We start from the raw sequence: 121896 nt of genomic DNA, 5'->3' as shown, positions 1-121896 counted from the left end.
TTAATTCAGTGTGAATTCATAGATACAGGAGATATGTGTGCACAATACCTATATCTATATGTATATATATGGAAGGATGGAAAGTAGGAGGAAGAAGGGATGGAAGGAGGGAAGGAATGAAGGGAAAAAAAAGAAAAGGAAGTATCAGTACACTGTTGAAACACCTGCCATGCTCCATTGCTTATCTCATGTGACCTTGGAAACTCCAGGGGGAATTTCAATTCCCACAACATGAATTTCCTGTAGAAAGACTCACTGCTAATCTTGAAGCGCTATACAGTTGAGCCTTAAACAATGGTTTGGGGTTGGGCGGCGGGGGGTTGAGGCACCAGCCTTCCCTGCCACGGAAAATCCATGTATAACCTGCAGTTGACCCTCTGGTACGCTCAGTTCCTCTGTGTTCACCGTTCCGCATCCATGAGTTTTTTTATCTGGCCCTGGATAGTGTAGTATTTACCAGTCATAGAAATCTGTGTGTAAGGGGACCCAAGCAGTTCAAACCCATCAACTGTATAAGAGCTGGATGGTATCGGGAGCGGTTACTCAACCAAAACCAAACGGGTGTTAGTTCTTCTGTGCTGCTGCTTTCCCACCTACCACCCACCTCCATTCCTGCTCCAGGTCGCACACTTGGAGCTTCTTCCCCCCTTGACATTCTCTCAGCTGTGATTCACAGGAAGTAAGCGTCCAGGACAAGGGAGTGAGAGTGGATCTCTGTGTGTTCTTTTCTGAGTCCTATAACCCACACTCCCAAGTTCAGCCCAGAGCACTGAGCTCACCAGGGTCCAGCCCACCTGGACCCACAGAAATGCCGCCAAGGTGACATTACCCCAGGCCATGCCACTGAATAATCAAAGTACATTTATTTTTGAATTACTAGTCAGAATCATGACAGAACTCTTATGTGATAGAAACAGTAGTAAAATACAGTACACAGCAATGTCATTTGAATGATATCAAAGACAAATGGTACACCAGCACATGAAAAATAGTCACTTTAACTACAAAGATGAAGAAATTTAATAGGAAATTTTGTTGCTAAGAAAAATATATGTCCCATATCTTTATTACATACTGTACAAAATAAAATATTGCACCTATAAGTCATATAAAAATATATACAAAGAGTATTGTACAAATGCTCTCTCTTTTAACTCAAAACCTCCAGCAATCAAGTGTGATTGGTGATAAACAACTCAGGGGCTGGCGTGTCCTCGTCACCTCCCTGTACCCACTCCCACTGCCACACCCTCCAGTACAGTAGCGCTCATCCTGGTGTCAGTGAGGCTGCAGTGACAACAAGAGCTGCAGTGCTCAGGATATGGCAGGGACTCAGCACGCTTGTCTAGACACACCCAAAGCCAGAGCCCACTGTTCACTTACGTGTGACCAGGGACTAGGGCCAGCACACCTGCCTCAGCAGACTCTGCTGCCACAGGCTGCAGGCAGCTGTGACCCCAAAGAAAGACGTATGACCACTTATTTGGGGCTGGGTGCCAACTAATGCCGTAACTGGTAAGATGGAAGGAAAGAGCCCCAGCTTTAGAACGTATAACATTCACTCCAAACTTCATCTTCACCCTGACACCATCACTGACCCCAAACCCAAACCCACACCAACTCTGACCTAACCCTAATCCATAAAGTCAACTCCAGCCTCAACCCCAACTTAACTTCCATTCTCAACTAACCCAACCCTGAAACTAAAACCAACCCTAAACTTACTCACCAAACCCCAACTCTAACCCCTCATCCTAACTGTACATTACAGCTCAACCCTAATTCACTTTGGATTCACCGAAAAATCAGTTCAAACTAAAACAGTTATTTACTATAAATGACTCTGGTCAGCTATCATGTTTCGTAGTTACATTACTTTCTTACAGTTTTTCCAAAATAAAAATCCTTAGGAATATTACTTTCTGCATAAATTAGGTCTTATAAGACTTTGATTTTCTGTTTGTGTGCAAGAGAATAGTGCTTAGAAAAGTCTCATTCACAGCTCTTAAAAGGACGCTTTGAATATACTTCAAAATCAGTAGACAAGGTGGACTTTCCCTCTCCTTTGAATTCTAAGATCCCTCATTCGCTCACACATTTCCTTCCACAGTTGTGAAACGGCAGCCACGTTTACTCTGTGTTTCCTTCCACAGGTTCTCTTAAGAGCGAGGACAAGGTGCCATTCCCCCCAGGACCTCTGGGTCAGTCAGGGTTACAAGCCTGTCCAGAGTGACTCTCTCTCACAGATGACACGTTACAATCCATAGAAATGTCATCAGAGCCAACATCTTAACGACTAGTGGCCAGAGCTTCTAAAATGTAGATGCCTTATCAACCTGCTGCAACCCTAGAACTGAGAGAAGCCACCAGCTGCTGTGTTTGCCAAGTCTTCAGGATGTCCCACTCTGTGCTCGTCTACAAACAACAGGAAGAGGCAGCCAGTGACAGTGCACTGGTGACCTTGGGGGTCTCCCGAGGTCCCAAGTGCAAAGGCGTGCCTGCTACTTATGGGATTTTATGTTAGTCCTGGAATATATCACTTAAAAGAGTTGGAATTAAAAACCAGTCATGGGGACATGACAGCATCCAATGTTAACAGTGGTGATTTTGCATCGACTTTGGTTTGATCGTAGAATCGAGAGACTTTTAGAGAAGTATTACACATGTTTTGGATCAAGCTACATGGGGGAAAAACGAGTTTTTACATTTTTGTTTTACCTTCACAGCAGCATAATGACCCCCACAAAGTTTTATCCTTCTTGACACGACTGACAGCACCTTCGTTTGTAGCGGTCTAGCGAACACAAATGAAGATGCTTTACAAACGTACAGTAGTGAGTTGTGTCTGTGCAGTCTCCTGAAAAATATATATATATATACATATCCATTTAACATGGAGCTCATTAGAGACCTAGAGTTTTATGAAAAGTAGAAACCGAGATCAGAGTGAAGCAAAGTAACTAGGCTTGGGTTAGGGTCATTGCTCTGCACTAGAGTCAGAAGTGCCCTGAGGGCTTCCCTGGTGGCTCAGTGGATGAGAATCTGCCTGACAATGCAGGAGATACGGGGTTCAATCCCTGGTCCGGGAAGATCCCACATGCCATGGGGTAACTAAGCCTGTGAACCACATGGGTCTATGCTCTAGTGACTGGGAGCGACAACCACTGAGCCCCCACACCCTAGAGCCCATGCTCCGAAACAAGAGAAGATATTTCAATGAGAAGTCTGTGCACTGCAACTGGAGAGTAGGTCCAACTCATCACAGCTACAGAGAAAAAGCCTGTGCAGCAACGAAGACCCAGTGCAGCCAAAAATAATAGATAAATAACATTTTTTAAAAAAGGGCCCTGGACCCACTTCTTAGCTGGGCCAGGTGGCTTCTTGCTGCCCTGTGGGGACTTCAGATTCCTCAGGCCACCTGCTCCTCTCACTAGCTTTGGGGGCATCATGGACCCTGGGAAAGCTATGGACCTGGTTTCTAGAAAAATACGTACATGATTCCATTTCACATAGAACTTCAGGACACTGGCATGCCTGCCCAACCCCATCCAGGGAAGCCCTGGCAGAGGGGCTGAGTCTCCAGGCAGGAGGGATTCTGTGGAGAGGTGATCGGTGTGGCCATCCTACTCCCTCAACTGGTTTTTCTCTAAAGAACACCGAGCCACACCCACATCAAAGCAGCTACTCCCCCAACATCCCAAGATCCCACACCCGTTCAGAATGGCCCTGTGGACGACACCCTGACAAGCCTGGCTCCCTGAGGTCAGGTTAGGACAAGGTTTGGGGGCAGCTGTGATACCTGTGAGGGGTACGTACTGTCACAGGAAGGCCCCAGGCAGTGCTGCCAGGAAGCGGGTTTCTTCCCGGGTGCACAGCGTGTCTTAGTCACCGGCTTGCAGCTCCCTGGGTGGACACAGTCAACTTTCCGAGACTGGAAGCCTCGGCCACAGGCTGTGGTGCAGGGCTTCCAAGGGCCTGCACGCCAACACGCATCACAAGCTCCCAGCAAGCAGTTCTTCTGAACGATGGGTCTGTGATGAAAACAAACAAACAAACAAAACAATGGAAAATGGGAGAAGCCTGGGATCAACTCTTTCACTGTACCGTCTTTTCAGTGTATGAAAGGTCTGACAGTTAGGACCTTATTCACTGATTGGCACTGTTCCTGGCGGACTAAGCAAAGAGGTGGAGGAATCCGGACCTTAATGAAGGCAATCAAAGCACATGTTTCCGTGAGCCTCCAATACCCACTCAAGGCCTGCGCCCCAAAAGACCACTCTCCAGAGAGAACAAAATGGCAGAGGAATAGGTGGGCATGGAGTACATCTCCATGGATACATCAGGAATACACCTTCAGACACAAAAGTGCCTTCAGAACACCAGCTGAAAGTGGACAGGAGTACCTGACAAGAGGAAAAGAATATATCAGTTGAGTTCAGTTCAGTCGCTCAGGCGTGTCCGACTCTTTGAGACCCCATGAATCGCAGCACGCCAGGCCTCCCTGTCCATCACCAACTCCCAGAGTTCACTTAGACTCACGTCCATCGAGTCAGTGATGCCATCCAGCCATCTCATCCTCTGTCATCCCCTTCTCCTCCTGCCCCCAATCCCTCCCAGCATCAGAGTCTTTTCCAATGAGTCAACTCTTCACATGAGGTGGCCAAAGTACTGGAGTTTCAGCTTTAGCATCATTCCTTCCAAAGAACACCCAGGGCTGATCTCCTTCAGAATGGACTGGTTGGATCTCCTTGCAGTCCAAGGGACTCTCAAGAGTCTTCTCCAACACCACAGTTCAAAAGCATCAATTCTTCGGCACTCAGCCTTCTTCACAGTCCAACTCTCATATCAATACATGACCACTGGAAAAACCATAGCCTTGACTAGACGGACCTTTGTTAGCAAAGTAATGTCTCTGCTTTTCAATATGCTATCTAGGTTGTTCATAACTTTTCTTCTGAGGAGTAAGTGTCTTTTAATTTCATGGCTGCAGTCACCATCTGCAGTGATTTTGGAGCCCAAAAAATAAAGTCTGACACTGTTTCCACTGTTTCCCCATCTATTTCCCATGAACTGATGGGACCAGATGCCATGATCTTTGTTTTCTGAATGTTGAGTTTTAAGCCAATTTTTTCACTCTCCTCTTTCACCTTCATCAAGAGGCTTTTTAGTTCCTCTTCACTTTCTGCCATAAGGGTGGTGTCATCTGCATATCTGAGGTTATTGATATTTCTCCCGGCAATCTTGATTCCAGCTTGTGCTTCTTCCAGCCCAGCATTTCGCATGATAAGTTAAATTCTGCATATAAGTTAAATAAACAGGGTGACAATATACAGCCTTGATGTACTCCTTTTCCTATTTGGAACCAGTCTGTTGTTTCATGTCCAGTTTTAACTGTTGCTTCCTGACCTGCATACAAATTTTAGAACCATGCAAAACTCAGTAAGATGAAGAAACTAGGGGGAAAAAACTGGAGTGTTAGTGAAGGAAAGTTGCATGGCTCAAGGTAGCCTGGAGTTAAAACTCCCCTCCAGGTCCTCCCCACCATTTTAGGCAAAACAAAGAACTCTCTTACCCAAATGAAAAATAGACATTAGGTTGATTACACCCAGCTCCAAGCTGGCCCAGCCTCTGACCGATCTCCAGAACTCCTTGCCCCAGCTGTTTAAGAGATAACTACTCCCAGCAACCTTGGAGAAGAACAGGCCCCCTTAAGACAGTAGCTTTCTACATACATGCCTATATATACTTACTCTTTTCTTAGATAAGTGCATTCATGCATGCTAAGTCGCTTCAGTCGTGTCTGACTCTGTGCGACCCCACAGACGGCAGCCCACCAGGCTCCTCTGTTGCTGGGATTCTCTAGGCAAGAATACTGGAGTGGGTTGCCATCTCCTTCTCCACAAGTTCTATGCTGCTGCTGCTAAGTCGCTTCAGTCGTGTCCGACTCTGTGCGACCCCACAGACGGCCTCCTACCAGGCTCCTCTGTCCCTGGGATTCTCCAGGCAAGAACACTGGAGTGGGTTGCCATTTCCTTCTCCAAGGCATGAAAGTGAAAAGTGAAAGTGAAGTCGCTCAGTCATGTCCGACTCTTAGCGACCTCATGGACTGCAGCCTACCAGGCTCCTCCATCCATGGGATTTTCCAGGCAAGAGTACTGGAGTGGCAGCAGCTTGCTAATCTGACTGCTGCCCCTTCTGGCCTCATTAAAGGTGATCTGTTCCCGTAGAGTGCCAGTCTCGTTCTTTTTCTGAACCTCGCCTACTCTAACTCCGGACCTTACAGTTAGTAAGACTGGACCTACCCTTACCTGCCCTTAGCAGGTGGGGGAAATGAAGCAGGGGGCAGGGGTCCCAGCCCCACATCGGGGCAACTGTTTGAGTCAGAGGAGAAACGTTTAAGGTTGTGAGTGAAACAGCTGATCTGTGGCAGCCTAAATGGAATGAGAATCAGACAGTCCTTGCCACAGCCATACATACCCCAGACAGGGATGCAGGTCCCCTAGAAGACGCAGAGGCTGGAAGCTGGAGTTTAGGGATTGTGAAGCAATCCCAGGGCGAGGGCTGCTGTTGATTGTGGAGACATGGAGTGAGGGGAGGTGAGGGAGGAGATTGTGGTGGGAAATGGCTGTGGAGGAAAGCCAGGCAGCCATGGAAGCAAGGCGATACTGCTGAGTCATGCGCAGAGGATGGAACCATCACCATAGCCTCTCTCTCCCCACACACCAGCATCAGCAGCTGAATAATAGAGAGACTGGCCTGTCAAATGCCTGACACGCTGAACTACAGTGTAGGACCCCAGCCAGGGTGCCCCTTTAAGTGTATGGTGTGCCAATCTACACAGTAGGACCCCAGCTAGGGGGGTTCCTCTATGTGCCTGACCTGTTGAACAACAGAGAAGCACCCCGGGCAAGGGAGCCATCTAAGTGCCTGAACAAGCAGAGCACAGAGAAAGACTGGCCAAAGAGCCCTTCTGATTGCCAGCTACAAGAGGCTTGAAAAAAGATTCTGATAGGGCCATATCTCCTGTGGCAGAGGCAGTCCGTGTCCCTGCACACCTGGCACCACCAGGGTCCCCACAAGCCAAGTTGCTGCACCACCTTCACGCTCAACTCTCACTGGGACAGAGCTGCCACAGGCAGAAAAACTCTTGTGTCTATGCACACAGGATCGCTTCGGTCGTGTCCAACTCTTTGCGAACCTGTGAACTGTGGCCTGCCAGGCTACTCTGTCAGGGAGGCGGGGTTCTCCAGGCAAGAATCTAGAGCGTACTGGCCAATACTGGTTGCAATACCCTTCTAGAGCACTATATTTCCTGCTGCCCTAGCTGCCAACTCCCTTGAGTACCTGGTGCTGTCAGAACCCCTGCAACCCAAGCAGCTGCACCACCTCCACACCTCTGGCCCTCACTGGGGCAGACCCAAGTCCTCCACAGCAGCCTCAGGAGCAAACCCCAGTGGACGACCCACATGCAGAGGTGGCAATAAAACTACCATTGAAACCCAGGGGCAGTGTGGCTAAGGAAGAAGACTCAAAGCCTTCCCACCAGCTGTACAAGTTGCAGATTAAATCCACACAATCAACTAGGCAGATTCTGTGTCTATGGAATATATAAAAGATCACTGAGAGCTCCTACAAAAGAAAACGCACTAGTTTTGACAGCTGTGGACACTGGAGGCAAGAACACATAGGAGAAGGACCAGATTAGAATCTGAGCTGCCCTCACAGCAGGTCCAGAGATCGGCACAATGTTGGAAGGCATCCTAGGGAGGTGAGGCGGACTGTGACTCCCAGTGCGGGAAAGGACTCTGACAGCAGGGACTCAAGAAAAACTCATGTTTTGACTTGTTCTGTCAATTCTTTTGGATTTTTTCTCTTTTCATTCCCCCCCCCTCTGTTGTAGTTGTCGATTTTATTGGCACTATGAAATCTAATTAAGCTTTCGAGGGTTTTTTTTTTTTTTTTTTCCTCAGTCACATATTTTATAGCTGTTATAAACCTCTGCCTCTATGTTGGGCTTTTGCAGTTCTGTGGAGCTTTCCTTTTTTTTTTTTTTTTCTTTATGCTCTTTTCTCTTTTTTAATTTTAATTTTTAAACCTATTATTATTTTTCTACATTTATTCATTTGCTTTTCCTACTGTTCTTTGCCCCTTGCAGTTAATCTTTAATGTATATAAATCTTCTACATCTACCTCTATTTAACTTTGCAAATCTATTCTTTCTTTCTTTTCTTTCTTTCCTTTCCTCTCAACATTTTGTTAGCTTTATTTTCATTGCTTTATTCTCCAATTGGCACCTTGCTTTAGTTTAGTTGTCCAGTTTGTGCTTTAGTTAGTTTTGTTCTTAACTTGTAGATATAAATTTTGGTTTCCTTTGTTTGCCAGATCAATCTATTGTACTTTATTTTTGTTGGACGGTTTTGACTTTGGTCATGGGTGTATATGTATATGTGTATATTCCATTATTTTAATTATTATTTGCCTGATTTTGTAACTGCAGTTTGTCTGGGATACATCTTTGGTTTCTCATTTTTGGATATTTGTTTTAATTTCACTTAATGCCATAACAAACCACTTGTGGAATCTTCATTCCTGACCAGAGATCAAGCCCTGAGCCTTTGGAGTGGGAGCACTAACTCCAAGACTCTAGACTACCAGAGAACTAAACCTAGGGGGTATCAAACGGTGAGAACTCACACAAAGGAAACCATTTGAATACAAGACCTGGCATCACCCAACCACCAGAGGAGGTTGTTCACCTCATCTAAACAACAAACAAAACAAAAATACAAATCCAGTCATCAGCAGACAGGATTACCACCTCACTTGCTTGCCTTGCCCATCAGAGGAAAAACAAACAAATAACTCAGCACAAATCTCACCCTATAGGAAGCTTACACAAACCACTGGACCCACCTTAGGAGGGCAGACACAAAAAGGAAGAAACAATTCAACTTTGAAGCGTGGGAAAAGGAGGCCTCAAACATAATAAGTTAAAAAAATAATGAAAAGGCAGAGAAATACTACATAAATGAAGGAACAAACTAGAAACACAGAAGTCCAAATAAATGAAGATGAAATAGGTAAACTACCTGAAAAATAATTTAAAAATAATGATAGTAAAGATGATCAAAAACCTTGAAAGTAGAATGGAGAAAATGCAAGAATCAATTAACAAAGATCTAGAAGAATTAAAGAATAAACATACAGAGACAAACAACACAATTACTGAAATTAAAAATACTCTAGACGGAATCAATAGATTTCTGAAGCAGAATGAATCAGTGAGCTAGAAGATAAAATGGTGGAAATAACTTCTGAAGAGCAGAATAAAGTAAAAATGAAAAGAACTGAGGATAGTTTCAGAGACCTCTGGGACAATATCAAACACACCATTAGAATTATAGGGGTCCCAGAAGAAGAAGAGAAAAAGAAAGGGTATAAGAAGATTTTTGAAGAGATTATAGTTGAAAACTTCCCCAAAATGGAAAAGGAAATAGTCAATCAAGTCCAAGAGGCACAAAGAGTCCCATACAGGATAAACCCAAGGAGAAACAGGCCTAGACACATACTAATCAAACTAACAAAGACTAAACACAAAGAAAGAATATTAAAAGCAGCAAGGGAGAAGCAACAAGTAACATACAAGGGAAACACCATACACTTAACAGCTGATCTTTCAGCAGAAACTCTGCAGGCCAGAAGGGAATGGCAGGATATATTTAAAGTACTGAACGGAAAAAATCTACAGCCAAGATTACTGTACCTGACAAGGATCTCATTCAAAATTAATGGAGAAATAAAATGCTTTTCAGACAAGCAAAAGTTAAGAGAATTCAGTACCACCAAACCATCTTTACAACAAACGTTAAAGGGGCTTATATAGTCAAGAAATACAAGAGAAGAAAAAAGATCTACAAAATCAACCCCAAACAATTAAGAAAATGGCAATGGGAACATATATATCAATAATTACTTTAAACGTAAACAGATTAAATGCTCCAACCAAAAGACAGACTGGCTGAATGGATACAAAAACAAGACCCATATATATGCTGTCTACAAGAAACTTCAGACCTAAAGACACATATAGACTGAAAGTGAGAGGATGGAAAAATACATTCCATGCAAATGGCAAGCACAAGAAAGCTGGAGTAGCAATCTTCATATTGGACAAAATAGACCTTAAAATAAAGAAGATTACAAGAGATAAGGAAGGACACTACATAATGATCAAGGGATCAATCCAAGAGGAAGATGTAACAATTGTAAATATCTATGCACCCAACATAGGAGCACCTCAGTACATAAGACAAACACTAACGGACACAAAAGAAGAAATTGACAGTAACATAATAATAGTAGGAAACTTTAACACCCCATTCACACCAAAGGATAGATCATCAAAACAGAAAATTAATAAGGAAACACAAGTCTTAAATGATACATTAGATGAGATGGATCTCATTGATATCTTCAGACATTCCATCCAAATGCAGAAGGATACACCTTCCTCTCAAGTGCACATGGAATATTCTCCAGGATAGACACATTTTGGGTCACAAATCAAACCTCAGTAAATTTAAGAAAACTGAAATTGTATCAAGCATCTTCTCCAACCACAATGCTATGAGACTAGATATCAATTACAAGAAAACATTTTGTAAGAAACACAAACACATGGAGATTAAACAACACGTTTCTAAAAACCCAACAGGTTACTGATGAAATCAAAAGGGAAATCAAAAAATTTCTAGAAACAAATGACAATGAAAACATGACAACTCAAAACCTATGGGATATAGCAAAAGTAGTTCTAAGAGGGAAGTTTATACCAATAAAATCCTACCTCAAGAAACAAGAGAAACATCGAATAGACAACCTAAACTTACACCTAAAACAACTGGAAAAAGAAGAACAAAAAACCCCCAAAATTAGTAGAAGGAAAGAAATCATAAAGATCTGAGCAGAAATAAATGAAAAAGAAATAAAAGAAACAATAGTAAAGATTAATAAAACTAAAAGATGGTTCTTTGAGAAGATAAAATTGACAAGCCTTTACCCAGATTCATCAAGAAAAAAGAGAGGAGAATCAAATCAACAAAACTAGAAATGAAAAAGGAGAGGTTACAACAGACAATGCAAAAATACAAAGGATTATAAGAGACTATTATGAACAACTATATGGCAATAAAATAGATAACCTGGAATAAATGGACAGATTCTTAGAAAAGTTCAATCTTCTAAGACTGAACCAGGAAGAAACAAAAATTATGAACAACCCAATTACAAGCACTGAAATTGAAGATATGATCAAAAACCTCCCAAAAAACAAAAGTCCAGGACCAGATAGATTCACAGGAGAATTCTATCAAACATTTATTATTTTTTTTTCCCTTGGAGTTCTTTTATTTTTTTTTTTTTTAAATATAAATTTATTTTAATTGGAGGTTAATTACTTTACAATATTGTATTGGTTTTGCTGTACATCAACATGAATCCGCCACAGGTATACACGCATTCCCCATCCCGAACCCCCCTCCTCCTCCCTCCCCGTACCATCCCTCTGGGTCGTCCCTGTGCACCAGCCCCAAGCAGCCAGTATCATGCATCAAACTTGGGCTGGCGATTTGTTTCATATATGATCTTATACATGTTTCAATGCCATTCTCCCAAACCATCCCACCCCCTCCCTCTCCCACAGAGTCCAAAAGACTGTTCTATACATCTGTGTCTCTTTTGCTGTCTCGTATACAGGGTTATCGTTACCATCTTTCTAAATTCCATATGTATGCATTAGTATACTGTATTGGTGTTTTTCTTTCTGGCTTACTTCAGTCTGTATAATAGGCTCCAGTTTCATCCATCTCATTAGAACTGATTCAAATGTATTCTTTTTAATGGCTGAGTAATACTCCATTGTGTATATGTACCAGTGCTTTCTTATCCATTCATCTGCTGATGGACATCTAGGTTGCTTCCATGTCCTGGCTATTATAAACAGTGCTATAATGAACATTGGGGTACACATGTCTCTTTCAATTCTGGTTTCCTCGGTGTGTATGCCCAGCACTGGGATTGCTGGGTCATATGGCAGTTTTTTAAGGAATCTCCACACTGTTCCCCATAGTGGCTGTACTAGTTTGCATTCCCACCAACAGTGTAAGAGGGTTCCCTTTTCTCTACACCCTCTCCAGCATTTATTGCTTGTAGACTTTTGGATCGCAGCCATTCTGACTAGCGTGAAATGGTACCTCATTGTGGTTTTGATTTGCATTTCTCTGATAATGAGTGATGTTGAGCATCTTTTCATGTGTTTGTTAGCCATCTGTATGTCTTCATTGGAGAATTGTCTATTTAGTTCTTTGGCCCATTTTTTGATTGGGTCATTTATTTTTCTGGAATTGAGCTGCAGGAGTTGCTTGTATATTTTTGAGATTAGTTGTTTGTCAGTTGCTTCATTTGCTATTATTTTCTCCCATTCTGAAGGCTGTCTTTTCACCTTGCTTATAGTTTCCTTTGTTGTGCAGAAGCTTTTAAGTTTAATTAGGTCCTATTTATTTTTGCTTTTATTTCCAATATTCTGGGAGGTGGGTAATAGAGGATCCTGCTGTGATTTATGTCGGAGAGTGTTTTGCCTATGTTCTCCTCTAGGAGTTTTATAGTTTCTGGTCTTACGTTTAGATCTTTAATCCATTTTGAGTTTATTTTTGTGTATGGTGTTAGAAAGTGTTCTAGTTTCATTCTTTTACAAGTGGTTGCCCAGTTTTCCCAGCACCACTTGTTAAAGAGATTGTCTTTTCTCCATTGTATATTCTTGCCTCCTTTGTCAAAGATAAGGTGTCCATAGGTGTGTGGATTTATCTCTGGGCTTTCTATTTTGTTCCATTGATCTATATTTCTGTCTTGTGCTAGTACCATACTGTCTTGATGACTGTGGCTTTGTAGTAGAGCCTGAAGTCAGGCAGGTTGATTCCTCCAGTTCCATTCTTCTTTCTCAAGATTGCTTGGGCTATTTGAGGTTTTTTGCATTTCCATACAAATTGTGAAATTATTTGTTCCAGCTCTGTGAAGAATACCATTGGTAGCTTGATAGGGATTGCATTGAATCTATAGATTGCTTTGGGTAGTATACTCATTTTCACTATATTTATTCTTCTGATTCATGAATACGGTACATTTCTCCATCTATTAGTGTCCTCTCTGATTTCTTTCACCAGAGTTTTATAGTTTTCTGTATATAGGTCTTTAGTTTCTTTAGGTAGATATATTCCTAAGTATTTTGTTATTTTCGTTGCAATGGTGAATGGAATTGTTTCCTTAATTTCTCTTTCTATTTTCTCATTATTAGTGTATAGGAATGCAAGGGATTTCTGTGTGTTGATTTTATGTCCTGCAACTTTACTATATTCCTTGATTAGCTCTAGTAATTTTCTGGTGGAGTCTTTAGGGTTTTCTATGTAGAGGATCATGTCATCTGCAAACAGTGAGAGTTTTACTTCTTCTTTTCCAATTTGAATTCCTTTTATTTCTTTTTCTGCTCTGATTGCTGTGGCCAAAACTTCCAAAATTATGTTGAATAGTAGTGGTGAAACCGGGCATCTTTGTCTTGTTCCTGACTTTAGGGGAAATGCTTTCAATTTTTCACCATTGAGGATAATGTTTGCTGTGGGTTTTCATATATAGCATTTATTATGTTGAGGTATGTTCCTTCTATTCCTGCTTTCCGGAGAGTTTTTATCATAAATGGATGTTGAATTTTGTCAAAGGCTTTCTCTACATCTATTGAGATAATCATATGGCTTTTATTTTTCAATTTGTTAATGTGGTGTATTACATTGATTGATTTGCAGATATTGAAGAATCCTTGCATCCCTGGGATAAAGCCCACTTGGTCATGGTGTATGATCTTTTTAATGTGTTGTTGGATTAGAGAAGAGATAATGCCTAACTGTCTAAAACTCTTTCAAAAAATTGCAGAGGAAGGAACACTTCCAAACTCTTTCTATGAGGCCACCATCACCCTGATACCAAACCCAGACAAAGACAACAGAAAAAAAGAAAACTACAGGCCAATATCACTGATGATCATAGATGCAAAAATCCTCAACAAAATTTTAGCAAACAGAATTCAGCAATACGTCAAAAAGCTCATGCACCATGATCAAGTTAGTTTTATTCCAGTAATGGAAGGATTCTTCAATATAAGCAGATCAATCAATGTGATACACCATATTACAAATTGAAAGATAAAAACCATATCATCTCAATAGATGCAGAAAAAAGCCTTTGACCAAATTCAGCACCAATTTATGACTAAAACTCTTCAAAAAATGGGCATAGAAGGAACTTACCTTAACATAGTAAAGGCCATATATGATAGGCCTACAGCAAACATTATTCTCAATGGTGAAAAACTGAAAGCATTTCCCCTAACATTAGGAGCAAGACAAGGATGTCCACTTTCACTACTATTATTCAACATAGTTCTGGAAGTCCTAGCTACAGAAATCAGAGAAGAAAAAGAAATAAAACGAATCTAGATTAGAAAAGAAGAAGTAAAGCTCTCAATGTTTGCAGGTGACATGACACTGTACATAGAAAACCCTAAAGATAGTATCAGAAAATTATTAGAGCTAATCAGTGAATTTAGCAAAGTTGCAGAATACAAAATCAATACACAGAAATCACTTGCATTTCTATACACTAACAATGAAGAATCAGAAAGAGAAATTAAGGAATCAATCCCATTCACCATTGCAACAAAAACAATAAAATATCTAGGAATAAACTTACCTAAGGAGACAAAAGAACTGTACACAGAAAATTATAAGACACCAATGAAAGAAATAAAAGATGACATAAATAGATGGAGAGATATTCCATGTTCCTGGGTAGTAAGGATCAATATTGTGAAAATGACTATACTACCAAATACAATCTACAGATTCAATGTGATCCCTATCAAATTACCAATGGCAATTTTCACAGAACTAGAACAAAAAATTTCACAGTTCATATGGAAACACAAAGGACCCTAAATAGCCAAAGCAGTCTTGAGAAAGAAGAATTGAGCTGGAGGAATCAACCTTTTTGACTTCAGATTATACTACAAAGCTACAGTCATCAAGACAGTATGGTACTGGCACAAAAACAGAATTATAGACCAATGGAACAAGATAGAAAGCGCAGAAATAAACCCATGCACCTATGGGTACCTTATTTTTGACAAAGGAGGCAAGAATATACAATGGGGCAAAGACAGCCTCTTCAATAAATGATGCTGGGAAAACTGGACAGCTACATGTAAAATAATTAAATTAGAACAATTCTTAACACCATACACAAGATAAACTCCAAATGGATTAAAGACCTAAATATAAGGCCAGAAACTATAAAACGCTTAGAGGGAAACATAGGCAGAACACTCAATGACATAAATCAAAGCAACATCCTCTATGACCCACCTCCTAGAGTAACAAAAATAAAAACAAAAGTAAACAAGTGGAACCTGATTAAACTTAAAAGCTTTTGCATAGCAAAGGAAACTATAAGCAAGGTGAAAAGACATCCCTCAGAATGGGAGAAAATAATAGCAAATGAAACAACTGACAAAGGATTAATTTCCAAAATATACAAGCAGCTCATACACTCAATGCCAGAAAAACAAACAATCCAATCAAAAAGTGGGAAAAAGACCTAAACAAGACATTTCTCCAAAGAAGACATACATATGGCTAACAAACACATGAAAAGATGCTCAACATCACTCATTATTAGAGAAATGCAAAGCAAAGCTACAATGAGACATCACTTCTCATCAGTCAGAATGGCCACTATCAAAAAGTCTGCAAACAATAAATGCTGAAGAGGGTGTGGAGAAAAGGGAACCTTCTTGCACTGTTGGTGGGAATGTAAATTGATACAGCCACTATGGAAGACAGTATGGAGATTCCTTAAAAAACTAGGAATAAAACTACCATATGACCCAGCAATCCCACTTCTTGGCATATACCCTGAGGAAACCAAAATTGAAAAAGACACATGTATCCCATTGTTCATTGCAGCACTATTTACAATAGCTAGAACACGGAAGCAACCTAGATGTCCATCAACAGAAGAATGGAGAAAGAAGTTCTGGTGCATATACACAATGGAATATTACTCAGCCATAAAAAGAATTCATTTGAGTCAGTTCTGATGAGGTGGATGAATCTAGAACCTATAATACAGAGTGAAGTAAGTCAGAAAGAGAAAGGTAAATATCATATTCTAATGCATATATACGGAATCTAGAAAAATGGTACTGAAGAACTTATTTACAGGGCAGCAATGCAGAAACAGACAGAGAACAGACTTATGGACATGGGGAAAGGGAAGGAGAGGGTGAGACGTATGGAGAGAGTAACATGGAAACTTACATTACCATATGTAAAATAGATAGCCAAGAGGAATTTGCCTTATGGCTCAGGAAACTCAAACAGGGGCTCTGTATCAACCTAGAGGGATGAGATAAGGCAGGAGATGGGAGGGAGGTTCAAAAGGGAGGGGATATATGTATACTTATGGCTGATTCATGTTGACGTTTGACAGAAAATAACAAAATTCTGTAAAGCAATTATCCTTCAATAAAAATATAAATAAAAAAAATGACTTTGGGAGGAAAAAACCCCACTCTCTGGAGGAGTTGGAGCAGTCGGTTCAGGTGAGGAAGAGGACAGTGATACATTTGTTAACAAACTAAGTTCTGTCTGTATAAGCACTTGAAATATATTCTGGTATGAGTATGAACCTGTAGGTGAGCCCTCATGCCCATTATGGGAAGTGCCTGCGCTTCCACTGAGGACACACCATCACTCGGACGCTGGACCAGCTCACTTCTTAGCTGGGCCGGTGGCTTCTTGCTGCCCTCGGGGAACGTCACAGTCTGGGAGGCCACCTGCTTCTCTTGTGCTGACAGCAGCGCTCGCTCTGTGGGCACCATGGACCCCAGGGAACACTTACCAAAGCTATGGGTCTGCTCTCGAGAAGAAGACATATATGATTCCACTTTGGTAGTGAGACCTTTTGGGAAGAAGGATCTGCCTTTAGTTGCTTTGCCCTTTAAAGCAGATCAGAAAGTTAATGGACCTCTGCCTTTGTTGTTGTCAGAAAGGGTCCACTGTGTGTGTATATTTATGTGTATAACCATGTGCCAGAGAACTTTCCAAATACTTTCCCACAGACTGACCCATTTATTCTTCACAACTACCCTACATAGTAGGTACTTAATTTTTTTAAATGAAGTATCAGTGATTTGCAATATTATGTCAGTTTCAAATGTACAACAAGGGCTTCCCTGGTGATTCACATAGTAAAGAATCTGCCTGCAAAGCAGGAGACCTGGGTTTGAGCCCTGGGTTGGGAAGATCCCCTGGAGAAGGGAATTTCAACTCACTTCAGTATTCTTGCCTGGAGAATCCCATGGACAGAGGAGTCTGGTGGGCTACAGTCCATAGGGTTGCAGAGTTGGACACAACTGAGTGACTAAGCACAGCACAGCACAGCATATACCCTGTGCTGTATATCACACTCTCATATCTTGTTTATTTTATACCTAGTAGCTGACACCTCTTAAACCTCCTACTCCTATCTTGCCCTTCCTTCACCTCTTTCCCTGTTTGGTAACCACTAGCTTGTTTCTGTGTCTATGAGACTGTTTCTGTTTTAGACATTCATGTGTTTCATTTCTTAGATTCCACATATAAGTGATATCATATGGTATCTCTCTTTCTCTGTCTGACTTGCTTTACTAAGCATACGTACACTCCAGGTCTATCCAAGATGTTGTAAATGACAAAATTTCTTTTTTTATGGTAGAATACCATTTCATTGTATACCATTCATATACACACACAAACACACACCACAACTTCTCTTTATTCATTCATTTGTTGATAGCTACTTAGGTTGTTTCCACATCCTGGCTATTACAAATAATGCTGCTATGAAAATTGGGGTGCATATATTTTTTCTTTAAATTTTGAATTTTTTATTGGAGTATAGTCAATTAACAATGTTGTGATGGTTTCAGGTGAACAGTAAAGGGACTCAGCCATACATACACGTATATCCATTCACCCCAAACTCCTCTCCAATCCAGGCTGCCACATAACACTGAGCAGAGTTCCCTGTGTGATACAGTAGCCATCATCTTTTTTAATTAGTGTTTTCATTTTCTTCAGGTTTATACTCAGCACTGGAATTTCTGGATCATCTGGCAGTTGTTTTTAAGGAATCTCCATATTGTTCTCCATAGTGGCTGTGCTAATTTACAACCCCACTAATAGTGTACAAGGGGTCCTTTTTTTCTCATCCTCACCAACATTTATTATTTGGTGTCTTTTTGACAATAGACCTTCTGACAGGTGTGAGGTGATGTCTCATAGTGGGTTTGATATACATTTCTCTGAGGATTAGTGATGTTCAGCATCTTTTCATGTGCCTGCTGAATGCCCTCTGATTACTGAAAAGATATTTACCCTAGAGAGTGAGCCACCTCAGAGGACCCATTTTGGGATATCTGTTGTTCTCTAGGGCAGAGCTCCTGGAACTAATGTATTTGTATCACATGAGACTATCTCCCCATCCCCAAAGATGACTGGAAGAGGGCCCTAACCTGAGCTAGTTGTCACTGTCTTTCTCCCAGGAATTTGGAAGTTGCTGGAGCAAGACATGTAAACATGAAGGCTGGAGTAGCAGTGGCCGTACTCTGCCATAAGGGCCAGGGAAATAGAAAAAATAACATTCTGCAGAGATGAGAAGAGAAACAACCCTAATGACTATTCATTTCATAGTAATAGTCCCTCCTGAGGTTTCACAGAATCATCCCTTTGGATTGGAATGTTTTTGTGTTCCTATAAAAGCCTGCTTATCCAAGCACATAATCTATAAGGAGTGAGAAACACCACTGGAAATACGATAAGATGGAGAAAATTCTGATAACCTGAACTTCTCAAACAGAGTGTGTGTGCCTGCTAAACTGCAAGAGTATTACACATAGTTGGAAGCAATACTTTGATTAGCAGGTAGGGGGAAGACTCCATCAAAGGGTTTCCTTAAGCAATATTGTCACATCAAACTGATTATAAGATTTATAAGAGGAAGAGGGATAAGGGTTTCCTGTTAACTGGAGGGTTTTTATTTTCCCCAGTGGGGATGAAACTTATGGGGCCAAAAGTTGGGTTCCTTTAGACAACAGGACAGAGATAGACCAAGGTTTCTACTAAAAAGAGTTGAACCAACATTCCAAGAATATTCAGAGAATACATTTTAAAAGATACCAAATTGTTGTATCTAAGAATGGCTGTCCTATCTTAAGAACTCTCCCACTATCTTTGTATAAACCATTCCAAGTTGACTTCTGTTGTTTCCAGCCCACAGGACCTTAATACAGCTAGTTTTTCTGCTTCAATAGAAGATAGGGTCAGTGGGAAGTCAGAAGAAACTATTCAGCTTCCTAAATATACAAGATGATACAGGAACATGGAGCTGGACACCAGTGAAGATGCTGAAACCCAAGAGCCTGGTCACTTGAGAACTCAGTAAAAGAATGCAAGATTGCTCCAATAGAGAGCATCACTTCCTCACGGCCAGGGATGGGACTGCAGATCGTGATGCCCGAGCTGGGGGCTCATAGTCTGTATACCAACAATGAGCACACAAGTGGAGCTCATATGTTTTTCTATGTAAAACATGAAAGTAGAAATGGCAGCAGAAATCACAAAGTAACCCTGTTTCTAGTCTTTCTCAATTTCTCATTCCTCTTCAGTCCAGCTCTGCTCCTGCCTCAAATAACCCCTTTCATCATCAGCCAGATGGAACTTACTGATTCTATAGGGCAACAGATTTCAAATCTGCCTTATTATCAGAAGTATGTGGGCAGCTTAAAAAAGATGTAGATTCAGAAAGAATTAAAAAAAAAAAAAAAGACAAAAGAGATGTAGATTGCCAGCTTCCATTCCCTTCCAAAGATTCTAATTCATTAAGTCCCAATGAGAGCCCAAGAATCTTTATTTTAAAGAAACTTCCCAGGGAATTCTGACTTGTGGCTGAGGTTAGGAATTACTGCTCTGGGGAACAAACTCTCTCAGTCCTCAAGCATTTCCTCAGATCCCCGTGTTGTCTTCCTATATGTGAGCTAGTTCTACCCTGATAATTCTCACTCCCTTTAAAACTTTTTCCACAATGGAAGCCACACCTCCCAAACTCTTCCCAGAGTCAATAAAAGAGGCTAGTAGACACCCCACTCACCACTGATTCTCTACCCATGGCCACAAATAATGTTACTCCCTATTGCTGCTGCTGCTAAGTCACTTCAGTCGTGTCCGACTCTGTGCGACCCCATAGATGGTAGCCCACCAGGCTCCCCCATCCCTGGGATTTTCCAGGCAAGAACACTGGAGTGGGTTGCCATTTCCCTCTCCAATACATGAAAGTGAAAAGTGAAAGTGAAGTCACTCAGTCATGTCTGACTCTTAGGGACCCCATGGACTGCAGTCTACCAGATTAAACACCCTGTAATATCTACTGAGGCCCTACTATGGCAAGTGGGTGTCTCCCGCCTACCCACTGCATTGTAAAGTGAGATTTAATGCCTCACCTACCTTCAGCGAGCCCACCCACTCAGCAGAAGAGGTCTGTGGGGGACAGTGAGGCCAGTAAACTTCAAAAGAAACCCACCCACAGAAGCTCTCTAAACTAACCTAGTCTTGCTTCCATAAACTACCAGATATTTGGGGAAAAGTAACAGCATGAAAGAAAAGCACTAGGATTAAAGCTGAATGGCCAACCTTGGATGAAGCAGAAACAATAGAGAAAATAAAAGGCAATTTGACTCTTTTTTTTTCCTCCTTGGGTCAAGGAATTTTTCTTCTATTATTTCTTTTAAAAATGTCTCCCTTTTAAGTTCTTTTGCATATCTCTTTCTCCAAAACCCTACTTAATCGGATACCCTCTTGGTAGATCTTTCCATGCCTTGTTGTCCTCTCTATTATCATGAATATTTTTTTGCTTCCTGTTTTGGCTGCCAAAAAGTAGTTGGAAAGTGAATGGCATACTCAAGGAACTGAAAGGACAGTGTGACTGGAACACAAAGAGTGAGACAGAGTGAGGTCCCAGATGAGGCTGTGTAGGGAGGTGGGACTTGACTGTGCAATATTTTATAGGCCACATAGTCAATTTTGGTCAACCTTTGTCCTAAGAGCAAGTGAAGCCTCTAAAGTGTTGTTAATCTAGCAGGGAGATGGGTGTGGTGATGGTAGGATCAGATTTGCATTTTGGAATCGATTACTGTGGCTGCAGTATGGAGCCTGGGTTAGAAGGATCATGGGTGGATGGAGGGAGATTAGTAGGATGGCTTGGCCAAACAGATTGGTGGTAAAGAAGGAAAGAAGTGGATCGGTTAGAGAAAAAACACAAAGAGCCAAAAATCATACAAAACAGAAAAGTACAAATTACATTAAGATATAAATTTTCATCCATCAGATTGGCAAAATTTTTAAAACATTGGAAATCTATATAAAGTTGGTAAAAAGGGGGACTCTCATATATTGTTGGTAGAGACAGTTTGATGGTAATTTAGCAGTATCCAGATGAGCATGTCTGTCGATTTAAGTCCATATCTAAAATCTATCCTGTAAGAGTATTACCCTTTATGCATAAAGATATATATTCCAGGATGTTTACTGTAGCATTTGTTTGCAATAGCCAAAAATGGAAACAATTAAATGTCCATCAGCAATGGACAAGAATGAGGTAATAGTAAATACAACAATTCAAAAGAATGAAGTGACCCTTATGTACTCAGATGGGGGAAAAGTCAATAACATATTGATCAGTAGGAAAAAAAACACGTTTCATACAAAATATGTCTTGTTTATTATAAAGAAAGCACAAACCTCGTGTGTTTGTAAAATAAATATATCTTTGAGCATGCATAGTAAAACATCTGGGATGATACATATCAATCAGTGTGTGGGCTCTATCTTCTGAACAAAATTGGAAACTAGGTTTTCTGTTGAGAATCAAGGTGGCTGTTCTGAACATTTTCCATTCGAGGAGAATGGTTCTGGCTGGAATTGTGTTGGGAATAGGAAATGCAGCTGACACTACATTGACAAAACTTAGTGAAGGCTCAAAATGGAAACTGAGCCAATGGTCAGGGTCATCTCATTTTCCCCAGTAACTCACGATATGGAGGAGGAAGGAAGAGCCACAGAGTGGGCATTTGCTATGACTCAGGCTGCTAAGTGCTTCACACTAAACCAGTTAATCAAAACCTCCCAGACACAAGACAATCTACAGAATGGGAGAAAATATTTGCAAACAATGCAACCAGTAAGGGCTTAACTTCCAAGATGTACAAAGAACTCATACAACTCAACAACAACATAAAAAAACCTATCCAAAAATAGGTAGAAGACCTAAATAGACATTTCTCCAAAAAAGAAATACAGATGGCCAATAAACACAGGAAAAGGTACTCAACATCCCTAATTACTAGAGAAATGCAAATCAAAATTACAGTGAGGAACTACCTCACACCAGTCAGAATGAACATCATTAAAGAGTCTTAAAACAAATGCTAGAGAGGGTGTGGGGAAAAGGGAACCCCCTGCCCTGCTAGTGGGAATGTACGTTGGTGCAGCCACTGTGGAAAACAGTATGGAGGTTCCTCAGAAAACTGACAAGAGTTACCATATGATCCAGCAATCCCACTCCGGGGTATATACTGGACAAACTAAAAATAAAAAGGACACAAGCACCCCGATGTTCATAGCATCACTATTCACACAGCCAGACATGGAAACAACCCGTGTCCATCAGCAGAGGAATGGATGAATGTAGTAGACATACATTTGGAATACTACTCGGCCACAAAAAGGATGGAATACATGGATGCAACTAGACATTATCATACTCAGTGAAATCAGAAAAGAAAGACAAATACCATGTGGTATCACTTATGAGTGGGATCTAAGCAATGACACAAATGAACCTACCTATGAAGCAGAAACAGAATCACTGACAGAACAGACTGGCGGTTGCCAAGGGAGGGGGGTTAGGGAGGGACTGAGTGGGAGGCTGATATTAGCAGACGTAAGCTTCTATATATAGGATGGATAAACAAATTCCTAATGTGTAGCACAGAACTACATTCAATATCCTATGATAAACTATAATGGAGAAGAATATTAAAGAAGAAGATGTAAATATGTATAACTAAATCACTTGGCTGTAGAGCAGAAATTAACACACACTTGTGTCAATCAACTACACTTCAATTAAAAAACAACTTCCCAACCATAATTTGACACGGACAGTAATACCCCAATCTGAAGATCAGGAGCTCAGAAAGTTCAAAGTTACACCAAGAGGAGGGTGGCAGAACTCCAGATTCCACTGGCGGCCCTCTCGGCTCTCTCCTCACTTCCTCTGGCTGCAGCACGTTTCTCTAGGGTGGTGGAGCCGCCAGAAGGAAGGCATCTATGTCTCGGAGTGATCTCAGGGAGCAGAGCTCTTCTACCCTCTAAACCATCTACCAGTTCAGACTTTTATACAAGACAGAAGCATTCTTCTTGTGTAAGCCCCTCAACAAGATAAACGTTTACTTTATTCTCTGCCAACCCACTGTCCCAACGTCCTAATCAAACAGTTTCTAAACAGAGGAATAAATTTAGAATAATTGAAAACACTAGGATACAGATTTAATCTGTAAATTAAAGGGAACTGATGAATTTTGAAAACTCAGCGTGGCCATGGGACTGGAAAAGGTCAGTTTTCAACCCAATCCCAAAGAAGGGCAATGCCAAAGAATGTTTAAACTATTGTACAATTGTGTTCATTTCACATGCTAGGAAGGTTATGCTCAAAATCCTTCAAGCTAGTCTTTAGCAGTCTGTGAACTGAGAACTTCCAGATGTACAGGCTGGGTTTCAAAAAGGCAGAGGACCAGAGATCAAATTGCCAACATTTGCTGGAACATACAGAAACCAAGGGAATTCCAGAAAAACTTCTACTTTTGCTTCCCTGATAGCTCAGACAGTAAAGAATCTTCCTGCAATGCAAGAGACATGAGTTCGATCCCTGGGTCAGGAAGATCCTGGAGAAGGGAATGGCAACCCACTCCAGTATTCTTGCCTGGAAAACCCCACAGGCAGAGAAGCCTGGCAAGCTACAGGCCATGGGGGTTGCAAAGAGTCGCACATGACCGAGTGACCTACACTTCTACTTCTTCTTTGCTTTATCAACTATGCTAAAGCCTTTGATTGTGTGGATCACGTGGATCACAAAAACTTGTGGGAAATTCCAAGAAGAGAAGGGAATACCATACCACCTTACCTGTCTCCTGAGAAGCCTGTATGCGAGTCAAGAAGTAACAGAACAGGACATGGAACAACGGACTGGTTCCAAATTGGGAAAGGAGGATGTCAAGGATGTATATGTCACCCTGCTTCTTTAACTTTTACATAGAGTCCATCATCCAAAATGCCGGGCTGGATGAAGTACAAGCGGGAATCAACATTGCTGGGAGACACATCAACAACCTCAGATATGCAGATGATACCACTCCACTCTAATGGCAGAAAGTGAAGAGAGACTGAAAAGCCTCCTGATAAGGATGAGAGAGCAGAGTGAAAAAGCTGGCTTGAAACTCAACATTCAAAAGCCTAATAAGATCATGGCGTCCAGTCTCTTCATGCCAAAAGAAGGGGAAAAAGGGGAAGCAGTGACAGATTTTCTTTTCTCAGGCTTCCAAACCACTGTGGATGATGACTGCAGCCATGAAATTAAAAGATGCTTTCTCCTTTGAAGGAAAGCTATGACAAACCTAGACAGCATATTAAGAAGTGGAAACATCATCTTGCCAACAAAAGTCTGTACAGTCAAAGCTATGTTTTTTCCAGTAGGCATGTACCGATGTGAGAACTGGACCATAAAGCAGGCTGAGCACCGAAGAACTGATGCTTTCTAATTGGGATATATTCAAGAGAAGACTTTTTTGAGTCCCTTGGATAGCAAGGAGATCAAACCAATCAATCCTAAAGGAAATCAAGGTGATGAGATGGTTAGAAAGAATCACCGACTCAATGGACATAAATTTGAGCAAACTTTGGGAGATGCTGAAGGACAGGGTTTCCCTACAGACTGCATGCTGCAGTCCATGGGGTTGCAAAGAGTCAGACACGCCTTAGTGATGGAACAGCAACAGCATAACATACACTACTGAGAATGGCACTGTAAGAAGTTATAATTGAGTATGAACTGTGCATTATGAGAGGTGGTGTATGGGAGGGATGAGCCATTCCCAGACATCATAGTGCTTATCTGAGGTGGGAGAGGTTGTGTGCTGCCCTAGGGTGGGGCCAGTACCTTTTTGTGTCATCACAGCCGGACTCAGAACTGTTGGGGTGCTGACAAATTATGTGATGCTGCTGCATCCTCACAATTCGACCCAGGCAACGTCCAGGACACTGAAACGAAAGCACAGTGCAGTATAAACAACCTTGTGTAAACTTCCCTGTCGGTCTACTGGTTAAGACTCTGTGCTCCCAATGCAGGGGGCACAGGTTCGATCCCTGGGTGGGGAACTAAGATCCCGCATGCAGTGAAGCATGGCAAAAATAAATAAAGACCGATATTAAAAAATTAAAATAAAACAACCTTGTGAGCTCATGCGTGCTATGGCGGCATTGCCAGAGACCAGCTACAGGGGTGAGCTGGCCAAAGGAAAGTTGCTGTTCAGTTGCTCAATTGTTTCCAATTCTTTGTGACCCCATGAACTGCAGCAGGCCAGACTTCCCTGTACTTCACCATCTCCCAGAGTTTGCTCAAACTCTTGTCCATTGAGTTGGTGATACCATCCAATCATCTCATCCTATGTTGCACCGTTCTTCTCCTCCTGCCCTCAGTGTTTTCCAGTATCAGTGTCTTTTCCAATGAATCGGCTCTCTCCATTAGTGGCCAATGTATTGGAGCTTCAGCCTCAGCATCAGTCCTTCCAGCGAATATTTAGAGATGGTAGGGAGGAGGGAAGCCCAGCTGTAAGGATCAGATTGCCCTCCTTCAGAGCCAGACAGCTTCCTAAGTTTCCTTTCATCCTCTTTTCCTCCTCAGAAACTGAGACCACCCCTGGGGAGGAGTGAAAAGCACAGGGCCAACCCCTAATTGAGCAGGTTAAGGTTCAGAAATCACTGTGCATAAAAGCATAAGCTACAGCCAAGTTTGGGTTTTCCTGCTTAGAGCAAAAATGGAGGCTTGTGTGTAGGGGTGAGCTGAATTACAGGAAAAAAATTAACATTCGGCTCTTAAACTTTTCTGTACTAATAACACATATCAATTTTTTCTTGTCATTTGTTTTATGCTTGAAAAGGTCTTTCCCATCCTGGTAGTTCTATTCCAGTTTAATGACTACACTGAGGCACTTTAATCCAGGCAGAATTTATTCTGTTGTATGCGGTGGGTTTGGGCTCTCATTTTATTTATTCCTCTTTAATTAGTTGACCACTTTCTGTCTTATACAATTGTTTTTTATAATTTTCCAACAACATTATTGAGATACAATTCACGTAGCCTAAAAGTCACTGTTCAGTGTATAGTTTGCAGTAAGTCCCTTACATATGAACCTTCAAGTTGAGAACTTTCAAAGATGCGAGTGTGCCCCTGTATGTCAGCTATTGTAACTGTACTACTGCAGTTTTTCAAGGTCCTGTAATGTAAGATGAAGAATGTTTTATTCTGTGTTTGCTTTTTATGCATTATTTGTGTGGAAAGTATCATAAACCTATTACAGTGCAGAACTCTATAGCCAATTGTGTTTGTTGGGTAACTAGGCTAACTTTGTTGGACTTACAAACAGGCCTAGAAACAAGTTCCTTTTCATGTATATGCTTTTAAAATATTTTTTCCCATTCTGTGGGCTGTCCACTTTCTTGGTCACATCCCTTGTAGCAACAAAACTTTAAGTTTTCATGTAGTCCCATTCATCTATTTTTGTTGTTTTTCATGTCATATCTAAGAAACCATCTCCTAATCCAAAGCATGAAGATGTATGGCTACAGAGTTCCTTTCAAAGGCTTTATTGCTCTAGCTCTTAAATTTAGGTCTCTGATGAATTTTGAGTTAATGCTTTGTAATACCACTTCATGGGAAATAGATGGGGAAACAGTGGAAACACTGTCAGACTTTATTTTTCTGGGCTCCAAAATCACTGCAGATGGTGACTGCAGCCATGAAAATAAAAGACGCTTACTCCTTGGAAGGAAAGTTATGACCAACCTAGATAGCATATTGAAAAGCAGAGACATTACTTTGCCAACAAAGGTTCGTCTAGTCAAGGCTATGGTTTTTCCTGTGCTCATGTATGGATGTGAGAGTTGGACTGTGAAGAAGGCTGAGTGCCAAAGAATTGATGCTTTTGAACTGTGGTGTTGGAAAAGACTCTTGAGAGTCCCTTGGACTGCAAGAAGATCCAACCAGTCCATTGTGAAGGAGATCAGCCCTGGGATTTCTTTGGAAGGAATGATGCTAAAGCTGAAACTCCAGTACTTTGGCCACCTCATGTGAAGAGTTGACTCATTGGAAAAGACTCTGATACTGGGAGGGATTGGGGGCAGGAGGAGAAGGGGATGACAGAGGATGAGATGGCTGGATGGCATCACTGACTCGATGGACGTGAGTCTGAGTGAACTCTGGGAGTTGGTGATGGACAGGGAGGCCTGGCATGCTGCAATTCATGGGATCGCAGAGAGTCAGACACGACTGAGCGACTGATCTGATCTGATCTGATCTGAATACCTTATATGCTAAGAGTCCAAGTTCATTCTTTTGCATTTGCATATTCAGTTGTTCTTCGCCAATGAGGAAGCAATTGTTCTTCTCTCATTGAATTGGTATTGTCACTCTTGTAGAAAATCACCTGACATAGATACATGGATTTGTCTCTAGACTTCAAATTCAATTTCATCAATCCATGTGTCTATGCTAGGTTAGCACCATGTTGCTGTTCCGTCAGTAAGTCACATCCGACTCTTTGCAATCCCATGGACAGTGTGGACTGCAGCCTGCCAGATACCTCTGTCTGTGAGATTTCCCAGGCAAGAATACTGGAGTGACTATTTGATGCAGCGATCAAACCTGCGTCTCCTGCATTAGCAGGTGGGTCCTTTAGTGCTGAGCCACCAAGGAAGCCCATGTTAGTACTGCACTGTCTTATTATTGTAGTAAGTTTTGAAATTGACATGTCTGAACCCTCTAACTTTGTTCTTTCTCTAGATTGCTTTGGCTATCTTGGGTCGTTTATATTTCCATATAAATTTTAGGATCAGCTTGCCAATTTCTGCAAAGAAGCTGGGGTTTTGATGGGGATTATGTTGAATCTGTAGATCAATTTACTGTCATGTGTATAATATTATGTTTTTTGATCCATAAATATACAATGCCTTTTCATTTATTTAGGTCTTCTTTAACAGTCCTTAGGCTTCCCTGGTGGCTCAGACGGTAAAGAATCTACCTACAATGCAGAAGACCTGGGTTCGATGCTCAGGTCAGGAAGATTCCCTGGAGAAGAGAATGGCTACCCACTCCAGTATTCATGCCTGGAGGATGCCATGGGTACAGGAGCCTAGAGGGCTACAGTCTATGGGGTCACAAAGTGTTGGACACAATGAAGCAATGAACACATTCTTTAATGTCCTTAAAAAAAGTTACTGTAGTTTTATAGTGTTCATTTTTAAAAACTCTTCTTCCCTCTATGACTAACTGCTTTTGGGTTTAAACTCATTTTGAATGGGTGTGTTTCTGCACTTTTCTTACACTGCACGACTTCAGTGTGTTCTGCACTGATGCTGCACTGTTTTACTTACAGCAGTTTTGCAGGACACTCTGACATCAGGTTAGGAAACTCTTTCTATCCTCCTATCGATTTGTTTTTCTAAAAATCTCTTGTCCTCACACTCTCCCATATGAATGTCAAAATCATATGAGGTCTGAGAAAAGAATTCTACAGTAATTTGAACTGGAAGTATGTGTTGTGATTCATTTAAGGGAATGGGCTCCTTTATAGCACTCAGAGTACCTTTACTTATCCAAATTTTCTGTTATGTGTTTCAACAATATGTTGTATTTTTTCTTTATGGGTCAGGCAAGGATTAATTTTATGTGTCACTTCTCATCCATACCTGACGAAGTGATAGTTTAATGAGGTTTTGAACTTGGAACTGTTGTTTGAATGGTTTAAGAATTCTGAGGATGTTGATGTAAAAGAACCAAATTAGAACATTTCCTAACACTATGTACAAAGATAAACTCAAAATGGATTCAAGACCTAAATGTAAGGTCAGAAACTATAAAACTCTTAGAGGAAAGCATAGGCAGAACACTCAATGACATAAATCAAAGCAACAACCTCTATGACCCACCTCCTAGAGTAATGGAGATTTAAAAAAAAAAATAAACAAGTGGGATCTGATTAAACTTAAAAGGTTTTGCACAGCAAAGGAAACTATAAGCAAGGTGAAAAGACAACCCTCAGAATGGGAGAAAATAATAGCAGATGAAACAGCTGACAGACGATTAATTTCCAAAATATACAAGCAGCTCATACAACTCACTACCAGAAAAACAAACAACCAAATCAAAAAGTGGGGCAAAAGACCTACACAAGACATTTCTCTAAAGAAGACATGCAGATGGCTAACAAACATGTGAAAAGAGGCTCGATATTGATTATTATTAGAGAAATGCAAATCAAAACTGGTGAGACTATCACCTCACACCGGTCAGAATGACCATTATCAAAAAGTATGCAAACAACAAATGCTGAAGAGGGTGTGGAGAAAAGGGAATCCTCTTGCACTGTTGGTGGGAATGTAAATTGATACAGCCACTATGGAAGATGGTATGGAAGTTCCTTACAAACTAGGAATAAAACCACCATATGACCCAGCAATCCCACTTCTAGGCATATACCCTGAGGAAACCAAAACTGAAAAAGACACATGTTCCCCAGTGTTCACTGCAGCGCTATTTACAATAGCTAGAACACTGAAGCAACCTAGATGTCCATCAACAGTAGAATGGCTAAAGAAGTTGTGGTACATATACACAATGGAATATTCAGTTCAGTTTAGTTCAGTTGCTCAGTCATGTCCTACTCTTTGGGACCCCATGAATTGCAGCACGCCAGGCCTCCCTGTCCATCACCAACTCTCAGAGTTCACTCAAACTCATGTCCATTGAGTCGGTGATGCCATCCAGCCATCTCATCCTCTGTTGTCCCCTTCCCCTCCTTCCCCCAATCCTTCCCAGCATCAGAGTCTTTTCCAATGAGTCAATTCTCTGCATGAGGTGGCCAAAGTACTGGAGTTTCAGCTTTAGCATCATTCCTTCCAAAGAACACCCAGGACTGATCTCCTTTAGGATGAACTGGTTGGATCTCCTTGCAGTCCAAGGGACTCTCAAGAGTCTTCTCCAACACCACAGTTCAAAAGCATCAATTCGTCAGCACTCAGCCTTCTTCACAGTCCAACTCTCACATCCATACATGACTATTGGAAAAACAGCTACTCAGCCCTAAAAGGAACACATTTGCATCTGCCCTAATGAGGTGGATAAACCTAGAGCCTATTATACAGAATGAAGTAAGTCAGAAAGAGAAAGATAAATATCATATTCTTAATCATATATACGGAATCTAGGAAAATGGTACTGAAGAATTTATTTGCAGCACAGCAATGGAGAAAAAAACATAGAGAACAGACTTATGGACATGGGGAAAGGGGAGAAGAGGCTGAGATGCATGGAGAGAGTAACATGGAAACTTACATTACCATATATAAAATAGATGGCCAATGGGAATTTAGTGTATGTCTCTGGGAACGCAAACAGGGGCTCTGTATCAACCTAGAGGGGTGGGATGGAGAGGGAGATGGGACAGAGGTTTAAGATGGAGGGGACATATGTATACCTATGGCTGATTCATGCTGAGGTTTGACAGAAAATAACAAAATTCTGAAAGCAATTATCCTTCAATTAAAAAATAAATTAATTTTTTAAAAAGAATTCTGGGGATGTTGAGATGGGGTGAGTGTATTGTGCACATGAGAAGGACCTAAATTTGGGGGAAAATGCAGAATGTTATGGACCAAACTGTATCCCTCAAAATTTATACAGTGAGGTCCTAACCACCAATGTGACCATATTTAGAGATAGGGTCCTAAGGAGGTTAGAGGTTAAATGAGGCCAAAGGGTGGAGCCTTAGTCTGATAGGAAGTGGCCTTGTAAGAAGTAGAAGAGACACTCAGAACTCTCTTTTCCGTGTGTGCTGAGAGAAGAGGTTATGTGAGGACAGAGACAGAGGAGCCTGCCAGGCTACAGTCCTGTCCATGGGGTTGCAAAAGAGTCGGACATGACTTAGCGACACAAGAATAATAGTGTCAGAAGGTGGTTGTCTACAAGCCAGTAACTAAAACCAACCCTAAGAACACCTTGATTTTGAACTTCTAGCCTCCTGCTGCTGCTGCTGCTAAGTCGCTTCAGTGAAGTCCAACTGTGCGACCCCATAGATGGCAACCCACCAGGCTCCTCCATCCCTGGGATTCTCCAGGCAAGAACACTGGAGTAGGTTGCCATTTCCTTCTCCAATGCATGAAAGTGAAGTCGCTCAGTCGTGTCTGACTGTTCGTGACCCCATGGACTGCAGCCTACCAGGCTCCTCTGTCCATGAGATTTTCCAGGCAAGAGTACTGGAGTAGGTTGCCATTGCCTTCACCAATAAAATAAGAACATTAATAGCAAGCATGCTGACCCTCGACCCGACAACCAGAGCTACTTTACCCGTCTTTGGCATCATCCATGGGTCAAGTGGATAAGGAGCCACTCCAGCCACTCTGTGAAGAGGATTCGGAGGTGACAGTGCAGAAGCTTCTGGGCTCCTTAGAAAGCCAGAACTCAGAAAGCCTGAGCTTGAATACACCCAGGGTGGGGCCCCAGTCCATCCTTGTGAAGTCCTCCCTTGCCATGAAGGACTTCACCATCCAAAAACCTCAGCCTCAAAGCCCTCAGATTTCTACCATCCTACCAGCCTGGCTATTCCTGAGGGAGACCATTCGGATACCAGAGACAACCCACGATTCAGATGAGATCACTGACCCTACCACTCCCCCACCTACCCCATCTTCCTGGTGTGACCATGGGGCCACTCCCTTCATTCACGGCACCCCCGACACCCGCCACACCCGCCGCATGCCTGACACCCGGAGCACCAGCGATATCTGCGGCACAGGTGGCACCCAACACACCAGCGGTATTCGAGACATCAGCAGAATCCGAGACACCAGTGATACCCATGACAAGAGCGACACCTGTGACACCAGTGGCAGCCATGACACCCGAGACACCAGCAGCACCCGTGACACCCACGCAAGAGCAGCACCCAAGACATCAGTGGCACCCGAGACACAGCAGCATCCCAGATACCAGTGATACCCGCAACAAGAGCACCACCTGTGACACCAGCAGTACCCGTGACACCTGAGCCACCAGCGGCACCCGAGACACCAGCAGCACTCATGACACCCATGGCAAGAGCAGCACCCACCACAAGAGCGGCACCCGAGACACCAGTGGCACCCATGACATCAGTGGCACCTGTGACACCCGAGACACCAGCGGCACCCAGGACAAGAGCAGCACCCAGACAAGAGCGGCACCCGAGACACCAACAGCACCCAGGACAAGAGTGGCACCTGAGACACTAGCAGCACCCGGGACAAGAGTGGCACCCAGACACCAGCGGCACCCGAGATACCAGTGGCACCCAAGACACTCATGGTACCTGTGACATTAGCAGCAAAGCCCCAGAGGGAACCCACTACCCCTTGAGTGTGGCTAACACCACCGGACGCTCCTACCAAGCTGGGCAGTCCCACTCCCCAGCCACTCCCTCTGGCTTCAGCAAGAAAAAGAGGGGCGTGGCTGGGAGAATATGGAGGTTCATAATATAACATTGCTGTTGTGGACTGCCCAGCAATACCCGCACAAGTAAAGTAGGCCCAGAACAACCCATGGATGACTGACCAAGACAAAAGCAGCCCTGCCGGGCTCCCTGAGATCCAGTCAAATGGACTTTGGGATTCAAATCCAGCACCTCCACAGCCATCAGGAGCCCTGGCCAGCTTAGAGAATGGCCTGGAGCGGCCTGGGGGACCAGAAGAGGCACCACCCTGACCCAGCTGCCCCTCCTCCGCCACTGCGTGAAACTTCACAGACTGGACTGTCCCCCGGGGCATGCCCCCCTCCCCCACACTCCCCCCTTCCATGTTAGTGGTGGAGGGGATAGTTTTTGCCAACTCCTTGGTTCTTCATGGTTTAATTAACTTTATTTCTCCAGAAAGATGTATCTCCCTCTGTTTTGCATCCTCTCCAGTTGGAGAAGTGTGTAGTCATGTAGGACTTGGAGTTAATGACCTAAGAATTAGCACAATGATTCTCAAGAGCAACAACTGCTGCACTGCAGGGCAGAAATGCAGAAAGAGTGTATTATTCTCCCACACTGACAATACTGAACATTTTCTGAAGGGCTGAGGGGAACTTTTGCTCTCTGCAGCCTGTGTTAATATTGACCGGGAGGTCTAGGATAGAATAGAACCAGCTGGTGTGTGGTGTGGTCAGCTCCCTGTGCAGATGAGTTTCCTGAATGTCCTGCAGGAGTCTGCGCTCTCCTCTCCCCTGTGGGGAAGGGCCCTGATGGGTGGGGTTTTGTTACAGTATTGCTTGTTTTATGTTTTGGCCTCATGGCATATGGGATCTTAGTTCCCCGACCAGGGATGGAACCCATATCCCTTGCATTGGAAGGCAAAGTCCTAACACTGGACTGCCAGGGGAAGTCCCTTTTTGGATATGTGGGTTTGACCACAGGGACTGGATGATTTTTAAACACTAGATTTGTCAGCATTACCTGGTTCCCTTGTTCAAAGAGCCCTTGAACACAGGGGTGACTGGAACAGGGTCTTCTCCCCAGAGGCCTGTCTCTGAGGATGCACACTCTCGGTGGCAACGCCTGCACCGTTCCGTTGGCTCTTGTGCGCTTACATGTCACTTGCCGACTGCGGAATCCTTCACCACAAGACACAGAGCACTCTGACCACGCGCCTGTGAGCCACCTAAGAACAAAAACTACAGGAGCTTAGTAGGTCAGACCCTATGGGGACTGTCTTCCAAAGAGAAAGCCCATCCTAGCAGTATGACTGTTTCAAGGCTGACACATATCTCTGGGAGTGGGCAGCAGCACAATAACTCCCAGCTGTACTCTCAGATATCCTTTCACTAAGAAGCAACAGAATCACCATGTAGAGACGATAGCATCGGGGCGGGATAAAATAGTCCTCAGAGATGTAAGAGCCATCAGCTGTGTGGCCTCAGAGAGCAGAGCTAGGGCAAAATTAGTTGGAAATTTTGGAAACGTGATTTTCAACTCATGGAAACCAAAGGGAAGAAAAAAGGAGGTAGCACCTGTTTGGTCACTCAGACTTGTCTGATTCTTGCGACCCCATGGGCTGTAGCACCAGGCTCCTCTGACCATGGGATTTTCCAAGCAAGAATACTGGAGAGGTTGCTATCTCCTCCCCCAGAGGATCTTCCCAACTCAGGGATCAAACCTGTCTCCTGCAGCTCCTGCACTGGCAGGCAGATTCTTTACCACTAGTGCCATCTGGGAAGATGAACTGGGAGACTGGGGTTGACATATATACACTACTCTGTATAATACAGATAACTAATGAAAACCTACTGTATCACACAGGGAACTCTACTTTTCGTTCTGTGTGACCTAAATGGGAAGGAAATCCAAAAAAGAGGGGATGTATGTATACATGTGACTGATTAACTTTGCTGTATGGTAGAAACACATCGTAAAGCAACTATCCTTCAATAAAAAATAAATAAAAGATGTTTCTGCTTATAGAGTGGACAAGGCACTCTAGAGAGGAGACAAAACTCAGGAGGCTCCTGACGTGGCCCTTGTGAGGAATGACAAAGACATTGGGAACAGTAGGAAACTGACAGGAACGGATGGAAGTGAGAGGAAAGGGGGCTGGGTAGCTTTGAATGTGGTCATTGTGATCTGGAACACGAACTAGGGGCAGATCAGATTTGGTGGAGATTATGAGTTTGATTTTGGATATTTTTAAAACTATTGATTTGTGTCATCTATGATATTGAAAGGTTATTAATGGCTTTACCCCTGGGGATGCAGATGATACCACTCTAATGGCAGAAAGTGAAGAGGAACTAAAGAGCCTCTTGATGAGGGTGAAGGAGCAGAGTGAAAGAGCCAGCTTAAGACTACATAGCAAAAAAAAAAAAAAAAAAAAAAAAAACTAAGATCATGGCATCCGGCTGCATTACTGCATGGCAAATAGAAGGGGAAACGGTGGAAGTAGAGACAGATTTCCTCTTCTTGGGCTCCAAAATCACTGTGGATGGTGACTGTAGCCATGAAATCAGAAGACGATTGCTTCTTGCCAGGAAAGCGATGAGAAACCTAGACAGTGTGTTGCAAAGCAGAGACATTATTACTCTGCCAACAAAGGTCCGTATAGTCAAGACTGTGGTCTTCCCAGTGGGCATGTACAGCTGTGAGAGCTGGACCACAAAGAAGGCAGAACACCAAAGAAGTGATGATGCCTTTGAATTGTGGTGCTGGAGAAGACTCCTGAAAGTCCTTTGGACAGCGAGGATATCAAACCAGTCAATCTTAAGGGAGATCAACCTGAATATTCACTGGAAGGACTAATGCTGAAGCTGAAGCTCCAACATTTTGGTCACCTGAAGAGAACAGATGACTCATTGGAAAAGTCCCTGATGCTGGGAAAGATGTAGGGCAGAAGGAGAAGAGGGCATTAGAGGATGAGATGGCTAGACGGCATCACCAATGCAATGATCATGAACTTGGGAAAACTCTGAGAGATGGTGAGGGGCAGGGAGGCCTGCGTGCTGTAGTCTATGGGGTCACAAAGAGTCAGACATGACAGGCAACTGAATAACAACACCACCCGTGGGGGTAGAATCTAAGGAATGGTGCTTTTCACAAGTCTCTCTTGTGATGCTGGTCTACTGACATATCTCTGAGGTGAACCCATGAAGTCAGCTTCCCCGTGCTCATAAGGTACATTGTGAGTGCAGGGAGCAGGTGAGAGTGGCAATTAACTCCAGAAGATCTGAAATCAGACTAACCCGGTTTGAATTCTGGCTCTCATAACTGTGTGGCCTAGGGGAGTTTTTCCAACTATATAATAGAGGATGAACAACACTGGAGACATCCCTGGAGGTCCAGCGGCTAAGACTCCGAGCTTCTGGTGCAGGGGACTCGGGTTCAATCCCTGGTTGGTTATGTGGTGTAGCATAACAAAAAAATAAAATAAATTTTTAAAAAAAGAAAATGAATGATATTGACTTGATAGGTGACTGTGAAGTGATCCACATAAACTACTTAGTTGAGCACCTAGTATAGTCCACATAAAACAAATCTTAGTGGTTGAGTTATTCATTCCACATTACTATGCATTTTCAAACAAGTCAAACACTGGTAGCAAGGAGAGAAGAGTGACTGCACACACCTTGGGGGGCAGTCCTGAATGTTACAGGGCTGGAACGCAGCCTGTGGCTTGCGGAGCTGGTCACAGAAGGCCTCGCTCACTTCCTGCCCGTTGGCCATCAGGCACTGGGGTCTCTGAACTTGGGCTCCCAAGTGGCCGCATGTGGCAGAACAATGAGTCCAGTTGCCAAGCTCCCAGAAAGTCTCTGCAGAAAGAAAAGGAATGTCACAGATGGCCACTGGAGGAGAAGGGATGATGGGCTGGAGACGACCCGGCCAAAGACAACTATGAGCTGCTTTCTGGTTAGCTGCCCGTCGGGCTCTCTGAGCAGCACACAGAGAATCTGCCATCAGGTGGAGTAAAGGGGTCCTTTAAATCTCATTTTCCCTTGCCTAGCTCGTTGTCATAACTGCGGGGGGTTATTCCAGCCAGGATGGAGCCCTTGGTCCTGCAGCTGGACTGGAACCCAGTGCGTCTGATGCCAACTCTAACTCTTTCAAAATACTACCTCACATTTCACAAAGGCCCCTTGACAGTTCAAGCAAGACATACAGCCTGGGAAAGGGGTTGTCTCAGGCCAGCTAGATCTGCCAGAAAAATCCCAGAGAAGGAGGAGAAACTCTGTGCAGTAGGCCGGCTTCTCAAGACTCTCCAAGCAGAGCCAAGAGAGGAGGGTCTCTCCGGGGGATGCCCTAATGGATTCTCTTTCTCAAAAGTGGATCAGACTGAGAGAGATGAAAGATGATTTAGCGGGGAGCAGGGATTAAGCAGACAGGTTCAAGATACATTTCAATTCCATTCTTACTTCTCTACTAATTCTTAATCTAAACTTCAGATGAGACCTGAAGCTGAATAAATAATTAGCCATAGAGCCTTCTGGAAAGATGAAAATGGGAGTTTCCTTTAAAAAAGCTGAAGCTGACCACTTCGAATAATCATGGTTTGTTTTCCTTTTAGTCCTCGTTCCAAGTAGCCTTTCCTTTCCCTTTTGACACTGGATAAAAAGATGAAGTAGGACATGACGATGACAGATTTGTGTATGATCACAGAAAGTACCAGATTTTCTTGAAATAATCACAAGTAAGTAATAGCTACCAGCTGTGTCCACAGGGTGCTCCACTGAGTACACCTATGCCTTTAGCTTAACTGTTTTCCAGTGCTTCCTTCTGATTTTGGAATTTTGTCCTAACTTGCATATCATTTGCAAAGCAGAACAGTACACATTTTTAGGTGCCCTACAGCTTATTTAAAACATTTTTAGAAATAGCTTAGTTTATTGAGAAGTTTCCAGGTAATAGGTACTGAGTTAAACACTTTAACATCAATTTTCCATTGAATTCTCATGGCCATCTTTTGATTTAGATTATTTTTACTTGCAGAGATAGAAATGGAAAGAAGCTATGTGACTTTTCCAAGGTCCTGCAGCTGGACTGGAACCCAGTGTGTCTGATGCCATACCTAACTCTATGTCATATTTCATAAAGGCAAGACAGTTCAAGGCAAGACATACATGCATTTCTTTAAAAAAATACACCTCTTTTTACTGAGGTATAATTCATATAAGAAAAAATGCTTATATGTCAAACATGCAGTTCTATGAGTTTTCACAATTGTATGTACTTAGGTAACCATGATCCAGAGCAAGGTATATACATTCCATCACTCATAAAGCATCCTCTCATCTATGAAGCAGGTTAAAGGCTAACAGAGTTCTGCCAAGAGAACACATTGGTCATAGCAAACACCATCTTCCAACAACACAACCAGATGGTCAATACCGAAATCAGAATGATTACATTCTTTGCAGCCAAAGATGGAGAAGCTCTATACAGTCAGCAAAAACAAGACTGGGAGCTGACTGTGGCTCAGATCTTGAACTCATTATTGACAAATTCAGACTTAAATTGAAGAAGGCAGGGAAAACCACTACTTTCTGAATGGAAGACCATACCTGAATGGAAGACCATTCAGGTACGACCTAAATCAAATCCCTTATGATTATACAGTGGAAATGACAAATAGATTCAAGGGATTAGATTTGATAGACAGAGTGCCTGAAGAACTATGGACTGAGGTCTGTGACATTGTACAAGAGACAGTGAGCAAGACCATCCCCAAGAAAAAGAAATGCAAAAATGCAAAATGGTTGTCTGAGGAGGCCTTACAAATAGCTGAGAAAAGAAGAGAAGCTAAAGACAAAGGAGAAAAGGAAAGATATACCCATCTGAGTGCAGAGTTCCAAAGAATAGCAAGGAGAGAGAAGAAAGCCTTCTTCAGTGACCAATGCAAAGAAATAGAGGAAAATAATAGGGTAGAAAAGACTAGAGATCTCTTCAAGGAAATTTAGAGATACCAAGGGAACATTTCATGCAAAGATGGGCACAATAAAAGACCAAAATGGTATGGACCTAACAGAGGCAGAAGATATCAAGAAGAGGTGGCAAGCATACACAGAAGAACTATACAAAAAAGATCATCATGACCCAGACTACCATAATGATGTGATCACTCACCTAGAGCCAGACATCCTGGAATGTGAAGTCAAGTGGGCCTTAGGAAGCATCACTATGAACAAAGCTAGTGGAGGTGATGGAATTCCAGTGGAGTTATTTCAAATCCTAAAAGATAATGCTGTGAAAGTGCTGCACTCAATATACAAGGAAATTCGGAAAACTCAGCAGTGGCCACAGGACTGGAAAAGGTCAGTTTTCATTCCAATCCCAAAGAAAGGCAATCCCAAAGATTGTTCCAACTACTGCACAATTGTACTCATCTCACTCTCTAGCAAAGTAAGGCTCAAAATTCTCCAAGCCATGCTTCAGCAGTGCATGAACCGTGAACTTCCAGATGTTCAAGCTGGATTTAGAAAAGGCAGAGGAAGCAGAGATCAAATTGCCAACATCCATTGGATCATCAAAAAAGCTACAGTGTTCCAGAAAACCACCTACTTCTGCTTATTGACTACGCCAAAGCCTTTGGCTGTGTGGATCACAATAAACTGTGGGAAATTCTTCAAGACATGGGGGTATACCAGACAACCTTACCTGCCTCCTGAGAAATCTGTATGCAGGTCAAGAAGCAACAATTAGAACTGGACATGGAACAACAGACTGGTTCCAAATCAGGAAAAGAGTACATCAAGGCTGTATAATGTCACCCTGCTTATTTAACTTATATGCAGAGCACATCATGCCAAATGCTGGGCTGGATGAAGCACAAGCTGGAATCAAGATTGTTGGGAGAAATATCAATAACCTCAGATATGCAGATGACACCACCTTTATGGCAGTAAACGAAGAACAACTAAAGAGCCTCTTGATGAAAGTGAAAGAGGAGAGTGAAAAAGGTGGCTTAAAACTCAACATTTAGAAAACTAAGATCATAGCATCCGGTCCCATCACTTCATGGCAAATAGATGGTGAAACAATGGAAACAGTGAGAGACTTTATTTTGGGGGGCTTCAAAATCACTGCAGATGGTGACTATAGCCATGAAATTAAAAGATGCTTGCTCCTTGGAAGAAAAGCTATAACCAACCTAGACAGCATATTAAAAAGGAGAGACATTACTTTGCCAACAAAGGTCCATCTAAGTCAACACTATGGTTTTTCCAGTAGTCATGTACAGATGTGAGAGTTGGACCATAAAGAAAGCTGAGCACCAAAGAATTGATGCTTTTGAACTGTGATGTTGGAGAAGACTCTTGAGAGTCCCTTGGACTTCAAGGAGATCCAACCAGTCCATCCTAAAGGAGATCAGTCCTGGGTGTTCATTGGAAGGACTAGGAGATCAGTCCTGGGTGTTCATTGGAAGGACTGATGTTGAAGCTGAAACTCTAATACTTTGGCCTCCTGATGCGAAGAACTGATTCATTGGAAAAGACCCTGATGCTGTGAATGACTGATGGCAGAAAGAGAAGAGGACAACAGAGGATGAGATGGTTTGATGGCATCACCGACTTGATGGACATGAGTTTGAGTAAACTCTGGGAGTTGGTGATGGACGTTGAAGCCTGGTGTGGTGCGGTCCATGGGGTCACAAAGAGTTGGACGCAACTGAACAACTGAACTGAACTGCACTGCCCCTCCTCCAAGGCAACTACTTCTTTATTTCTGTCAACATACATCAGTAGTATCTGTTCTTGGACTTTATACAATATGTACTCTTTTCTGTCTGGCTTCTTTTGCTTAATATAATGTTTTTGAGATTCACCCATATAGTTGTGTATATCAGTAACTCATTCTTTTTTATTGCTGAATACTACTCCATTGTATGAATATACCATAGTTTATCTATTCTCCTATTAATGGTCATTATGAAGTAAAGACTGAAAAGAACATGCTTGTATTTTTTTGTGTGTGTGAACATGTTTTCATTTTTCTCGGGTAAATACCTGTGAATGGAATTGTTGGGTCAAGGGTAGGTATGTGCTTAAGTTTATTAGAAACTGCCACATAGTTTTCCAATGTGGTTGCCCCATTTTATCCATCTATCTGCAGTGCATTGGGAATTTCTTTTGATGCCAAAAAGTTTCCATCATCAGTTGGTTTTCACTCTTCTGGTAGGTGTGATACTGTATCTCATTGTGCTTTCAATTTTCATTTTCCTGATTCCATCTGTCAGTCTTTTTTGTGAACTTCAAGTCTCTTGCCATTGTCTTTCTCGGGGAGGGGAGAATTCATTGTTAAACTGTAATAGTTCCTCACATATTCTGGACATAAGTTCTTAATCAGACATAGGACTGCCAATCTTTCTCCCAGTCTAAGGCTTGTGTGGTCATATTCTTAATAGTGTCTTTGATTAGCACATTCTTGATGAGGTCCAATTTGATTTTTTTTGTTTTATGATGAATGATTTTTGACACAAATGAATTGAAAAAGTAGATCATTATTTCCTCCCACATAGAACTCCTCAGTGGCTTCTCATATTTTGGGAATAAAACTCCAGTCTTTACCTTGACCTTCAGAGGCTTGAACGATTTGGTCCTCAGAAACTCTCCAGCTTCATCTCACACACCTCTCCTTCTACCCCACTGAACCCTCACCAAACGAATCTTCTTTCTGTTCCTTGACCACGCACAGCCTGTGCTCACTTTAGAGTCCTCGCACTTACTGCTCCCTCTGCCAGAAATGCTCTTTCCTCACCTCTTGGGATGGAAGTCTCCACCCTATCCTTTAGGTCTGGAGTCAAGTATCACCTCCTCAGAGGGCTAAATGATGCACAATCACCATTGGGCTCACCATCCTACTTCCTTTTCTTCATAGCACTTTCCACAGAGAAATATCCTGTACACTTATTTGTTTACTGGTTTATTATCCATCTCTCTGACTGGAATGCCAAATCCTTGAGACTAGACACATTATATACTTAGGTGCTCAGCCAGGATTTGTTAAGGTGACCAATGAATTTCTTTGAAATGCTAGCCACTGAAGGCTTGGCATATTCCACAATGTACACATGTATGTGTGTGTGGTGCATATGTGTGTGTGGTGCATGTGTGTGTGTGCAGGAGGTGGTAGAACAATGTAGGTAGTTTCAATAAATCAAAGTTTTAAATATTCCAAAGATGTCACCTTTACCAGCAATTTCAGCCTCATGAGTATCCAATCTTTTAATTAACTGATTTGAAGGCATTCATTTGATTTCCATGTTCCATTCCACATGGAACTTCTCTCTGCCTTTGCACATCCTGATTTCTCTGCCTGGAACATTCTTCTTCCTCCTCCCAGAGCAACATCCTGACTTATGTGGAAACCTGGTTGGCTTCTCCAGAGAGCATTAGGGACCCCTCCTCAGAGCTACTGTGTCCTTTGGAGCTGACTCACTGAAAAAGAGCCTGATGCTGGGAAAGATTGAAGGCAAAAGGCAAAGGAGGTGGCAGAGGATGAGGGATGAGATGGTTAAATAGCATCACCGACTCAATGGACATGAATTTGAGCAAACTCCAGGAGATAGTGAAGGACAGGGAAGTGTGGCATGCTGCAGTCCACAGGGTCGCAAAGTGTCAGACATGACTTAGCGGCTGAACAACAAACAACCATTACAGCGTTTGTCACTCTGCTTCAAATATCTGTTCACATGAGCATCTCCTTCTCTAGACTATGGGCTTCTCAAGGACTAGGTCATCTACATATTCCCAGCTCTGGCAAAAGCAAGCATGCACTGGGCAAATATTTGCTGAACATGGCTATGTTTGTGTCTGAATGTTTGTGTCTCTCTAAAATTTACGTGTCACATCCTAACATGCAGGAGGTGGGGGCATTGGGAAGTAATTAGGTCACATAGGCGGAGCCCTCATGAGTGAGATTAGTGCCCTAATGAAAGAAGCCCCAGGGAGCCCCTTTATCCCTTTGGCCATAAGAGGACACAGCAAAAAGACTACTGTCTGTGAACCAGGCAGCTGGCCCTCATCAGACATCGGATCTGGCCCTACCTTGATCTTGGATGTCCCTGCCTCCAGAACTGCAAGAAATAAATGTCTGTTGTTTATAAGCCACCCCCTCCATGCTGGTCTGTGCTACGTTGTTATGGTAGTGCAAACAGACTAAGATGAATGTTGAATGAATGGACGAAGGTGCTTGTAAGGATGGTAGCATTGTGTCGAAAAGAAGAGAAAACAGTATCACATAAATACCCCTAGGTAATGATCTCATAAATAACATGAGCTGGCTTGTTGAATGGCAACTCAACATGATTTTCTCCTTCTATGCTCTCCCTGCATCCACATCTCTAGAATCTCTATTTGCAGAGTTACATTCTATATGACATAACCTGAAAATCAAAGACACTAGCTAAAGATTTAAAAGATTGAAATGATGTAGCCTTTACTGTTCCTATAGAGTAGACATAGTTAAACATGAGGTCAGAGAGCAACTTCTGTGTATCCTTCTGCAATTCACTCATTTTCAGCTACAAGGAGCTGAGATCAGCAGTATGGGTTCCCTGTGATTCAGGCATTTCTGATTTTCTTTTTTATCCTAAGTACCAAGGATCTTTATTCTCAATAAAGAATCTGTTCAGTTCCATTCAGTCACTCAGTCGTGTCCGACTCTTTTCGACCCCATGAATCGCAGCACGCCAGACCTCCCTGTCCATCACCAACTCCCGGAGTTCACTCAGACTCACGTCCATCGAGTCAGTGATGCCATCCAGTCATCTCATCCTCTGTCGTCCCCTTCTCCTCCTGCCCCCAATCCCTCCCAGCATCAGACTCTTTTCCAATGAGTCAACTCTTAGCATGAGGTGGCCAAAGTACTGGAGTTTCAGCTTTAGCATCATTCCTTCCAAAGAACACCCAGGACTGATCTCCTTTAGAATGAATCTGTAGCTGTAGATAATATGTCACTATTTTGAGAATAAAGTGTCCCATTATCTTCATGCTTTGCAAATCCTCAGGCACAGAGTTAAACCTCATTCTCATAAATATTTTGATTTTCTTAACTCTGTCCCTATCTCTTGGCTTCTTAAAGAGTTTTGCAAGACATACGTCAATTAGGTTCTTGTGACTAAGCACTGATACATAACAAAGTTAATATGTGTGGGAAAACATACTTGTGAAAGAAGACCAATGAAAGAATTGATTCAATAATCCTTAGCAAATCTTTCCTCTATAAACATTTACCAAGTTAGTGATCATTTTGCAACTCGAAAACCAATACCTGTGTTACCACAAATAATGATGCACATTTGGGATATGAGCTCCCTGGGCTTCCTCAGGAGTGGATTTTTTTTTTTTAAGCTTGCATATGGAAGGACAAGTTTAACAGGTTCTTAGCCACACTAACATATAGCATCTCTACATGTATTCAGGGTTTACAGCCTAACTAACAAGGTAGGAAAAAATATATTCACTGAAATTCCAGAAGGGACTGGAGGAAGCAGCTGGGGCTGACAGGCTCCTCCCCTCCAGACAGCTCTGGGAACAGGGCAAGGGGTGATGCTTTATAGGGAACATCACATGGTGACAGGTGCACACTTTTAGGAAGGTTGTACAGCATTAAGTGTAAGAGCAGACGATGGTGGGGAATGCTGTATACTGTGTGACGTCATTCTTGATTCCTCAGTCACGTGACTAGAGTCAAGAGCTGCCTGACTGCAGAGATGTGTGAAGAGAAGAGATGTGTGGTGCAGAACTGAGACACCATGCAGACCCCTGAGTGGAGGGGGGAAGGAAGGGGTAAGGCCGGAACTGACTTCTCAGGGACCTGAGGGAAGGCACTAGCATTAGACAGGCTAAGCCTACCCTATCTGTTGAAAATCTTCCATATTAAGATCCTAGAGGACCACAGAGGTCTTTGGGCCTGGCATGCTGCAGTCCATGGGGTCACATGAGTCAGACATGACTTAGAGACTGAACAACAGCAACAAGAGGCATACCAGGGTCTTTCTGGCCAGCACTAAGAGTCCAGGAGGGTGATATGAGCAACACTGAAAGAGAAAACTATATATTTGGGCTCTAGCACACACTTTTATGAGTCTCAGGTTTCCTCATTTATACAACTGGATAAAAGATTACTGCCCCCAACACTGTGCTATTGTAAACATCAAAAGAGGTAATGAACATGAAAGTGCTTCACACGTGACTATTCCAACTCCCCATCTATTTGTGTCTCTGTGCCTGCATGTGTGCTCAGCTGTGTCTGACTCTTTGCAACCTTATGGATGGTAGCCGGCCAGACTGCTCTGTCCACAGGATTCCCAGGCGACAACACTGGAGCGGGTTGCCATTTCCTCCTCCAGGGGATCTTTCTGATCCACGGATTGAAACTGGGTCTCCTGAATTGCAGGTGGATTTTTTACTGCTGAACCATCAGGGAAACCCATTTATGTCTCTGGGTTCCTCTAACTGCCAACAAGAAAAGCCATGGAGAAAGCTCCTTCCATCATCCCCTTAGTTCAGCAGTGCGTTCTATAATCTCATACCAGTTCTGCCATTGATCCAATATTATCCATTTATGAGACACATATTTAATACTTACACCTATCTGAGGTGCTGGAGATACAAAGGGGAAGTAATGAATGATAGCTCATGTCGGTCTAGCTGACTTCTGTGATTAACTCTTAATCGCTTCCAAACTCTGGGGGGAAAGAGGAGCATTATTTATTGAGTCTTAAACCATCGCAACTTGAAGCTCATTCTGATGTCAAGAGTTTGCTGAGCTCCAGATATTATCCCTAAAGACAGCAGCAGAAGCATCCAAATGCCATCCTGTGCCAGGGGCTCACTGCAATGACCTTTCCCAAACTATAATACTGACTCCACCGATTAGTAATTATTGAGCACCTGCTGGGTGCCTCATACTATATTATATTCTTAGGGCACAAAAGAAACATTAGACATGGTCTCTAGCATGAAGGGACCCACAATTTAGTGGAGGAAACAACTGGAAGCTAATGTGTGTCAGGATTCAGTCAGGGACTAAGCAGTGAGAAAGGAGAGGTCCAAAACAATCAGAGAAAGATTCACATAGGAGATGAGAATTCAGGTAGCTTAAAGGACGGTGAAAGAGCTAATTCTTAGGTAGATCAATAAGAAGACCAGGACCCTCAAGGAGGAGAAAGGGACAAACTTTTTCTACATTCCTTGTCTTAGTCACTTAAGACATTCTTTCTTAAGCTCTGAGTTGCTACAACAATCTATTTCCCCTAAGACTAACTTTCTTTAAGCCCAGAGCTAACATTACTTTGCCAACAAAGGTCCGTCTAGTCAAGGCTATGGTTTTTCCATGTATGGATGTGAGAGTTGGACTATAAAGAAATCTGAGCACCAAAGAATTGATGCTTTTGAACTGTGGTGTTGGAGAAGACTCTTGAGAGTTCCTTGGACTACAAGGAGATCCAACCAGTCCATCCTAAAGGAGATCAGTCCTGGATGTTCATTGGAAGGACTGATGTTGAAGCTGAAACTCTGGCCACCTGATGTGAAGAGCTGACTCATTGGAAAAGACCCTGATGCTGGGAATGATTGAAGGCAGGAGGAGAAGGAGACGACAGAGGATGAGATGGTTGGATGGCATCATCAACTCGATGGATATGGGTTTGGGTGGACTCCAGGAGTTGGTGATGGACAGGGAGGCCTGGCGTGCTGCAGTTCATGGGGTGGCAAAGAGTCGGAGCGGTGAGTGACTGAACTGAACTAATGATTATATAACAACAATGTATCTTGCTTGAGGACATGTTTCTCCTTCTTAAGAAAAACCTTCTGACTATTCCTGTTATTTTAAGATGTATGTTGTGGGAGTGGGTCTAGAAAGACCTTTAAAACCTTGAGATATTCTTTTAATCTATTGCTAGTAATCAATTGAAAAAGTATATAAAGCTACACCTGAACTGGTGAGTGGGGGCACTCTCCGCCCCCTTCTGATGTCTATGTCAGAAGCTTTCTCTGTCCCTTTTTCACTGTAATAAAACTTTGGCCATATGAAGTTCTGAGTGACTGAAACTGTGTCTTTGGTCCTGAAGCAAAATTCTCTCCTTTGGAGATCATGAATCCAGCACTCTTCACCGTAAGCTAGGCCACTTCTTCCTGGGAGAGCAGTATGAATGGAAGCCAGATTTCCAGAGTAAGCTGCATGGTGTGTGTGTGGTGTTGGATCACAGTGCGGGAAAGTGCATTGCCTAGAACAGAGTTTAGTGCTAGCTTAGAACAGAGGCCAGGGTTATAAATTAAGGACATGTAGAGCCAGAATCAGAGAAGGCAATGGCACCCCACTCCAGTACTTTTGCCTAGAAAATCCCATGGACGGAGGAGCCTGGTAGGCTGCAGTCCATGGGGTTGCTATAGTCGGACACGACTGAGCGACTTCACTTTCACTTTTCACTTTCATGCCTTGGAGAAGGAAATGGCAACCCACTCCAGTGTTCTTGCCTGGAGAATCCCAGGGACAGGAAGCCTGGTGGGCTGCCATCTATGGGGTCGCACAGAGTCGAACACGACTAAAGCAACGCAGCAGAGCCAGAATGGGCTTCCCAGGTGGTGCTAGCGGTAAAGAACCTGCCGGCCAATGCAGGGGATGAACGAGATGTGGGTTTGATCCCTGGGTTGGGAAGATCCCCCTGGAGGAGGACATGACAACATACTTCAGTATGCTTGCCTGGAGAATCCTACAGTCAGAGGAGCCTGGTGGGCTACAGTCCATGGGGTCACAAAGAGTCAGACAGGACTGAAGCAACTTGGCACACAAGCACACACATAGAGGCAGCATATGAAGGATCTTGATTCTGGGCAGAAAGTTTATATCTCATTGTAGGTTCTTAGGCAGAGAAGCAGCAGCAAGGCAGTCACAGCCTTCTGAGAGAAGAACAGGTAAGATAGAGTATTAGATTTAGCGCCTGTTTGTAAGTAGACAGTGACAGCAATAGTTAAAACCATATAACGTCCACTTGTTTACTCCTTGACTTCAGAATCCACAAAACCGGGTCCTACTTCGAACATATTATAGGAAGCACTTGAAAACAAGGAGTTGGTGCTTACCCAGCAAGTGGAGGACAGATGTTGCCATTGCCTTTCCAAGAGCATTGGTGGCTGTGCAGACATAGGTTCCTTCATTTTCAAGGGAAAGGTTCTGCAACAACAGGGATCCATTGAAAAGCAAGGAAATATTGTCACTCAGAGATCCTCCTTTCTTCAACCAAGTTACATTAGGCTGAGGGACACCTTTGGAATAAAAACAGATATGACAAAGGCAAATTCCTTTAGGAACAGAGACACAGAATCACATGACAAATACCATTTAGCATTCTGGCCACAAGCCAGCAAATGGGTTTCATCGCACGTAATAGGAAACACGGCTCTTTCTATTCCTACCCCTCCTCTATGGCAGGCGAGGGATGCTGCTGAAGCAAAGGGCTTGGGTCAGCTGAAGATGGGGGTAGTTTACATCTAGGAGTCAAAGAGCAGGAGCCAAAGAGGGTGGGCTTGCTCTGCACTGGAAAGTGAGAGTAGGCTGAAGTTGAGTAAAGGTAATGCAAGACTGGTTGGAAAAGAGGAGCTGATGAAGCCAGATCAATGTGGAGGCAGAGAAACAGAAATTCCTAGCAGTGGGTTGTCGCAAAGAAGGTTTTCGGAAACAAAAATATCAAATATGGATCATTAAGTGGCCCACTATGCACATGCAATGTGACATTCCTCCTTCAGGAAGAATACAAAATCTTTAGGAAATAGATTTTGCTCATCCCCACTTTTGTGAAAGAGGATAATATCAGGGAACACAAAGAAGGGTTGCGTTTTACATTTGGGTCAGTGTGGGGTGAACAGACTGTACGTGACATCTCGGGACACAGGGAGGAACATGAAGGATTGAAAGAATTTCTTCCCTTACATCTTGAGAAGTCTCGAAGTCTCAGCAGTTTGCTGGGCTTTGGGGTGTGAAGCTCAGAGGAATCGCATTAGGTTCCTTTTTTAAAAAATAAGTCCATTTGCATTTTTCTAAATTGGTGTCTTTTTATTTATTTATTTATTTTTTGGTCGCACTGTGTGGCATGTGGGATCTTAGTTCTCTGACCAGGGATTGAGCCCCGGCCCCCTGCATTGGAAGCACAGAGTCCTAACCACTGGACAACCTTGGAAGTCCCTCATTTGATTCTTAAGAGCTGGGTGACCTTGGATGATGTCTGAGATCCAGCAAGGTTATTGGTTTTGAGGATGTCTCATCTTCCTGCAGTGCTCTGCCTAGAGAGACTGGCAGACACCGCAAGGCTTTCTGACAAAAAAGAGATGTCACTGCTCTAATTATGAAATCTGCTATGCATCTCACAAAAGGCAAAACACATGCTTCATGAACCCTTAGATTCTCACAGTCTTTTTCCAACTCTGGGGAAGCAGCCATTGTTAGCTTTGTCTTACAGCTAAGGAAGCTGGTCAAGGCAAAACCAGCCCAGAACCTAAATTTCCAGAGAAGTGCTAATCACAGGTGTACTTATCTTTTGTTGGTGTTTCTTTTCAAATATAAACACAAGGAGAGGTTAAAATTCCCTAAGGACACCAGCTAGCACACCTTGGATCTGAAATTCACACCCATGCACTTTCCTCCAGAACTTATTTCTTAACCAGAGTGTAGGTAGGTCCTGTGTATTTTTTGATAGATTATTAGGCATCTTATATTTTTTACTTCCATAGTAAGCAGGCTCTTTTAAAATATATTTTATAGTTGTTTATTGTTCACAATTAGGAAAGCAATAAACACTGGCATATTTATATGGTATCTAATCATCTTACTAAAGTGATTATTTTGAATAGTTTTCAAGTAATTTTCTTCATTTTTAATAGTAAACAATCATATCACCTCTATGTAATGACAATTTTATCATTTTTTCCTATATTTATATCTATGAAAGTGAAAGTGTTACTCACTCAGTCATGTCTGATTCTTTGCAACCTCATAGACTGTAGCCTGCCACGCTCCTCTGTCCACAGAATTCTCTAGGCAAGAATACTGGAGTGGGTAGCCATTCCCTTCTCCAGGGGATCTTCTAGACCCAGGGATCGAACCCATGTCTCCTGCGTTGCAGGCAGATTCTTTACCATCTAAGCCACCAGGGAAGCCCTATGTATTTTTCTATTAACTATTGCATTGTATTAACTAAAGTCTCTAGAACAATGCTGAATAATAAGTTAGAGCAGGCACATTTCTCTCGCTTCCAACTCTAAAGGGAACATTACTGTTTTATCCTTAAGCAGGTGGTTTGCTTTTGTTTTCTGATAGTTGTCAAATCAAAGAAATTTCCTTGTAACTCTAACTCACATGGAAATTTCTAAAACTTTGAGTTAGTATTTGTGAAACAGGGAAAGTGTTAGTCACTAAGTTGTGTCTGTCTGACTCTTTGCGACCCCATGGTCTGTAGCCCGCCAGGCTCCTCTGTCTATGGAATTCTCCAGGCAAGAATACTAGAGTGGGTTGCCATTCCCTTCTCCAGGGGATCTTCACAACCCAGGAATGGAACTCAGGTCTCCTGCATTGCAGGTGGATCCTTTACTGACTGAGGCATCAGAGAATTGGCTTTTAAAAAACTTAAAATATTTAAACCTATTTTCTTTTGAGTACAGCTTTGACTATATATCTTATACTTTGAAATGAAATAAATCATTACCATTATTTCATTCATTCAAAAATGTTTACAAAATCCTACTCTGTGTGAGACCCTGTGCTGGAACTAAGAATATGATGTGCACTAGGTTTCCTCATGAAACTCAATTTTAGAAGGGGGCTTTGCAGGGGAACAGGTGATTGCAATAACATGACATAAGGGTTCTGATAAACACTGATGTCACTGGCACATAAAAACTGTATTTAATGCAGACTGGAGAGAGGGCTAAGATTTTAACATGCAGGAATAGCTAAGCTAATACATGAGGACAAGGGGGTGGGAATTGGGGGAAAATTGTTTTACATAGAGGGAATGGTGTACAAAAAGGCATAGACATGAAGGAAAATATAATGCATTGGGAGAATCATAAATTGAGTTTTTTTATGACTGAAGTTTAAAGTACATGGAGTGGGAGTAAGGAGAGATGACTAAATAGGTAAGCAGGTGCCCATAAAATGAAAATTTATTATTATCCATAGTAAGGAGTTTGGTGGAATTTATCCTGAAGGAAATAGAAAATGGCTTAATTATTTGAAGCAGTGGTAAAATATCAGATTGGTGCTTTAGAAACATTGCCCTGGATGTGATGCAAATGGGGAAGAGTCAGGCAAGGGTCAGCAGGACCAGTTAGGTGGTCACTGAACCAACTGAGGTGAGACACAAAAGGGTGGGAGTAGGGGGACTAGAGAGAATAGATCAACTTGGTAAATGCTCAAGAAGAAAAACCATAAAAAAAAAAGAAGAAGAAGAAAAACCAATAGGACTTGGTGACTGATTTGATACAGGGGAGTGAAGGAGAAAAAGGATTTAAGGAGGACATGCAGATAGCGGGTGGTACCATTAACTGAAACAGGGAAAATAAGAGGAAGAGCAGACCTGCATAGAGAATTCGATAAACGTTTTCTTTTAAAATAACTGCATTTTATTATTATTTTTTAATTGGGGTACACTGCTTTACAATGTTGTGTTAGTTTCTGCTGTATAGCAAAGTGAATCAGCTTCATGTATACATACATCCCCTCCCTCCCAACCCGCGCCCCCATCCCACCCCTCATCCCATTCCTCTAGGTCATCATGGAGCACTGAGCTGAGCTCCCTGTGTTATATAGCAATTTCCCACTAGATGTCTATTTTACGCATGGAAGTGTATGTATGTCAATCCTAATCTCCCAGTTTATCCCACTTTTCCATTCTCCCTACCCCATGTTTATATGTCAGTCATAAAAAGGAATGAAATTGGGTCATTTGTAGTGGATGAATCTAGAGTCTGTCATACAGAGTAAAGTAAGTCAGAAAAAGAAAAATAAATATCAAATATCATATATTAACATATATATGTGGAATCTAGGAAAATGGTACAGATGAATCTATTTTGAAGGCAGGAATAGATAATATGATAAGTTGCTGTAAACATTTTGAGGCCTGAGGGGCAGGCATCTAATTTAAGACACACTTGTAGGAGCCTGCTGGAACACTCCAGGGACAAGGCCCGGCGGGTGAAACCATCATACTCTCCCTTTGCCGTGCTCCGGAGGTCCAGAATCTCCCAGGAGAAAGCTTATACTCAAGTTGGCCCTGACTTTGCGGGTGTCATCTAGAGGACACCTCTGGATCACCTGACTCTGGAGGACAGGGGAACCTGTAATAAATGGAGTCACCTGGAAGAGAGCTTATACTCGTATCTGGCACCCTGATTTCTGTGACTGTGGTCAGGGGACACCTTCACATCACGTGGCTCTGGTGGCTAATGGGGCTTATATTTGTGGGTCCCAGAGGATTCTGAAGAGTGGAGAAACAGTTCTTAAACTCCCCCAGGGCACAGCGAGAGGCCAGAGACCCAGGTGCTCCTTTTTCCTTGAAGGAAGCCTATTAGCTAAGCATCCTGACTATGTCTATGGAACAGGTTTCTGACAAAAAATCCCTTCCACAGACTACTAAGGCTGGGAGCTGTCTTCAAGCTCACCCTCTGCCATGCTCCGTGGTGCCGGTGCTCCCTGGAAGCAAGCTTTACTGTGGGTGGAAGTGAAAGTGTTTGTTACTCAGTCATGTCCGACTCTTTGTGACCCCATGGACTGTAGCTCACCAGGCTCTCTGTCCACGGAATTCTCCAGGCAAGAATACTGGAGTGGGTTGCCATTTTCTTCTCCAGGGGATCTTCCTGACCCAGGGATTGAACCTGGGTCTCCCGTATTGCAGGCAGACTCTTTACCAACTGAGCCACCAGGGAAGACGTTACTGTTGGTACCCTGGTGTATATATATACATATATATATATATATATTATACTGGAGTACAGTTGATTAACAATGTTGTGTTAGTTTCAGGTGTACAGCAAAGTGATTCAGTTATACATGTACATGTATCTATTCTTTTTCAAATTCTTTTCCCATTTAGGTTGTTACAGAATACTGAGCAGAGTTCCCTGTGCTGTACAGGAGGTCCTTGTTGGTTATCTATCTTAAACATAGCACTGTATATATGTTGATCCCCAACTCCCAGTCTATCCCCCTCCACCATACCCTTTTGGTAACCAAAGGTTCTCTTAGTCCATGAGTCTATTTTTGTCTTCATCTGTATCTTGTACCATGGTTTTTGTAGCTGCCACCCAGGGGATGCACCTTGATCTGGTGGCTCTGGTGGCCAGGGATGGGGGGGAGCAGGAACAGGGCTGGGATGAAGCAGTGGGAGGATAGGGAGGTGTAGGGGTGGGGATTGCATTCCTAGGTCCCATGGGACTGTGCCAATCAGAGAGATGGTTCTTGGCAGGCTACCACCTCCTGAGCACTACCCAGGCAGTGCACTGAAACACACCCCCAGCCTTTCTAAGGAGGAGGTCTCTTTGCTTGTCCTGGAGCTTTGGTCCGAGGGCTGGCTTCAGGCCTGGCTCACATTTAGTGGCCTGTGTAGCTGCTTTTAGGGAAGGTAGGCTGTCAGCTGTAGTGGCCTCTTGGCACTTGCCCTCCGACTCACTCCATCTCACCAGCATCACCCAGAAAAGCAGCTGACATGCTCATTTGGAGCCCTAATTTCTGCAACTGCCACTCAGGGGACACCTCCAAATTTTCTGACCCTGGTGGCCATCAGAGTCCACATTTCCAGTCCCACAGGACTGTGTATGTCTGGGTATGTAGCAAAAACCTGATCCTGAGGGTCTCGCTTCCAGCTTGCCTGAATCTAGATGATGAGAGTCTCCCTGTGGGACACAGACAGGTCTTGGCATGTCCTTAGTTATGAAAAGGTGTTAAAAATACAGCAGGCTGAGGAGGGGAGGGGAGTTTTGGGGAGAAAAGACACACGTATATGCACGGCTAAGTCCCTTCACTGTTAACCCAAAACTATCACAACATTGTTAATTGGCTATACTCCAATACAAAATTAAAAGTTTTTTTTTTTTTTTTAAATACTGTAGGCTGCTTTGACAAGCACAAATGTTAGAGAGACAATCGGGAGCTGAGCTGAATGACAAATTCATCTGCATGAGGCTGCTCCTTCAAAACTGGGACATGTGGTTGCTTCAGCTACTGTACAGAAGCCAACACAGAGACACAGAGCGGTTGAATGGATGAAAAATGAAGAGCCATCCACATGCTGTCTACAAGAGACTCCCTTTAGATGTAAGAAGGGCAGTCCAAGAGGGAGGGGATATATGTGCATATACGGCTGATTCATTTTGGTCTACAGCAGAAACTAACACAACATTGTAAAGCAACTACACTCTAAGAAAAAAAAAAAGAAATTGTTCTTCTCTGAGTATATAACTCTGGCTGTCTTCTAAAGAGGGTGATGCTTTTCCTTTAGAACACCTTGGAAGGTTTAGCTGCATGCGTGTGTAGGCAGGGGCTGTATAAGACGGAGAGAACTTCAAGTTCCCACGGCAATCCCAGGAGGTTAGGGGTGAGGGCAGGAAGGCTGTGGGTGAGCAAGAAAAGGGAGGAGTAGGGCTGAGAGAGGTAACATGCCTTTGTCATGACCCCTGAATCTTTGGCTTTTCTTGAAATATTTGCCAAATGCTTGGTATTCATGGATGTCTTACTATGAACAGGAACTTGTCAAGGAAGTGAGTTGTGCATTCTTGGCTGATGGAGGGCAAAAGAGAGACCACAACAGGTCTGTGTCAGAGTGAATGAGAAGCAGAGGGTTCAGGGCAGTGCAAGCTCCCCAAGAATGATCGGAAGTCAGTTCCCGAAGGCTTTGGAATCTCCAAACCCTGCAAATTAGAGGGATCATAGATCATTCCACTTCATTTGTTGTTCACTGAAGGATAATTGCTTTACAACAGTGTCTTGGTTTCCACCATACATCAACACGGATCAGCCACAGGTCTGTGTCTCCTCCCTCTTGAACCTCCATCCCGCCCCTCTAGGTTGTCACAGAGCCCTGGTTTGAGTTTCCTGAGTCACATGGCAAATTCCCACTGGCTATCTGTTTTACATATGGTACTGTATATGTTTCCATGCTACTCTCTCCATTAACCCTCTCCTTCCTCTCCCCCCGTGTCCACACGTAGAGATAATTCCACTTTAAACCTAAAACTCAGCATGGCAAGGGGTATATAGGACACTGAGTTTACACAGATTGTGATGTTCTACACAGATAAGGGATTTCAGAAAATAAAGCCAGAGTTGGCAAGTTTGTAGATGTCGAAGGGGAGACAAAGGTCTCTAGCACCGAGGGAAGGAGCATCTCAATACCTAGAGCATCACCACCACACATGGGGATGTTTTCCAGGAACTGCAGAGGCTGGGAGAAACTCGGGCAGAATTCTTTATGGCTTTTCAAACCTACAAATGTTTGCTCTGTTGAAAAAGCTATAAAATATCAGAAATAGTTTAAACTTATTTATCTAACCTCAAAGACAGGCTATTTCCCTCAAGACTTACAGCTCTGAAATATTCAATGTTCTCTTTCCACAATGCTGAAATCATTTTTGGAAGGCAAATGTTATGGGGGAAAAAAGTTCAGATCTGGAGGGGCTATGAAACACGTGTTGTAAAACGTCTGCACCTCTGGGGTGCCTTTAAAATAGTCACTGTTTAAAAACACATTTCCTTCATCCTTGAAAGGCCTTGAAATATTCTACACTATAAAATCCTTTGGCCTCTTCAGACTGCTCTAAAATGCTAGATTTTTCTGTCAATGGATCACATACATTATACTTGTATGTTTTGTTCATTGGTTTGTTTCCTCCAGCTACTCAACACTCAGAAAATATTCTGTATTTTTTTCCCACATATGAAAATTGAAAGTTTAGGCTACCATTACTCTCCTCCAGGGGATGTGAAGAAATGATGGTGCTGGTTTATAAGATCAGAGGTGAATCGAATACAGTGTAGGCAAGGCACAAAGGGAGTCATTACTAATAAAGAAGACAAATAAACAAGAGTCCACACTTTCACTGTCAAAGAGAGTATCTCAAAGCTACTAGCACAAAGGGTAGACACCCTTCTCCACTGTGGGGTCTCCACAGTGTATGACATTCTGCAAAGCATTTTCTTCTTCTGAATTAGTTGTAGACCCTTTTGTTCTTTTGGCAGTAAATACAGTAAAACTATGGGTTTTGGTTATAAAGGACCATCCATCGATGACGCCATATCCAGAGTGTGTGTGTGCACTCAGTCGTGTCTGACTCTTTGTGACCCCATCGGCTGCAGCCCACCAGGCTCCTCTGTCCATGGGATTCTCCAGGCAGGAATACTGGAGTGGGTTGCCACACCCTCCTCCAGAGGATCTTTCTGACCCAGGGATCGAACTTGCATCTCCTGTGTCTCCTGCATTGGCAGGTGGATTCTTTACCACTGAGCCACCTGGGAAGCCATATCCAGAACTTCCTCCACATACAAGGCTATGGCTTTTACTATTCAAAGAATTCTTTCAAATAGAGGAAGTACTTCCTCTTTTCTAGTAAAATGATGTCAACAGACTGGTATAATCAGGTTCCCAAGTAATTTGATCTGAGGACCTTAGAGACAACCTGGGTCATCAGATCAACCCCCAGTTTCATCATCAAGAGTCCTTCCTCAAAGGTTTCTTTTTAAAATTGTGTTTATTTTTTCACCCCAGCTTGATGTTTTTTTTTCTTTAAAAAATTTTTTTGGAAGATAATTGCTTTACAACATTGTGCTGCTTTCTGTCATATCCTCAAAGGTTTTGAAAAGGAGATTCTTGGGACTTCCCTGGGGGTCCAGTGGTCAAGAATCCACCTTGCAGTGCAAGGGACTTGGGTTTGGTCCGTGGGTGGAGAACTAAGATCCCACGAGCCTCGAGGCAACAAGTCTGAGCACCACAACTACTGAGCCCACTTGCTCTGAAGCCCGGGTGCCACAACCAGACAATCCAGGCGCCACAAGGAAAGATCCCGGGTGCTGCAACTGAAAGCCAATGCAGCCAAATAAGTAAATACTACAAATGAGCTTTTTCTGCCACAGAGGAAGGGTGCCAGCAAGTCCTCTTCCTAGTGTGCTCATCCTTGACCTCTCAACAGCCCTGAACGCCCACTCTGCATGGGACCAAGCAGTTCTCTTTAGTTCCGACAGTCACATCTTGTGAGTACTACGTTGTATCTCATAGTTCATGACAGACATATCTCAGTTCACTGCTGGACAGTGTCTGCCAGGGTCCCATTTATAGTCTGGAAAGGGCCTGTGAGAGTCATACTATTATCTCAAAACCAAAACCCCTCCAGTGTTCCCTGAAGAATAAGAGTCAAAGTCAAAGCTGGTGCAAATCAAGCATAGTGATAACACACTGGAGTTAACCAGTGGTGAAAACCACTGACCCTGACACAGGGAATCCCTCAACAGCTCAAACGGGGACAATCTTGGGACACTGGAGGTCCTTCCTGGTATACTCCAATTCTTGTAATCCATCAGTATAACACTGGGACGTAAATGAACAAGTAGCTTTGATATGTCCCTTAAAAGGGGCATAAACAAAAAGCTTTGATTATGTCCCTACATTAATTGTACGGCTTGTTTGGCAGTCATGTACCATGACCTACAAGTTGATCTTCCTCCTGCCCCCACCAAATCCCACAGAACCTCATGTGGGTGGTGTCAATGGAGCTCCCGGGGTGAAACCTCAAGGCTCAGTTGACTCCCCAAGGTTCCCTTTCCTCCTCCCTCAAGGCATCGACTCTTCTCTTGTGTCTCTGAGCTGCTCCACTTCCTCTGTGAAGTGGTTCCCTTCTCCTTAGGAATGATGGGGAGTAAGATTCAGTTTCCCCAGCTCCGTAGCTTTGACTCTTCTTGGAGGAGAAAAGACAAAAGCCCTTCAACGTGCAGGTACTGCTGCTCACAGCAACTCCTTCTCCAGCCCAGAGAACCTCACTGTTTTCATGTAACTGTGTGTAATGCTAAGATTTTCTGTGTGTCTTCCTCCCCTCTTATCACTTGGAAAATTTCTACTAATTCTTAAAGCTCTCTCTTAAGGCTGCTCTTCATGACCCTCTCTGGCCCTGAAGCTGAGTTCTCCTTTGCGGAACTGTGAACGTGTTGACATGCCTGATTCCACCTCCAGAACAAGCCCAGAGCATGGATCCCGCCCTGCCCTTTAACCCCAGCCTCCGGTTCACTCCTTGTTCCCCACTGTTCCCTGGGGGAGAAGCTCTCATTTTGAGAACATTTGAGGTAAGTTCCAGAAGACTTTTTGGCCCCATTTACTGGCTAAAGCACTGGTTCTTAACCTTGGCTGCATATCAGAATCGTCTTGGGAGCCTTAAAAAACCCCATTCTCAGGCCATATGGCAGAGAAATTAAATCAAACTCTCTCAGGGCAGAGGGGGATGGGGTGGGAGGTGACGTCCAGGCCTGAACTGACACTGTATGTGTCAGTTGCTCAGTCACATCTGACTTTTTTGTGACCCCATGGACTGTAGCCCATCAGGCTCCTCTGTCCATGGGATTCTCCAGGAAAGAATACTGGAGTGTGTAGCCATTGCCTCCTCCAGGGGATCTTTCCAGACCCAGGGATAAAACCCAGGTCCCGTGCATTGCACGAAGATTTTTTATTGTCTGAACCATCAGGGAAGCCTCAAACTGACATTATTCATGATAATAAAATGACTTTTGTATATTACTTGCCAGTCATGAAAATAAGCACATGGGTGTTGAATTATCAAATACAGAACTAGGGGAAATAAATGAATGAAAAATAAGAAAAATTAAAGGGGCTCCTAAATTGAGATCCAACCAGTCCATTCTGAAGGAGATCAGCCCTAGGATTTCTTTGGAAGGAATGATGCTAAAGCTGAAACTCCAGTACTTTGGCCACCTCATGCAAAGAGTTGACTCATTGGAAAAGACTCTGATGCTGGGAGGGATTGGGGGCAGGAGGAGAAGGGGACGACAGAGGATGAGATGGCTGGATGGCATCACTGACTCGATGGACGTGAGTCTCAGTGAACTCCGGGAGTTGGTGATGGACAGGGAGGCCTGGCATGCTGCGATTCACGGGGTCGCAAAGAGTCGGACAAGACTGAGTGACTGAACTGAACTGAAGGAAGTCCAATTCACAAAACTGAAAAAATGTGGCAGTCTTTTAGTTAGACTGTTATGTTGGGGGAGAAAGTTGGTTTATCCACTGGTCTGCTGATGGTACATAGAAGAGAGGTAGGTAGTTATTTGCAGGGAAGAGAATAAACAGGTACAATGTGAAATGACAAGCTCAAAGGCCTGTGGGTCAGCTGTTTTCACCATGTAAAGGGCTAAAGGTTACCATGGGGTTGGATGTCCGAAGTTTTTAGGACAGACACATATTGGTGGGACCGAAGACAAGAGCAGGTGCAGATATCTGGGGATGAAAGCAGTGTTCCTGATGACAGGACTGGCCCACAAGAGCTGCAGTCTGAATGCTTTAAGAGACGGCTGCTGCTGCCGCTGCTAAGTCGCTTCAGTCGTGTCCGACTCTGTGCGACCCCATAGACGGCAGCCCACCAGGCTCCTCCGTCCCTGGGATTTTAAGAGATGGCAGGACTCTGCAGATACGGAAGCCCAAGCACACGGCTCTTTTGCAGTAAGAATGAAATTTGCCAGGTGCTTGAACAGCCCTTTCTGTTTTTCATTCTGCACATCTAGCTCTTAATACCGTATTCCAGCATTTCTTTTTTAAAATTTATTTGGCTGCACTGGGTCTCTGCTGCAGCACACCGGTCTTTAGTCACATGGGAACTCTTAGTTGTGGCCTGTGAGATCTGGTTCCCTGAACAGCGCTTGAACCTGGCCTCCCTGCATTGGGAGCACAGGGTCTTAGCCACTGGACCACCAAGCAGTCCTCCAGCATTTCTTTCTACTTCTTGATCGTATAGAGACTCATGTTTCCTCCAAATGGGGAACTGAGATAGATCAAAGATGAGAAGAAAATCATGTTTCAAGGAGCATTCAGGATAGAGCTTTAGCAGATCCTCAAAGAATAGATAATTGGTTTAAAGTGAGCTTTTTCATCCAATAGACCAATAGCCCAAGTGTATCAGCCTTAGGTGAGGCAGTGGAGAGTCATTACCAGACCGGCTTGCCATGTTCCTTTCCTCCTACTGCAGACAAGTGGGAACCTCCATCCTCCTGGGGACGGGGTGGGGCAGACCTGGTCAGACCTCTGGCCTGGTGCTGGCTGGCACCCTGCAGGCCAGCCTCTTGGTGGACTCTGCCTGGAACCTAGCCCTCCCACACCAGACGGTCCTCCAGTGAGGTTGGGCCCTGGTTTTGCCCATGCCTGAGGCCCTGACACCTTGTCCCCAAGCTGCGGCGCCTCCTCAGGCCTGCCTCAGACCTCAGCCTTGACACTCTCCTCTCTGGTTAGATCACCTGGATCTCCATTTTGCTGCCTCAAGTCCAGAGCCTCGTCCTCCCTCCAGTTCCTCAAGAGTCACACAGACTTGGGACTAAATCTCAGCTCACGCATCTGAGCATGTTTACTCATTAGCGATACAAAGATAGCCATGATATTCATCTCACAGCCTGTTCAAGCTGACACATGTTAGGGACTCAAGTTAGGGTTAGGTTAAGGGCTACGTATTCTGAAAGTTATATGCAAAATGTTGTGGGTAAGTGTATTTTTCTGGAAAGAGAGTCTTTTGTGTGTTTGTTGGGGGGTGGGGAGCAGGGGGGCAGCCAAAGGGATTTGTGACCTAAAGATGTTAAATCACCGCCATTGGGTTCCACACCATACAGTATAAACCAACACTTGATGGGGGAAAATAACTGTCAGAGAGATGAGGCTGTGCTCAGGAATTCAAGCATATCATCTTGCTGCACAGCAAAAACTGTTCTCAAAATCCTCCCCTGGCATTATTAAAGCCAGTAAAGAAAAGCTAATAATTCAGTTACACATCAACAAAACTCTAGGTATATTTCACAGCATTCTAACTCTAAAAAAACCCCCAATTAAGAGAGTACCTTTAAAACTATATTTCTTCTGAAACGGATTTCCATCTCTTATATATGAAAGGCTTTCCTTCTCTCTGCTCAACTCATGGAGTACCCCGCCCCGATGTTCCTGGTTAGAACGCTGCGTCTACCATCTGCTGTACACATGCTGTGTGCACTCAATTTTGTACCTTCTACCCACTTATCATTTGAAAAGATCCTGATGCTGGGAAAGGTTGAGGAAAGGAGGAGAAGGGGAAGACAGAGGATGAGATGGTTGGATGGCATCATCAACTCAATGGACATGGGTCTGGGTGGACTCCAGGAGTTGGTGATGGACAGGGAGGCCTGGCGGGCTGCGGTTCATGGGGTCACAAAGGGTCGGACACAACTGAGCGGCTGAACTGAACTGAACCCACTTATCTCCCACAACCCCTCCTATCAGTAGGGAGCTGAAAAACGACAGGGATGTAGGGCTTAAATCTATACCACGCTAAAGCTTATATTTTTTAGAAGGCAGTTTGCCATATTTTGTTAGTTTTTCTTTAAACAACAAAGCATTACAGCTAAAGTTCTGTTCCCAAACTTTTTTCCTTCTTTTCTCTTCTAGCAGTACCAACAATCCTGACATTGGTACATACATGTCCTTTCCATGAAAGTTTGTATATTTTTGCCATATTCTCATATGCTCACAAATAAAATATATGATTGTGCCATGGGTTTTAAAACTTAACATGCTATTATATTGTGAGTATTATGATTATGATTTTAATAATATATAATTGAAATACTATAAAATTCACCCTCTCAAAGTCTACAATTCAGTGTTTTCTTAGTATATTCATAAAGTTGTGAAACCACCAGTCTTACATCATTTCAGAACATTTTCACCACCCCCAAAGAGACACCCATGCCTATTAGTCATTACTCTCCACTCTCCTGCATTTTCCTCTCCTTTTGGCCACTGGCAGCCTCCAATCTGTCTCTATGGACTTGCCCACTCTAGACATTTCATGGAAATGTAATCATATAATACGTGATCTTTCATGTCTGGCTTCTTTCACTTAACCCTGATTTTTAAAGATTCATCCATGTCTTACCACATGTCAATATTTCATTCCTTTTTATGACCAAATAAAATCTCATTGTATGGATATACTACATTTTGTCTACCTATTCATTAGTTGATGGATACTTAAGTTTCTTTGACTGTTTGACTATTAAAAAGAAAGTTGCTATGAGCATTTGGGTATGAGTTTTTGTGTGAACATGTGTTTTCATTTGTCTTGGGTAGATACTTAGGAGTGGAAGTGTTAGGTCATATGCTTAACTTTTGTGGAAACTGCAAAACTGTTTTCCAAAGCGTCTTCCTAGCTTAACCCCATTCCAAATCTGTGGACCAATAGAGTTTCTTAGAGACTGAAGAGGAGCCCAACACACAAGAATAGTTTAGAGCAGAGGCTCAGATCAGCCGCACTGCTAATGAGTTTAAGGGATAAGAATAACAAGCAACCCAACACAGACACCACAGAAAATTATAGGATAAATGATGTTCTTACTAAGCATTAACAGATGAAAAAATATGTAGCTATTGATATTTACTGGGCATTGTCCTCAGATGAGCTTCCCTTTCTTACCAGAAGGTGGCAGAGAGGGTGCAGTTTAAACTCCCACTTCCCTCATTTTTACAGGAAACTTTCTCTTTTTTTAAAGAATAAAACAATCACAATCTCCCAATTCATTCCACCTCCCCTTCCCCACTTGGTGTCCATACATTTGTTCTCTATGTCTGTGCCTCTATTTCTGTTTTGCAAATAAGATAATCGATACCATTTTTCTAGATTCCACTTATATGCAATAATATATAACACTTGTTTTTCTCTTTCTGACTTATTTCACTCTATATGACATAGCTAACTAATGAAAACCTACTATAGCTCAGGGAACCCCATTCAGTGCTCTGTGGTGACCTAAATGGGAAGGAAATTCAAAAAAAGAGGGGAAAATATACATATGTATACTGATTCACTTTGCTGTCAGTAGAAACTAACATAACATTGTAAAGCAACTACCCCCAATAAAAAATCAATTTAAAAAATAAAAATAAGACAAATAACACTTGCAACTTACAGCTTTTAACCTTAGAAATACAGATTCTCAGGTCCTATTATTTACTATCATTTATTAGAAAATCATGCAAGTGTGACTAGGGAGAATCACTATTGATATCTATACCACATGGGTTAAATAAAACATAAGCTATAAGAAAGAACCAATAAATCTGTCTAAAAGTTATGAATAGATGCTGCTACTGCTAAGTCACTTCAGTCGTGTCCGACTCTGTGCGACCCCATAGACGGCAGCCCACCAGGCTGCCCTGTCCCTGGGATTCTCCAGGCAAGAACACTGGAGTGGGTTGCCATTTCCTTCTCCAATGCATGAAAGTGAAAAGTGAAAGTGAAGTCGCTCAGTCGTGTCTGACCCTCAGCGACCCCATGGACTGCAGCCTTCCAGGCTCCTCCACCCATGGGATTCTCCAGGCAAGAGTACTGGAGTGGGTGCCATTGCCTTCTCCTTATGAATAGATAAACCCACTCTAATTAGTATAAGCATTTTAAGGGCAACTGAAAAATAAAAATGTATACGTACCACAGATTGACAGGAATAATTACAATTTGCAACATGAAAGAAAATGTAGTTTCAGAAAGCAGTATTCAAGTTTGTCAATGTTATGATGCCCTCATCTATCAAATCAGAGACTGAATTAGATAATAGCCAAGATCCCTTCTTCCACCAATACAGTCTATTTCCCATTTTAGAGAGGCAAGTAGGACAGACACGTGACTCACCTGTCATCATACACTAGGGTCACCATCTATATCTAAAAATATGAGTCTCCATGAACAGCTACGTTAGTTATGGCTTCTGTCCATAAGAAAACACAGTAAGTTCACTTCAGGCTTATTTAAAATGGCACACAACTCACAATGAGGTGTTTATTTTGAAAAGGAAAGGACTCCTGATGAGTTCCTGGGGTCTGGTCTGTAGGGGTGGCTGCCAGATAAAGAGAGACCAAATGGGCCCATTCCTAGGAAGAGCTGAAAGTGGGGCAGGGGCGGGGGAGGTGGGAGGGAGGAGGCAGAAGAGGCCCGAGGGAGTGTGAACTGTACAGGGTCCAAGAGGCTGCAGGAATCTGGAGTGGTCAGAGTCGGCCCACACACTGTTGGGGCCTGGCTGGAGAGTAAACCGCGACAAGTTTAATGGTGTTAGCTGCAGGCTTCCCTCCTGAAGAGTTTCCGCTGAATCCAGTCCCTGACCTATGACTGCAAATAACACATCTCACTCCTTCCAAAGGTTCATCCCCCACCAACCCCCCCTCCCCACCTCCAAGCCTAATTGTGAACTATTATGGGGAAATAAAAAGTTTAGAAATAATGTTAAAAGTTGAGGTTTCTCTTAATAGAAGTCAGATCTATTTTGCAGAATCCTCTGCAGGTGTAGGGCCATAGAAATTCTAGACATTTGTGGCTTGGCAAACTGCACAGTTCCATTCTGCTTTTCTCCTTCCTGCGGCCAGAGAATGCTGGCCCTTCTATAATGGTGGGTGTGTTTCGCCAGAAAACTCACATATTTGCGGGTGGAGTCAGTTTGGAGGCTGGAGGGATTTTTCAAAAGTCCGGGTAGGGACTTCAAACACTGCAGGGACTTACAAAGGGTGAAAAATAATACCTCGGGGGTGAGCAAATTTCCACTGTTGGTGAAGCCGGAGGTGCAGTTCCAGAAACATGACAGTTAAGTGACCATCACAGGGAGGCAGAGCCTCAGAGCTGCAAGGCTGTGCTCTAGAATCCTGCCATCACATGTACCTTTTCTGTGGTACCCGGACCAGCAGTAAGGGCTCCTCAGGTTACCCTGGGCTCTCTGGCCTTGGCGAGACTCATCTTAAGTGGCTGCAACTACAGGTATCCCAAAAGAATGTGGAAACCAGGCAAATACAGTTCTCTACAGAGAATTTCGGAGAAGGCGATGGCACCCCACTCCAGTACTCTTGCCTGGAAAATCCCATGGACGGAGGAGCCTGGTAGGCTGCAGTCCATGGGGTTGCTAGGAGTCGGACACGACTGAACGACTTCACTTTCACTTTTCACTTTCATGCATTGGAGAAGGAAATGGCAACCCACTCCAGGGTTCTTGCCTGGGGAATCCCAGGGACAGGGGAGCCTGGTGGGCTGCCGTCTATGGGGTCACACAGAGTTGGACACGACTGAAGCAACTTAGCACAAAGAATTTAATCAATGCACAGTCGAAAATAGGCATATGCAAGGTCACCTTAAAACAGTAGATCTTCATTTTGAGGAGTTTATGATATTGATCTCAGTTTGGGGATGCACAGGCTCAGTTTAAGTCTTAAGAATCAGTGGTTTAAAGAGATAGAATGGCCCTAGATTAAGATGAGATCGGATGAAAATGTAGTTTCTCTTAAAGAAAAGATGAATCAGTTAGAACGAAGGTTTATCGGCTGTTGCAAACAGAGCAGAAAGAGCCACCGAGGAATAGAATGGTGACGCTCAGCCAAGGACAGTCCAGGACAGACAGACTAGGCCAGAGGACCCTGACAGTCCCCCTTGCTGACTTGGCCTTCTCCAGCACAGCCTTGGTCAAGCTGGAGGACACAGCTAATGATTTCCCACACAGCTCCTCGCTCTGACTCTGTACTCTCTAGGCAATTACCTGCTAGAAGTTGGCCTTTTGTGCAGACGTGCCACAGGGACGGAGAGCTGTGGTCTGGCCAGTATGAACATGCCGGCTACAGGGAAGTTGTGTTCACATCCTCCTAGCCCTCACTGAGAATGAGTAAACTGTACTCTATCTTACACACGAGCCTTATGACCTGGTGTATGCTCGCTCTTGTGAGACAGATCTTCTGTCAGGGTACTGAAAAATCAGATTTTTAAGCCCACAGGACTGTCTGAGCTACCAAAATGCTAGCTGGCGCCTCCTGGCCACCCTGGGCTGGCCTGTGCCCTTGCACTATAAATGGCCACACTTACCTTTTACAGGACACTGTATGGTCACATTTGCTTGCAGGGGTGCCTCCACAAAGCCGCCAATCACAATGGAGAGATGGCCACGCTCTGGTCTGGTGATGTTTCTTCCAACAGACAAGATGACAGGGGCCTCTTAATTCAAAGGGAGCAGGAAACTCTGTTAGGTTCAGGCTTTTGCTCTGAGTGACCGCACTGCATTTGGTAAGCTCTGCCAAGCTCCTGGAGAGCAGGTGCAGACTCCTGGCTCGGTCCACATCCCCCGTGGTGCCCCACGGGGACTTGCACACTCACAGGCTGGAGGTGCTCAATGGACAGACGCACAGCTGAGATATCTACAAAGAGATATCTACAAAGAGATATCTACAAAGAGGCATTGCAACCACCATGTACAGACTGTGAGGATATTTTGGCTTTATAACCAAAACTGGGGATAAATTAAAGGATAAAATTAGGTGATAAATTAGAGGATTAAATCCTCTTTGATCATTTGAAAAAGAAGGAAGTCAGAAATTCATTTGGAGAAAGGCATGGCAGGGCAGGAGTGACATCTCTATGATGCATCCTTGGATGAGTAAAGGCAGGACCAAAACACACCAGGTCCTGGGACCATCTGACTCTCTTTCTGGAAGGAAAATGTGAATGAAACCTGCACCAAACTTGCATGGAAAAAAAATAATAAAAACAAGGTCATAAAGAATCAGGAACTCATTCACAGACTTTTACTTTCCTGGATTTTAAGAACCATGTACTTTTACCAGATTCATTTATGAAGTCATTCAGGAAATATACTCTGTGCCTGGGCTGGACAATGGAAATACCAAGTTGGAACACAAACATTCCTGTCCTCAATCAATTCAGAGACTGGTGGGAGACACCACTACCATTACAGGGTAATGGGTGATGAGGTAGAGAAAGGTGCTAGTTGCCCATGGGTCTCTCAGGAGTATGTAGGGGTCTACCAATTACAGGGTAATGGGTGATGAGGTACAGAAACGCGCTGGTTACCCAGGGGCCTCTCAGGAGCATGTAGGGGTCAGGGAAGGCCACAGTCCTCTACCATAGAGCTACTGCCATGGCTGGTTTCCCTCCTCCACCTTAGCATGTAAGTGCTTGGAGGGAGAGGCCATGTCATATGTCTTTTGGTTGAGGGGGCTGTGCTGGGTCTGCACTGCAGCACACAGGCTTCTCTGATTGTGGCACACAGGCTCAGTGGTTGCAGTGCGTGGGCTTAGTTTCCCAGAAGCATGTGAGATCTTGGTTCCCCAACCAGGGATTCAACCCACATCCCCTGCATTGGAAGGCAGATTCTTAACCGATGGGCCACCAGGGAAGTTCTCACATATTTCTTTACTTTTTTTTTTTTATCACTAATGCATAGCAAGTGAAAGAGTAACAACATTTAGCTGTTTGGTAACCATGTCTTCTGCAGAAGAGAATTTGGGAATGATCATGTTCAGGTGACCAAATGTTCCATTTGTTCCTGGAGCGCCTGGGGCACTGAAACGGTATGCTCAGAGTTAAAAATACAGGGGCTCTTGGGCTGAGAAAGGACTGTCGTTGTCTTGTGTCCTCTGGCCCTTATGGCCTTGCACCAGCTCTCCCATGAATCTGGGCTATCCTGGGATGGACTTACAAGGAAACTTGCGAGCTGCAAGAGAGCCTTCTGTTCCTCCCAACAATCCAGAACCTCAAAACTGAGGTTTTCTGGAAAGGAGCAGATGCTCGAAGAGGAGAATCATCCAGGAGGATCAAGGCGCAGGAAATCAAGGTGTGAAGGCCCTACCATGGGAATGCAGCCAGGAGAGGGATGGGGCACCAAGCCATGCAGATTCAAGGAGCTTTGAAAATCAATTGGTCCCACCTCCTCAGATTATAGATGTGATGGACTGCCTACATCAATGCTTGGCTGTCTAAATGCTGGGTTCCAATCCCAGATAATTGTCTTTCTCCTCATCTTATCTTAATTATTTGAGCCATAGATACCAGAAACCACAGAGCAGAGAGTTGGAGGGTAACTTTCTTATTTGATTTTTGATCCCAGAACATGAGCCTGCTACAAGGAAGCATTGCTTACAACTTTGCCAGCTAAAAATATTCCTTCATCAAAAAGCACACTTTAATATTAAAATGAGTTTGTCTACCTCCTGGGACAATTTACACTAATTTACAATGACAATTTCCTGAAAGTGTTTTTAAGGATTGAGCAGAGGAGTGCCATTGGGAGGTATACGTCAACCTTTAAAGGATAATTATCTCTTTTGTTGGATGGTGGCATTTTAAAAACAAAAAGTCAGCACTATTAACACCACCAATTAAACTCCATCTTGTTAATTTCCAATTCTTAGAAAGTGAACTCTAGAGCAGCTGTTTTCAAAGCGTGGTCCTTAGGCCAGCAGTGTTGGCATAACCTGGGAACATGTTAAAAAGGCACATTCTGGGACTTCCCTGGTGTTCCAGTGGTTAAGACGCCTCGCTTCCAGTGCAGGGGTCATGGGTTTGATCCTAGGTTGGGGAACTAAGATTCCACTTGCCTCAAGGCCAAAAAAGTGCACATACTCAGACTCCACTCTAAGCCTGCTGTGTCAGAACCCCTGGGAATGGGGTCTGGAGATCTCTGTTTTAACATCCCCTTCCCTGGTGATTCTGCTGTGTGAAGCATGGAAACTGCTGCTCCAGAGTTTAATGTTAAAAAACCAAACCACACCCAGGCACTCCAGGCTGCATAACGGGCATTACCTGCATACAGCACAGAAGAACTTTCCACATCTGAACCGAGATGATTAGCTACAGCACATCCATATATTCCTTGGTCTTTCTTTGTAGGTTTCCGTATCTGCATTTTCCCCATTCCATCCAAAATGACTCTGTAGAACAGTTAGAAAGAGGATGTGTTCATGTGACACACTGAACTACTTGAGAATCACAGCGACCCACAGAGAATGAAGACATTGACTTTAGGCTGGCAAGGATCCAGAAGATAATCTTGTTGAGCTTCCTGCCTATAAGCAGACCACTATGTAGACTGGAGCTGGAGGAGGGAATGGCAACCCACTCCAGTATTCTTGCCTGGGAAACCCTATAGACAGAGGAACGTGGCAGGCTACAGTCTGTGGGGTCGCAAAGAGTCAGATACAACTTAGCGACTAAACAGCAACATATAGACTGGAGTGTGGAAAAGTCACTCTTCTTGGTTGAAACTCACTGAGATGGTAGAGCTGGACTATGCTCAGAGATCCAGACTTCTATCTCACTCTGCATGAGAACAGACTCTTCTGGATGGACTCAATGCTTAATTTACCACGTTTAAAAAAAGACAAACTAGTAAGTGTTAGTTTGCTGGAGGTTAAGCCCTCATTTTCTGCCCTAAGCCTTTCTAACAGACTACAGATGTGATTTTTTCAGTTCAGATTTTCACGCTGGAAGTGAGTGGACCTTTAGTTACTGCTCCCTGGCAATGGTTATTTTCTCATGGTAGGAAAAGTTCAGTGGAAGTAACAAAGCTACTGCTGCATTATATTGGGTTTTGAGCATGCTGTTAAGAATCAGGGCTATGCTGTGTGAACCCTTTATGGTTTCCCAATTATTGATATTCACAAACACCTGCATGTAAATACCACCTAGAAAATCAGAGCTGGTCAAGAGTATCCTCACAGGTGAGATACTGATTGAGGGGATGGGAAAGAATACTTGTTTCCCTTTAATTTTAATTTTTTCTTATTGATTTGAAGTTGCTAATAGATTATCTGGATCAGCAGTCCATATACTATTTTTTTTTACCTGCCTTCTTCCCACTTTACAGATCTTAGCACTATGGACTGTTCTGTTGTTGTTACTGTTCAGTGCCCAGTCGTGTCCAACTCTTTGTGACCCCACGGACTACAGCACGCCAGGCCTCCCTGTCCCTCACCATCTCCCAGAGATTGCCCAAGTTCATGTTCATTGCATTGGTGATCCCATCCAGCCATCTCATCCTCTAATGCCCTCTTCTCTTTCTGCCCTCCATCTTTTCCAGCATCAGTCTTTCCAGTGAATATTCAGGTTTTTATCCCTTAAGATTGACTGATTGATCTCTTTGCTATTCAAGGGACTTTCAGAAGTCTTCTCCAGCACCACAGTTCAAAGGCATCAATTCTTTGGTGTTCTGCCTTCTTTACTTCTGCCTTCTTTACGTCCAGCTTTCACAACCGTATGTGACCACAGGGAAGACCAAAGCCTTGACTATACAGACCTTTGTCAGCAGAGTAATAATGCCTCTGCTTTTCAAAACACTGTCTAGTTTTGTCATCACTTTCCTGCCAAAAAGCAATCGTCTTCTGATTTCATGGCTGCAGTCACCGTCTGCAGTGATTTTGGAGCCCGAGAAGAGGAAATCTGTCACTACTTCCACCTTTTCCTTTCTATTTGCCATGCAGTAATGGGGCCAGAAGCCATGATCTTAGATTTTTTACTATCTAGTCTAAAGCCGGCTCTTTCATTCTGCTCCTTCACCCTCATCAAGAGGCTCTCTAGTTCCTCTTCACTTTCTGCCATTAGAGTGGTATCATCCTCATATCTGGGATTGTTGATGTTTCTCCCACCTTCCAGCTTGTAACTCATCCAGCCCAGCATTTCTCATGATGTGATCGGTGTATAGGTTAAACCAACAGGGTGACAGCAGACAGCGCTTTCGTACTCCTTTCTTGATCTTGAACCAATCAGTTCCACACAGGGTTTTAACTGTTGCTTCTTGATCCTCATACAGGTTTCTCAGGAGACAGGGAAGATGGTCTGGTATTCTGTTTTCCACAGTTTGTCATGATCTATACAGTCAAAGGCTTTATTGTAGTCAATGATACAGAGATAGATGTTTTTCTGAAATTCCCTTGTTTTCTCTATAATCCAGCAAATCTTGGAAATTTTTATCTCTAGTTCCTCTTCCTTTTCTAAACCCAGCTTGGACATCTGGAAGTTCTTGGTTTGCCTAATGCTGAAGTCTAACATGCAAGATTTTAAGCATGACTGACTGTTTTGATCAACTGCTAAATACTCTATGTTTCTTCATGAGCTGAACTGGGCCACTTCATTTCCTGTCACTTTACATTGCTTGCTTACCCTCTGCTGTAGCCATAAAGAACCTCTAACAGTTTCCAGAACATTCCATGGTCTTTCATCACCCTGAGCTTTTGCATATGTTGTTCACTCTATTTGGAATGCCCTTCCCCACTTCTGGCAACTCTGACTTACCCACTGAGTCCTGGAGCAAATGTAATTTCCCTTGTAAAGCTTTCCCCAATACTCCTAGAGTTATCTTCTTCTCCCTCTGGGCTCCTTCTGGTTTGGTTCATATATTTATTTGATGAAATATCTTTTTATTCTCATGAGATTGTGATCTTTTCAAAAGCAGGGACCAGATCTTATTCACAGCTGTGCATTTTCAATGCCTAGCACAGTACCTTTTATATAGCAAGTTTTCAAAAACATTTAATGACTCAGTGTATGAATGACTACAGTAGAACTGAATAATGGTAGAGAATGAATGTACTAGAGAGTGCAAGTTCCCATGCAACCCACAAATGAAGTATACAAAGGTGGGAAGAAACCAAAACAGCTGAATTGCCCAGAACAAAAACAGGAATAAGGCAGAGGTAGCTATGACCAGGGCCAGGCTCTCACTGTCAAATCCCTGTTAAGGAACAGTTGATTAAGAAAAAAAGTAAAAAAGTAAAACTAACAACTCTACGTGACAAATGTTTATACATGAAAATCTTTTCTTAAATTATTTCATATGTATGTTTGTATGATTTAGCAATTCTCAAAGGATTCCTTTTAGGGCCTCAGTTTTACAGTACAGCAAAAAGTCACTGAGAAATAGCTGAGCACACATGAACCTTTCTGACAGGTGATGTCACCCAGGATCCAGGCTGGACCAGTCCCTGGGCTGGAGAACCAAAAGGTAGAGTTCTTTAAGGAATCTGATCTTGACCTCCACCACAAAATCTTATTCTTTACTTGAAGTGATAATGAAGTTGACCTCTTCACAGACGTCACCCCTAGGGAATCCACCCACAGCCTTTGCTTCCTAGCTGTGATCTCTTACTCAGCTGGTGTCTAAATGCACTCCACGCCTACACTGTTGCCTCCTATTGGAGAGGGGCGCTTGCAAACATCATTCCATTTCTGCATGACTTCAGTTGAAAAGATTTGTAAGAGTCAGAAAAATATATCTAAAACGGAGAACTTTTCTTGCATAAAGAAATTTAAACATAAGTTGAAAAAATTAATTAGGTATGTTAGAGAAAACATGGAAATAAAAATAAATCTTTTAAAAATTCCTTTAAAATATTAAAACCAAAAACTCTTACTAGCCAAGTAGAACTGCTTCAGTGTCAAAGGGCTGGTTCTTAAAGTATGCAGAAACAGGTCTGATTTAGGATGGCAGAATCTTTATGGGATCTTCAGGAGCCTCAGCCACAGAAACTAATGCAAATTCCACTTGAGCAAGTCAGACGATCACAAATCAACTCAGTTCAACAAACACTGACTTGAACTAACCACGGTCTTCCACCACATCCCTCCAGTACTTTATGGCCACAAATCAGCTGATCAGCTTTCTCAGCCTCTGTTTCCTTATAGTTTCTTTCTTTTTTTTTTTTTAATAAACTTTATTTTGGAATGATGTTGGCATTACAGAAAAGCAACCAGGACAGTACAGAGGGTTCTTATCTCCTTCTTTCTTGGTTTTCCCTGACGTGAACATCTTCAGCACGTGATACTTTCATCAAAACTAAAGCACCAGCATCGGTCCATCACTGTTGTTAACAAAACTTCAGTCTTTATGTAGATTTCATTAGTTTTCCCACTAACGTTGCTATCCTGTTGCACAATCTCCCATTCAGGACATCATATTGTATTTAGACATTGTGTCTCCTTAGTCTCTTCTGGTCTGTGACAATTTTTCTGCCTTTCCCCCACCCCCTCCATTTTTTTGATGACTTTGACAGTTTTGAGGACTACTGATAAAAAATAGAATGTTCCTCAATTTGGGTTTGGCTTATGTTCCTTATAATTTCTAAAGTGAAATTGTTGAGCAATCCTGAAAGGGTGGTCCTTGAATCCCAGGGATCCGTGAGGTCAAAACTATTTTCATAATAGTAAATATTGACACTATACCGTTATTTGCCTTTTTCACTGTGAGTGTTGATATTTGCACTGATAGTAAAAGCAGTTGTGGATAAAACTTGGCGCCAGAATGGAATCAAAGCTGTGGCAGCAAAGTGTACCAGTAGCTACTGTATTCTGGCTACCACACACTTGCAATAAAAACAAAATGCCAATTTCCCATAAGAATATCCTTAATGAAGCAGTAGAACTTATTATTTCACTAAATCTCTACCCCCGAGTGCAAGTTTTCTAACATTCTGTACAACAAAACAGGAAATACACACCATACCTCTGCTGTCTGCCAAAGTCTGTGGGTGTGACTGTTTGAATTGCTAGCTGAACTAGCTCCTTTTTCATGGCATACTACTTTACTTGAAATAATGACTGACAGATAAGCCAGGGTTATTTGGATTTAGGTATTTGGAAGATATATTTTTTTAATGAACAAAAATGAGCTGGCCAATGCAAGGAAAACAACTGACAGTAATTGTTGCCGATGATAAAATTCAAGCTTCCGAGTGAAAATTAGAATTTCAGAAAATCCGTCATGTTCACTGTGAGTCTGACTGCTTCCCAAAGCCAAAGACTTTCTGAAAAGTTGGGATAGTAATATTAAAGAATACGCGTATTTTTGGTATTGTATGATGGAACGTGTTAACATTTGGAAGATGTGTATAACTCAGTCAGCCAACACTTTCCAAATGACCAATGTATGATGTTATAAAATCTAGTCTAGTTAAAAGATCCATTCAAAGAACAAGATAAAGCAACAGATTTCATTGTAACAGACTACCAAAATCTCTTTAACATGGTTTTAGATTCCACATCCCACCTAACCTTTAAGAAACTACTGCTTGTCTATTTTTAGTGTAGCATTAAAGAAGAATAGCCATAATTACCTTAAAAGATTATGAATGTATTCCTTATCCTCCCAACTAACCTGTTTATATATGTATGAAGCACAATTTTCTCCATAAACTTCAATTAAAACAACATATGGCAACAGACTGAATGTAGAAGCATTGAGGAGAAAGCCCAGCTATGTTTCATTAAGCCAGACATTAAAGAGATTGGCAGAGATGTGAAACAATGTCATTATCATTAATCTTTAAAATACTGCTTTTCAAAAATTATGTTATTTACATAAACATGAATTGGGCTTACTTCTGTTACTTCTAAATGGATTAACAAACAGCTATTTAAAATGTTTCATGGTTTTAATTTCTAACAGTGTAAACATCATGAGATATGTTAACATATTAACATAAAGTTAATTCATATTAACAAAAGTTCTTTGGCTTCTCATCATTTTTTTAAGTTTGAAGGAGTCCTAAAACCAAAAGATTTGAGAACTGCTAAGTTAGTTGATCTGGAAGGTTTATTCCACTTCAAAAACTACATTATACTCTAATGTTCAGAGTTTTAGGCAAAAGAATTTAAAATTAGATTTGTTCTATCTTTCCATTCTAAGACAGTCCAGTGATATAAAAATTGAATTTTACCTAGATTTCTTTTAATGCTTCACACATTAGGTGATGCAGAAAAAAAAGGATGATAGAAATAAACCTTGCATTTTTAAAGTACCTTATGGTTTGCAAAACAATTTAACATCTATGTCTCTGAAAAATCCCTGGAGGTGGATAAGGAGCTGTTGAATGCAAATTGAAAGAAAGCAAGATGTCTACAGCCCTGTGTGTGTTAACAGCAAGATTTGGAGACAGTAGAGAAGACAAAATGAGTGAATGTTTCTATTATTCCATTATTTTATGTAAAATGAATGAAATGCGACATTTTCTCACTGACATGGATAGTTATTACAATAAAATAAAGTGACTGAATACTGCTTCAAACATCTCAAAAAACTTTGATCCTTATCATTACTTTTCGGTTTTGTGACATAAATCATTGCCTGATATTAGAAAATGACTTCAGGTAATCTTTCTACCAAAGCTATTATTTGTGTGACCCTCTAACACCCCTGGCGGGGTCCAGATGACGTGGCCCCTGCTTCTGACTGGCCATGAATTAGTCATGAGATTCTGTTCCTCAATGATCTCATTGAGAAAGTATCAACTCCTGCCCTGCCAGACTCATAGGGCTGGTGTGAGTTCAAACGAGACACCACATCTCCCAGATATAGAAGATTCTTGCAGTTCCTGCATATTCTAAGAGAACTGCAAGTATGTTTTTTTAATGGCCTGATTGATTTCACTTTTTTGGAGGGATAATTTTTTAATTTTTTGGCTGCACCACGTAGCATGTGGGATTTTAGTTCCCCGACCAGGGATCAAATCTGTGCCCCCTGCATTGGAAGCACAGAGTCTGAACCACTGGACCACCAGGGAAGTCCCTGATCTTATTTTTAAGTATTAAGTGACCTGAAAAGCGAGAGTCTGTAGACGCTTACATTTAATCTTATGGTATCCAGTTTGGCACTACACCTTCATGGTAGTGACTGTGATGGTACAATTTCATTTTTAGAATTCCAATGAGTATGTGAATGCCATGCCCTAACATTTTGGAGTTTCTTTTCCAAAGGATCCTGTTGGAAGCACATTCTTAGGAGAAGGAATTTGACAATATTTTAAGGAAAGCTGGAAGATCCATTTAGAAGGCATCTCAGAGTAAACACTGTACTCTGATTGTACTTACTTTTCTGAGGGTTGTAACAGTGCTCCATCCTTGGTCCACGTATAGGTGGCCTCACTGGGGCTGACAAGCTCACACAGTATGTTGATGACCTCCGTCCTTCTTGTAATGTAGACTGTATTTCCAATCCTTGAATTTACTGTTTTATTAAAGGAAATCAAGGTGGGTTGGCTCTGCCTCAAGAGGACAGGTCCCTTCGGCTTGAATGTCAGCTTGCCTGAGTTTTTGGAGTTCGAGCTTTGGGGCACACTTCCAGTCTCCCCCCTTAGCTGAGCCGTGGGAGGTGCCTCTCCAGGGATGCCCCTCCAGTGCGCATGTGCAGGCTGCACCTTGGTTAACTCGGCCACCAGCTGATATATCACCTGGGATGCCAGGTCATCGCTGATCTCCCCCGTTTCCATGAGCTGGCTCATGTTCCTGATCAACTCATCAAACTGGGCGGTCTCCATGCTATAGGCTCCCTGTTTAACTGCTGCTTCAAACTGCTTGTTTTCAAACTCCCAGGAGTTGGCGTTTCCTGCAGAAGGGCTGCAGTGGCCCAACAGAGCTCTCAAGAGAGACTGATTGTTAATTTGGCCATTGTGCAGATAAAGCTCGTTTTTGTTGTTCCACATCAGCCTCATCTTATGCCACGTGGCTCCCAAATTATTGGCCTCGTTGTTGTCCATCCCAGGATATTCCCTGGTGTGCCCACCAAGGGCTGGGGGTGCAATGAGCCGGTTGTCGGTGCCAATGAGCTTAAGCACCACAGTCTCCTGTGCGGGGCCTGCGATGCACCGGTACTCACCAATGTCGAGGGCCGCAAGGCTGTGAATCTTCAGCGAACCTGACTTTGTGAAGCCAAGCCGCTTGGAGTTCTGCAGACAACGGCCGTCCTTCTCCCACTGTATCCGAGATTTCTGGAATCGTCGCACTGGGCACTTAATAATCACAGATGTGTTGGGCAGCAGGTAGGCTCTGCTCCCGACGGTCAGGTTAATGCGCTTCTCTTCCCTTGTCTGGATGTACACTCTCTGGACACCAAGGATCTGAGGACCCTGCTCCCTGACTCTGGCCTTCATCTCTGGTTTCATTTCTGTTGGAAAAATAAAGAAAGAAAAACACAAATATCTTTATAATGACATTTGTCCATACTCTTCCAAGGCTGACAGAAATCAGCAAATTCTTTTCTCTTCTAAAACATTTGAGAACTGAAAAAATATATATATATATATTGTTATTTATGCTATATATGTATGTATATATATACTTTCACAAATATCACTTTAGCAGCAAAGAATGCAAGATTGAATGAATTGCATGAAATCATGTCAATTATTTTATAAAGGAGCCTTTGGTTTGGGGAGGCATGAGGTTAAATGGTTAAATCTTTCCATCAATAAGGGGACGTCTGATGTGTGGGGCCTCCACCATTTGGGAGGCTCTTGAGGATCTTGTATGGCTCAGCCAAGGATACCCAAAATCTGAAGGAGGCAGTGAGTATGGGGAGGTGAGTGAATGTATTTGAAGGATCTGAAAAGGAGGATGCAGCTGGGCACCACAGCAGATCACCCAAGCAGGTCAGTGAAACTAGCATGGGGGCCTGAATAAGCCAGTGATGGAAGAAGAAAAGCTCAAACTGGCACCTGAAAGCCAGCTGAACGGTGAAAGTGAATCTCAGCACTACCATCTGAATAAGTGATCTACTCTCTCTGAGCCTCAGTTTTCTCAGGTGATATTAACACCTTCACTGGAGGAATATGAGAAGTCAGAGCATTTTTATCAAGGGCACAGTAGTGGGATGTATGAGCTCTCAGACATTATTAGTCAGCTGACAAAGGCGGGTCCAGCCAGCATCAACAGGGCAAGCAGCGAGGCATCACAGGTGGGCTGACTCTTCCTTGTTCCTGGGTGGAGGCCAGAGAAGATGCTCCCCAGATCCCATCCCCCAAAAGAAGCAGCTCTTCTCCCTCCCCCACTTGCCCTCCGCCGCCCCACCCCCACCCCCCGCACCACCACTCACTTGCAGGAAGGAAGGTCTCAATGCATTCTGGGGTGATACTGAAGTGAGTAGGTAGGGGCATGTGATGTGGGTGGGAGTCTGATTCCTCTTTGAAGATGTATGTAGGTCCATGGGCTAGAGGGCAGGAAGCACCAGGGAGTGACAGAAGAGAGACTGGACTCACATCAATGATACTGTGGAATTAAGGTCATGAGACAGGGGCCTAAGGGCCTCAGAGGAACCAGTTATGGTTCTTGCAATGGTTACGGCTGTAACACTGGTAGGGGTATGTTGGGAGAAGAACTAGATTGAAACTCCATTTCTGTTTTTGTCTTTGAAACTTTTTGGCCTTGCCACACAGCATGTGGGATCTTAGTTCCCTGACCAGGGATCAAACCTGCACCCCCTGCAATGGAAGTGTGGAGTCTTAATCGCTAGATCACCAGAGGGAAGTCCACTTAAGACAGACTTCTCAGGCCCTGGACACTACCCAGATTGTGCTTGTTGGAATAACTCTTGACTTCTCTTGGGTGGTTCATGATCCCGTTAGGGTCTAGTTGCTGCCTGCTTTGGTGTGGGGTGGCAGTAGGTTCAGAAAAACAGCAGGGGTAGATGCACAACTTCTGCAGTAGAGTGTGTTCTAAATGAGGGACAGGCGTAACAAGTCTGCACACAAATTCCACTGAGATGCCATTTCTAGGCCAGGCCCCTTGTCCAAGGTTCTGCCAGGGAACTCTCCCTCCCCCTCGGATCAGCTTGAAGTGGAGCCAGATGGCCTGTCGTGTGTATGTGTTCACCTGTTGGGATAGAGATGCTTCACAGAGGACATCAGGATCTCCTCAGTCAGTTAAGACATAGAGATTTCTTTTTAGGTTGGCAACACAGAATTTTAAACTTATTGCTGTTCAATAGTGGTCAAAAGCAGGAGGAGGATTCCTGCTAAATTTGTGGTTTACCCATTATTATAGGCAGAGATGCCATCTTTTTTTTTTTTTTTTTTAGCAAGCCCCTTGGTCACAAAGAATTTGGACATGACTGAGGTACTAACACTTTGACTTGCAAACACTGGGCTTTGCCCATGGCTCTAGTGGTAAAGAATCTGCGTGCAATGCAGGAGACATGGGTTGATCCTTGCAGGAGATCCTTGGGTTGGCAAGATCCCCTGGAGAAGGACATGGCAACCCACTTCAGTATTCTTGCCTGGGAAATCCCACGAACAGAGGAGCCTGGTGGGCTACAATCCATTGGGTCGCAAAGAGTAGGACACGATTTGGCAACTAAACATTTATTTATTTGGCTGCACTGGGTCTTAGTTGACGCATGTGGGATCTTCAGTTGTGGCATGTGGGATCCAGTGCCATGACCAGGGATGGAACCCAGGCCCTCTGCATTGGGAGCATGGGGTCTTAGCCACTAGAACACCAGGGAAGTCCCAGAGATGCCACTCATAATAGCAGTCTGCACAACAAGGGCTCGATCCATTGCAACAGATGGCAGCTATAGCCCTGTACCAGGTCTTGTTGTAACACTGCTGCTCCGAGTGTCTCCTCTCCCGACAGTGTACATTATGAGGAAGTTGGACCACTCCCAGCAGAAGAGTCCAAGCAGCTGGGAGACAGTCCTGGGGTTCAGGCCAAGGCTATTGACTAATCACCTGGAAGTATTTCTCTACTTTCCCAAATCATATAGACTCGCAAAGAGTCAGACAGGACTTAGCAACTGAACAACAATAACACATACTGGTGTGTAGAGTTTCAGTATCAACTCTGACTAGAGGCAGTGGTTCTCAAACTTTGCTGCCAATTAGGAGCACCTGTTGTTATTATTTTTTAATTTTACTACCCTGGGTCCCACTCTCCATGTTCTATGGGGAACAGAAGACTGGGCATCAAAATTTGTAAAACCTCCCCAGGAGACTGAAATGTAGAGCAAAGATTGAGAACCACCACCCCAGAGAGTCTCACTGGGTTAACTCAAAGATAATTTGATGGGCTGCTACTGGTGAACAGGGAAGGGAAAATAAGAAACAGCCACTGTGTTTTCTGTGAGAACCCTGCCAAAATCTTTACAACATGCAGTGTCCTCTGTAGGAGGAAGCAGGAGGATGCTTTGTGGTCTTACGATCAGGAATCCTTGTATTTCCTCCAAGTAATTCATTCATTTCCTACCCAATGAACCCTGAACTGTGTCAAGGACCAGGTTGCCTTTTCCAAGACAGCACTTATGTTATCAAGTTTAGAGCTAAATTTGTGCCTGCATATGATGGAAATGTAAAATTCAAGACATAATTCTATATTAGTCTTGCTTATTTCCTTTTTTATTAGCATGGGCAATTCAGAGGGGAAAGAATCTGCCTGCAATGCAGAAAGCCTGGTTTTGATCCCTGGGTCAGGAGGATCCCCTGAAGAAGGGAATGGCAAACCGCTCCAGTATTCTTGCCTGAGAATCCCATGGACAGAAGAGCCTGGCGGGCTACAGTCCATGGGGTCACAAAGAGTCAGACACAACTGAGTGACTAACACTCATTAATTTTAATTAGCTGGTTGCTTTTTATGAATATTTAAAAGTGGCCTATTGTCACAATGCAGGGTGTGTAATGTATGTGTATACACATACCTAGCCATAATACCTACATACATGTGTTTATATATACTGATACCTATACAGGCATCTTTTTATTACTATTTAAAAGAATTCAGTTGAACACCCTGTCTGGTCATTGTTTCCCATAATCCCGATGAATTATGGGAAAGACAGATGGTGAACGTGGATGGCTTTGAAATTCACTGTTTAAATCAGAGTTTAAGCTGGGTCAGTGTCAGAGTTTTGAACTTGTGCAACTGAGGGAGGGGTGGAGAGAGACTCTCTTAGGGCTGCTACAGATGAGACCATAGCTTGAATATTCCTGCTTTTACTGGGAAGGGGTCGAAACCCACACAGGGAAGGAAGCACATGCCTACCTCAGGGTTCAGGCTGGAGATGATCTGAGGCTGGTATGATCCCACACAGCATCCTGTGTGAAGATGGGTTCTAGTTACCATGGAGATGGGTTCTAAGTACCTTTAGAACTGATAGCCAGATGTCCCCAGCTAAGCTTGGGGCTTAAAGTCTTAACAGATGGGGCCATGATGCCTTCAAAAGCAGGCTGGGGAGTCTGCAGGTGACAGGTGGTGTTTAGCCTTGGGAAAGGACTGGCCCATGGCTGGGTGAGCCACACAAGTAGCCCAGCCGCTCCCTCTGGCTGCATGTCCATCTGCTGGAAGGCAGACCCATTCCCAACCAGGCCTGGTTAGCCACTTCTCACACCAGGTATAGAGCAGTTCAGTGACCAGGTGTGCCTGAGCAGTGCTCTGGGACCCAGGATCTGCTAGGACTTGGGCCAGTTTCTCTCTGTGACTCCTGTCAGTTCCTTCGGAGCAGTGCCTGGAGCCTGGCATCCTCTGACACAGCTCTTGGGTAGGAATCTGTCTGGTGTGGGGTGACTGCCTCCCTCTGCATTTGTATGTGCCCCAAACTGCCGAACCAGACAAGCCTGAGGAGACAGTGTGGACAGGAACCCATGGCATCCTACTGGGGGGCTGTAGGCAGTATGGGGACACCAAGCCATCCCTGCATCTCTCCCATGCACCGGACATGAGAAACACCACATCATTCAGCTTTTCTAGAAAATGAAAAGCTCTTCCTTCTGAAGGTACTCTTTCTGGCTTCTGTGCCAGCCTTCCCTGCCCAGTGCCCAAGGCTGTTTACATGCTCGTGTCCTGCCATGATTCCAGTTGTATCCCTGCCATGACTCTAAGCCTTGGCGCCACACCAGGTTTCTGCCCCGAGCCATCTGTGCTGGGTGTTTACACTTGTCTCACCAGCACTTGACTCCTGCTACTCCCAGATGGGTTTTGGCTGCAAAGCAGCCTCTAAGTTGTCTTATTCCCTGGAGTCCTGGCCCTCAGAGTCCAGCCTGCAATTCTTTAAGGCAGAAACTGGAGTCGCCTCGAATCCTCCCTGTCCATTGGTCTGCTGGCCCTTCCTTTCATTGACTCACAGGTCCATGGGATTGTTAGTGTCCATTCCCAACTCTGCAGGTAGTGACGTCACATTGGTAGCAGGAAGCCACATGATGGGAGAATCTATACCACAAAAATCAGCAAAGTTAACAAACAATAGCTCCCTCTCCCTCCTCACCACACCTGGTCCCAGAGTTGCTTGTTAAACACAAACATACCCTTCTCCTTTGAGCTCCCAGTTCTAGCCAGGCAACGGATACTTAGATGGGACACCTGAAATGTTAGAATTCATCCTCACCACTTCTGTCCTTATATTTTCTCACCTAGATATTGTCATATCCCTTTGACTAGACTCTACTTGCACATTCATATTTTCCAAATATATCTATGTGTACGCCACTATTCACAATAGCCAGGACATGGAAGCAATCTAAATGTCCAACAGAGGAATGAATAAAGAAGATGTGGTACATATATACAGTGGAATATTACTCTGCCATAAAAAGGAATGAAACTGTGCCATTTGCAGAGATGTAGATGGACCTAGAGACTCATACAGAGGGAAATAAACCAGAAAGAGAAAAACAAAAATCATATAAATCACTTATATGTGGAATCTAGAAAAATGACACAGATGAACTTATTTGTAAAGCAGGAATAGACACAAAGGTAGAGAACAAATGTACAGACACCAAGGGGGAAGGGGGTGGTTGGGATGAATTGGGAGATTGGAACTGACATGCACACACTACCATATATAAAATAGATAACTAATGAGAACCTAGTGTATATAGCACAAGGAACTCTAGTTAATACTCTGTGGTGACCTAAATGGGAAGGAAATTAAAAAAAGAGGGGTATATATGTATATGAATGGGTGATTCACTTTGCTGAAACTAACACAACATGGTAAAGCAACTATACTCCAATAAAAATTAATTGAAAAATATATCTATATAGCCATCCAAGTAAATAAAATAAAATCTGACTATGTCATTTCCTTCTTTAATAAAATCAAAACTCCTCAGCATGGGTTTCAAGATGCTCTCCAGGCCATTCTCAAGCACTCTGTTTCACCATTACCCATTTTCAGCCTCTGTTCTAATTCTACTGAATTTGTTTGTCAATAAAAACATTTGCTTCGCATTTTATACAGAACAACTTGGAGTCTGCATCATGACAGTTACACAGCGGTCTACATACAGTATTATCCATTTCATCTAGGGATCAGGGATTCACATAAAAACAAGCAGGAGTTATAAGGGAGGAAGCAGGGCACAGCAAGAGTGTATTTTTAATTCTTTCTTAAAAAGAAAAGGCAGTAGAACTTTCTGAGTCTTGAAATTTGTGCGTATGAGGCTTCTAAAACAAACAGGGTATTGGTAGCTCTTGGGGAAGGGGCAGGATAAGAACTCTGATAAATAAAGGGATATTTGCTTGTGGCAGGGGATGAGAAGGGAGGTTAACTATTTTTCATGCCCTAAGTCCCAGCACCTGATATTCAAAGGAGACCATATCCAATCTTAAATCATTTCCCTGTTCAGAAAGAGGCACTCCTGGGATGAGGCCATGAAGACATCATGCTGGTCATGCCCAAGTCTCTGTTCTACAGCCCACAGCATATTAAAGGGGAAAAAAAGGTCACAGGGTAGTGGTTTGTGTGCAGTTTCCAGAAATGTCCCACTCCATTTGACATCCCCCACCTTTGTCGACACTGCTGTCTTTTTTTTCAGACTGTCCTGTATCCCATGTGGGTCTAATGATGGGACACATCTTGCAGAATTCCACTCAAAGCGTCCTCCTTTATGAAACTCTCCTTCACATCCCCTAGAGGGATCAAGCACTTCTACATCCCATTATGACATCACTGGCACTTTATTCTTCTTCTTTGTTTATGTATGTCTCTCTTCTACTGGATTATGAGTTCTTAGAGACCAGACAATGGATTATTTTCATTTTGTATCATAACATCTAAAACACAGTAGCATCTGAAGAATGATTATTGAAAGCACTGATAATGAAATACTACCATCTGACACTGAAAACAATATATGCCCAGGCAGAGAGATCATCTCTGTCCTTAGGGCACTGCATAGTGCCTGGTACATAGTAAACTCTTACTGTTTATTGAATGAATAACAAATAAATGACAAGCAAAAGATAAAATAAATGTATGCTGTTGGATGCTGCAGGAGGTTAAAAACCAGCCCAAGAAAGGTGCTGGTGAGGCAGCCTAGGGGCTGGCTGGGTTTCCAAGGGCTGCAGCTCTGTCAGGCAGGCGGGGTTGGGTGTTTCTGGAAGCTGAGAAGGCTTAGAGGAAGAGCAGAAGAAGGGAAGATGAGAGTCTGAAAGCTGAAGAGGCTGGTACAAGGAGGACCACCAGGAGCTGGAGAGAAGTGAGAGGATTCAACTTAACCTGGGAAGGGGATAAGGCATATTTTTCTTGACATTTTGGGGCTTCCCTGATGGCTTAGAGGGTAAAGCATCTGCCTGCAATGCAGGAGACACGGGTTCGATCCTGGGTCGGGAAGATCCCCTGGAGAAGGAAATGGCAACCCACTCCAGTACTCTTGCCTGGAAAAATATCATGGACAGAGGAGCCTGGTAGGCTACAGTCCATGGGGTCACAAAGAGTCGGACATGACTGAGTGGCAAAACGTTTGTTTGTTTATTTATTTGTTTGTTTGTTCTAGACATTTCAATCATACAGGACATGTCTGGGTGCCTCCCCACCCTCAACCATTTTGATGTCAGTACTTGGATTAAAAATAAGAATTCTTTACCAAAATTCAGGAACCCTTAAACCAGGAGCCATCACTGAAAAAAAAAAAATCTAAACTCAAATATTATTTTCTTCAGATGCCTGATTGGAAGCCAAGACAGATAGACATTTAATCAATGGCACCCCACTCCAGTACTCTTGCCTGGAGAATCCCATGGACGGAGGAGCTGGTAGGCTGCAGTCCATGGGGTCGCTAAGAGTCAGACACAACTGAGTGACTTGACTTTCACTTTTCGCTTTCATGCATTGGAGAAGGAAATGGCAACCCACTCCAGTGTTCTTGCCTGGAGAATCCCAGAGACAGGGGAGCCTGGTGGGCCCCCGTCTATGGGGTCGCACAGAGTCGGACATGACTGAAGCGACTTAGTAGCAGCAGCAGCAGCAATCTGAGACTTTTAATAACAATCTGAGGCTGATCTAAGCTTGACACATTTGAAAAACATGTCTTTGAGTACAACTCATTATACATGTTTGGGGGCCTATATATGAAAAAAATGTCCAGAGCTATTGCCTAACTACCCCATATAAACTCATATCCTAATGATCCAGAAGACACAATATTAGTTACTGTTACATTTTACCCCATCTTAAAGCCATGACAGGAATTAAAGGAAGGTGTTAATGACATTAAAAATAACTAATATTTTTGAGCCTACAGTATGCTCCTGGCACTGCTTCTAAACACTTTCTAGGTATTAATTCTCAGAAAAATTCTATAGGGTAGGTATAATTACCATTCCCATTTATTGATGAAAAAGGCTCTGTGACGAGCCTCACAGAGATTGAGTCTGTGTCGATGTCACATGACGAGATACTGAAAGAAATGAGATTAGACTCTAGTTGGCTTAACCACAATGTCATAATACCTTTTGGAGGTTAAAGAAATTTAGAAATATTATAGAGGGAGGTAGGATTTGTTCTGGTCCTTCAAGAATAGGAAGAGTGACAGTTACTAGATATGGTGAAGGGAAGAATTTATGGGAGGAAAAGTTGGAGGTGGGAAAATGCAGGGAAGGTCTGGGGAGAAGCAGGAAGGGGCCTCTAACTGGAAGGACTGTATGGGACACCACTGGCCTCCAGGGAGCGCTCAAAACATCTTGCCCACCCCCACCCCTCAGTCTTCACACCACTGCACATCAAAGGGTCAAAATGAAGAGCAAGAAGACTCACTCTTCCAAAGAGGATAGTTTTCACTTAAACTCAAGGCACTGATTAGGACACATTTCCAAAAATGGAGCCTTGAAAGGGAATAAAGATCACAGCATAGTCAGGCTTGATGTTTCTTGTCTTCACACCCCTTCCATCACTGAGGGATCAGGCATAAAAAGAAGACCATAGATTTCCAGTATGGTGAGCAAAGCAGGTGGATGTGACGTGGAGAAGGGACAGTTAGAAGGTCATTATGCTATGCCATGCCACAAGCCTTGACATTTTTAGTGGAATAAAAATGAGTTCATCCATGGAGACATGAGAACTTGGGAGTCAGTACAGTGATTAGGAAATAACTGCTACGATGAATTTCTTGGGAATTCTTAGGAACAGGAAAAAAAATCCACATATTATTTCCCAGGTAAATCAGATAGCATGAATATGAAGTATGTCTAACCAGGATGGTGACATTATTTTCTTTAGCAAATCCCAGTAGCTCAGGTCAGGGAACTAAAAAAACAAGCCAACAAAAACCACCTAAAAGTAGGTGATCACCCATCAGGGTTGAATGAGTAGGGTTTTTGAGGCAGTGGGTTAAGGAAGGGCATAGAGATCTGACTACAGCATTGGTTAAGTGCGTGATGACGACATGCCAGTCAAGAGGAGTGGTTTCTAGTGCAAGAGCAGGAAGTCTCGGGACAGCAGTGCAGGAAGGTCACAATGAAGCATTAACTAAATAAGCAGACGGTGAGATGGGGGCAGGAGGAAGACCAGAAAGCTATTTGAGTACAAAGCAATGAGGAATGAGGATGGGGGGAGTTAGGGTGTTTGTGATGGACATGTACATTCTGCTGTATTTAAAGTGGATAACCAACAAGAACCTACTTAGAGCAAAGGGAACTCTGCTCAATGTTATGCAGTGGCCTAGATGGGACGGGAGTTTGGGGGAGAATGGATACATGTATATGTATGACTGAGTCCCTATGCTGTCTACTTGAAACTATCACAACATTGTTAATAAGCCATACCCCAATACCATGGTGTCCCTATGCCAAGGTGTGATGGTGGTTAGGGAAATTGATCAGGTTGGGGATTAGGGACATTAGGGTATGAGAAAGTCATCAGTATGGGTGCAGTTTGTCCTGGATGTTGGCAAATGTCAGAAAGAAAGAATGGACCTGTAGTGGTCCTAGAGAAAGGTAGAAACGATCCTGCAGGTCAAAGCCTCTGAAGGTGAGGGCCATGTGCTTGGTATGAGATGACAGAGAGAATATGGTGCAGAGGCAGCAGGGGGAGGATGTGAGTGCCAAGCTCATCCCTGGCTCATTCCTGGTGGTGGGGAGAAGAGGATGCCATTGTTTTTGCAAGCCAGGGCCACTGATTCCTGGGGATGGCACGAGGCCAGCCTACAGCTGAAGTGGGGGCCCAGCTTGGGGTGACTTGGCTGTGCTGGGAACACAAATTCCTGTCTCCTGTCTGCTTCCATGACCTACATGTTGGCAAGCTAGACAACGGTATGGAGTCCTTTATTTTATATCCCTAAAACTTATACATTTGCTCTGCTTTCTACTGCATGTCAAAATAGTTTATAATTGCATCTCATACCACACCACATGCCCTAATAACCACGATGTGTTCCCACATGTTACTCTGCTATTATTTTAGAGAAAGCTGCCAGAATTTAATTTCACTCTCCTCTAAGGTAGTTTATGGTCCAGCCACATTGCTATGCAACCATCCACAATTAATAAAAATCAGACAGATAAGCAGCCTATACCATGACACTGCACCATATACCACAGACATTCTTAAAATCCAGGACACTATAAAACTTGGGATCTCAAAGTTATGGAATCTCAAAATTTTGAAGATTTAGTCTTAAAGAATTCCCAGGGGAAGGAAAATGAATGTTGTCCAGGAATCACCACACAGAGGTGGCTTAAAGCATGGGCACAGGAATCAGATGGACTCATGATCAAGGAGACCAAGACGCCCAACTGACAGCCATAGGTACTTGGTCAAATCTTGGACCTTCTCTTCGTTTTGAGTTCCTCATCTCTCAACGGGGATGACACCTGTCTCAGAATTGCTGGGAACTAAATATGATGACGCAATAATGCCTGCAGGGAGGTTCACAGAGTAGATCAGATCAGTCGCTCAGTCGTGTCCGACTCTTTTCGACCCCACGAATCGCAGCACGCCAGGCCTCCCTGTCTATCACCAACTCCCGGAGTTCACTGAGACTCACATCCATCGAATCAGTGAAGCCATCCAGCCATCTCATCCTCTGTCGTCCCCTTCTCCTCTTGCCTCCAATCCCTCCCAGCATCAGAGTCTTTTCCAATGAGTCAACTCTTCGCATGAGGTGGCCGAAGTATTGGAGTTTCAGCATCAGCATCATTCCTTCCAAAGAAATCCCAGGGCTGATCTCCTTCAGAATGGACTGGTTGGATCTCCTTGCAGTCCAAGGGACTCTCAAGAGTCTTCTCCAACACCAGAGCTCAAAAGCATCAATTCTTCGGCGCTCAGCCTTCTTCATAGTCCAACTCTCTCATCCATACATGACCACAGGAAAAACCATAGCCTTGACTAGATGAACCTTTGTTGGCAAAGTAATGTCTCTGTTTTTGAATATGCTATCTAAGTTGGTCATAACTTTCCTTCCACAGAGTAAGTGTCTTTTAATTTCATGGCTGCAGTCACCATCTGCAGTGATTTTGGAGCCCAGAAAAATAAAGTCTGACACTGTTTCCACTGTTTCCCCATCTATTTCCCATGAAGTGATGGGACCGGATGCCATGATCTTCGTTTTCTGAATGTTGAGCTTTAAGCCAACTTTTTCACGCTCTACTTTCACTTTCATCAAGAGCCTTTTTAGTTCTTCTTCACTTTCTGCCATAAGGGTGGTGTCATCTGTGTATCTGAGGTTATTGATATTTCTCCCGGCAATTTCTCAGTAAATGCTATAAGGCTATGACTTTTAAAAAAAGTCACTATTGTTACTTTGTTTTGTAAGTTTCTTCAGGAACATTTCTGGTAAACTTAGTAGTGTGTGTGTGTGTGTGTGTATACATATATTTCTTTTCCTAAGAAACATTAAAAATAATACTACCTTCTGATTTCTTTTCTTACCATAAGTTCAGGAGGGTACCTGAGGCAGTTAGTGTTCCTTTTTATGTGAATACTTAAAGACAGTGAGAAACAATCAGGAAAGGGACTCTATACCGGGGTCCCCAACACCCAGGACACAGAGCAGTACCAGTCGGTGGCCTGTTAGGAACTGGGTCACACAGGTGAGTGAGCAAAGCTCCATGTGTACGTCAGCTGCTTCCCATCACTCTCTCATCACCCCCAGATGGGATCATCTAGCTGCAAGAAAACAAGTTCTGGGCTCCCACTGAGTCTGCATTATGGTGAGCTGTATAATTATTTCATTATATATTACAAGGTAGTAATAATAGAAATAAAGTGCTCAACAAATGTAATGGGCTTAAATCATCCCCAACCATCATTCCTCATCAGCCACGGAAAAACTATCTTCCACGAAACTGGTCCTTGTTGCCAAAAAGGCTGGGGACTGCTGCCCTACCCCATTTCTCATGACCACACTGCTGCCCAATTTCAGCTACCATGGGGGCAGCCCTCCGCTCATTTTTTATCACCCTCCTACATGAAACATGCATATGCACATGTACCTATACTAATTCATGTACACTGAAGGTAGAGATGACTGCTACATGCATTTTAGCTTTTGGATATAATGAAACCATAATATTAACTCTTTATACTCAGCTTATTATTTATAATAAACTGAAGAAGTATCTAAACAGTCACCTTTAAAACCCAAAGCTATTTCACATTTTCATCCTTGCTGGTTTTAGATTATTAGAGTATCCAAAAGAGATACTTGAATATTTAAAAATACTTAGCTCATCTACTTTGAATAGGATGAATCCCCACATATCATTAGCAAAGTGAATCAGAAAGTACTTCACTTATGGTTGCCAGGGGGAAGGATGGAGTAGTTAGGGAGTTTGGGATAGACAGGAACACATTGCTATATTCAAAGTGGATAACCAACAAGGACCTACTGTATAGCACAGGGAACTCTGCTCAATGTTATGTGGCAGCCTGGATGGGAGGGGAGTTTGGGGGAGAATGGATACATGTATATGTATGTATGGCTGAGTCCCTTTGCTGTCCATCTGAAACTATCACAACATTGTTAATCAGCTATACACCAATACAAAATAGTATTTCAGCTTAACTTCTACTAGGAACACTCCTGAGTTGTAAGTGGGGGAAATCATGATGAAGCGGAGAACACAACGAGGTGTAAACCCAAGTGAGGAAGCCTGGGGGTGCATTTGTTAAGAGGGTGGACATTTCTTCAAGCTGACTTTTTTAGAGTTGTACCTTGGTCATCAATATTATACTGTTTGCCACTGATAACAACGCTGAGTTCACTTGATTTGCTGTACTTACAGATTAGAAATGAGTTGCTCTATGGAAAATGAAACCACTGGAGGAGGAAAATAGAATGAGCAGATTCCACGAAGTGTGGACTTTCCATACTTACTCCCGCACACAGGCATCTGGCAAGATCTCACCAGAGGGGGTCCAGAAAGATGCCGGCACAGAGTCTCACTGAGGGGGACCCGACGGCCTTTGGCCGTCAGCTTCTGGCACATCTGCTGTCTCCGCTGGGTTCCAACACCACAACTGACAGAACACTGTAATGAGAACAGTGGTGACAGAGTCAAGCGGGGCGAGAGCAGACACACGTCCCCAGCAATAGCCATGTCTCCCACAGTGAGACAGGATGCAGAGGTGTGCCAATAAGTGGGCGGTTCCCAGGCCTGAGCATCTTGCAGAATTCGGAGACTTTCTCTCTACCCACCATTCCCCTGCCCTCCCCTCCGCCTTTTCTCTTTTCCCTCCTTCCCTTCCTTCCTTCTTTTTTTAAAAAAATCTATTTGTAAGGTGGGATCCCCTGATAGCTCAGTTGGTAAAGAATCCACCTGCAATGCAGGAGATGCCGGTTCAACTTCTGGGTCGGGAAGATCCACTGGAGAAGGTATAGGCTACCCACTCCAGTATTCTTGGGCTTGTGCCTCAGCTATTTTGTAAGGTATGAGGCCCTGTTTTTTTTCCAATTTTACTGAGATATAATCGATATATAATATTGTATTAGTTTAAGGTATACAACATAATGATTTATATACATATATATTGCAAAATGATTACTACAATAAGTTAACAGCCAGAATCTCACATAGTTACAAGGTTTTTAATCTTGTGACTGAATATTTTAAATGAATGTTTATAACTGACATAGTTTCGTTATAACATGAAGCAAAAAAATTTCAGAGACAGGATAACATGTATGTTTTAAATAAATACTAAAACCCCAATGAGATACCATTTCCCATTTCAAACTCATTAAGATGGCTATTATTAAAAAAAATAGATGTGGATAAACTCGAATGTTGATGCACTGCTGATGCGAATATAAAATGGTACAGCCTCTATGGAAAAGTTTGTCAGGCCCTCAAAAAGTTACACAAAGAATTACCATATGATCCAATAATTCCACTTCTAGAAAAATATCCAAAAATAATCGAAAGCAGAAACTCAGATGTTTGTATACCAATGTTCACAGTAGCATCATTTACAACAGCCGAAAGGCAGAAACCACCATACACTACATGGCCTTTTATGTCTGGCTTCTATCACTTGGCATAATTCTTCGAGGCTCATCCATGTCATAGCAGGTATCAGAATTTCATTCCTTTTTTATGGTGGAATGATATATGTATTTACCACATTTTGTTTATCCATTCATCTGTTGATGGACATTTCGATTACTTCCTTTCTTTTTTCTGAGATAGTAACTAATTTTTAGTAGTTAATTGCCATACGATTCTGGGGCCTTGTAGTTGATGTCTCATTTGTTTTTATATCTATTTATTAACATGACTTTGCTTTTTAAAAAATGACATAATACAGATAACGTGGTATCAATTTTGTATGGGGACTAGACTTATTGTGGTGATCCTTTTGTAATGGATACAAACATTGAATTTCCATGTTGTACACCTGAAATGGAAATGCCAATTATAGTTCAATAAAAACTTTAATATTAAAAATGGCATATACCCATGACCAAGAATTGAAAAACTAGAAAAACATAAAAGGAAAGGTCTTTTTAAAAAACACCCAAGCTGCTATATATAAAATAACATTGATATGTGATAATCATTGTGTGTATAAAAATGATAGCTGATAATCGTAATTACATGTGTACATGTAATTTTAATTTAACGTTTTACTACAATTTTATTAGGCATATTAGGAAAAAATGAAATAAGATGAAAAGAGTTCAAGTAACTAATTCCCCAAAGAACTCTCTGCAGTTAAGGAAGATGAAAGAAACCAATAAGAAGTTCAGGTGGTTATTGGATTGGCCCAAATGAACTTTATTATTATTATTTTTTTACAATGGAGAAAAGACAATCTCTATTTTTTTTCTAGTTGATATTTCTCACTGTATGTTCTTTTTTATTTTAATTTATTTATTTTAATTAGAGACTAATTACAATATTGTATTGTTTTTGCCATACATCAACATGAATCCATCACGGGTGTACATGTGTTCCCAATCCTGAACCCCCCTCCCACCTCCCTCCCTATACCATCGCTCTATTACTCAGCCATTAAAAAGGATACATTTGAATCAGTTCTAATGAGGTGGATGAAACTGGAGCCAATTATACAGAGTGAAGTAAGCCAGAAAGAAAAACACCAATACAGTATACTAACGCATATATATGGAATTTAGAAAGATGGTAATGATAACCCTGTATGCGAGACAGCAAAAGAGACAAAGATGTATAGAACAGTCTTTTGGACTCTGTGGGAGAGGGAGGCGGGGGATGACTTGGGAGAATGGCATTGAAATATGTATAATATCATATAAGAAACGAATCGCCAGTCCAGGTTTGATGCAGGATACAGGATGCATGGGGCTGGTGTACTGGAATGACCCAAATGAACTTTCTGATCAGCCTGATATTGATACTGATATATTCTGACATCTGAGAATATTTATTGACTCGCTGCTAAGAAGAGGGACAGGCACATTCACATTTCCACATCTCTTCTCTCCAAACATTCCATTTGCTTTTGTTAAACTATTTAGCTAATGTCAAGATTTTCTGATATGTATGTTCTGTTCTGAGATGCCAATGCTGGCTGATTAGCCTTAATTCTGCCCTTACATGAATTTATGATGCATCTTCTGTTTTTTTTTTCACCAGGATCTGTGTCTTTCTGGATTTTTTACTGGGAGTTATCTTGGCATCTTGGTGTGTCTTCTTGACCCTGAAAGTCTTGATCCCATACCATAAGACAGACTTATGCATGGATGATCTGACTGCCTCTCTGTTGCCTTTCCACATGGAGAAAAAAACAAAATGAAAAGGAAAATACTTGGGTCATAGTTCCTTTCTTAAAAAATGTATTTATTTAATCTTTTGGCCACACAGCATGCGGGGACCTTAGTTCCCTGACCAAGGATCAAATCAGTGTCCCCTGCATTGGAAGCACAGAGTCTTAACCATTGGATAGCCAGGGAAGTCCCTTTCCTTCCCTTTTGAACTGTGGCAAGTTTCACTGTCTGCTGGCATCTAAGGCTACCGAGAAGATGTGTGAGGCCAGGCAGGAGATTTTTGTTGTTTGTTTGACTTTTATGTTCAGAGGCCTTTTGCTCTTGTTTTTTTTTTTTTTTTTAACCCACGAAGTTCAGCACCTTATTTGCTGGCTGTGTATCAGTGGGTCATATTTTCTTGGCACATAGTATGCCATTTTGATTTGAAGGTTAAAGCTCTTATTAGAGGAAGTTAATTCTCCTTATTATCTCTGAATATTTTTTGTTCCACATGTTCTTCTCACAAATACCCATTACACTCATGTTTAATCCTTATTATCTTTGAATATTTTTTGTTCCACTTGTTTTGTTCTTCTCACAAATACCCATTATACTCATGTTTAATCTCCTCTGTCTTCCATATCCATCACTGCCTCTAAAAACCAATTTTACATCTTAACTCTTTTCCATATCAAAACGAGTCATTCCAGCTTATATACCATAGCTCTCTGTTTTCAGTTGTTTAATTTTTTGTTGCTTGTAAAATAACTTTTATGTCTGCTATATAAAATTTTTCTTTTCAGTTTTTTCTCCTGACTATTCCAAGTTGTCTTTTCATCTCCTTCTGTTGACTTATAACCTCTTTTTGAACTCAAATCTCATTTTAGAGCCACTCTTCCCTCCACTCCCTCCACCCCCACTCCACCCCCTAACCCTGGACCAAGATATCATGACTATAATTTTCTTGGGAGTACACAGACTATTTTTTGACACTTTTCTCTGGCTAATACCATTGTGATGCTATTGTTCATGTGACTCTTGCTCCCTGTTCCTTTCCCCATGCCCTGACTTCTTCTGATCCTTCACTTCCCCCCTTTAAGTTTTGATGCTTAGTTTTTATGCTGGAGCTTTAAATGTAGCTGGCCATTCACCTATGTGAATAGCATGGGTCAGGGGATGAGCTTGGGCGTTTCCATCAGTTTCTTGTCTTCCACAGTCTGTCATCAAATTTTTATTTCCTCTGCCCACATCTCTCTTCAAACTTTGGCATTTGAAGGGCTAGGGTGACTCAGGGGACAGTCTCTTAAGTAACTGTAATCACCCAGCAAGCATCCTTCATGCCACTCCATCTCTGCAGCCTTCCTGGGCTACAGGGCCTCCACACATGGTCTCTCCTGCAGCTCCATCTGCCCCACAGCTCTGGAGGGACATTCATGGTATTTTCAGGGGCAGCACATGGTCCCCCATCTAGTGTCTATAATCAAGAACCGCTGAGCAGGCCTTTTAGGACTCTCACATTTACTCCTCGGGAAATCTACCTCCTGCTCGTGCCTGAAGAAATATTTGTCAGCCCTCAGCCTTCTCTCTTTCATTTTGGTTCAGATTTTATGGTCTTTGGCATGTGTGTTTCATAATTTATAGTTTGGTCTTGTGGCTGTTTCATTGTTCATTGAAGACAGAGTGTTCTCTCTCTTTATCTTTGTGGGGTTTTTTGTTGGGTTTCAAAGAAGGGGAATGGAATTTTTTAAATGCTTTTATTGTTCTCTTTAACAGAAAGCCCTAATTATTAATATTTTTTCAATGCCAAGGGAAGCTTTTTGTAAGCTTTTGAACAAGATAAAAATTACCATTTAGCAACTTATGATGTACATTAAATCCCTTACATAGGAAAGGGTTCGGTTCCAAGAGCATATTCACAAGTCCAATTTGTTCCTAAGTCCAACAAGGTTAACCTAGGTACCCAACTAACACAATTGGCTATATAGTACTGTCTGTAATAGCAACAGGTTTATAATACTTTTCACACAAATAATACATTAAAAAAATAAACATTTTTAATCTTACAGTACAGTACCTTGAAAAAGCTCAGTAGTACCACCTACATCATTGCTGCTTTTTACGCTTGCTTCCAGACATCCTGGGCTTGAAATAAAGACACTGCACAACTGTATTCTACACAGGACCGTACAGGACTCTACACACAAGCACAACCAGTTGTAGAGGAGGCATGCATGCGACAATGTACCTCAGATCCATGAACTAACTTACATGATTGGACATGCAAATACACATTCTCATCCTTTAAAGTTTGCAACTTGAAGGTGTGTATGTAGGGGATTTACTGTATTTTTCAAAAACAAGTCAAATCATCATCTAGGAGTTTTCCATATAATATAAAAACAGTAGTCAAATAATTGCCAATCACCATTCACAAGCCATTTCTAATGATCAATATTTGACTTTTTATCCCCACTATGAATGGGAGGATCAGTTGCAAACCCCTTTTCTTGATAGAGATCTTACATGATCTTGTGTCTGCTAAGTTCAAGGTTAGCATGCCACTTGCACATGTCCACAGTGGAGAGAGTGGAGATGACCGAATCAGTGGCATTAATTATAAGTTACAAAATAGCAACTTTATGCCAAAGCTTTGTGATTAATCAAAAGCAATATGGTAGACTCCTCTGGAAGAGCACATGCAACTTTGTAACTATTTGTCTGTGAACTTCAAATTGGAAGGTCTGTTGGGCAGGATATAAAATCCTTGGCTCACATTTTCTTTTTTTAAATATATTGCTCCACTGTTTTCTACTGTGATGTGGCATTGTTGAGAAGTCTGATGCTAACCTGATTTTCTTTCCCTAATAAGTGACTTTGTCCTTTTGCTGAGATACACTTACACATTATTCTTTACCATTAAAGTCCAGTGGTTTTAGTAGAGTATGTCTCGATATGGACCATTCTGGGTTGATTTTTCCATGTATGTGGTATGCTCTTTCAATATAGTGATTTGAATTTTCTGTTTATAGTTTTGTTCTGTTGTTTTGGTTTTCCTTTCTCAGGACTCTAATAATAGATACATGATTTTCTTTCTCTGTTTTTCACAGCCATCATTTTTGCTTGAATTCTGTTTTTCTTCAGTTATTTTCAATTCTCTCCTTTCTTTTGTTTCTCTTATTACACATTCTGCATCTGGTCATTCTTGTGTTCCTTCTAGTTTAGTCTATGTTTCTGACTTTTCCCCCCTTAGTTTTCTAATTCTTTCCTGAACCCTGTCAGCTAATTTTTCACATCCCCCTGTTATTCACCTCATTTCAGAATTTTTCTATTTTTGATTTGTTTCTATAGATGTCTTAGCTTCTTTTAGCTGATTTTATAATAGTAAGTTATATTTTCATCCGCCTAAAAGTCAAATTTTCATTATGTTGCTACGTTATTGATACTTTTTTCTTGGAGTATCCTTCTATGGGGTTTGGTGTTGGTCTTGTTTAAACGAAACAGATTTTTCTCTGTACTTTTGAAATAGCTTAAAGGGGTGTTCAAGGGAGTTATTTCACTGTAAAGGACTCCCTCCTCTGGTGCTAAAATAAAGTATTCAAGGGTTTGGCCACAGTTTTGAAATGGACTTTTGGCAATGGCACCCCACTCCAGTACTGTTGCCCAGAAAATCCCATGGATGGAGGAGCCTGGTAGGCTGCAGTCCATGGGGTCACTAAGAGTCGGACATGACTGAGTGACTTCACTTTCACTTTCCACTTTCATGCATTGGAGAAGGAAATGGCAACCCACTCCAGTATTCTTGCCTGGAGAATCCCATGGATGGTTAAGCCTGGTAGGCTGCAGTCCATGGGGTCGCACAGAGTCGGACACGACTGAAGCAACTTAGCAGCAGCAGCAGCAGCAGACTCTTCTGCTCCCAAGAAGCTGAAGGAACTGAACATCTTTCCTTTACTCCTTTGTTCCTTTTCAGCTTGGCTTAACATTCTGGCAAGTTTTGTTGTGCATTTCTACAGTCTTAAGGATATGAATTCCACCAGTGCTCTCCAATCTTCTTAAGGCCCTGAATGAGTTTGCATGATTTTTCTTGCTCTAAACCACACATAGGAGCCTTGAGTCTTCTCTCAGTTTCACTGATTATCTCAGACCAACATGCTAAAGGTTCTTCTATTCTGGAATTGGACTACTTTATTGTGGTGATATTTCTCTGTTCCATGGCTCTTATCCTCGTTTCTTCTCTATTTAAAAAAAAAACTCTAATTTTGCTACACTTGCTATTACATATGGTTTGCCCCTCCACCCCTTATATCACTTCCATTAAAATTACTATCTGTTATCTTTTCCTTTCTTTTGGCAATTCCAATTGCCCTGTTTTCTGTTTTTTTTTTTTTTTAATGAGAGATTTTGGAATATTAAACAACTATGCTGCTATCATGATTTTGCTTCACTGGAAGCCTCCTAAGCATTTTTAAAGGAACTGCTATTAACAATATATTCTTTGATATCAAGGCATTCATTTTTCCATGTTCAATTACCACTTAAATGCTGCTGCTGCTGCTGCTAAGTTGCTTCAGTCGTGTCCGACTCTGTGCGACCCCGTAGATGGCAGCCCACCAGGCTCCTCCGTCCCTGGGATTCCTCCAGGCAAGAATACTGGAGTGGGTTGCCATTTCCTTCTCCAATGCATGAAAGTGAAGTCGCTCAGTCGTGTCCGACTCCTAGGGACCCCATGGACTGCAGCCTACCAGGATCCTCCGCCCATGGGATTTTCCAGGCAAGAGTACTGGCGTGGGTTGCCATTGCCTTCTCCACTTAAACGCTAATGATTCCCAAAACTATAACTTTACTGTAGATCTTGCATGAGCTACAATTCTTTATTGATACCTTTATAGATCCTCAAACTACACCCATTTAAAAAATCAACTCATTTTCTGTCCCTTTCAAGTCACCTTCCAAGCATGTATTTCCTTCTCTAATTGTTAATATCACCTTTGTCCATTAATTACCCAAGATAGAAATCTAGGACACTCCTCTTTTTTTTTTTTTTTTGCTCATTTTTATCAATTCAATTACCAAATTTGCCAGTTAGTTCTGCTAAATCTCACTCAAAACCACCCATGATTATTGATCCCAACTGCTCATTATCTCTCATTCTTTTTATTTCCATTTTCATCAGACAAGGTCCCTCAAACTCTAGGTTCCTTCTTCTAACACATTGTTCAGAACTACTGTCTAAAAACTCTGCCTTTTTTTCCCTCCATTCAGACACCTCCTACAATGCCCTCAGTGACTGTTAGAGATAAATCCAAAGTCCTTCACAATCTGGCTGCCACCTCTCTTTCACCTCTCACCTTCCTCCATTTCTTTAACTCATTCTATCTTAAGCCACATAAGATTGATAAGCTCACAGCCTATACCTGTGTATATACTCTTGTCTCTGCCCAGCACATCCTGCTGTCTCATTTCCACACGTCTGGCACTCATTTAACACCCAACTCTTAATCTACATCTTCTACAACACTTTCCTGGGACTCAGGGAAACTTAGATTTTCACATAGTTCTGTAGATGGGATATCTTTATTCATCTTACATACCTTTTTCATCCATCTGCCTTTGAAGCCTATATTCTTGGTTGTCTCAGATTCCTGGTACCTGGGGCATTCAATCATGAAAGTGAAAGTTGCTCAGTTGAGTCCGACTCTTTGCGACCCCATGGGATTATATAGTCCATGGAATTCTCCAGGCCAGAATACTGGAGTGGGTAGCCATTCCCTTCTCCAGAGGATCTTCTCAACCCAGGGATCAAACCCAGGTCTCCCACATTGTAGGCAGATTCTTTACCAGCTGAGCCACAGGGAAGCCCAAGAATACTGGAGTGGGTAGCCTATCCCTTCTCCAGCAGATCTTTCTGACCAAGGAATCAAACCGGGGTCTCCTGCATTGCAGGTGGATTCTTTACCAACTGAGCTATCAGGGAAGCCCGTAATCAATCATAGCAGTGCTAAGTAAATGACTGTGAGGATGCAGAGCTGTGGCAACAGGCATATTCAAGTCAGAAGAAGCTTCTACAAGTCTCTCTATTTAAGTCCACAAATAAGGGCATTTCCATCCTATATACCTGCTTATCAGTAAGCTGAAACTGTCTTATCGATAAGATAGTATACGTGTACGTGTGTGTGTGTGTGTGTGTCTGGAAAACACTTTTATGCAATTGTGTGCTAGTACATATTTTACAACAGGGTTCATGGAGAAAAGGGCCCTGATTGTAACATTTGCCAATTTCTGTGGTGTAAATACTCCCATCATGGCTGATGTCAAGCCGTTATTGGAATATCACTGACTACACAGAAGGATGAGATCACAATTGGTTCTCAAAAGCCAGTACAAACTGGCTCTAACACGTGTTGGAGTACTCCCTTCATAAGTCATAAATAAAACATCTATTGAAAACTGGAAAGCCATGTTTGGAAATTCACGTATCCTGGGCATATCTTGAGCTGTACTTTGTAAAATGTCTCATGTATAGAGATCATTTCCTTTTTATTTAGCATACGGACAGATTTCAAGAATTGAAAGAGTTGGCAGGAATAGGTAGTTGAACACAGGAGGTGAACTCAGAGATGATCACAGGTTTTGGAAAGAGTGCTACATGGACAGAGACAGGAAGTAGGTGGGGAAGCTGGATGGGATGAGGGTGTCCCTTTGCTTGAGGATCTATCCTACTTGAAGAGCTAAGGATAAGGTATCAAAGAGAAAATCAGAAACTGTGCCCAGAAACAGAAAATCACCTATAGAAGTCAGAGAAGAAGTCACATCACAGAATCATCTCTGGAGGGTAAATACAGTGATAAAAATCAAAGGGACAAACACTGAGCTTTTTGAAGATTTGGAAGAAGACACACCAATACAAAACATGCAGTCACGTAAACAGGAAAAATAAAAAACACCAAGGAATATCCTGAAGGAGAATGATGAAAGTGGGTGAAATGGCCAAATGCTCCTTCGAAGCACAGAGAACAAAGAATGAGGAAAGGCTACTGGATTTCAGGCAGCGGGAGGGACCACGAGACAACTTTTGGAATGACTGCCCCATAGAAGAGTCAACTTTCCTTTCTTGTAGCTACAAAAGCAGCATAAGAGTTGGGGCTCCTTTCCACATAAAACTTGGTTCAGATCTAAGCAAATCAGGGAAAAGGAATGATACAATGAATGAACAAAGCCCAAACATGCCATGAACAGAGTGAGTGAATTACAGCTGCAGCCTGAGAGGCTTGGCATGGTGAAAAATGGAAATTCTGGCGTGGCTTTTTGGTCTTTCTGGGACCAGGGGTAGTGGCCGGTTCCAACGGGGAAGGGACACATCCAGAACCATGAAATGGATGACTGCCCTGGAATGAGCCATCCCATGGCAGAGGGACGAGTCTGGCAGAAAGCTTTAGGGAGGGTGGCAATTTGGCATCAGGATCTCTGCCAAAACAAGGTAACTCAGAAATGAGAGAAAATATTAAATATCAACAGAAAAGCTGAACCATACAGGAAAATACAAACTGCAGGGCAACACATGTGCCTGACTGGACCCAAGTCTGAACACCAGCTCTGCCCAGCTGTGACATGGGCACACCTGCTCCTCCTCCAGATGCAGGTTTCCTGGATATGTGGCCTTGACTGGGTGCAGGCAGATGTCTTGACTGGGCTTAAGCTTACCTCTTGGAGTGTGCACAAGCTTGTTCTTGCCTCCACGATGGCCACCTAGGAAACTGATCTGCCTCTGGTCCAACCCAGCTCAGATGGATAACCTCCTTTGTCTCCTTTTCTTCCTCCCAACAAAATCCCTCCCAGTGAATGATTTTTCCTGTCCTTTTAGCTAGCCTGAGTTTTTCTACAGATCATGACTCCAACACACTTTAACATGTCTCCTGTCTTTGCAAAGACACTTGAGGAAGAATGTTTACCTGCTCAGAGGTCTGCAGGGCCCAAGGACCTGTCAGCGATCTCATGGCCACTGACTGCAAGGACACTATCAGCCAGATGAGAACACCATATGGGTGCTCAGGAAGTAGCTTCCCATTAAAATGCAATAAAAAAAAAGTTGGGTCATTATGAGTTAGAGCTGAGAAATGGTGTATGATTTTAGAGACTAGAAGACGTCAGAGAGGAGGGAAGCTCAGAGCTGGGTCTGGGGGTTTGAGGGTATCAACAAGAGCAAAGACACAAGGCAAGCCTGAGTCGACGGAGTGATGGATGTTCATTTAGTGAAAGATAACCAGCGACTGCAAATTCCATCATTCACAGAGAGAAGGAACAGTAGAGGAAAGTGAAGGTGTCACCCCCTGTCTCTCCTTTCTAAAAGGCCAGTGGGAAGAGTTTGTTCCAGTAAATGAGATGGAACTGTGAAGGCCTCTGCTTTCTCGGAGAAAAGAAGAGATGAGGAGGGCACATCTAGATGCAGGGGCCTGCTTTCCATGCCACCACTGCTCATACCTCATCTTTCCTTTTTCCTGCCTCTTCCTCTTGAGTTAGGGCAGCATGTGCCCAAAGACATTACTGCCCAGAACAATCCCTACTGTGGACACACTGAAGGGTTCAAGAACTCTCCCAAGGAGAAGGGGCAGGTGAGGAAATGCTTCCCAAAGGGTACTGTGCCTGACAGCACCTGGGGAGTCTCATTCAAATGCAGATTCTGATTTCTTAGGTCTGTGTGGGACTTGAGATCATCATCTCTTACAAGATTCCAGCTTCCAAAGAGATCCCTGTGAGGGGGTTGGCATATACACACTATTATGTATGAAACAGACAACTAATGAGAACTTACTGCATAGCATAGGGAACTCTACTCAGTGCTCTGTGGTGACCTACATGGGAAGGAAAACCAAAACAACAGAGGGGATATGTGTACATGTATGGCTGATTCACATTGTGGTATAGCAGAAACCAACACAACATTGTAAAGCAACTATACTCCAATAAAAATTTTAAAAAGAATAAGCAAGACTGGAAAAGCTGGAATAAGAAGAAAGGGGGCTGGGATGTGAGTCCCATCCGTTCAAGGAAAGCCCCACAAGGAACTGAAAGTTGATTTTTCAGGCAACAAGACCTTTAGGAGTTGACTTGATAGATGGAGTGGTGGGAGTACTATGAGGTGTTAAGATAGTTTGGAGAGGGGGAAGATGGTACAGAGACAGGGAATCAGGTGGGCAGTGTAATACATAAAAGAGGACCCTTGCAATAAGGCCAAAAGGCAAGGATTCTATTCCTACTTCACAGCCTATTTTAGCTATTTGTGTTTGATTTCTCCCTCTTGAAAAATGGGTATTGCTACTAGACTATATTAAGTCCTAAATATGCACTAAAATGTTAGTTTGGAATTCTGCTTACTGCAATTAATGTGAGCTTGAGATGATAAAGAGTAAATTCAGCAGTGGTATCAATGGAATACAGAGGAAGTAAAGGTATGAAACATTTTCAGAAAGTTGAAATGACAGGGTTTAATAAAATTCTATATAAGGAGACATAAGGCAGAGAAGAACAAAACTGATTTTGAGTTAATCCTGGGATACAATGACTTTGGTTTTCTCAAAAGACAGAAGTCATGGGACTTGGTGTAGGAGAAATATGATGAGTACAGATTAAGTAATAGTGAGTAAACACAGAAAATGAATCATTATGGGTGGGTCTGGAGCAGGGCACTCACACAACCCGGAGAGTAAATGTGTCCTGAAATTCTGTGTCCTGGACATTCCACTCACATCAAAGGAGCCCCAGCTCTCATCTGAGGGAGGACATACTGAAAGGCTGAAAGGGAGGAGGAGCAGAAAAGAAGGAGCTGTAAATTTGGGATGGCCCTTACCTTGGACCAGTCTCCCACAGTCCAGTGTGGAGGACAGTCTGTCCTGGCACAGGACTTACGGGATGAGGCCTTGGGTCCTTGGCACAGTTCCTCAGAGAGATTCAAGAAGCTGCCATCCGTTAAGAGCTGCCGACAGGTGACCCTGCGATTCTGCGTTCCCCCTCCACAGGTCCTGGAACACTGGGAGGACACAAGGAAGTGAGTCCACGGGCTCAGCCCTCTTCGATTTAGTGAAACATAGGGCTCTTACGATCATAAGCCTGGCAGCCATACCTGCTGCCACTCTTCAATATGCCAGCTAGGAGGGCAGTCAAACTGGTTGCATGCTTGTAAGGCATGGGGTTTCTCATCTCTGCATTCCTCAGGTGGGGAGGGGGACTCCCCAGGGTGCAGGCAGTACACTTCTCGAGTCTGGATGCCAACACCACAGGTAGCTGAGCAGGGTCCCCAAGAGCCCATGTGCCACCTGTACCAAAACAACAAGTGGGCAAAATTCACTGTCCAGTGGACTCAGTGGGACACCCAGAGCACGGACAACTGCACGCTGCTCTCTGGACTTCCAGCCTCCACCCTCCATATCCATAGCATCAATAAACGCAATTAGAGTGCAGAAATACAATGTTTAAAGGCAAGACATGTCAGAAAAATGCTTAAAGATTTCACCTGTCTAGGAAAATCTGGAGTGAAAGAGAAGCAGATTTCTCTCCATCCTAGCCTACCACCATATATCATTAATAAAATCTTGGTTTTGTTTTGAATAGAGCCCCAAAGCAAGGATGATTTATATAAGGTGTCAAAAGAAATTTTAAATGCTTAAAAGCACACTTCAGGAAATTTTTAGGGCACCTGGATTCATTATTTGGAATATCCCTAAGAAAATTCTTTTATGTTAGGATTGGATTTACAGCACATATATATACATAATGTGATTCCTTTCCAATAAGATCTCGGAAAAATCAGGTTTTCTCATGAAACATCTGCAAAAATGAAAAACCAGGGCAGTTTCTTTGGGTACATATTTCCAAGTTGCCTTCAAAAATGATTCTCTCAATTCACACTTTCGCCAGAAGTAGAGAGAGCCTGGCTTCTACAGCCATACGACCACTGGACCGTGTATCATTTGAAAAAGGCTCTGCCCATCTGATGGGTGAAAAATTGTATACAATGATTATTTTAAAACGTGTAGATATTTAATTATTAGTAACCATGAATCTTACCCCAGCTGTAAAATATTTTTCTAAGCTCCTGGCTTATCAAAAAGACAAACTTTAACAAGAATATAGAGAATTTAATAATATATTTGAAAATTTGATGAAATAGATAAGCTATTAGGCAACTACAAAAAGTACTTTTGAAGAAAAGGACTAGATTGTGCTAATTTTGTGATTAAGTTCCTACAAGTTTCTAAGAAACAAATAAATTCTTATGTTACTTAAAATGTTCCAAGGTAAAAAAGAGGATTAGAACGTAAAGAAAACTTTTGATTATAATCTATGATTATATATTTTTAATTTTAAAAAGAGAGAAATAGAAATTCTAAGTAACAAGCATATTAATCAAAGGATTAAAATAATACAGTATGAACATTCATTTGGAAGGACTGATGTCAAAGCTGAGGCTCCAATACTTTGATCACTTGATGTGAAGAGTCTACTTATTGGAAAAGACCCTGATGCTGGGAAAGATTGAAGGCAAAGAAGAAGAGGGTGACAGAGGATGAAATTATTAGATAGTATCACCAACTCAGTGGACATGAATTTGAGCAATCTCCGGGAGATAGTGAAGGACAAGGGAGCCTGGGGTGCTGCAGTCTATGGGATCGCAAAGAGTCAGACACGACTTAGTGACTGAACAACAAGAGCAACACACACTGTGAACTGAACATTTGTATCCTTCTCCAAACTCCAAAGATTCCAAGAATACTTGTATTATTTTCCAAATTGTTCTTATATTTTAACGTCTTCTGTAATAAATTCATCTTTCGTTTGGCGAATCTGTGAACTATCTTCATTAGCATTAGATTTTTTTCATATGCTTTGGAATGTCATTTTGCAGGCTCAACTGGAAGGGGTTTTCTCTCCCTCCACCTCCTTTAATCCTTTTCTCTGTCTCTTAACCCTTTCTGTCTACAGTTTGGTTTGCCTCCACCGAGCCCTCGGGGGTATCCAGGCTAGAACCAGGTCCACGTGGATAATGTGGCATAGAAGCACTATGAAGAACTGACGACCCAACCACTGAGCCAACAGGTAAGCCAGGGCTGGATCTGCTCCCAGGGCTCTATTGTGTCTGTCCTTCATCTTCACAGGTGAGCAGCTTCAGGTTGTGGTCAGCAGCAGCTTTTCTTCACAAAAAAGTAAGGAATATGGGTCCTTTTCCATGAATTAAAAGAAAGATGCTCAGTCTCTGTTACCCAGAGGATCTGAACTCTCAGTGACCCCAAATGCTGTGGGGCTAAAGCCCAGAAGAACCATAGGTCCAGTTCCACTGACCACTTCCCTCTTCTGTTCCTTTCCCAGCCTATGCAGTTATTTTCACCGTTTCCTGGGTGTGATGTTTCCCTTTTTTATACTGGAGCTATCACTGATCTGTATTTGGAGCAGAATGTGAAATTAAAACATGATCTGAATTGGAAGTATATTCGTTAACCTATTAATTAGACTGCTAGTATACAAAGTTCCAGTAGCTTTAGGGGTGAGGAAAATCACCAATAGTAGATACTCTGACGACAATCAGACCACACAGCTAAAAATTAGAAGGTTTTGTTGCACTATTGAAACAACTCAGCTTAACTATGTAAGTTATTAGGAGCAACTTTGGGATGGTCAGTCTTTCAAGAAAGTATATAACTACTAGAATTGATCGGTGACATAAGGGACTGGAAGGGGAACCATTCTTATTCAAGAAACAGGCAACAATTTCTTATTAAGAGACAATGAATACAGCATTTTTTAATTCAAGACCTGGGTAACAAGTTGGTACAGAAACATTTTACTCTTGGCTTTTGTCTCCCAACCTCCCTGTCTAGCCATGTTGAGTCCTGTCACAGAATAAGAAGGCTCTTCTTGGACTAGTGGAACCATTATGTAACCCTGCCCATTTCTCTCTCCTGGAAAAAGCAAACTCCATAAATAGCAGACACTCAGCAGTTAAAGGACAGACCAAAGGGAGTAACCCTAGAAGAGCAAATAAACATACAACGCCCCACCTTGGAGAGTTCAGGCTAATACATCAAACACATTTGCCTCTGGGTAAATAAAGATCTACTGACTGTCCAACCCAATCTCACTGGTAAGTTTCACCCTGGGGTGATATTTTACTGCTATTGCCCTTGGAGTCAGTAAATATTTGTATGGAAAGTATTGTGCAACACCCTGTTCCTGTTATTCCTACACCACTGGTTTCTAGAACCTAAAACATTTTTGTAAACTTACCTTTATTTTGGCATCAACCCTTTGTCTCTGCTGGTTTTTTTCCAAAATAACTCTCAACCTTCAAAAACTTTATTAAACTTGCAACTTTGAAATGAGGAATAGTATTTCTCTTCACATAAAAACAGACCCTTAATTTTGCAAAGTGGCCAAGATATATTGTGTGCTGTATTAGTCCCAGCTTGAAAGCTCTGTGGGCAGGACTGCCGAGGCAGATTATGTGCAAGACCCCTGGCTGAGGCTGAGAGATGAGGAACCTGCTTGTGGGCTAGTGCATGAATAAACCCGCATGCTCCCTTCAGTAGCATAAAGGGACAGTTTCTAGATCTGTAGTCAGATGTTGCTCCAATTTGGTGAGCAAAGGAAGGATAGCACTGCAAACCAAGCTCAGCCCTGCCTTGGCCTCCTAGGCAGGTCAAGCAGAGGCTGGTAGTCTTATAACTAAAACAAACCCTAAGCATTTCAAAGGACTCAGGAGTAGACATGAGGATAATTGCAAAAATACTAGGTAGAGTCCTGCAGATGTGAGTGAAAAATGCAACCTGAAGCATGACTCAACAATGAAAGACTAGAGCTGAAAAGGACCTTGGTGATGATAAAGTCTAACACCTTTCATCAACATTCAGATGAAGAAACTGGGCCCTAAGAGCCAAGGGACATGTCTGAAGTGTCCTGATCGAGGCAGAACTGGCCTCTACTCCATGTTCCAGATCCATTCACTTCTCTCTGCACTGTTAAGACACATCCCTATCATGTGTCCAAGGTTAGGATCCCATTTCACACTGTTGACTTCATATACAAAGGAGCAGAGAGCCCCTGATCACTTTTATGGGAGAGTATTAGCTTATTTCATGGATAAGGGCTCCAGGCAGAGGGCCAAGACCCAGAAGGCATGAATGAGCAGGAGCATGGGTCAAAGTGAATAATTCAGTGTGGCTGCTGGGCAAGTTCAAGTTCCTCTGGGTGTGTGTGAATGAGCATGTGTGTGTGTGTGCGCACGCGTACACGCGCTGTGGTAAGGTGAGAGAAGTCATGACAGGAAATGTGGTTCAAGAACCTAAAACCAGGGTCACCAAGGACTTTATCTGCTCTCATGGGTTGAACTGCTTTCTTCAAAATGAAGCTGAAGTCCTAACCACAAGAACTCATAAATGTGAACTTATTTGGAAATAGCATCTTTGCAGATGATAGAGTTAGGCTGAGGTCATCAGATGTTGGGCTCTAATTCAATAGGAGCAGTGACCTTATAAAAGGGGAAATTTCAATGCAGAGACCTACAGAAGGAAGATGCTATGAAAACCCCCGGGGGATTTCCCTGGTGGTCCAGGAGTGTGGCTAAGGCTCCACACTCCCAATGCAGAGGGCCCGGGTTGCATACCTCGTCAAGGAACTAGATCCCACATGCCACAACTAAGACCTGGTACAGCCAAATAAATACCTAAATATTATAAAAAGAAAACGCACAGGGAATGCCATCCGCAAGCTGCTGCTGCTGCTGCTAAGTCACGTCAGTCGTGTCCGACTCTGTGTGACCCCATAGACGGCAGCCCACCAGGCTCCTCTGTCCCTGGGATTCTCCAGGAAAGAACACTGGAGTGGGTTGCCATTTCCTTCTCCAGTGCATGAAAGTGAAAAGTGAGAGTGAAGTTGCTCAGTCACATCCAACTCTTTGTGACCCCAGGGACTGTAGCCTACCAGGCTCCTCCATCCATGTCCATGGGATTTTCCAGGCAAGAGTACTGGAGTGGGTTGCCATTGCCTTCTCCCATCCACAAGCTAAGGACGCTCAAGCTACCAGAAGTTAGGAGAGGCGCATAGAACAGGTTTTCCCTCAGAGCTGTCAGAAGGAACCAACCTTGACTAGGGGTTTCTAGACTCCCCATATGTGAGACAATGAACTTTGTTTAAGCCACTCAGCTTGTGGAACTTTGTTATGGAAGCCCAAGGGAACTCATACATATGGCGAAGTAAAGACTGTGGCTTTTCCACAGGGAAAGGAAGTCACTGGAGGGTTTTTTGTGGGAGTTTACACGGCCATTCTCCAATTTAGAAGACAGTTTCACAGTCATATGTGTACATATGGATCAGAGTAGGAAACACTAGAGGCAGGACTCAAATTTTATGATAAATGGTCAGGGACATATCTAATTTGGACTCAATCCAAGGACGCTTTCAGATTCACATGCAGGCAGGCTTTAAATGGGTGACACTCAGATGAATTATGGCAGGCTAGCTATTTTGGTTAAGGTAATTAATTAAAAATTTATAATTGATTTCAATATCTCTACCTTTGTTCTCCCCATCCCAGGGTTTGAACAGTCTCTTTTAAGTGTACATTTTTTTTTCTTTTTTTTTGGCCATGCAGTGCAGCATGTTGGGAATCTTGGTTCCCCAACCAGGGATCAAACACACATCCCCTGCATTGGCAGCTCAGAGTCCTAATCACTGGACCACCAGGGAAGTCCCTAAATGTAAATTTGATTTATCAAATGCTCCAATGGCTTCCCAGCAACTCTCAGGATCAAGTCCAAATGCCTGGCATGGTCCTACTATGTCTGGTCTCATCTCTGGTCATCTCCTGACTTCCTTTCTGTCCAGTTTCTTGAACACACCAATTTCTTCCTTTCCTTGGGACCTTTGTATATACTGTGACTTCTGCCTAGAACACTCCTTCCTCTATGCTTCCCCTGGCCAACTTTCACTCCTCTTTTACATATCAGCTTACATAGAACCCTCAGGGAGGCCTCCTCTGAATGCCTGCACCCAATCCTCAGTCCAAACCAATCTACATTAGGTCCTTATGCAACTCTTGTTCTTGAGACTTTTTCTGTTTCTTTATAGCATGTATTATAATTTAAGTAATATACTTACTTATGTTTAACTCTTCCTCTTACCCCATCCCAAGACTCAAGTTGAAGGAACCAAAGTAAAAACCTTGTAGAGCACGATTCCAATTTCTTGGGACAACAGATTGAGATATTAAACTATGCTTCTCACCTCCTGCATTTCCCCTTGTCCTTCACCCTGGTCAGACGGGTAGTTTCCATCTCACAGAGCCTCACTGGAGGGATGTGGTGGGGGTGGGGGGAGGAGAACAGAAACTAGCTTCTCTAAAAATATCTAAATTATTGCTTCTGATATTAGATTAAGAAAAAACTGAGAAACATAAGATGAATAATTTGGATTCCTAAGGTTTTCAATACTTAACATGAGTGCTATTTCCCCTGAGATAAAGGGGATGTTCCAAATGGACAGAATCTCAGCATCACCTCCCATATACTTGATGTTCTTGGAGCGCTCTGGATAGACTTGCTGATACAGTGGGCATCCTGACTCCCAGTTAGATGAAACCTTCTAACACTCCTACTGTGTTGTGTCTTCTGCCATTTCCTACTAGTATTCTGGTGTGGATGACTCTGGAATTCAGTAAACCTGGGGGCAGAAGTAGGAGGTCTAGGGAAGAAGATTTCCTTATGCTGTTTCTGGGCCTTGCCCACCAAAGTAACTGTGTAGGTCTTTACTGCCTCGTCTCAGTTGAGTACAGCACAATGGCTCTAACGTAAGTCAAGAAGTTCCCTGGGGACTTCCCTAGTGGTCCAGTGGTTAAGAATCCTCCTTGCAATGCAGGGGATGCAGGTTTGATCCCTGGTCAGAGAACTAAGGTTTCACATGCCTCAAGCAGCTAAGCCCACACAGCAACCACTGGGCCCTTGCACCGCAACTAAAGAGTCCATGTGCCACAGTGAAAGATCCCATGTGCTGCAACTAAGACTCTACACAACCAAATAAAGATATATATATATATATTTTTTTTTTTTTTTTTTTAAAAGGAGTTTCCCATATTTCCTTAGCTGACAATCTAAGTCAGAAATATAGTAATGGATATAAAATGCTATGCCTGGTTCCCTGTAGATGTGGTCTCCCCAAGGATGAAGCTGGCCTCCTCCAAGACTGAGCAGGTTAGACACCAAGACCCACAAAGAAAGGACCCATGTGCAGGACAGAGAAGTATGGATCTCCAGGATGCCCTCACTCACTGGATCCTCACCACCAGCACCCTGAGACCACCAAGACAGGACTTTCTTCCTCACAGCCAAAACATCTCATGGAATCAAAATCAGAAAGATCAAGAGACTTCCAGAAGCACAAATTATTTCCTGAATAACCATAAAAATCTATCTTTACCCCTGGATGTAACAGACATAATAAATGTCCTCAGTTGCTTAGAATCCCAGACATAATTAAACTTACCTTTAGTGAATGCAGGTACCTAATTAAATGGGTGATATAATTACTAAGAGGCAGAAAGAGAATCTGGCAATGAGGAAGAGAGGAGGTGACTGGGAATGAGCTTTCAACTTTTGGCTTTAAATATATCACAGAAGAGGGGTCAAGATTATACAGGTAAAGGATAGAAAAGGGAAAAAACTGGGGGCTGGATTTTGGAATGTCTTGTGAGAAACTAGTGATGCTGAGTTATAATCTTCTGGAGCTAACAATAGCCACGGACAGAAAAATATGAGGAAAATCTACACTTCCTTCTGATAAAAATCCTCAGCATCTTATAAGGACTTAAGAGAGGAAGCAGATTAATTTTTAAGGTCAACCTTTCAGGCCAAGGAGACCAAAAATAAGCCAACATTGCCCACTCTTTGGGGACTCTTAACAGTACACCCCATAATCTGAGATCTCTGGCAGGTCAGTGGGAAGGGTGAGAACACACTGGTGTGATTTCTAGATAACAAGTAGGAGATCACTCAGTTAGTCCACAAATATGGACAGAGCACCTTCTGTGAACCTGTGCTAACTTGACCTCAGAGCCTGTGTTCCCTGATGTGGCTTCAGGCAAAGAAGTACCCCTGAAGGGACAGACATGAGACAACAAAACTGCTGAGCTCATGGTGTTGCCAGCAGCAGCCAGTTCACATTCACTCATGTATGATGCAAACAAAAGGCCGGGTAAAGGGGATTCCCACTTAACCTGGCAGTATTCGTGTATCTTAGTGAGAATCTGGCTGGCACATAGCTTGAACAGAGAAGGGAGAACTCTGTTCTCCTTGGGTGACTCCCCCCTCAGCCTCAATACACATGCATGATTCTCTGCAGAGAGCAAAAGACCGCACGTACCTGGGTGGGCAGGGCTCTGTGTTACAAGCCTGGCTCATCGCCGGAGGGCGGTGGACCATATCACACAAGGTGTCATTGACTGTCTGCTGGGTCTGCAGGTGTAAGCACACTGCAATGGCTTCTTGATGGCCTGGAGGTTGGAAAGAGAAAAGAAAATACGCAAATGACTTAGAATGACTCATTGTGGGGAAAAAAGAAAACAGGGTCTTTGAACCCCTCATTCTTAAGCCACTGCCCTTTTGACTGTATTGCTTGCCTGCAGGAAGCATTGCGGGGTCCACATGGAGCAAATGACTGTGCCTTTCCCAAAGTCTCCCAGGCTCTATTATTTCCTCAGTCACTTTGTAAACTCCCAAATGGTCACTTTGAGACATCAAGGACCACCCCTGAAACCCCATCCACCGTCACACTGATCTGCCTTTCAAACACACTCAAGGCCAGGAGTTCCTGCAAATGAATCATCCACATGCTCCTTCCAAACATATACAATAATTTCCCTAAGAGGAATTTTCATATCAGGTCCTAAAGAATAACACTTTCTCACATGAATGGAATCAAACAGTATTTGTCTGCACCTAATATATATTGGACTGCAAGGATATCAAGCCAGTCAGTCCTAGAGGAAATCAACCTTTATATCCTTTACCTGTATATATGACCCCTCTTCTGTGATACATTTAAAGTCAAAAGTTGAAGGACTGATGTTGAACATTCATTGGAAGGACTGATGTTGAAGCTGAAGCTCCAATGCTTTGGCCACCTGATATGAAGAGCCAACTCATTAGAAAAGACCCTGATGCTGGGAAAGATTGAAGGCAGGAGAAGGAGACGACAGAGGACAAGATGGTTGGATGGCATCACTGACTCAATGGACATGAGTTTGAGCAAGCTCTAGGAGATGGTGAAGGACAGGGAAGCCTGGTGTGCTGCAGTCCATGGGGTTGCAGAGAGTCAGACATAACAGAGAGACTGAACAACAAATGTATATTGGGATGCATTTTTAAGGTTAACTTATAGCATGGTAAAATTCATAGGGTCAGAGAGTACTTTGGTAGATGTCAGGGACAAGATGGGGGTGAGTAAGTGTTAAATGGGGACAGAATTTCAGTTTGTGCTCAGTCGTGTCTGACTCTGTGATCCCATGGACTGTAACCTGCCAGGCTCCTCTGTCCACGGCATTTCCCAGGCAAGAATACTGAAGTGGGTTGCCATTTCCTCCTCCAAGGGATCTTACTGACCCAGGGATTGAACCCTTATCTCCTACATTTCCTGCATTAGCAGGCAGATTCTTTACCACTAATGCCACCTGGGAAGCCCCTTTTGTACCCAAAGGGTTCCAAAATGCAATACAGCCAACCAGCTTCCCTGTTAAAATACAAACTTTCACAGGCACATTTTTCCTTTGAGGCTAGACAGGTCTGTCTGACTCCAAGGCCCAGTCTCAATCATTATTTTGTTTGTTGAGACAAATTAAAAAAAAAAAAAAAGATTATTGGGAAATCAGAACTGAGCAAAATATAAATCAAATTTTGATGGAAAAAATCAAATAAAAATTGTAATAGCAACCAACTATGCTATTTGAAATATGCAAATGTATTCAGTTTCATGCAAGAATGTGTGTTCCACATTGTGGTTCTTTTTCCAAATGCCATGTTTCAATTCAACCATTTTACAATATTTCGCAGAATACAGTATGGACCAAAAGTATATATAAAATATATATTTGAGATGTTGAGTTCTTTTCCCTAAATTTTCTTTGCTTTCTTCAGTTGTAAGCTTATGCTCCTGGGCATAGTAGGATGCAGTCTTAAATCTCCATGCATCTTCCAATGAATTTTTTTTTAATAAACACTAACCTGAAACATGAACAGACACTGCTACAACTATAACACTGTTACAATTATAACTCAGGTTCCTCCCTACAAATGTTGAACTCAGTGATTTTACAGGGACACAGATGTTCATTTTCTAGCAAGTTTCATTTCTTTTTAATCAGAGAAAAATGCAGTTATCTTTCACATATATTCTAATTTATAACCAGAATTATTTACAAAATACACTTGGAGACTATTTTGGAACATGAGTGGGTGGATCTGAAAGCACCAAAGTTACCTCATTTTAACCATTTTTATGGAATTTCACAATAGTTGTGACAAATTAAAGCAAGTTTACTCAAAAGAATATAAAAGTTTAATGAGAGATTAAGGATACTTATTGAGGTGGAATGTATTTTCCAAAGATGGCCATGAGACTATCTCCCGTCTCTCACACTGAACCTATGACATGACTTCACCACTTTCCACTTCAAGAGGTTTGAGCAAACCTTTATCCTCAAAAGAAAAAAGTTATAAAGATAAGTTTACTTCATCTCATTTTTAACAAAATTTGGACAGTAATCACAAATATGCATTTAGAAGATATAAGATAAATCAAGTGTTGAAATTTCAATTCAATTTCTCTAATAAATCCTTTGGTAGCATGAGGCAACATTCTTCACTTCACAGTTGACTTCTGCAATGTCATAATACGAGGGTTATTTTATTTTTTGGCAAAAAATATCTAAAGCCTACATCAAGAAATGAATTAATAATTAAAGGGTAAAAACACAGACGCTAAGAGGGGAAGCAGAGCCAATAAATGAGCTAATACATTCTCTTTTGTTGGTTTAAGGTTAGTTCAAGTTGGGTTTCTTGCAAATAAATCTTGACTAATTCAACATGCCAAGTAACATATCACACACACACACACACACACACACATACACACACATTAACACACACAGAGTAAGAAATGCTCAGAGCAACAACAACAAAAAAATCTACAGTCAGAACCTTTAAGGTGTTGCTGCTGCTGCTGCTAAGTCGCTTCAGTCGTGTCCGACTCTGTGCGACCCCATAGACAGCAGCCCACCAGGCTCCCCCGTCCCTGGGATTCTTACCAATATTTAATATAATAAATTACTTTTTAAAAGTTGGAAAATGATTTGAATAAGAAAATTATGTTTATATAATAACCAAATGGCCTTGGCCCTCAGAAATAGATGCAATATGCTTTTTTAAGCAGAGGAACATTAACAAAAATTGATCTTACATTAGTCTATAAAGAAAACTGTATTAAATTCCATAACCTAGAAATTATGTAGGCAATATTTCTTGACCATAATAGAGTCCAACTATAAATGAAAAATAAACAATTAAAACCCCCAATCCGAACATCAGAATTTAAAAATAATCATTTCCGATAAGTGGCACTAGTGGTAAAGAATCCACCTGCCAATGCAGGAGATGCAAGAGAGGTGGGTTCACCCCTGGGTGGGAAAGAGCACCTGGAGAAGGAAAGGGCAACCTGTTCCAGTATTCTTGCCTGGAAAACCCCATGGACAGAGAAGACTGGTGGGCTGCAGTCCATGGGGCCACAAAGAATCAGACATGACTGAGTGACTGAGCACATACACACAAAACTCTTAGCTTAAAAACAGTAATTAAGTTACACATTATTTGACAAGGAAAAGGAGCAGAGGAGGGCTTAAAGCAACTGGATATTAGATGAACAACGCTTGATGCTATTAATATCATCATGAAATGGATGACTTTTTCCCAAGAAAATCTAAATTATGAAACTCACTTTAAAATTCAGTTCAGTTCAGTTCACTCAGTCATGTCCAACTCTGCACAACCCCATGGACCACAGCATTCCAGGCCTCCCTGTCTATCACCAACTCCCAGAGTCTGCTCAAATTCATCTTCATTGAGTCGGTGATGCCATCCAACCATCTCATCCTCTGTCGTCCCCTTCTCCTTCTGCCTTCAACCTTTCCCAGAATCAGGGTCTTTTCAAATGAGTCAGATCTTCACATCAGGTGGCCAAAGTACTGGAGTTTCAGCTTTAACATCAGTCCGTCCAGTGAATATTCAGGACTGATCTCCTTTAGGATGGACTGGATGGATCTCCTTGCGGTCCAAGGGACTCTCAAGAGCCTTCTCCAACACCACATTTCAAAAGCATTAATTCTTCGGCACTCGGCTTTCTTTATAGTCCAACCCTCATATCCATACATGACTACTGGAAAAACCATAGCCTTGACGAGACAAAACTTTGTTGGCAAAGAAATGTCTCTGCTTTCTAATATGCTGTCTAGGTTGGTCATAACTTTCCTTCCAAGGAGTAAGCGTCTTTTAATTTCATGGCTGCAATCACCATCTGCAGTGATTTTTGGAGCCCCCCAAAATAAAGTCTGACACTGTTTCCACTGTTTCTCCATCTATTTCCCATGAAGTGATGGGACCAGATGACATGATCTTAGTTTCCTGAACGTTGAGGTTTAAACCAACTTTTTCACTCTCCTCTTTCACCTTCATCAAGAGGCTCTTTAGGTCTTCTTCACTTTCTGCCATAAAGGTGGTGTCATCTGCATAGCTGAGGTTATTGATATTTCTCCTGGTTGGCAATATTGATTCCAGCTTGTGCTTCATCCAGCCCAGCATTTCTCATGATGTACTCTGCATATAAGTTAAATAAGCAGGGTGACAATATACAGCCTTGACATACTCCTGTTCCTATTTGGAACCAGTCTGTTGTTCCATGTCCAGTTCTAACTGTTGCTTCCTGACCTGCATACAGGTTTCTCAAGTGGCAGATAAGGTAGTCTGGTATTCCCATCTCTTTCAGAATTCGCCACAGTTTATTGTGATCCACACAGTCAAAGGATTTGGCACAGTCAATAAAACAGCAATAGATGTTTATCTGGAACTCTCTTGCTTTTTTGATGATCCAGCGGATGTTGGCAATTTGATCTCTGGTTCCTTTTCTAAAACCAGCTTGAACATCTGGAGGTTCACATTTCATGTATTGCTGAAGCCTGGCTTGGAGAATTTTGAGCATTACTTTACTAGCATGTGAGACGAGTGCAATTGTGCAGTAGGTTGAGCATTCTTTGGCATTGCCTTTCTTTGGGATTGGAATGAAAACTGACCTTTTCCAGTCCCGTGGCCACTGCTGAGTTTTCCAAATTTGCTGACATATTGAGTGTAGCACTTTCACAGCATCATCTTTTAGGATTTGAAATAGCTCAACTGGAATTCCATCACCTCTACTAGTTTTATTTGTAGTGATGCTTCCTAAGGCCCACTTGATTTCACATTCCAGGATGTCTGGTTCTAGGTGAGTGATCACACCACTGTGATTATCTGGATCATGAAGATCTTTTTTGTACAGTTCTTCTATGTATTCTTGCCACCTCTTCTTAATACCTTCTGCTTCTGTTAGGTCCATACCATTTCTGTCCCTTATTGAGCCCATCTTTGCATGAAATGTTCCCTTGGTATCTCTAATTTTCTTAAAGAGATCTCGTCTTTACCATTCTATTGTTTTCCTCTCTTTCTTTGCACTGATCACTGAGGAAGGCTTTTTTATCTCTCATTGCCATTCTTTGGAATTCTGCATTCAAATGGGTATCTCTTGCTTTTTCTCCTTTGCTTTTCATTTCTCTTCTTTTCACAACTATTCATAAGGCCTCCTCAGACAGCCATTTTGCTGTTTTGCATTTCTTTTTCTTGGGGATGGTCTAGATCCCTGTCTCCTGTAGAATGTCATGAACCTCTGCCCATAGTTCATCAGGCACTCTATCAGATCTAGTCCCTTAAATCTATTTCTTACTTCCACTGTATGTGGCTGCGCGGCACTGGAGAGGCAAGCGGCTGAGAGGAGATACTCTACATCCAAGGTCAGTAGCGGTGGCCCTGAGGAGATACCCCACGTGCAAGGTAAGGAGCAGTGGCTATACTTTGCTGGAGCAGCTGTGAAGAGATACCCCACATCCAAGGTAAGAGAAACCCCAGTAAGACGGTAGGTGCTGAGAGAGGGAATCAGAGGGCAGACAGACTGAAACCACAATCAGAGAAAACTAACCAGTCTAATCACATGGAACATAATCTTGTCTAACTCAATGAAACTAAGCCATGCCATGTAGGACCACCCAAGACGGACAGGTCTTGGTGGAGAGTTCTGACAAAATGTGGTCCATTGGAGAAGGGAATGGCAAATCACTTCAGTATATTTACCTTGAGAACCCCATGAACAGTATGAAAAGGCAAAAAGATAGGACACTGGAAGATGAACTCCCCAGGCCAGTAGGTGCCCAATACGCTACTAGAGATCAGTGGAGAAATAACTCCAGAAAGAATGAAGAGACGGAGTCAAAGCAAAAACAACACCCAGTTGTCGGTGTGACTGGTGATGGAAGCAAGGTCTGATGCTGTAAAGAGCAATATTGCATAGGAACCTGGAATGCTAGATCCATGAATCAAGGCAAACAGGAGATGGCAAGAGTGTACATCGACATTTTAGGAATCAGCGAACTAAAATGGACTGGAATGTGTGAATTTAACTCAGATGACCATTATATTTACTACTGTGGACAAGAATCCCTTAGAAGGAATTGAGTAGCCATCATAGTCAACAAAAGAGTCCAAAATGCGGTACTTGGATGCAATCTCAAAAATGACAGAATGATCTCTGTTCGTTTCCAAGGCAAACCATTCAATATCATGGTAATCCAAGTCTATGCCCCAACCAGTAATGCTGAAGAAGCCTAAGTTGATCGATTCTATGAAGACCTACAAGACCTTTAAGAACTAACTCCCAAAAAAGATGTCCTTTTCATTATAGGGGCCTGGAATGCAAAAGTAGGAAGTCAAGAAACACCTGGAGTAACAGGCAAATTTGGCCTTGGAGTACAGAATGAAGCAGGGCAAAGGCTAATAGAGTTTTGCAAAGTGAACACACTGGTCATAGCAAACATTGCCTTCCAACAACAAAAGAGAAGTCTCTACACATAGACACGACCAGATGGCCAACACCCAAATCAGACTGATTATATTCTTTGCAGCCAAAGATGGAGAAGCTCTATACGGCCAGCAAAAACAAGATGGGGAGCTGACTGTGGCTCAGATCATGAACTCCTTATTGCCAAATTCAGATTTAAATTGAAGAAAGTAGGGAAAACCACTAGACCATTCAGGTATGACCTAAATCACTTTAAGAGTTTGTATATGACAGTAAGTGGGGAGGGGACTTGAAAATGATCTTACAGATCCAGCAACAATTCCCCTCCCAATCCTGCCCCTAAAGGGAAAAATAAGAACTGAATTTATATAGTTGTAGAAACAAATTCTTTCAGACTTTTTAAGAGATGTCATCTATGATAGGAACTATTTAAGATTATTGAAATGTATGGAATACTTCAATTCATTAAAAAAAAAAAAACTAGTATAAACCTGATGACAAAAATCTATAAAAGAGAAAAGAACAGATCTACTTAATATACTGTTGCCTTACACAATTTTACATGACAGATGAAAGCCTAGGGCCATATTGAAAAGGATAGTTATGTTTTCCTCTCTGCTGATTAACCAGTATGATAGAATAAATACTACTATAAACTCCCAGGTAATGAAAAAAAGGAGAAGCATAATATCGTATGGACCCAGAGGAATGCCATTTTGGTGTTAAAATGCAAGTTTTACAGTACTCCAAATAGGTGAGTTCTTTTTAGGGGCCAGTTGAGGAGACAGCTGGTAAAAATTAAGGATTGTTAAAAGCCATTTAGCCTCATGAAGGGCATCATAAACATCAGTGGAGCCTGAGAGGAAGTGATCAATTATATCAAGAGTAGCTGAAAGAAACTCCAGCTCAAGGCCTGTTAAAATTTGAAGGGATTTGAAGAGAACAAAATGGTGACTGCTAATGTACCATGTCGGAAACACATCTCCATGGGGAGTATGCCCAAATGAGCCCATGGTGGGCCAATTCAGCTTTCAGATCCCTCTCCCATTTGCAGGAAGGTATTCTTGTACTCCACCATGCTCAGTGGAGGCTACCAACTTGCATCAGTATCATTCATATCTAAATGCAAAATCCTAAATTAAATATGGGGTTAGCAAAAAAGTTCATTTGAGTTTTTTCCATAACATCTTACAGAAAAATCTGAATGAACCTTTTGGCCAACACAATAGTAGCACACTATAGTCAAGTCAAGAGTATAATAAAAAAATACTACGTTGTGACTTCAAACCCTGGGCATTCACCAATCAAATCATTCACACACAAATATTCACACATGCTCAACCAGAAACAAACAGATAGGAACTTCCTATGATCCAGCAGATAAACCCACCGGCCCAGCCAGCAGATAAATCCATCCACCCAGGCCCTTCCCTTGCCAGTTTCCATTAGGAGATGCACCTCTAACTAGTTAAGATTGAACTCCACAAGTAGGCTTTAGATTTCACTCCCTTCCATCATAAGAAGTTTGTTGACACTTTGCCTTTCCCTTTCATTCTGGAACTTTCTCATTGCCTTTTTTTTTTTTTTTAAGAAAATTATTGATTTGGCTGTGCTGGGTCTTTGCAAGATCTTTAGTTGCATGCAGGAACTAGCTCCCTGACCAGGGCTCCCTACACTGAAGTGTGGAGTCAGCCACTGGACCTCCAGGGAAGTCCCCTCTCACTGCCTTTTAAATGCACCTGGACTCTGTCATGAACTGACAGCACACACACAGCCCTCCCCTAACAAACCATGCCTTCTAGCCATCTTCCTCTCTGTGGGCCCCCTGACATCTCTTGTTATCCTTTTTAATCCTTTTTTTTACAATACAACTGGACTAACCTTTTTGAAATAAACATTTGATCATTAATTTCCATTTTAATGACTTGGATGGCTTCTCATTGTTCTTAGGATAAAGACCCAAATGAACATCACTGTCCGGCCCCTGCTTTCCTTTACAGCATCATCTCACATTAAACCCCATCTTTCTCAGTACACTAGCTGTGCCCAACTTCAGCTCCTAGAATTTCCCATGTGCCCTCTTGCCACCTAGCGCCCTTCCACATGATCCTTTTCCTGCCGGAAATTCTCTTTGTACCACTGTCTCAAACTTTTGCTTAATTAATTTCTCATCTTTCAGACTTAAAGTTCAAATGTAATTGTTCTTAGGGAATCTTTCCCTGACCTCCCAAATTAGGTCAAATTCCTCCTATTATGTGCTTTCATGGCATCATATGCTTCTTTTTAAAATTTGTTTCTAGTTATTTTTTGGTCACACCACACAGCATGTGGGATCTTAGTTCCTCGACCAGTGATTGAACCTCTGTCCCCTGTGATGGAAATGCAGATTCATAACCACTGGACCGCCAGGCAAGTCCCAACCATATACTTTTTTGTAGCTGCAATAACCAGCTGTAAGTTTAAACATATGTGTGTGTGATTATGCGATGAACACATTTCCCCCTCTAGATCAGAGTTGCAGAGGTGGGAACTATTTGTCTCTACTACCTAGGTCAGCACCTTGCACAAAAAAACACACAATAAATATTTGTAGGATGTTATTTTCAAATGAAACAATAAGAGAGATTCCTGCTACTGTCAAGACCAAGGCAAAGTTGGCATCATCTACCTTATTTACTATTGTTCTTGCAATTCTGGACAATGCAATAAGAGAGAAAACATAAACAGGATAAACAACTATTGGAAAGAGAAAATCATCATTAATTGCAGATGATGATTTACTTGAGGAATTCAAAGAATGCACTTGGTTGGCAAAGTTAGATGCATTAAGGGGTTCAGCAATTTAGTCTGTTTTCTTTTAAAAGGAAAAAACAATATTCTAAGATGAATAACTTCTTATATATTAAACTATATTATAAACTCTTATATTATCCCACCAACATTTATAACACACATGTGTCACGTACAGTGATTAAACACTTCTCCAACATAACCTTGCTTAAGAATCACATTTAATCCTTTCATTAATCCTAATAATGTAGGTGTGGCTCTTCTCATTTTATAAAAATAAATCTCTGCAAATTTAAACAACTAGCCTAAAGGAAGGGGCAGAACTATGGTCCAAAATGAGGCCAAAGTTCACGCCTACGCTACTAGCCAGTGGTTTTAGAAAACACAAAGGGAGAAATGAAAGGTCGTAAGTACAACAAATAATATAAGACACAAGAGAAAATGTTAGTGAGGAATGTTTATCGTGTGCATGTGTGTGTGTTCAGTCATTAAGTCGTATTCAACTCTTTGCGACCCCATGGACTGTAGCCTTCCAGGCTCCTCTGTCCACAGGACTCTCCAGGCAAGCTTACTAGAGTGGGTTGCCATTTCCTCCTCCAGGGGATCTTCCCCACCAAGGGATTGAACCTGCATCTCTCATGTCTCCTGCATTGCAGGTGGATTCTTTACC

At 42.5% G+C, this 121896-nt stretch overlaps 1 protein-coding gene across 1 annotated transcript; it reads right to left on the bottom strand.

Moving 5' to 3' along the window:
• Positions 1–845: 845 nt before the first annotated feature.
• Positions 846–111922, bottom strand: LOC102277636 (ADAMTS-like protein 3). Its single transcript, XM_070358201.1, has 14 exons — positions 111910–111922; positions 111654–111783; positions 103372–103564; positions 103099–103278; positions 90405–90558; positions 75916–76987; positions 68860–68987; positions 66127–66255; positions 48106–48288; positions 36654–36837; positions 33995–34199; positions 25411–25511; positions 3800–4031; positions 846–2857 (listed from the first exon to the last, which is right to left on the bottom strand). The coding sequence occupies exons 1-14, from the start codon at positions 111920–111922 to the stop codon at positions 2819–2821; spliced, it is 2943 nt and encodes a 980-aa protein (XP_070214302.1). The 3' UTR covers positions 846–2818.
• Between the last annotated feature and the right edge of the window lie 9974 nt (positions 111923–121896).

This window comes from Bos mutus, chromosome 21 (genome assembly GCF_027580195.1).
Source record: "Bos mutus isolate GX-2022 chromosome 21, NWIPB_WYAK_1.1, whole genome shotgun sequence".
NCBI classification, from domain to species: Eukaryota; Metazoa; Chordata; class Mammalia; order Artiodactyla; family Bovidae; genus Bos; species Bos mutus.
Note: the sequence above shows the minus strand (reverse complement) of the source record. Positions and strands in the feature narration are given on the sequence as shown.

Bases quoted from the DNA above. Each gene is read 5' to 3' on its own strand.
- LOC102277636 (XM_070358201.1), bottom strand. The intron at 76,988-90,404 runs GTAAGTATGGAA...TTTTTCCAACAG, and splicing joins CCAGATGCCTGTGTGCGGGA to AAATGAAACCAGAGATGAAG. The intron at 4,032-25,410 runs GTACTGGCCCCA...TTTTCATCACAG, and splicing joins GGCTGTGATGACACAAAAAG to ACCCATCGTTCAGAAGAACT.